The 121,896-nt window shown below is 40.6% G+C and overlaps 1 protein-coding gene across 3 annotated transcripts; it reads left to right on the top strand.

Annotated features, from left to right (window-relative positions):
- The first annotated feature begins 15,613 nt into the window (after nt 1-15,613).
- On the top strand, nt 15,614-116,586 carry rab30 (RAB30, member RAS oncogene family). Of its 3 annotated transcripts, none has more exons than XM_087988065.1 (6): nt 15,614-15,748; nt 22,550-22,614; nt 69,426-69,526; nt 92,713-92,796; nt 104,639-104,822; nt 109,218-116,586. In XM_087988065.1, the coding sequence occupies exons 3-6, from the start codon at nt 69,434-69,436 to the stop codon at nt 109,466-109,468; spliced, it is 612 nt and encodes a 203-aa protein (XP_087844191.1). In that variant the 5' UTR covers nt 15,614-15,748; nt 22,550-22,614; nt 69,426-69,433; the 3' UTR covers nt 109,469-116,586. The 3 variants fall into 3 exon arrangements, with proteins under 3 accessions (XP_087844191.1, XP_087844193.1, XP_087844192.1); XM_087988066.1 differs by lacking the exon at nt 15,614-15,748 and adding an exon at nt 22,118-22,354; XM_087988067.1 differs by lacking the exon at nt 22,550-22,614 and having other exon boundaries at nt 15,624-15,748.
- The last annotated feature ends 5,310 nt before the right edge of the window (nt 116,587-121,896 follow it).

Here is a 121,896-nt window from a genome sequence, read left to right on the forward strand (position 1 = left end):
GTGGTCTGGTGTGGTAGACTCCTCTGCTCATCCTGGGGGAAAAGGCTATCCCACCTATGCAGCACCCTGCCCAGCATGACCTCCAGGAATGACATATGGTTAGGTGGGACTAAATTTGGACAGAGGGCACCATAGTGGCAGAGTAGGTAGGTAAACCTGCTAGGCCTCATGGTAAGAATCTCTCCACAAACCTTATGCAACTGGCACTTAGTTGAAAAAATGTTAGATTCACCCTATATAAATTAGTGCAGGTAAACTACTTTTATGTGTATGATGTAGAATAATGTAGACTAATTGAATGAAACATGAGGAGAGATAATATAATGAGATTCATATAAACCACATTGATGTAATTGATCAAACAACTCTGACATCAGTAAAAGAGGAGCCAGCAATCTAGAGTAAGCGTGTGAACAGAGAGGTCTTAAACAATAAACTGAAAAGTTGAATTTAATAATCTCCTACGTATGGATGTAATTATGAGTGCTGCAGGACATAAAGAGTTGAAGAGCATTATGTAGAGATAAAGAGCAAGCAGCCTCAGATACAGTGTATATGTAGATATCCACAGCCCAAGTTACCACAGACTATTGCAGGAAGCAGTAATGCTTAAAGTACGAAATAAAGCATGAATGTTTTGCTGCATAATTTCTGACCTCAGTTAAAGAAAAATAAGTTACGTACAAGTTCAGGTGTTTTATCAAAGCATTGAAAACATAGAAAATGGGAGCAAATGAAGGCCACTTGCCCCCTCTGAGCCTGCTCCGCCCTTCATTATGATCATGGCAGATCATTGAACTTAATAGTCTGTTCCTGGTTTTCACGCATATCCTTTCACGCCTTTAGCTCTAAGTGCGATATCCAACTCCCTCTTGAAATCAGACATTGTTTTGGATTCAAATGCTTTCTGTGGGAACAAATTCTACAGGCTCACCACCATCTGGGTCAAGACATTTTTCCTCATCTCAGTCCTAAATGGTTTACCATATCTTTCGACTGTGATTTCTGGTCTTCCCTGCCATTGGGAACATGCTCCCTGCATCTACCCTGTCTAGTTTTGTTAAGATTTTGTAGGTTTCTGTGAGATCCCGCTTCACCATTTTGAACTCTAGTGAATAAGATTGTCACCAATTCAACCTCTCCTCATATATCAGACCAGCCAATCCGGGAATCAGTAAACCTCCCCTGCACTTGCTCTATAGATAGCAAAGAACAAAGAAAACTAATGGCCCAGGAACAGCCCTTTCGGCCCTCCAAGCCTTCAATCTTTTTTTTTCTTATGAAAACAATCCTCACCTAACTCTCTTCATAGCTAGCACCTTCCATACCAGGCAACATCCTCGTAAACCTTCTCTGCACCCTTTCCAAAGTATGCACAATCATTTAGTAATGTGGCGACCAGAACTGTACAGAATATTCTAAGTGTGGCCGAACCAAAGTCTTGTACAATTTTAACATGACATGCCAGCTCTTATACGCAATACCTAGTCCAATGAAGGCAAGCATATCATATGCCTTCTTGACTACTCCATCCACTTGTGCAGCCACCTTCAGGGTACAATGGACTTGAACTCCCAGATCTCTCTGCTCATCAACTTTTCCCAAGGCTCTTCCGCTTGCTGTATAGTTGGCTCCAGAATTAGACTTTGCAAAATGCATCACCTCACATTTGCCTGGATTGAACTCCATTTGCCACTTCTCCGCCCAACTCTCCAGTCTATTTATATTCTCCTGTATTCTTTGACAGTCCCCTGTGCTTTCTACTACTCCACCAATCTTTGTGTCATCTGCAAACTTACTAATCAGACCAACAATGCCCTCTTCCAGATCATGTATGTATAATTCTAACAATAGTGGCCCCAGCACTGATCCCTGTGGAACACCACTGGTCACCTTTCTCCACTTCGAGAAACTCCCTTCAACTACTACTCCTTGTCTCCTGTTGCTCAACCAGTTCTTTATCCACCTAGCTAGAACACCCTGCACACTATGTGACTTCGCTTTCTACATTAGTTTACCATGAGAAACCTTATCAAATGCCTTACTAAAGGCCATGTATTTGACATCTACAGCCCTTCCTTCATTTATCAACTTGGTCACTTCCTCAAAGAACTCTATTAAGTTGGTAAGGCAGGATCTCCCCTGCACAAATCCATGTTGCCTATCACTGATAAGCCCATTCTTTTCCAAATATAAATAGATTTTATCCATCAGTACCTTCTCCAGCAACTTTTCCACCACTGATGTCAGGCTCACTAGTTTGTAATTACCTGGAATATCCCTACTGCCCTTCTTGTACAGGGGAGAATATTAGCAACCCTCCAGTCTTCCGGCACCTCACCTGTGTTTAAGGATGCTACAAAGATATCTGTCAGGGTCCCAGCTATTTCCTCTCTTGCCTCCCTCAGCAACCTGGGATAGATCCCATCCAGTCCGGGATTTGTCCACCTTAATGTCCTTTTAGCCTACCCAACACATCTTCCCTCCTTATGTCAACGTGATCCAGAGTTAACAAACTTCTATCTCTAATCTCAACATTCGTCATGTCCCTCTCCTCAGTGAATACTGATGCAAAATAATCATTGAGAATCTCACCCATTTTCTCAGGTTCAACACACAGCCTTCCTTCCTTATCCTTTAGTGGACCAACATTTTCTCTAGTTGCCCTCTTGCTCCTTACATATGAATAAAAGGCCTTGGGGTTCTCCTTAATTCTGCTCGCTAAAGTTATTTCATGACCCCTTTTATCCCCTTTGATTCTTTGCTTAAGATTGATTCTACTCTACCGATATTCCTCCAGGGCCCATTCTGTTTTTACCTGCCTGGACCTTATGTACGCTTCCCTTTCCCTCTTGGCTAGTCGCATGATTTCTCCTGTCATCCGTGGTTCAAGAACCTTGCCTTTCCTATCCCTTGTTTTCAAAGGGACATGCCTGTCCTGCACTATCTTCAACCTATCTTTGAAAACCTCCTACATATCAAATGTGGACTTCCCTTCAAATAGTTGCTCCGAACCCACATTTCGCAGCCCCACTGAATTTATGTATAATTGGCCTTGGCCCAGTTTAGTATTCTACCCTTCGGACCACTCTCATCTTTGTCTACGAGTGTTCTAAAACTTACAGAATTGTGGTCACTATTCCCAAAGTAATCCCCCATTGCAATGTCTACCACTTGGCCTGTCTCATTCCCCAACACCAGGTGCAATATGGCTCCTTCCCTCGTTGGACTATTGACATACTGCTTTAGAAAACTTTCCTGGATGCTCCTTACAAATTCTGCCCCATCCAGACCTCTGACACTAAGTGTATCCCAGTCAATGTTGGGAAAATTAAAATCTCCCATCACCACCACCCTGTTGCCTCTACATCTTTCCATAATCCGTTTACCTATTTGTTCTTCAACCTCACGCTCACTGTTGGGAGGTCTGAAATACAGCCCCAACAATGTAACTGAACCCTTCTTATTTCTCAGCTCTACCCATAATGCCTCACGCCTTCCATAGATTTTAGATTAGATTACATTACAGTGTGGAAACAGGCCCTTCGGCCCAACAAGTCCACACCGACCCGCCGAAGCGCAACCCACCCATGCCCCTACATTTACCCCTTACCTAACACTATGGGCAATTTAGCATGGCCAATTCACTTGGCGTGCACATCTTTGGACTGTGGGAGGAAACCGGAGCACCCGGAGGAAACCCACGCAGACACGGGGAGAACGTGCAAGCTCCACACAGTCAGTCGCCTGAGGCGGGAATTGAACCCGGGTCTCTGGCGCTGTGAGGCAGCAGTGCTAACCACTGTGCCACCGTGCCGCCCACATAGTGTCCTCCTTTAGCAAAGCTGTGATATCATCCCTGACCAGCAATGCAACTCCTCCCCCACCTTTTACTTCCCTCTCTGTCCTGTCTGAAGCATCTATATCCTGGAACATTTAGTTGGCAATCATGCCCTTCCTTCAACCAAGTCTCTGTGATCGCAACAATGTCACACTCCCAGGCACTAATCCAAGCCCTAAGTTAATCTGCCTTACTCACTATACTCCTTGCATTAAAGTATATGTACTTCAGGCCGCCAGTTCTTTTGTTTTCATCTGTTCTCTGCCGACTCTTCCCCTTGCTAATGCTAACTTCATGATCCTTACAGTCTCTAGTTTCCACCTCACTGTCTAGTGGTCTTCTCCTCTGATTCCCAGCCCCCTGTCACAGTAGTTTAAAACCTCCCCAACAGTAGTAGCAAAAACTCACCCAAGGACATTAGTTCCAGTCTGGTTCAGGTGTCGACCATCCAATTTGTAATAGTCCCAACTTCCTCAGAACCGGTCCCAATTTCCCACAACTTTGAACTCCTCCCTCCTACACCATCCCTCAAGCCATTCATCCTGCCTATTCTTTCATTTCTACCCTGGCTAGCACATGCCACTGATAGCAATCCTGAGATCACTACCTTTGAGGTCCACCATTTTAGCTTCTCTCTTATCTCTCTGTTCTGCTTTCAGGACCTCATCTTGCTTTTTACTTATATCATTGGTGCCTATATGCACCACGACAACTGGCTGTTCACCCTCTCCTTTCAAAATGCTCTGCAGCCGATCGGTGACATTCCTGATGCGAGCATCTGGGAGGCAACATACCATCCAGGAGTCTTGTTCTCAGCCACAGAACCGCCTATCTACTCCCCTTACAATAGAATCCCCTATGACTATGGCCCTACAAGTCTTTTTCCCACCCTTCTGAACAGCAGTGCCTGCCACGGTGTCATGATCCTGGCAATTGCTGCCCTCCTCTCATGAGCCATCTCTCCCAACAGTATCCAAAACGGTATGCCTGTTTTGGAGGGAGATGACCGCAGGGGACAACTGCACTGTTTTTTTTATCTTTCTCTGCCTTTTGGTCACCCATTCACTGTCTCTCTCAGCAATTTTAATCTGCGGTGTGACCAATTCACTAAACATGCTATCCACGACTCTTCAGCATCGCGGATGCTCCACAGTGAGTCCATCCCCAGCTCCAGAGCCGTCATGCAGTCAAGGAAACACTTCTTGCAAGTGTAAGAGTCAGGGACGTCAGCCACGTCCCTGAGCTTCCACACCAAGCAAGAATGCCCTTTCTCAGATAAGGAGCCAAAATTGTACAAATGATTCCAAGTGTAATCTAATCAAAGACCTGCATAATTGCAGCAAGACATTCCTGCCCTTGTACTGGAAACATCTTGATTAGATTAGATTAGATTAGATTACTTGCAGTGCGGACTTGTTATGAAAGACAAAAAATATTATCAAGTTGAGATGATACTTTTAATTGATTGGTTCACATTGCTGAAGGAAATCAAATCTGATAGTATAATTCATTCCAGCTAGACTTAGTAAGTAAGACGTTTTAGCATTTGAAGAACATTATGAAGAAACTTAGAGTAATTGGTATTTAGGTTAAAGGCTAAAGAATTACATGCTGTCATACATTGAGGCCATCTCCAAGGATAAATTGGTTTTGGAATGTATTTCACTGTCTACTTCAATGCAAAGATTACAATTGTTTTTATTAACTTCTTAACTTCTGTATCTTCAGTTCACAGATATTAAGAGTTTAGAAATATTAGATCAGGTGTAGGTCATTTTGTCTCTCAACAGTTAGCTGCCATTGCATTAGACAAACTCCGTTTAACCGTCTTTATTCCATATCTCTTGATAACATTGTCTAACAAATACTAATATCAGTCTTGAAAGCTCCAAGACTGAGATATGTTGTATTCCCCGTAAGGAGTCTCTTCAGTCTGTATTGTGCGTGCATTGGGAATTCTTATGATGTTAGTAGCTGGTATAGAGATGCAAATTATATTGCAAAGTTATGCTTTCATAATGGCTATGATTGGTACCGTTAATCATGGGAAATGCTTCTCATTTGTAATGTTGCATTGGGTATCTTTAAGCTACTTACTATCTCAAAAACTGTCTCTGATCTGCAATTTTATGATAGAAAATAAGAAAGATGTGGCTGAATGTCACATTGATTACAAAGATGTCTGCTTTTTTAAAAAACAAATAGGATGCAGAAGTTACTCAGTGAACTATACTTACAATCTAAGCAGAATTATGCACAGAGAAACTCAGTGATGTTGCAGTATTTTGGGGTGGATACTGACATACTTACCAAAAATAATTTTGAAATTAATTTTCTGGACGTTTTGTTTGAAAATGAAATGAGTTATTTAAGTAAAAGAAGCACATTTCTTTGTTCATGTATAAAAATAAAATTGTCACTGTAACAGTTTATAAAGAATTGCTCAACATATTCAAAAGCATCAAACTTCCCTAGTGATTGTAACAAAATACCTTCAATAAAATTACAAAACCCTCATTATGTTTCGGCAGTTCTAAAAAAGTATATTGTCCAAAGTGTTACTCAATCATTCCATCCACAAATGCTGATCGATGTGTTTACAATATTTGCTGTTTCTGTTTCAAGTTTCCAGCTTTTGTTAATTTCAGTTTATCTATTAACATATTTGCCTTTCTGAGTATAGCAGTGCATGGTTACAATCTCTGATACAAAATACAGTTTCAATATTTTGCCCACTGCATCATTTCTACTTTTGCAGTGGTTTGAAACAATTGAAAAAAGAGAAATCTATCAACTATCTATTTAAGTGCACAATGGGCAATATTTTCACACTCAGTAAATAGTCTGACTGGGTCTACAGCAGGTGGTGACCAACATACTTGGTCTCATCCTTGCCAATGTTCCAGCTACAGATGCATCTGTAAGAGCGACCACCACACAATCCTTGTGGAGGTGAAGTCCTGCCTTCACACTGAGAATAACCTCCATCGTGTTGTATGGCATCATCATCATGCTAAATGGTACAGGCTTCAAACAAATCTAGGAACTCAAGTCTGGACATTCATGAGATCCTGTGGGCAGCAGAATTGTCCTCTTGCCACCTCATAGCCTGGCATATACTCCATTTAACCATTACCATCAAGCTAGGGTATCAACCTACAGTGGTTCAGTAGACAGTGCAGGAGGGCATGCCAGGAATAGCACCGGGCACAGCTGAAGATGAGATGTTAACCTGGTGATGCTAATAGGACATGCACTACGCAGTTAAAAGTTCTGCATAGGGCTCATTGGCACCAGACCATCAGGTGAAGTTTAAAAAAGGAGCATCTTCAGTGTGCCCCAAATGTAAAATAAGTGTAGGTTCTCTTACCCATTGCTTCTGGACATGCCACAGGCTCCATGTTATTGGAGCGCTGTGGCGGGAGAGATAGGGAGGGTATTAAGGACTGAAGTCAAAGTAGACCCAATATCTCTCCTCTTAGGTCTACCGAATTTACCATCTTTAGACAGACATGGGAAGAAACTATTTAATATTCTTGCATACTGTGCACGGAAGAACATTCTGATGAATTGGGTGTCTGAGAACCCGCCGGGCTTGCTGGGATGGCAAAAATTAATTATGGGGCACATTCCTTTGGACTTTTTTACAAACATGGTGCACTACACAACAGACAATTTTTATAAGACATGGCAGCCCTACTTGAGTTATTTGGATATACATTTTGTCAATTATCTTAACTACAGCATTTGTTTAACCAGCATGATTAGATTTGTCAAGCCTTGGACCCTGGAGGGGATCTCCCGAGTTAATACGGGTGTATATACAATGCTCCCGTTCCTTTGTTTGGGAGCTTTGCGCTGAGCATAGCTGTTCTGTATTTTGTGTTTTTTTTTGGTTTTTTTTGGTTTTCTTTCTTTTTTTGGTGTTGCTTTGCACAGTGTTAGGGTTTGCTTTGTATTATAGAGTAGGTTAGTAGTTAGTAGATAGTAGTTGCATTGTAATTTGTGTTTTTTTTTCTTTTTATTATACTGATATTTGTTACTGATTGTTTTTTACAATAATTTTATGTTTGTAAAGTTAAAAAAATTTGCTAATAAATATATTTACAAAAAAACCTGGTGAAGCCACCAAACAGAATAACTCGCATGCCAAACAGCATAAACAAGTGATAGTTAGAATTAAGTGATCCCACAACCAACAGATCAGATCTAAGCTCTGCAGTCTTGCTGCATCTAACCATGAATGGTAGTAGACAATTAAATAACTCACTGAAGGAGGAAGTTCCACAAATATCCCTATCCTCAATAATGGAAAGTCCAGCAAATCAGTGCAAAAGATAAGGCTGCAGTATTCGCAGCAATCTCCAGCCATAAGTGCCGAATGATGATTCACCTTGGTCTCTTACAGTGATCCCTAGCATTACAGATACCAGTCCACAGCCAATTTGATTCACTCCAAGTGATATAAAGAAATTTTTGGAGACTCTGGGTACTGCAAAGGCTACAGGCCCTGACAACACTCTGACAATAGTACTGAAAACTTGTGCTCCAGAACCTGCCACTTCCTTTGCCAAGCTCTTCCAGTACAGTTACAACACTGGCATCTACCCAACAACACGGAAAATTGTCCAGGTATGCCCTGTAAAAAAAAAAAGCAGGACAAATCCAATCCAACTAATTACTGCTATGTCAGTCTATTCTTAATAATATGTAAAGAATGAAAGGTATCGTTAATAGTACAATCAAGCAGCACCTGCCCTGCAAGAGTGATGCCCTGTTTGGATACTGCCAGGGCTGCTCAGCTCCTGACCTCATTATAATATTGGTTCAAACATGGACAAAAGAGCTGAACTCCAGAGATGAAGTGAGAGTGACAGCCTTTGAGGTCAAGGCTTCATTCGATTGAGTATGGTATTAAGGAGCCCTAGCAAAACTGGAATTTGTAGGTATCGTGGGCAAACTCTCCAGTGCTTGGAGTCATACCTGACACATAGAAAGATGGTTGTGGTTTTGCAGTCATTTCTAGCTCCAGGACATCTCGGCAGGAATCCCTCAGGGTAGTGTCCTTGGCGCAACCATCTTCAGCTGCTTCATCAATTACTTTACCTCCATTACAAGGTCAGAAGTGGAGATGTTCACCAATGATTGCACAAGTTTGGCGCCATTTGAACTCCTCAGACACTGAAGCAGGAGAAAGTGAGAACTGCAGAAGAACTCCTCATCTTCCACCTTGGGACCCTTTAACCACATGGATTCAATGTGGGTTTCACCAGTTTACCCATTTCCTGTACCCCCACCTTATCCCAGATTCAACCTTCCAACTCGGCATCACCCTCTTGAACTGTCCTACCTGTCCATCTTCCTTCCCACATATCCACTCCACTTTCTTCTCATACCTATCACCTTCACCCCCATCCTCATCTACCTATTGCATTCCCAGCTACTTTTCCCCTAGCATTACCCCCCTCCCAATAATCTCTCAGCCCCCTTGGGCCACCCTGTCCCATTCTTGATGAAGGGCTTATGCTCACCACCACCTTCTCAAGGGCAAGTAGGGATGAGCACTAATGCTGGCCAGCCAATGCCCAAATCAGACAAATTAATTTAAAAATGTAAATTAAAATGTTTTTGCAGCATTCTTTAAAGATCCAAATAAGCAGAATTTTTAAAATTGTACATTAATATGATTGGAAAATTTAAAGAGCAATGTTCCAATATTTCTTTAGATACCAGACGATGAGGAAGGCAGAGAGGAGACAGGTGCAAGAGACCCCGGGAGAAGTACCTGTCAGGAACAAGTTGAAGCTTTTGGAAACAGTAGAGACTGATGACACTGCCAGTCCGCAAGGCGGCCAGGTCTGTCAATCAAAAGTTGGCGCAGAGGCAGAGCGGAAGAGTCAGACATCGCACAGAGCCATGGTAATAGGGGACTCCATCGTGAGAGGAACTGACCGGGGTTTTTGTGGCAGCAGACGGGATTTAAGGATGGTGTGTTGCCTTCCTGGTGCCAGGGTGAAAGACATCACGGACAGAGTGCAGGAAATCCTCAAGGACAAGGGTGAAGTGCCAGAGGTGGTGGTACATGTCGGCACAAATGATGTCGGGAAGAAGAGGAGGAACATACTACAGCGGGACTTCGGAGAACTAGGAAGCAGGCTGAAAAGCAGGACGTTCAAGGTGGTTATCTCCGGTTTGCTTCCAGTTCCTCGGGCTGGTGAGGCCAGAAACAGGGAGATAATGGACTTGAACGTGTGGCTGGGGAACTGGTGCAGGAAGCAAGGATTTAAATTCTTGGATCACTGGGGTGTGTTTTGTGGTAAGCATAAATTCTACAAGAGAGACAGTTTGCACCTTAATAGGTTAGGGACCAGCATTCTGGCAGGCAGGTTTTCTACTGCAGCACCGCTACATTTAAACTAAGTAGCGGGGGGAGGGGACAAGCTGGATGTTTAAAAAGGAAATTGAAGGGAAAGTTAGAACAAGAGAAGTCAAGAAAGACAACTGTATCAACGAGGCAGAAAACTCGGAAAGGGATCATGCTGTAAGGTTGAGTGAAACAGGGGTTGATGGGAAGGGTGAGAGCAGTAACAAATTAAAAATACTATACATGAATGCACGAAGCATTAGACAAAAGATGGATGAGCTTGAGGCTCTTTTGGAAATTGGCAGATACGATATTGTGGGGATAACTGAGATGTGGCTTCAAGTGGACAGGGCCTGGGAAATGAATATTCAAGGCTACACATGCTATCGTAAGGACAGACTGACGGGCAGAGGGGGTGGGGTGGCCTTGTTGGTAAGGGAGGATATTCAGTCCCTTGCGTGGAGGGACCTAGAGTCAGGGGATGTAGAGTCAGTGTGGATAGAGCTGCAAAATACTAAGGGTAAAAAGACCCTCTTGGGAGTTATCTACAGGCCCCCAAACAGTAGTCTGGATGTCGGATGTAAGTTAAATCAGGAGCTGAAATTGGCCTGTCGTAAAGATGTTACTACAGTTGTTATGGGGGATTTTAACATGCAGGTAGACTGGGAGAATCAGGATGGTATTGGACCTCAAGAAAGAGACTTTGTGCAGTGCCTCAGAGATGGATTCTTAGAGCAGCTGGTGCTGGAGCCGACCAGGGAGAAGGCAATTCTGAATCTGGTATTGTGTAACGAACCAGAATTGGTCAGAGACCTCGAAGTGAAGGAGCCATTGGGATGTAGTGACCATAATACATTAAGCTTCAATCTGCAATTTGAGAGGGAGAGGGTACAGTCGGAAGTGACAGTACTTCTGTTGAATAAAGGGAACTATGGAGCTATGAGGGAGGAGCTGGCCAAAGTTCAATGGTGCAATACCTTAGCAGGAATGACCGTGGAGGAACAATGGCGGATACTTCTGTGTATAATGCAGAAGTTGCAGGATCAGTTCATTCCTAAAAGGAAGAAAGATCCCAGGAGGAGGCATGGGTGGCCGTGGCTGATGAGGGAAGTTAAGAAACATATAAAGTTAAAAGAGAAAAAGTATAACATAGCAAAGATAAGTGGGAAAATGGAGGACTGGGAAGCTTTTAAAGAGCAACAGAGGATTACTAAGAAGGAAATACGCAGAGGAAAAATGAGGTACGAAGGTAAATTGGCCAATAATATAAAGGAGGATAGTAAAAGCTTTTTTAGGTATGTGCAAGGCAAAAAAATGGTTAGGACTAAAATTGGGCCCTTGAAGACAGAAACAGGGGAATATATTACGGGGAACAAAGAAATGGCAGAGGAATTAAATGGGAAGTTCAGATCTGTGTTCACTGGGGAAGACACAAGCAATCTCCCTGAGGTAACAGTGGCTGAAGGACCTGAACTTAAGGGAATTTGTATTTGCCAGGATTTGGTGTTGGAGAGACTGTCAGGTCTGAAGGTTGATAAGTCTCCGGGGCCTAATGGTTTGCATCCCAGGGTACTGAAGGAGGTGGCTCAGGAAGTCGTGGATGCGTTGGTGATTATTTTCCAGAGTTCGATAGATTCGGGGTCGGTTCCTGAGGATTGGAGGGTGGCTAATGTTATACCACTTTTTAAGAAAGGTGGGAGAGAGAAAGCAGAAAATTATAGACCAGTTAGTCTGACCTCAGTGGTGGGAAAGATGCTGGAGTCTATTATAAAGGATGAAATTACAGCACATCTGGATAGTAACAGGATAGGACAGAGTCAGCATGGATTTATGAAGGGGAAATCATGCTTGACGAATCTTGAATTTTTTGAGGATGTAACTCTGAAGATGGATGAGGGAGATCCAGTAGATGTAGTGTACCTGGACTTTCAGAAAGCTTTTGATAGAGTCCCACATAGGAGGTTAGTGAGTAAAATTAGGGCGCATGGTATTGGGGGCAAAGTACTAGATTGGATTGAAAATTGGTTGGCTGATAGGAAACAAAGGGTAGTGATAAACGGCTCCATTTCGGAATGGCAGGCAGTGACCAGTGGGGTACCGCAGGGATCAGTGCTGGGACCGCAACTTTTTACAATATATGTTAATGATATAGAAGATGGTATCAGCAATAACATTAGCAAATTTGCTGATGATACAAAGCTGGGTGGCAGGGTGAAATGTGAGAAGGATGTTAGGAGATTACAGGGTGACTTGGACAAGTTAGGTGAGTGGTCAGATGCATGGCAGATGCAGTTTAATGTGGATAAATGTATGGTTATCCACTTTGGTGGCAAGAACAGGAAGGCAGATTACTACCTCAATGGAATCAATTTAGGTAAAGGGGCAGTACAGAGAGATCTGGGTGTTCTTCTACACCAGTCAATGAAGGCAAGCATGCAGGTACAGAAGGTAGTGAAGAAGGCTAATAGCATGCTGACCTTCATAACAAGAGGGATTGAGTATAGAAGCAAAGAGGTGCTTCTGCAGCTGTACAGGGCCCTGGTGAGACCACACCTGGAGTACTGCGTCCAGTTCTGGTCTCCAAATTTGAGGAAAGACATTCTGGCTATTGAGGGAGTGCAGCGTAGGTTCACGAGGTCAATTCCTGGAATGGCGGGATTACCTTACACTGAAAGACTGAAGCGACTGGGCTTGTATACCCCTGAGTTTAGAAGACTGAGAGGGGATCTGATTGAGACGTATAAGATTATGAAAGGATTGGACACTCTGGCAGCAGGAAACATGTTTCCGCTGATGGGTGAGTGCCGAACCAGAGGACACAGCTTAAAAATACGGGGTAGACCATTTAGGACAGAGATGAGGAGAAACTTCTTCACCCAGAGAGTGGTGGCTGTGTGGAATGCTCTGCCCCAGAAGGCAGTGGAGGCCCAGTCTCTGGATTCATTTAAGAAAGAGTTGGATAGAGCTATCAAAGATAGTGGAATCAAGGGTTATGGAGATAAGGCAGGAACAGGATACTGATCAGGAATGATCAGCCATGATCATGTTGAATGGCGGTGCAGGCTCGAAGGGCTGAATGGCCTACTCCTGCACCTATTGTCTATATTGACAACATTGCCATTTTAAAGAGATTTTGAGGGAGTTTCCAAAAATAATTTATTTGGGGATAAAAAGAAAAACTGAATACTTGAAATCTAAATCAAAGATGTCCCAGAATCATATAATTCTTTCTAAGTTAACCTACTTCTAAAACATACCCCAGAAGTGTGTTAGCTGTACACTTTGTTGATGAATGAAAATGTGATTCTCTGTTATGCAGGTTTTCTCATTAAATTTGACACCAAGTCACATATGAAGGTGATCAAAAGCTTGGTTCAATGAGATACATCTTAAAGAGCATCTTAAAGTTGGAGCTAACTTGAGAAAGGAATTCTCGAGTTAGTGCCGAAACAACATAAGCAGGCTAGGGTAATTAAAATCAGCGTTACGAGAGACGCCAGAATTGGAGGAACGCGTAGATCTCAGGTGATCTTCAGCTGAAGATGGTTATAGAGATAGGAAAGAGTTAGCTATGAAAGGATTTAAAAACAAGAGTCAGAATTTTAAAATTGATGCAATGCTAAATTAACTTAGTCTCACTGTCAGTGAGCAGAACAGTAGTTGGTGAAGAGGGTGAGTAGAGATTAGGATCAGACTTTTCAAAGTTAAACGCTGTGGTAGGGTGAGAAGCAGAGAGCATTGAAGTTGTCAAAACAGATGTAAAAATGACCTTAATGAGAGTTTCAACAGAAGCCGAACTGGGGAAGAATTATAGAGGACAAATTTTATGACAAGCAGCAGCTATGGTGATGGAAAGATATGACCACAAATGCTCATCCCATGGTCAAGGATTATAAGATTATGGATGGTCCATTTCAGCTGTAGACAGAACCATAACTGACTTGAGTTAATGTGAGTGTTACGGTTTGACTTAATGTTGGCCTCTTGACTATGTGACAATGACCTTTCTTTGTGCCATGCATTCCTGCACCTGCTGGACTGTTTTTCTTCAACTCCCATTGATCTTTTGGTGCTTTTTGGTACCTTACTCAGTTGAATGCTGTGTATATATTACAATAGAGCCAAAGAAAACTGCAGATGCTGGAATCCAAAGTAGACAGTTAGGAGGCTGGAAGAACACAGCAAGCCAGGCAGCATCAGGAGGTTTTGTAGAAGTCGATGTTTCGGGTTTAACCCTTCTTCAGGATATCTTGTTGATATTAAGAGCAGCTACATGGGTTTAATGATTAAATCATTGATTGCATTGCATTTACCCACCTTTCTTAAACCATTCTGATTTTTTCTTTAAAATGCTTCTGAAAAGTCAAACCTTTGATCAAACAGTCATTCCTCTTGACATCTTTCTTACTTATGCTTATATGAAGGGCTTGTCTTAACTTGATGTAATGCAAATAATACTGTAATTTCCAGTTGTGATGCACAAAATGTTCTCCCTTTAGATTTGTTGATTTGATCTGTTGTGTTTCCAACATTTCAGTTTTGTTTTAGATTTCTAGAATTTGCTAATTAATCTTCAATATAGTTCATCAGATTTTTGCAAGAATGAGTCTGGAACATTTGCGTTTTTAAAACTATTATTTCCAACAGGTATAAAAGGTAATGAGTGCAGCTGGTTAAAAATCTGTGTAGTTGAATTAATTATGTCAATAGAGCTAAAGTTCAATCACCAATTACAAATTTGAATAGTTGTTCAAATCTTGAATAGTAGTCACACAACTGGAAGCAAACTACAGACCTCAGATGATGGATACTGAATGGTGACCAGATTTTGCGGGCTTTGAAATCCGCTAGAGTTTGATATCCTACCAAAACTTATTTAAAAATCACACAACACCAGGTTATAGTCCAACAGGTTTAATTGGAAGCACTAGCTTTCGGAGCGACGCCATCAGGTGAAGGAGTGTCACTCCGAAAGCTCGTGTGCTTCCAATTAAACCTGTTGGACTATAACCTGGTGTTGTGTGATTTTTAACTTTGTACACCCCAGTCCAACACCGGCATCTCCGAATCATACCAAAACTTAATTCACCAAAGCCTCGAATTTGAAAGATATCCTGTGACGAGAGATTTGCACCCTAACAAAATTCAATATCATTGGTAGAGTGACAAAGAAGCATGAGAGTTGAAGAACACAAGGGAGAAAAAACACACAACAAAATTGACAGTAATGTATCAAAATTCCACTGCCCGCAGAACTCCTCGAAGACAAAAACCCTGTGGGGTCATGCTGGTGCGCTTGCGCGAACGAGATCAGGACTACAATTCCCGGCTACCATCGCGCCTTAATTCCAGGACTCGCTTCCGCTCCAAAAGAAATTACGTCATTGTTAAAGCTCCCAGAAAGTGGGTGCATTGTGCAATGTAGTGCCTGTGGTGCAGCGCTGGACACAGTCACAAGCAGGGTATGACTGCTGCACTCTGAGATACGTTGTAACTCAACATTTCTCAATAACAACGATAGGGAAGGGGAAAAACCGACACAAGTAAGTTTTTATTTCGAGGTGGTTTTTGTGTTGTGAATGACTTCTCCTTATTTCCATCGTTCCTGTGCTTGTGTTTTCTTCCACTTCCAGCACAATTCATGGAAGTCAGACAGAAGTGGTCCTGGTTTCCGGACTGATTGGTCATTCGTTGATTTGATATTGACATATTTGCTGTTGTTTTGCATGATTTCTAAGTTGTTACAGCATTGCAGCTTATTGTTTGCAGACGCTAACAGCTATTTTTAGTTTCCTAAAGTGAGAAGATGTGATTTATTATTAAATGTTCAATTTTTTTAATTTTAACATTGAAGTTTCATTTCATAAAGTTGTGATTTATCCTGAATCAAATCTCTCAAAAATAGTTTATTTATAAAATCCCTTTTAAGATTTCAACTTTTTCTAAATTAAGTCTTATGTTCAATTTGTGGTTGGTTGGTGGGGGCTGGTGGTGCTAGGGAAAGGCATTGAAAGTCAATAGAAGACAACTTGAGTTTCATTTCGTTTCTTTGTTGGAAAAGGTAACTGCATTTTGTCCAAATTTATCTTGACCATACAAGAAACAGGAGGTTAATGCAACTTCTTTGTCATAGGTAATGTAAACAAATTAAACTAGTGTAGCTCCAGTGGATAAAATGAAAAATGCCTTTCAGTACTGTGTGTCTTGTACAATTATTCCACAAGACTTCAAATTGCCTCTTCTCAAAACTCACTAATGCTTCTGTACAACTTGAGGTGGTTTCTCCTTAAATGCTAATTACCTTGCACTAAACACAAATACTTCTGTTGACCTATTTGAACACTGCATAATATCTTGCCAAACTTGAAGTGGTGTGTTTTTAGATGACAAGAATAATTTTGACTGATAAATGTTAGTTTTAAGGATACACTAACATTTGTATGATGGTCCCCATTTGGGCCAGCAAAATGGTCTCTTTTCTTCTGCTGGAGAAAGTGGTTGAGGCCAAAATATTGAATATTTTCAAGAAGGAATTACGTATAGATCTTGGGGTTAAAGGGATTATAGGGTATAGTACCCAAAGCTAGATGATTAGCTGTGTTCATATGAATTAGCAGAGCAGCTTGAAGTCTGAATGGACAGCTCCTCTTTTCTTGCGGATCTTTGGTTTTTTTTGATGTGATTAAGTTAAAGATGTTTCAAAAGTATGTCAACTTTTCATGATTGGGAAACTCAGGCAAGGTAAACATTCTACTTTAGCCTTTTTCCTTTGACTCAAATGCACACAATGTAAAACTGCAAGGCACCAGTAGCATACTAGAGCTTTGAGAGTTGGGGGCAGAGATGAGTGTAGTAGCAATCACAAAGGATAAAGTGCTGCCGAAGCTGCAAGTTTTGAAGAGAAATAATGAAGTTGGACTACACCCCAGGGTTTTGAAGGTGATCGATGTGATTTCTGGAGGCATTGGTGCTGATCTTTCAAGAATCACAAGTCGGTGAGGGTCCCGGAGGACCAGAAAAAGGATAAAGTAACCTCCCTGCTCAGCACTAACAGAAGACAAGAAATTATAGGTCAGTTAGCCTGACCTCGGTTGTTGGTAAGATTTTAGACTTCATTTATTAAGGATGAGACAGCAGAGTACTTGGAAGAACGTGGTAAAATAAGGCTGAGTCAGCATGGCTTGTTCAAAGGGGAGTCATGCCTGGCAAACCTGTTAGAAATCTTGGAATTTCTACTGTGACATCTAGGGATGGTCTTAAAGACCATCAATAATACCCTTACTGACATACAATTCACTAAAGAGGAGGAAAACAACAGCAAAATGCCATTCCTAGATGTCACAGTAGAGCGAACAGCCAATAGGGAACTTCAAACCAACATCTACAGGCAAACAACACATACAGACCAAATATTGAACTACAGAAGCAATCATCTCAACATCCACAACTAAGCTGCATCAGAACATATTTCAACGAGCAACACACTGCAGCACTGAGGAACTACGCAGAGGAGAGGAAAATCACCTATACTGTGTATTCAAAAAGAATGGGTATCCAATGAACACAGTCTGCTGATTTCTCAGCAACCAACCCAAACAAGCAGACAAAACACGTCCAGAAACCCTAGCCACTCTCCCCTACATCAAATACATCTTGGAAATGCCTGCCAGATTACTCAGATTCCTTGGCATCATGGCACCACATCCTTGGCACCACAAACCCACCAACACACTAAAACAGTAGCTAATGAACTTGAAAGACCCTATTCAGACAACTAGCAAAACTAATTCATTGATAAAATACCGTGCGAGAACTGTAACAAACACTACATTGGACAAACAGGCAGAAAACTAGCCATCAGGATACATGAACATCAACTAGCCACAAAATGACATGACCCTCTCTCACTAGTATCCTTACATACAGATAAGGAAGGACACCACTTTGACTGGGCCAACACATCCATCCTAGGACAAGCCAAACAGAGACATGCATGAGAATCTTTAGAAGCATGGCTTTCCAACCAGAACGCTATCAACAAACACATTGAGTTAACTCCCCTAAGAAGAAGAAGAATAAGAAATGACATCACCACAGGAAATGGCATCACCAACCCAAAGAAACCCAAACATTAAAAAGCAGGAATCATCAGCAGTGCTTCACCTAGAGGCCCACTGAAGATGTTAACTAGTAGGGTGACTAAACTTCTGGAAATGAACCTTCCCGCTCAGCGAGCAAACCTACGTCCAGAACCTTGAAATACCTTCCACTTGGAAGGTAAGAGCCTTATTTTCAGTAGTTCAGGTTCTAAGATACTCCATTCACTCTAATTGTTTTTATCAACTTGATTCTGAAGTAGAGTTAGGGTCTATTTTAACAACCGTTGCTAATTTTGAATCTGACATCTAGATGCATCCCTCGACCTCTTGTGGCACATTGATAATACCCATACCTCTGAACCAGGAGGCATCTGCTCCAGAGGTGTGTCGCCACATCTCTAAACAGATTAGTTGGGGAGTATCTACATAGTTACAATTCAACCATTAGTACATATATTGGTTCAAAGTAGGATAGATATGTCCTTGAAGACATCTTATTGTGTGGTGCTAGTGTCCTTGCCTCTGAGCCAGGAGTCCTGAGTACAATTCCACTTGCTACAGAAATGTGTAACAATATCTCTGAACAGTCTGATTAGAAAATATCTTGCAGAGTTTGTTATGGTGTACATGAAGCTAGTACATATTCCTGATTTGAAGCAGCCTAGTCTAGTGCCAAATTTAATTGTACACAAAATAACAAATTTGTGCATTTGCAAATTGTCTTGGAGGTCTTTTTATTGTAGCGTGTAATCTTACATTGTGATCAATACAGAGACTGAGTTTGAAATGAAATCCGTATGGTTTAGTTTATACATGCTGTAATTGAGAGTTCAATTCTACGGTGATTGCATTGAGATGTTATATTCATAGCTTGTAGAGTACCCTATTTAGTAGTATCTTAATATAGTCCTAATAATTTTCTAAATAATTGGGTCACTGGAACCAATAGCCCTCTCACAAACCCAGTCCAAACTTTGGATCAGATACATGGACGACACTTTTGTAATAACTAAAAGAACAGAGATCAAGAGCACACACCAGATTGTCAACACCATAGTCTGAGTTCAAATTTGAGCGAACAAGAAATTAATGAGCAACTCCCATTCCTGATATGATAATAGAGCAGAAAAGAGAGAATGCACAGCAAAAGTGTACAGAAAAATCACTGCACTGACGAGATCCGGAATTGTAACAGCAACCACCTAAACACCAGAGAAGCTGCATTAGGACCTTGTTCAAAAGGGTGACAACACACTGCAGCATTCCCAACATGCGAAGAGAAGAATACCTCTCCAAAGTCCTTGCCAAGAACGGATATCCCTGCAACTTTATCCACAGATGCCTGCCAGATAAACAGCATCATGAGGACTTGTCACAACCCAACACACTTGCCACACTACATTTATATAAAAACCATTTCAGAACTGACAGCCAGACTCCTCCAACCATTTGGATTTATGACAGCACATAAATCGACAGCCACGCTCAGACAATTCACCAGAACAAAAGACCCAATACCCATCATGTACAGGACATACATGGTGTACACAATTCCATGCAGAGACTGCATGGAACACTATAGGACAAACAGGCAGACAACTAGTGATCCGCATTCATGAACATAAGTTAGCCACTAAATGCCACAATCGGATATCTCTAGTGTCTATACACACAGCTGACAAGGACCACAAATTTGACTGTGATGAAACAACAATAATAGGATAGGCCAAACACAGGACAACCAGATAATTCCTAGAAGCATGGCACTCATCCACAGACTCCATCAATAAACATATTGACCTAGACCCAATATACTGACCACTGCAATGAGCAACCTGAAGCAATGGGAATGAAACCCGTAAATTCCAACCGACACAGTACAACAGCACTTCACAGGAGGCTCCACAACACTGAGGATGTCACCTAGAAAGGGGATGAAATGTCTGCAAACCAACTTCTCAGCTCAATGAACATACCCACAACAACCGGCACTCGAGCTACCAATCTTTACACAATTGGGTCACTATTTTGCCAAGTATTGAAACGTGTGTTTACCCAAATATTGTTCTCTTCAGTATCAAGCTACTGCTAGCTATACACAATTACACAGAGCTACACACCCTTAAATTCTAGTATCGAAATAATTATCTTTATTATTTCTCCTCTTCAAAGCTTCTTGAAAGTTACCTCTTTAACTCCCAGTACTGCTAACCTCCATCCTCTTTTAAATGTGCTGCAATGTTATACTGTCCGGTACTATGGTATCATCTTGGATTCACCCTGTACTGTGACTTTAGTTGATGTAGAATTCATAAAATATTTTTAAAAATATATATTGGCCTGAAATGTTTTGACAAATCCCAGAGTAATGCTAACTTAGGTGACAATATACTTAAGTGAAATTAGTCTAGGGACGAATTGATCATTACTGCCAATTATATAAGACCATAAGACATAGGACTGGAAGTAAGACCATTCGGCCCATCGAGTCCACTCCGCCATTCAATCATGGCTGATGGGCATTTCAACTCCACTTACCCGCATTCTCCCCATAGCCCTTAATTCCTTGTGACACCAAGAATTTATCAATTTCTGCCTTAAAGACATTTAGCGTCCCAGCCTCCACTGCACTCTGTGGCAATGAAATCTACAGGCCCACCACTGTCTGGCTGAAGAAACGCCTCCGCATTTCTGTTCTGAATTTACCCCCTGTAATTCTAAGGCTGTGTCCAAGGGTCCTAGTCTCCTCGCCTAACGGAAACAATTTCCTAGCGTCCACCCTTTCCAAGCCATGTATTATCTTGTAAGTTTCTATTAGATCTCCCCTTAATCTTCTAAACTCCAATGAATGCAATCCCAGGATCCTCAGCCGTTCCTCATATTTTAGACCTACCATTCCAGGGATCATCCGTGTGAATCTCTGCTGGACATGCTCCAGTGCCAGTATGTCCTTCCTGAGATGTGGGGACCAAAACTGGACACAGTACTCCAAATGGGGCCTAACCAGAGCTTTATAAAGTCTCAGTAGCACAACAGTGCTTTTATATTCCAACCCTCTTGAGATAATTGACAACATTGCATTCGCTTTCTTAATCACGGACTCAACCTGCATGTTTACCTTTAGAGAATCCTCAACTGATATAATGCTGAATAAACTAATTTTGTTGAGCATGCATCTTGTTGAGGTGTAAAAACTTCCACCTTCACTCAGATGACGTGGTTATAGTCAGTGGAGGTGTAGACGTTATATTGGAATCAAGGACAAAGTACAATGTTTGTTTTGCAACTGTGAGTGTATCTTGTTTGACCAAAAACCACTGACTGAAGTGCATACAAATATTTCAAATCATAAATGGCAGACTTTTCAAATTTCTAAGTGGGTGGGAAAATTAACAAGTTCACACTCCAAATAATTTCTTTATCATGATTTTCAGAAGATAAATAAATACATCACTTAACATTACCAGCAACTGAGTTAATTTTATTATTTGTGTTATCTTTAGAAAAAGGCCAGCTGATTTAGTACAGGTACAAACATATACTCTGAATTGCAAGGCTGTAATCTGTTCCAAAGGTCTTAGAGTCATAGAGATGTACAGCATGGAAACAGACCTTTGATATACCATTCCAAATGCCTTTTAAATGTTGCAATTGAACAAGCCTTCACCACTTCCTTTGGCAGCTCATTCCATACACATACCACCCTCTGTGTGAAAAAGTTGCCCTTAGGACCGTTTTATATCTTTCCCCCTCCCCTCTCCCCCTAAACCTATGCCCTCTAGTTCTGGACTCCCCGTCCCCAGGGAAAAGACTTTGTCTATTTATCCTATCCATACCCCTCATAATTTTGTAAACCACTAGAAGATCACCTCTCAGCCTCTGACGCTCCAGGGAAAACAGCCCCAGTCTGTTCAGCCTCTCCCTATAGCTCAAATCCTCCAACCCTGGCACCATCCTTGTAAATCTTTTCTGAACCCTTTCAAGTTTCACAACATCTTTCCGATAGGAAGGAGAGCAGAATTGCAAACAATATTCCAACAGGGTTTGAAGGTATGTCATGGAACTATTTAAATGGCTTATATTGTATTCTCTTAGCTTTGTTATATTACTGTCTTGGAGTGGTGTAAACCCTGTATTGGCTGAAACAGTGAAACAAATATCATTGTTAATGTGCATACATACTTCATGAAAATGTCTTGTTAGGTAAAATCATACTTTTGTTTTCCCCTTTCTCGTTATCCACAGGTACTTTCAGCAAGAGTTGTCAGGCAGTGGTTGAAGCAGCGGTCATTGCATCCTTTGGAGGAAAAGTGGGTAAATCTACCAATTGAGAAAAATATAGTGTCATTTTTTTGTTTGAAGAATGTGTAGCCTTAGGATTAGTTTTTAGTAGTTAAAGAACCAAAATGGATGCAAAAGACCAACTGGCCTCCACTTGTACTGCAAACCATGGTCCTACAAGTGCTGTTTGGCAATCAAATGTAAACCTTGAATTTTTAGTTCCTCCTTCAACTTTTAGGAGGTTGTGATTTATTTTTTATTACCTGCTATATTAGCAAATTTGTTAATGATTGAGCTTGTGACCTTTCTGATCTGTGCAGCTGAGCTACTGATTGGGAAACTAGCTGAGTCTTGAAGGAGCTGTTCTTTTTGTGTAATAACTTTTTGGAGTTGTCTGCATCCTGAGATTAGAAGAAATTTTGAGCATTGTAACCTCTTTCAAAAATGTTGTTTGTATACATTAAATAGTACATGATTTTGTCCAGCAGGAGACTGGTTAATGAATCTCTGACGAAAGGTGCAAGTAATCAAAAGTAACATGATGAGGGAATGAACATTTTTCTTATTTTATCAAGTGTTTAGATGATATAAAGTGGCAGAACAGCTCTAGGCTGACAGCTTTTATTCTGGTCCATTGCTAATGTTATTCTGCCATATGTATTGCAAAACTAAAACAATAGCTCAGCTTTTTTTAACCTCCCTTATCTGTTATTGTCAAAGGAGTAGTTTTGCTCTCTGCCTTCTGTTCAAGGTATGTTTATGTTAGAGGTAGTGCCAGCGTGAACTCTTTGCCTGTTTGACTGTGACATTGTACAATGTGGGATTAGTGGCATATTATACCTTAGCAGTATGGGTCTCCTATGACTGAATTCAGTCCATTTTAACCACTTGTTTTCTATTCATTACTATTTTGCTGCTCAGTGCTCTGACTGTCAGTCACGTTCTAACAGCCACTAGTGCACATTGTATTGTGAAACTTGATATAATAAGATCTGTGCTTCTGATTATCGAATGTAGATGCTTGGGTTTTTAAGTGGAATCGGCTTGTTTTGGTTCAACTCTTTCCAGACTGTTAATACCTGTGAACTGGTCAACTAACAGGGCACAAGCAAATATTGTGGCATTTATAAAAGTGCATGTTGATCCTTTACTTAGATTTCTTAGTTTAAATAAAAATGGGATCAAAGTCAAAGCTAATATCTATAAATCAGTGTCTACCTAAAAATGTCAAGGTTTATGAAAATGAGGAGGAAAATTCAGCTGGTGGAGTTACATATGGAAAGGTAAAGGATATGTGCTATCCATTTTGAGATACAGTATTTTAATCTATCAAAACAAACTCTCATATGAGATGAACAGTTGTATCTTTGGCATTTTCTCTGTTAAAAATTGAATTTTGATGACTCCTAGGAACTGCAAATCTGTTCCATTGTGAATCGTAATGATTTGGTTGTTAGTTTGCCTTCAGTATGGTTGGTAGATATATGTTATTATCTATCTTGGGGTCTAGAAATGAGGCAAATATTTCCATATTAGAATGAGATTACAACAGTACTGTTGCACACTTCTAATGCTTCGGTTGAATATAGCTCACCAACCAATATACTGGCAGGGACATTTGCTAGAACTGCTCGTGAGGATTTAAACTAGTAAGGTGGGGACGGTCCCAGGGAGACAGTGAGGAAAGAGATCAATCTGAGACTGGTACAACTGAGAACAGAAGCGAGTCAAACAGTCAGGGACAAGGTAGAACTAATAACTTAAACTGCATTTATTTTAATGCAAGGGGCCCAACAGGGAAGGCAGATGAACTCAGGGCATGGTTAGGAACATGGGACTGGGATATCATAGCAATTACAGAAACATGGCTCCGGGATGGCAGCTGAATGTTCCAGGATACAAATGCTACAGGAAGGATAGAAAGGGAGGCAAGAAAGGAGGGGGAGTGGCATTTTTGATAAGAGATAGCATTACAACTGTGCTGAGGGAGGATATTCCCGGAAATACATCCAGGGAAGTTATTTGGGTGGAACTGAGAAATAAGAAAGGGATGATCACCTTATTGGGATTGTATTATAGTCCTCCCAATAGTCAGAGGGAAATTGAGAAACAAACTTGTAAAGAGATCTCAGTTATCTGTAAGAATAATAGGGTGGTTATGGTAGGGGATTTTAACTTTCCAAACATCGACTCGGACTGCCAGAGTGTTAAAGATGGAGAGGAATTTAAGTGCATACAAGACAATTTTGTAATTCAGTATGTGGATGTACCTACTAGAGAAGTTGCAAAACTTGGCCTACTCGTGGAAAATAAGGCCGGGCAGGAGACTGAGGTGTCAGTGAGGGAGCACTTTGGGGCCAGCAACTATAATTCTATTAGTTTCAAAACAGTGATAGAAAAGGATAGACCAGATCTAAAAGTTGAAGTTCGAAATTGGAGAAAGGCCAATTTTGATGGTATTAGGCAAGAACTTTAGAAAGCTGATTGGAGGCAGATGTTCGCAGGTAAAGGGACGGCTGGAAAATGGGAAGCCTTCAGAAATGAGATAACAAGAATCCAGAGAAAGTACATTCCTGTCAGGGTGAAAGGGAAGGCTGGTAGGTATAGGGAATGCTGGATGACTAAAGAAATTGAGGGTTTGGTTAAGAAAACGAAGGAAATATATGTAAGGTATAGACAAGATTGATCGAGTGAATCCTGAGACAAGCATAAAGGAAGTAGGAGTACATTTGAGAGGGAAATCAGGAGGGCAAAACGGGGACATGAGATAGCTTTGGCAAATAGAATTAAGGAGAATCCAAAAGGTTCTTACAAATATATTAAGAACAAAAGGGTAACTAGGGAGAGAAGAGGGCCCCTCAAAGATCAGCAAGGTGGCCTTTGTGTGGAGCCGCAGAAAGTGGGGGAGATACATAAATGAGTATTTTGTATCAGTATTTACTGTGGTAAAGGATATGGAAGATCTCGACTGTAGGGAAATAGATGGTGACATCTTGCAAAATGTCCAGATTACAGAGGAAGTGCTGGATGTCTTGAAATGGGTAAAGGTGGATAATCCCCAGGACCTGATCAGGTGCACCCTAGAACTCTGGGAAGCTAGAGAAGTGATTGCTGGGCCTCTTGCTGAGATATTTGTATCATTGATAGTCACAGGTGAGGTGTCGGAAGACTGGAGGTTGGCAAACGTAGTGCTACTGTTTAAGAAGAGCGGTATGGACAAGCCAGGGAACTATAGACTGGTGAGCCTGACCTCGGTGGTGGTCAAGTTGTTGGAGGGAATCCTGAGGGACAGGATGGACATGTTTTTGGAAAGGCAAGGACTGATTCGGGATAGTCAACATGGCTTTGTGTGTGGGAAATCGTGTCTCACAAACTTGATTGAGTTTTTTGAAGAAGTAACAAAGAGGATTGATGAGGGCAGAGCAATAGATGTGATCTATATGGACTTCAGTAAGGCATTCGACAAGGTTCCCTGTGGGAGACTGATTAGCAAGGTTAGATCTCCTGGAATACAGGGAGAACTAGCCATTTGGATACAGAACTGGCTCAAAGGTAGAAGTCAGAGGGTGGTGGTGGAGGGTTGTTTTTCATACTGGAGGCCTATAACCAGTGGAGTGCCACAAGGATCGGTGCTGGGTCCTCTACTTTTTGTCATTTACATAAATTATTTGGATGCGAGCATAAGAGGTACAGTTAGTAAGTTTGCAGATGACACCAAAATTGGAAGTGTAATGGACAGTGAAGAGGGTTACCTCAGATTACAACAGGATCTTGACCAGATGGGCCAATGGGCTGAGAAGTGTCAGATGGAGTTTAATTCAGATAAATGCGAGGTGCTGCTTTTTGGGAAAACAAATCTTAGCAGGACTTATACACTTAATGGTAAGGTCCTAGGAAGTGTTGCTGAACAAAGAGACCTTGGAATGCAGGTTCATAGCTCCTTGAAAGTGGAGTCACAGGTAGATAGGATAGTGAAGAAGGCGTTTGGTATGCTTTCCTTTATTGGTCAGAGTATTGAGTACAGGAGTTGGGAGATCATGTTGCGGCTGTACAGGACATTGTTTGGCCACTTTTGGAATATTGCATGTAATTCTGGACTCCTTCCTATCGGAAAGGTGTTGTGAAACTTGAAAGGGGTCAGAAAAGATTTACAAGTATTTTGCCAGGGTTGGAGGATTTGAGGTATAGGGAGAGGTTGAACAGGCTGGGGCTGTTTTCCCTGGAGCGTCGGAGGCTGAGGGGTGACCTTATTGAGGTGTACAAAATTACGAGGGGCATGGATAGGGTAAATAAGCAAAGTCTTTTCCCTGGAGTCAGGGAGTCCTAAACTAGAGGGCATAGGTTTAGAGTGAGAGGGGAGAGGGGAAAGATATAAAAGAGACCTAAGGGGCAACGTTTTCACGCAGAGGGTGGTACGTGTATGGAATGAGCTGCCAGAGGATGTGGTGGAGGCTGGTACAATGGCAACATTTAAGAGGCATTTGGATGGGTATATGAATAGGAAGGGTTTGGAGGGATATCGGCTGGGTGCTGGCAGGTGGATTAGATTAGATTAGATTAGATTACAGTGTGGAAACAGGCCCTTCGGCCCAACAAGTCCACACCGACCCGCCGAAGCGCAACCCACCCATACCCCTACATTTACCCCTTACCTAACACTACGGGCTAGATTGGGTTGGGATATCTGGTCGGCATGGACGGGTTGGACCGAAGGGTCTGTTTCCATGCTGTACGTCTCTATGACTCTATATAATTGAGATATTTAAATTTTTTGGGATCAGTTACAGCTTGGAGAAAGCAAATAGTTAGGTAGTAGAGTCCTGGTATCTTCGTATGTTATAAAATGTGTTTGATGTATTGGTTCATTTCCTAAATAAAATGTATCAAGACCTTCTAATGGCCAATTAAGGATATTGTTATGGATACAACGGAAAAGCTTAATTGTTAATAAATCTTTCTTTTTCTTCTCTCTGAAACCCACACATCCTGATGCATCTCAGTCTCCTTTACTGTTTCTATACCTTAAACTTTACTTCCAGTATTTCAGCTAGTAAAAATGGCTCACAAGGACTGTGTACCAATTATCCCTGTTGCACTGTTCCTACATGTTGGGTTGTAGGAGCGTTTTCCTGACATGTGGTACTAATGTGTTATGATTCAGACAGGGAGTTTCAGCTGCTTGGCAGTATTCACTTTTTCTTTAAACGTACACTTTGTAGCCTGGAAGTATGGATAGTGATGGTAGAGACTTCATAGAGTCGCAAAATTGCACGCAATATTCCAACAGTGGCCTAACCAATGTCCTGTACAGCCGCAACATGACCTCCCAACTCCTGTACTCCATGCTCTGACCTATAAAGGAAAACATACCAAACACTTCCTCTCACTATCCTATCTACCTGTGACTCTACTTTCACGGAAGTGTGATCCTGCACTTGAAGGTCTCTTTGTTCAGCAACATTCCCTAGGACCTTACTATTAAGTGTACAAGTTCAGCTCTGATTTGTTTTTGCAAAATGCAGCACCTCACATTTATCTAAATTAAACTCCATCAGCCACTCCTCCAGCCCATTGTCCCAACTGATCAAGGTCCTGTTGTCATCTGAGGTAATCTTCTTCGCTGTCCACTGCACCTCCAATTTTGGTGACATCTGCAAACTTACTAACTATACCTTCTATGTTACATCCAAATCATTTATATAAATGACTATGAAAAGCAGTGGACCCAGCACTGATCCTTGTGCCATACTACTGGTCACAGGCCTCCAGTTAGAAAAACAACCCTCCATCACCACCCTCTGTCTTCTACCATTGAGTCAGTTCTGAATCCAAATGGCTAGTTATCCCTGTACTCTGAGATCCAACCTTGCTAACCAGTCTCCCGTGACGAACCTTGTCGAATGCCTTCCTGAAGTCCGTGTAGGTCATGTCTACTACTCTGCTCTCATCAATCCTCTTTGTTACTTCTTCAAAAAACTCAATCAAGCTCGTGAGATATGATTTCCTTTCCAAATACATGTAAATCACGTCCCTCCGGATTCCCTCCAACAACTTGCCCACTACTGATGTCAGGCACACTGGTCTATAGTTCCCTGGCTTCTCCTTACCATCTTTCTTAAATAGTGGCACTGCGTTAGCCAACCGCCAGTCTTCCGGCACCTCATCTGTGACTATCAATGATACAAATATCTCAGCGTGGGGCCTAGCAATCACCTTCCCTAGCTTCCTACAGAGTTCTAGGATACACCTGATCAGGTTCAGGGAATTTATCCACTTTTATGCATTTCAAGACACCCAGCACCACATCGTCTGTAAATGGAGAATTTCCACACTGTCACCATCGATTTCCCTACATTCTATATTTTCCATGTCCTTTTCTACAGTAAACACTGATGCAAAATACTCGTTTAGTATCTTCTGCCACCTCCTGCGGCTCTACACAAAGGCCGCCTATTCTCTGGTACACAGTCCTGAGCCATTTTACTAGCCCTATTCTCTCCCTAGTTACCCTTTTGTCCTTAATACATGTATATTTATAAAATCCCTTTGGATTCTCCTTACCCTATTTATCTTAACCCAAAGCTATCTCATGTCCCCTTTTTGCCCTTCTTGATTGCCCCCTTAATTATACTCATCCTGCCTTTATACTCTTCTAAGGATTCTTTCGATCTTGCCTGTCTATATCAGACATATGCTTCCTTCTTTTTCTTAACCAAAACTTCAATTTCTCTAGTCATCCAGCTTTCCTGACAACTGCTTAACAAGTTCTTTACCATTTAAACCCTGAACACTATGGCTGTCCTAGTTTTTTTTTGGAAAGTTAAAATCCCCTACCATAACCCGAATAACTTCCCTGGATGTATTCCCAGGAATATCCTCCCTAAGTACAGCTGTAATGCTATCCCTTGTCAAAAACACCACTTCTCCTCTCCTGCCCCTCATCCTCCTATCCTTCCAGTAGCATTTGAATCCTGGAACATTAAGCTGCCAGTCCTGTCTGTCCCTGAGCCATGTTTCTGTAATTGCTGTGATATCCCAGTCCCATGTTCCTAGCCATGCCCTGAGATCACTCGCCTTCCCTGTAAGGCCCCTTGCATTGAAATAAATGCAGTTTACTTTATCAGTCTTACCTCGTTCTCTGCTTTGTTCCTGCCTGCCCTGACTGTTTTCACACTCTCCTTTTCCCAACTGTACCAGTCTCAGATTGATTTCTTTCCTCATTATTTTCATGGGTCGCACCAACCAATCTTACTCATTCAAATCCCGAGCAGCTCCAGCAAATCTCCCAGCCAGTATATTCGTCCCCTTCCAATTCATGTACAGGTCACATCTACCCCAGAAGAAATTTCAATGATCAAAAAATGTGAACCCTTCTCCCCAGCACCAGTTGCTCAGCCACTCATTCATCTGCTCTATCCTCCTATTCCTACCGTCAGTTGCTCATAGCACTAGGAGTAATCCAGATATTACTACTCTCAAGGGCCTTCTTTTTAAATTCCTGCCGAACTCTATATTTTCCCTTCAGAATCTCATCCTTTTTCCTTCCTTTGTCGTTAGTCCCAATGTGTACAATGACCTCCTGCTGGTCCTTTGCCCCTCTGAGAACATTCTGCACCCCCTCTGAGATCCTTGATTCTGATACCAGGGAGGCCACACCATTCTGATTTATCGCTGCTAGCTGCAGAAACATCTTCTTTACCTCTAACTCGAGAGTGCCCTATCACAATCAATCGCTTGGAACTCGATGTACCCCTCTTTTCATTAGAGCCAGTCTTGATGCCAGAAATGTGACTGTTGGTGCTACATTCCCCTGAGAGTCCATCATCACCTACATTTTCCAAAACAGCACACTTGTTGAAATGGGATAGCCACAGAAAACTCCTGCATTAACTGCCTACACCTCTTACCTTTCCTGGAATTAACCCATCTACCTGACTGTATCTGCAGCTTTTTTCCTTTCCTATAACTGCCATCCATCACACCCCAAGCTCTTGTAAACTCCTTTATTGCCTCTGACTGCCACTCCAACTTATCCATGTGATCTGAGGATTTACAACCAAAGACACTTCCTGCAGACATAATATCAGTAAACATGGAAACTATCCCTAAACTCTCACATCCAACAGGAAGAGCACGTCACTCTACTAAAGGCCATGTTTGCTCGTTCACAATCTATAGACCCAGAAAATACCACTGTCTTTTAGCTGTAAAAACAAAAAAGTGATCCAGGCTAACTTATGGCTTATACTAAATTGCCTGTTGTGTCCAAGGATGTGTAGGCTAGGTGGATTAGCCACTGTAAATGCAGGGTTATAGGGATAGGGTGGGGGTTGCGTCTGGGTGGGATGCTCTTGACGGGTCAATGCATACTCAATGGGTTAAATGACTTCTTTCCATGAGGTAGGGATCCTGTGATTCTATCTCCAGGTTGCTTAGACTACTTGTTTGACTTCGAGTACTGGATGAACAGAATTTCCTTCACTGCAGTATTCGCATGCTTGAAACAATTGTCACTGGTCCTGGCATGACCTGCATTCCCTGGTGACCAACTGTGTCTCTCACTGAGGCTGAACCAGCCTGTTTAGAATCTTAGTGTCATATTTGACTCTGAAATCAGCTTCTGACCATACAATTGTGCCATTATTTAACATTGCCTAATTTCACCTCCACAATATTGCCCAACCCCCTGGCAAATGTGGCTTGTTGCTGCTGATGTCCTCATTATTCCTTTTTATGTCCTCGACTTGATTGTTTCGAAACACTTCTGGCCTAACTCCTATATTCCACCCTCCATAAATGTAAAGTCATCCAAAACTTTGGCCATGCCCTAAAACCTGACAGATCACCTGCCTTTAATCCTAGGCATTAGATATAAATACACATTGTAAGCTTCATTTTGTATGGTCTCATCTGCTTGCTTACGTGGGACTCGTTTTACACTGATAATGAGATTTGGTTTACCATGAGACTGGGTTTGTTATTTTTTGAAACAGAAGATTATTTTTTATATACCCTCCCCCTCTGCATAATAGTCAATCAAGGTGGGTATCTGTCTCGCTTGATCAAATTTGACAATGAATGCAGCAAGCTTCCTGGCTTAAATCTCAGTTCCACTGTCTCATTAACCCCCTGTGTGATATGATCAATCATGGTAACCAGTTTGTGTACTTGGCTGGCATGATCCAATACTCGGCATGCCATTCAGTTGTCAAAACGTGTGGTGCTGGAAAAGTACAGCCAGTCAGGGAGCAGGACTCTCCTGCTCCTCAGATGCTGCCTAACTAGCTGTGCTCTCCTGGCACCACACTTCTTGAATCTGATCTCCAGCATTTGCAGTCTTCACTTTCTCCTAGTTGATTATGCCATTCAGTTGGTCAATGTTGGTTTCAGTGTCCCCAAAACAGCTATTGTTTTATTTACAAGGCTCTTTCCACTACCTACAACAGCCTGTCTAGCTGACCCTGCAAAGTTCTCTTCTCTTTGTTGACACTGGAGACTTGTGCCAGTGTTAGGAGAGTTGTTCCGTAGATTTGTCGAGCAACAGTTTGATGGTTGTCTTGACATGTTCTACTTTTCGAAGCAAAATTTATTCTCCTTTATTTCTGTTCTGGTCTATGTGCTATCGCACTGCTATTCAGTCTTGCCAGATGTTGCAGCAACAGAGTGATGCTGGAAGTCCTCAACTTTGACTCCAGACCCCATGAAGTCTCATGGTATCCAGTCAAATATGGCAAGGAAACCTTTTCTTGATTACTTCTCTATGTTGAATTTCAATTGAAGAAAGCACTAGGTTAGCTTGGAAACAAAATGTATTTGGCTGGGGAAACCATAATGTCCATGGTGAACAATAGCCCAGTAGCACCACTGACTAAACTGAGTTCTGAATGACTTGGCTGCCAGACTGGACTGCACCAAGTGGTAAGACAGCCACAGAATTATTATAGTGCAGAGGATGCCTGCCATCTTATCATGTATGACCCGGCTGTCTGCCTGACGCTTTTACAGGAAATGGCACTCATTCAATGACAAACTCTAACAGGAAAAAATCTAATCATTTCCACTTGACATTCAACAGCATTACCATAACTATCAACGTTCTTAGGCTTATTATTACATAAAACTTGACTCTGTGTGGGTCAGGGATTTGGAATTCTGTGGTGAGTAGCTTATCTTCTCACACCTGAAAGCTGTCTACCGTCTCCATGATATAATACAAATATGATTAAATAATGCTGCTTTCTGAAATGAGTACAGCTCTAATAACACTAGACACTCAATATCATCAATTTAACCTACTTTATTGGCATCCCATCTACCACCTTAAACATTCCATGTCTGCAATATCAGTGTACTGTGTTTTTTGTGTGCCATCTCAAAGATACACTGCAGTAACTTGTCCAGACCTCCTCAACAGTACTTTTCAAAACCTATGATCTCCACAACCTTGAAAGACAAGGGGCATAGACACAAGAGGACAGTACTAATTGCAATTCATGCAGCATTTGGACTTGAGGTTATATTGATATTCCTTCGTTGTTGCTGGGTGAATTTGCTGACCCACTTTACCTAACAGCACAATATGTGCATCTGTATCCTACGGACTGCAGTGGTTCGAGAAGCAGTTCACTACCACAGCCTGAAAGGCATTTAGGGATGGATAATAAGTTCTGGCCTTGCAATGCCCACATCCTGTGAATGAATAAAAGATAAAACTGTCCAATAACACGATGGTGTTATTGCAATTATCACATTCACTGAACTATCAATCATATGTGTCATAGTATTTTGATAAATGGATTGTCGTTTTGAGGTGCTTTGTTCATGTTATTCATCTTCTTCAAAGAACGGGTGTATGTCAGCTTAATGACTGCCAACTCATTACAATGCAATTGAGTGATTTATAATTGCTCCCAAAAAGCAAGGAAGCACCCAAAGTCGAATTACTTTCATAAATTTTCTTTTAGTAGTTTGAGTTTTTTTCTGATACAATACCTTTTTATGTTTTTCAAATTTGTGTTGCAATCTTTATGCTGTTTTTGAGTGCAGCCAATGCATTGTAATACTAATGAAGCAGTAATAGATTTTATCAGGCTACATCAATGTTAATTCAGTTTGAATCACTGAGGCATGGTATATGATAACCAAATGTCTAAAAACTCCTTTCTTACATAATGCTTATTTGTATGCAATTCAAATTTTCCCTCTTCATTCATTAGTTGCACCACCATCCTGACTCAAATAAGCATTATAAAAAATGAGATATAGCAATTAGTATTGCATTTATTTATTCAGCTCCTTCTGTGTAGTGCTATACAAACTAAGTTTTTTTTTAATACTAATTAGGGTTGCTTCTCGCTCGGAAAGGAGTTGAGCATAGTATTGGAACTAACCAGAGAGCAGGCTACATGAAACTTTGTATTTGAGTAATAAGACAGGATATATAGATGACCCCAGAGTATGGTATCTTGAGAGAGCAGCAACATACAGTAGTTGAATTTTAAAGCTTCAAAGGGAGAACAGTGGGTCTGAGATTAGTATTTTAACCTTAAGTGCACCAATCTGGGCATCAAACCTGAGATAGCTGAAGTGAGTTAAGATATTTAGAGAAACAATGGCAGACATTTAAGAGAATATTTTGGGAGAAAATACATTCCTACTCTTAAAGAATGAATCACATGGGATCATCATGTTGGAGGACCCGCATGGGAGTGGGGGGTGGGGGAGAGAGACAATAAACAATAGGTGCAGGAATAGGCCATTCTGCCCTTCGTGCCTGCACCACCATTCAATATGATCATGGCTGATCATCCTTAATCAGTATCCTGTTCCTGCCTTATCTCCATAACCCGTGATTCAACTATCCTTGAGAGCTCTATCCAACTCTTTCTTAAATGAATCCAGAGACTGGGCCTCCACCGCCCTCTGGGACAGAGCATTCCACACAGCCACCACTCTCTGGGTGAAGAAGTTTCTCCTCATCTCTGTCCTAAATGGTCTAGCCCGTATTTTTAAGCTCTGTTCTCTGGTTTGGCACTCACCCATCAGCGGAAACATGTTTCCTGCCTCCAGAGTGTCCAATCCTTTAATAATCTTATATGTCTCAATCAGATCCCCTCTGTCTTCTAAACTCAAGGGTATACAAACCTAGTCGCTTCAGTCTTTCAGTGTAAGGTAATCCCGCCATTCCAGGAATTGACCTCGTAAACCTATGCTGCACTCCCTCAATAGCCAGAATGTCTTTCCTCAAATTTGGAGACCAGAACTGCACACAGTACTCCAGGTGTGGTCTCACCAGGGCCCTGTACAGCTGCAGAAGCACCTCTTTGCTTCTATACTCAATCCCTCTTGTTATGAAGGCCAGCATGCTATTAACCTTCTTCACTACCTGCATACTTACCTTCATTGACTGGTGTAGAAGAACACCCAGATCTCTCTGTACTGCCCCTTTACCTAAATTGATTCCATTGAGGTAGTAATCTGCCTTCCTGTTCTTGCCATCAAAGTGGATAACCATACATTTATCCACATTAAACTGCATCTGCCATGCATCTGATCACTCACCTAACTTGTCCAAGTCACCCTGTAATCTCCTAACATCCTCATCACATTTCACCCTGCCACCCAGCTTAGTATCATCGGCAAATTTGCTAATGTTATTGCTAATACCATCTTCTATATCATTAACATATATTGTAAAAAGCTGCGGTCCCAGTACTGATTCCTGTGGTACCCCACTGGTCACTGCCTGCCATTCCAAAATGGAGCCGTTTATCACTACCCTTTTTGTTTCCTATCAGCCGACTAATTTTCAATTTAAGTCAGTACTTTGCTCCCAATACCATGCGCCCTAATTTTGCTCACTAACCTCCTATGTGGGACTCTATCAAAAGCTTTCTGAAAGTCCAGGTACACTACATCTACTGGATCTCCCTCATCCATCTTCAGAGTTACATCCTCAAAAAATTCAAGAAGATTAGTCAAGCATGATTTCCCCTTCATAAATCCATGCTGACTCTGACCTATCCTGTTACTACCATCCAGATATGCTGTAATTTCATCCTTTATAATAGACTCCAGCATCTTTCCCACCACTGAGGTCAGACTAACTGGTCTATAATTTCCTGCTTTCTCTCTCCCACCTTTCTTAAAAAGTGGTATAACATTAGCCACCCTCCAATCCGCAGGAACTGATCCCGAATCTGTCGAACTCTGGAAAATAATCACAACGCATCCATGATTTCTCGAACCACCTCCTTCAGTACCCTGGGATGTAGACCATCAGGCCCCGGGGACTTATCAACCTTCAGACCTAACAGTCTCTCCAACTCCAATTCCTGGCAAATATAAATTCCCTTCAGTTCAGGTCCTTCAGCCACTGTTACCTCAGGGAGATTGCTTGTGTCTTCCCCAGTGAACACAGATCTGAAGTACCAATTCAATTCTTCTGCCATTTCTTTTGTTCCCTGTAATATATTCCCCTGTTTCTGTCTTCAAGGGCCCAATTTTAGTCTTAACCATTTTTTTGCCTTGCACATACCTAAAAAAAGCTTTTACTGTCCTCTTTTATTATTGGCCAGTTTACCTTGGTACCTCATTTTTTCTCTGCGTATTTCTTTCTTAGTAATCCTCTGTTCTTTAAAAGCTTCCCAGTCCTCCATTTTCCCACTTATCTTTGCTGTGTTATACTTTTTCTCTTTTAACTTTATATGTTTCCTAACTTCCCTCGTCAGCCATGGCCGCCATTCTTTTTTGGAATGAACTGATCCTGCAACTTCTGCATTATACACAGAAATATCCGCCATTGTTCCTCCACTGTCATCCCTGCTAAGGTATTGTATCATTGAACTTTGGCCAGCTCCTTCCTCATAGCTCCATAGTTCCCTTTATTCAACAGAAATATTGTCACTTCCGATTGTACCCTCTCCCTCTCAAATTGCAGATTGAAGCTTATTGTATTATGGTCACTATTTCCCAATGGCTCCTTCACTTCGAGGTCCCTGACCAATTCTGGTTCGTTGCACAATACCAGATCCAGAATTGCTTTCTCCCTGGTCAGTACCAGCAGCCAGCACAGTGGCTTGGTGGTTATCACTGATACCACACAGCGCTAGGGACCCGGGTTTGATTCCAGCCTTGGGTGATTGTCTGTCTGTGTAGAGTTTGCACATTCTCTCCGTGTATGCGTGGGCTTCCTCTGGGTGCTCCGGTTTCCTTCCAAAGATGTGCAGGTTAGGTGAATTGGCTGTGCTAAGTTGCCCATAGTGTTCAGGGATGTGTAGGTTAGGTGTATTAGTCACGGGTAAATATGGGGTGGGGGAATGGGTCTGGGTGGATTACTCTTGAGAGGGTTGGTGTGGGCTTGTTGGGCCTGTTTCCACACTGTAGGGATTTTCTGACTCACCATCTATGTGTAACTAAAAAGCTAAGGAGAGCAGGATGCTTAATGAAAGTACATATAAATGTGCAAATTAACTGGCAAGAATGATGATTTTGTTCAGAATATAAACAACTGTGGAAAATTACAAAGGTTAATCAAGAAAATGAAATTAGAGTATGAGAAGAAGCTTGCCAGAAATGTAAAGATTGCACGTTTCTACAGATAGATATTTAAAAAGGAAAACAACTGGTAAAGTGTGTTTTTAGTCCTCTAAAGAGTTACAGGGGAGAATTAGTAATAGATAACAAGGAAATGTTGGATGAAAGAATGAACAAATTTTGATTCTCTCTTCATAAAAGATACAGTTATGACTGGCATTTTTTTGTAAATCAGGCAGTGGAAGGAAAAGAGGAACTCTGAGGAGAATAGTCAACATGATTTTGTGACAAGGGAATAACGTTTAACAAGTTTATAGGGCGACTTTGAAAATGTAACAACTATAATGGATAATAGGGAGCCCATTGATGTACTGTACTTAATTTTCATTATTAATTTTCAGTGTATTGCTCAAAATAGGAGCTTCTGAAGTCATAGTCATAGCGATGTACAGCACGGAAACTGACTCTTTGGTCCAACTCATCCATGCCGACCAGATATCCCAACCCAATCTAGTCCCACCTGCCAGCACCCAGCCCATATCCCTACAAACCCTTCCAATTTGTATACCCATTCAGATGTCTTTTAAATGTTGCACTTGTACCAGCCTCCACCACTTTGTCTGGCAGCCTATTTCACACACACAACACCCTCTGCATGAAAATGTTGCCCCTAGGGTCTCCTTTATATCTTTCCCCTCAGCCCTCTCGTTCTGGACTTCCCCCACCCCAGGGAAAAGACCTTGTCTATTTACCCTATCCATGTCCCTTATGATTTTATAAATCTTTATAAGGTCACCCCTCAGCCTTCGACACTCCAGGGAAAACAGCCCCAGCCTAATCAACATCCCCCTGTACCTCAAATCCTCCAACCCTGGCAACATTCTTGTAAATCTTCTCTGAACCCTTTCAAGTTTCATAACATCTTTCCGATAGAAAGGAGACCAGAATTGCACGCAATATTCCAAAAATGGCCTAACCAATGTCATGTACATTGTAACATGACCTCCCAACTCCTGTACTCAATACTCTGACCAAATAAAGGAAAGCATACCAAATGCCGCCTTCACTATCCTATCTACCTGCAACTCTACTTTCAAGGTGCTATGAACTTGCACTCCAAGGTCTCTTTGTTCAGCAACCCTCCCGAGGACCTTACCATCAAGTGTATAAGCCCTGCTAAGATTGTGTTAATGCAACAATAAAGAGTGTTATATTTTTTAGGCTAATGAAGATTAAACGTGTCAACCAATACTGAAATACCAAAAGTAGGGCGGTAACACTACATAGAAGATTGGTTGGCAGAAAATAAGCTCCTGAGGAACTTGGTCAGGTGGATGTTGAAAGCATGTTTCCTCTTGTGGGAGCATCCATAACTTGGAATGATAGTTTTAAATGTTGCCCATTGATTTTTTTTTTTAAACTGAGATGAGGAAACATTTTTTCTGAGTTGAGTCTTTGGACTCAAATGTAGATGCAGTATCTTTTTAAATATTTTTAAGGCAGAGATAGGTAGATCGTTGATTACCAAGGGTTTGAAAGATTATAGTGGGCATGCAGGAGTGTACAGTTAAGGTTAAAATCAGATTAATCACGTACCTTTGAATGTTGGAGCAGGCTCAAAAGGCCGAGTGGCTTAGTAGTGTTCCTTGTTCATACTTTCATAGAAGAGTTTGGAAACATGGGTCTTTTTCTGATTGGCAGTATCTCTGTGACTTAGGAGGTGAACAAAGCATGGTCGCCAAATTTGCAGGTGACAAAGATAATTGAGGAAATATTTTGTGAACAGGATATGACAAAGTTCCAGACAGAAAGAGGTAGGTGTGGGCAGTAATTGGGAAAATGGAGTATAATGTGAAATTGTTTACTTTTGGCAGGAAGAATAACAAAGCAGTATGTTATTTAAATAGAGACTGTAGAATTCCAAGGTGCAGCGGGAACTGTTTGTTCTAGTTTGTGAGTAAGAAACAGTTAATCTGTGAGTACAGCGAGCAATTAAGGAAGCTGATGGAATGTTATCCTTTTATTATGAGAGGAATTGAAGATAAAAGTTAGGATGTTCTCCTCCAATTTCTGCAAGGCACTGGTGAGACTACAACTCTCATACTGCATGCTGTTTTGGCCTTATTTTAAGAAGAATGCATATGCATTGGAGGCAGCTCAAAGGAAGTCATATGAACTGGTATTTTCTCAAAGGTTGGACAAAGAGAATTTGTTTTCACTGGAGTTTAGAGTGAGAAGGCGCTTGATTGAAGTATATCCGGTCCTGAACAGCCTTATCAAAGTGGACATGAAAAGGATATTTTCCCTAGTAGGTGAGTTCAGGGTTGGGAAGAAAGATTTCCCTCCTCCAAGTCAGTTGACAGATCTTCTGTCCTTTTCTCAACCTTCCATACTTTTTTCTAATACTTTTGTTCTTTCCCAGAACCATAAAATGTTTCCTCCTTTCTCTTACCTTGAACTCTATCAGCCTCCATGTTCAATGGATTGTCCCCTGTCACTTTTGGCACTGCAGTGAGTCCATTATTAAGGTGCCCTTTTGATCCAGAGATTGACCCCTCCATTGATAGTCTGGTCGAATCCACAGTTGATCCCAACACCACCTCACTTTCTTAAGCTACTTTTCTATTTACTGTTAGTGTTGAACAGCTACTCTATTACCTCTTCCCTTATCACTTTTCAAGACTTCAAGTGCTCCTTTCCAGTGGAACCTGATTTACATATATGGGCTTTCTCTTTGAAATTGTGAATTTTTCACTGGATGTATATAATCTTGCTGTTTATGTATTCTTGGTGGTTTTATCATGTGGAATTTGATAGCTGTAATTTGACAGTATTATTGTGCCAATCTTTTATGAAAGTGGACTTTGGTTTGGCAGTTTAAGGTAGCAGTGAAGTTAGCAGTTCTGTTGGTAGTAGTCTAAGGTGTTGAACTATGGACTAGATTCTCTGAGATCAGTCCAAGTTGTGAAGTGGAATTTAAAATTGGAATTTGTAATCATACTTGATGCTAATTTAAATTGAACTTTTCTATTTGTTTTGGAAGGTGATTGGTTTGGAGATGGTTAGAGACAGGGGAAATGGCAAAGTTATGAAGTTTAGGGAGGAAAAGTATTTTATATTTGAAGCACTGGTGGACTGGATGTCTGTGTAAATTAACGAGCACAGGATTAATTGGCCAGGGGATCTTAATTGGATTAGCAGATGGCTTGCCAAGCTTTTGAGCTACAGTTTCTGGAGGGTGGAAGATCGAAGGCAAGCTGGGAAGGCACTGGAAATGTTGAGTCTCGAGGTAATAAAAACATTTATCATTATTCCAGCAATAGATAGGTAGAAGCAGTGATATTCCACAAATGGAAATATGCATTTTTTTGTTTTTGACAGAATATGGGATTGACTACTTGAGTCAAGATAAATAGAATTCCAAATATGAACTGTAGGGTTCAGCTATAACCATGATCTGAGTGGGCTACAGATGGGAATTGTGGCAAAGACAGAAAACAATGGTTTCAATCTTGATATTTACTTAAAGGAAATTTTGGTTCATGTCGGATTTGATATTGGAGAAGTCATTTTCACTAGGGGCAGTGGAACTGAATGTTGTCAGCATATATTTTCTTCAGGTGTCTGCTAACAAGGAACACCCTTACCAGAAGGTAAAAGGTCATGGATTGAAGCCTACCTCCAGAGATTTGAACATGAATTGAGAACCTCCTTGATTCCATTAGAGATGTTGTCTTTTGGCCACAACATTTATAAGAATGGAAAAACAGGAATAAACCATTCAGTTTCTTGAATCTGTGGGGGAGATAACAACTTAATTCCACAAACATGCACTTTTCCCATATTCATCAATTTACACAAATCCATCAAGCTTCCTTTTTAAAATTGACGATTGGTCTAGCATCAATAGGCATATGTAAAGGAATTTCAAATCTCCTATATACTCTACAGTGTTGTAGAAACTTTCCCTAATTTTATTTCTGGAAGATTTGGCAATGTTTTAGTTATGCCTCCCAAAATATAGGCTGTTCAGCTCATGGAAATAGGTAAATTTGGGAGAAACCGATCCGACCAAATCACCTCCTTTTCTTTTAAAATCCGGGCAACACAGTTTTAGTTTCTTTAAATTTCATGAAGTAGTTTAACTATTCTTGTCCAGCTATTATTCTAGTAAAACAATATGACGCTCCCTTCAAAACGTCAGTTCTCTGGTGTAATCTAATTAGCATTTTGTTTTCAAATGCATATTCTGATTTCTTTTTTCAAACACTATTTTCTCGGTAACTTGGCATTACTGTGCCTAAAATTTTTTAAAACTAGAAAATTATTTCCGATGAGTTTTTTAAAAAAAAAACTTGAAGGCCATAGTCTGTCCCAAATGTCCATGGTGTGGCTTGATATTTTTGAGTTATGGTAGTGAGAGATGAGTTTGGATTCTACCAGTGAGAGTATGAACAAGTGTATTGAATTGCCAAGATGCCCAGTATTTAGAGCTTAAAAATGTGTTGCTTGAAAAGCGCAGCAGGTCGGGCCGCATCAAAGGAACAGGAGAATCGACGTTTCGGGCATAAGCCTGAAGAAGGGCTTATGCCCGAAACGTCGATTCTCCTGTTCCTTTGACGCTGCCGGACCTGCTGCACTTTTCCAGCAACACATATTTAAGCTCTGAACTCCAGCATCTGCAGTCCTCACTTTCTCCTCCAAGATGCCCAGTATTGTTCAGTCAAGTGAATTTTTGTTTTACAGCAGATTTTTATTTTCCAGTTTTTCAAATTTGTTTCTCAAGAAAAGCTAGTGAGCAAATTTTGAAATTTTATCAATTCAAAGGGCTTTAAAGGTAGCACTGGAAATGTGTTGCTGGAAAAGCGCAGCAGGTCAGGCAGCATCCAGGGAACAGGAGAATCGACGTTTCGGGCATAAGCCCTTCTTCAGGAATGGGGAAAGTTTGTCCAGCAGGCTAAGATAAAAGGTAGGGAGGAGGGACTTGGGGGAGGGGCGTCGGAAATGTGATAGGTGGAAAGAGGTCAAGGTGAGGGTGATAGGTCAGACTGGGGTGGGGGCGGAGAGGTCGGGAAGAAGATCTCAGGTTAGGAAGGCGGTGCTGAATTTGATGGACTTGACTGAGACAGGGTGGGGGGAGGGGAAATGAGGAAACTGGTGAAATTCGAGTTCATCCCTTGTGGTTGGAGGGTTCCTAGCCGGAAGATGAGGCGTTCTTCCTCCAACCATCGTTTTGTTGTGGTCTGACGATGGAGGAGTCCAAAGACCTGCATATCCTTGGTGGAGTGGGAGGGGGAATTGAAATGTTGAGCTACAGGGTGGTTGGGTTGGTTGGTCCGGGTGTCCCAGAGGTGTTCTCTGAAACGCTCCGCAAGTAGCTGGCCTGTCTCCCCAATATAGAGGAGGCCACATCGGGTGCAGAGGATGCAATAGATGATATGTGTGGAGGTGCAGGTGATTCTGTGGCGGATATGGAAGTTTCCTTTGGGGCCTTGGAGGGAGGTGAGGGGGGAGGTGTGGGCGCAAGTCTTGCACCTCCTGCGGTTGCAGGGGAAGGTGCCGGGAGTGGAGGTTGGGTTGGTGGGGGGTGTGGATCTGACTAGGGAGTCACGGAGGGAGTGGTCTTTACGGAATGCTGATAGGGGAGGGGAGGGAAATATATCCTTGGTGGTGGGGTCCGTTTGGAGGTAGCGGAAATGACGGCGGATGATGCACTGTACATGGAGATTGGTGGGGTGGTAGGTGAGGACCAGTGGGGTTCTGTCCTGGTGGCGGCTCACCTCCCTCCAGCATCTGCAGACCTCACTTTCTCCTTTAAAGGTAGCACAGTTAGTAATTACTGAACCTCCAAACAATAGACTGAAGTTGAAAGCCCTGGACTTAAAGATGCTGTGGCTGAATACATAGAATATAGGCTAAGGGGTAGTAGAGGTGAAGGGTTGTTTTCAAGACTTGAAGCAAGTATATGTGGTATCCACCAGGAGTCAATTTTGGGGTCACTTTTATTATGTATTCATAACCAAACTTTTGGTATGCAGGGTAAAATTTAAAAGTTGCTTATGACACAAAAAAAATGGAGTTTAAAAATGAATACCAAATGTCTGGACATATAGATTAACTGCTGAAATGGACAGAAATATGGCAGATGCAGTTTAATTTAGCTATGTCAAGTGATGCATTAGGCAGGTAGAAAGTGGCAAAGCAATATCAAATAGATGATACCATATTTAAGGGGTGTATTTGCAGACACCATGCATGTGCATACACAAGGCTTTGAAGTTGAGAAAGCTGTTTAAAAATACCTGCAGCATTCTTTCTTGACAAATCAATCATAGCAGAAAAAAACAAAGTTGTCTTAAACCTTATATTAAATTGCTGGAGATATTCTCTTTGAAGCATTGTATCCAATTCCATTTAAGTCTAACATATATTACTCCCATTTATATACTCTGAAAGCCATTTTGTTTCATTTCTGATTTTCACTGATTATAATGCTGAATCGTAAGTATATTTGGATTTGCATTTAAGTTGTGAATAAATGTATTTTTTAAATTCATTCATGAAATAGGAACATCATTCATGAGGTGAACGCTTATTGCCTGCCCCTTATTGTCCTTGAGAAGGTGGTGGTGAGTCACTTGTGGGTGTAGGAACACCCACAGTGCAGTACTGTTAGGAATGGATTTTGGACCCAATGACAGTGAAGGAATGGTGGTTTATAGTTTCAAGTCAGGATGGTATATGACTTAGGGAAACTTATAAGTAGTGTGCTCCCATGTATTTCTCCTTCTAGATGGTGGAGGTTAGGAGTTTGGAAGGTTCTGTTATAGAGGGGCCTTGGTGAAACACAAAGTAAAAATGCTTAAAATCATAGTGAGTAAGGCAGCATCCATAGAGCGAGTAAGCAAGTGTTTCAAGTCTAAATTGCTCTTCTTCAAAACTGACATGAAGTGTGGAGGGGGGAGCATTTATGCTATAGTTTGGGGGTGGAGTTCTGGGGAAGAAAGGGTGCTGATCGTGTAGATTAAGTGATCGGAACGTGAGAATGGCAGAACAATGGTGTATTCAACTGTCAGACTGGAAAGAACAGATGGTCCCACTAGAGTTGGGGGAGGGGAAGAGAGGACATGGTGACAAAGGATTCAACAAGTAAAGCTAAAAGAAAGGGAAGAGGTGGGAGTGGGTTCACAGTCTGAAGGTGTTGAACTCCACATTAACTCCAGAAAGTTGGAAAGTGGTCTGAACATGATGCCATTGATGCTGCCTGATGCCTGTGATTTTCAGTGGGTTTTTTTTGTTTTCGGTACAAATTCCAGCATCTGCAGTAATTTACTCCTACTTGGTGAAATACTGATGTGCATCTTTATAATTGGTGTATATTGGTGCCAATGTATATTAATGGTGAAGGGAGTGAATGTTGAAGGTGTTAGATTAGGTGCTAGTCAAGTGTTTAGAGCTTCTTGAACTTTGCTGGAGCTGAATCTATTCAGGTAATTGGAGAATACAGTATTCCATCACATGCCTGACTTGTGCCATGCATTGGAGAGACAGGAGGTGAATTGTGTGCTGCAGAATTCCGAACTGCTAACCCGCACTTGCTATAAAAATATTTATTGTCTGGTCTAGTTTGAAATGACAACCCATAGGAAGTTCATTTGGGATTCAGAGATGCTATTGCCATTGAAAATCAAGTGGAGGTGATTAGATTTGCTTTTGTTGAAGGTGGTCATTGCCTGGCATTTGTGTGATGCAAATGTTAATTGTCAGCGTAAGCCAGGTTTTTCTGTATTTGAACATGGACTGCTTCACTCTGAGAATTCACATCTCGTGCAGAATATTGTGCAATCCATTAATGGTCATCTCTGCTTTTCATTTTATGGTAGAGGGAAGGTTATTGCAGCAGCTGAAGATGGTCCTGCCTAGGATATGGCTTAAAAACTCCAATGGTGATTGTATTTTGGCTGAGATTACTCTCCTTCCCCCCCCCCCCCCCCCCCCATCCCACCTCGATTTTGCTTTTGTGCTAAGTACACCTCTAACCAGTGTAAAGTTCTTCCTGATTCCCATTTAACCAGTTTTTGGGCTCCTTGATACAGTTAAATGCTGCTTTGATGTCAGTGGCAGTTACACTCCTTTCCCTCTTGAGTTTAGCTCTTTTGTCTAAGTTTGGACTAAGGCAGTAAGGAGACCAGAAGCTAGCTGAGCCGAGTGGATTCAAACTGAGTATTGTTGAATAAATGCTGCTTGATAGCACTGTTGATGACATCCTACATTACTTTGATGATTTGAGAGCAGACTGTTGGAATGGTCATTGGCCGGTTTGGATTTCTCCTGCTTTTGTGGACAGGAGGCATACGTGAGACGTGTCTGAACTGGGTGTGGTAAGACTGCAGAGCTTGGATCTGACCTATGAAATTGTGGGATTGCTTATTTATAGAACTCTGAATGTGCTAGGACAGTTTAATTGCCTAGTTGAGGCATATGGGGACCCACGTTACCTTCACCAATTGTGGCATGGATTTTAAGTGTAGTGAGGGGCTCTTGTAGTGCAGGTTGATTAGAAAATAGGTAAGAACATGGTAGTCTTGATGGAGCAGTACAAACTTTTCAGCCACAACTGGAGTGCTGTGTACAGGTCTGGTTGTCACATTATAGGAAGAATGTGATTGCACTGGAGGGAATAGAAAGGACATTCACCAAAATGTTGCTTGGGATGGAACGTGGAAAGCTGGATAAGCTGGGATTGTTTTCTTCAGAGCTGAGAAGGTTGAGGGGGAAGCCTGATTGTGTACAAGATTGGAGACTGGTACAGTTGAGAAAAGAAGCGAGTCAAACAGGGCAGGCAGGAACAAAGCAGAGAACAAGGTAGGACTGATAAATGCAGTTTAGTTTATTTCCATGCAAGAGGCCTAACAGGGAAAGCAGATGAACTCAGGAACATGGGACTGGGATATCATAGCAATTACGGAAACGTGGCTCAGGGATGGACAGGACTGTCAGCTTAATGTTTCAGGATATAAAAGCTACAGATAGGATGACAAGTGTTGAGGGGGAGTGGCCTTTTTGATAAGTGATAGCATTGCAGCTGTACTGAGGGAGGATATTCCTGGAAATACATCCAGGGAAGTTATTTGGGTGGAACTGAGAAATAAGGGATGGTCACCTTATTGGGATTGTATTATTAGACCCTCTCAGTCAGAAGGAAATTGAGGAACAGATTTGCAAGGAGATTTCAGTTACCTCTAAGAATAATAGGGTGGTTATGGTCGGGGATTTTAACTTTCCAGACATAGACTGAGACTGCCATAGTTATTAAGGGTTTAGATGGAGAGGAATTTGTGAAGTGTGTACAAGAAAATTTTCTGATTCAATATGTGGATGTACCTACTAGAGAAGGTGCGAAACCTGACCTACTTTTGGGAAATAAGGCAGGGCAGGTGACTGAGGTGTCAGTGGGGGCACACTTTGGGGTCAGTGACCATAATTCTATTAGTCTTAAAATAGTGATGGAAAAGGATAGACCAGATCTAAAGGTTGAAGTTCTAAATTGGAGGAAGGCTAATTTTGATGGTTTTAGGCAAGAGCTTTGAAAAGCTGACTGGGGGTAGATATTCACAAGTAAAGGGATGGCTGGAAAATGGGAAGCCTTCAGAAATGAGATGAGTCCAGAGACAGTATATTCCTGTTAGGGTGAATGGAAAGGCTGGTAGTTATAGGGAATGCTGGATGACTAAAGAAATTGAGGGTTTGGTTAAGAAAAAGAAGGAAGCACATGTCAGGTATAGATAGATCAAGTGATTCCTTTAGGCTATAAAGGCAGTAAGAGTATACTTAAGAGGGAAATCAGGAGGGCAAAAAGGGGACATGAGATAGCTTTGGCAAATAGAATTAAGGAGAATCCAAAGCGTTTTTACAATTACATTATGGACAAAAGGGTAACTAGGGAGAGAATAGGGCCCTTCAAAGATCAACAAGGCGGCTTTTGTGTGGAGCTGCAGGAGATGGGGGAAGATACTAAATGAGTATTTTGCATCAGTGCTTACTGTGGAAAAGGACATGGAAGAAATATAACCTGGAGAAATAGATGGTGCCATCTTGAAAAATGTCCATATTACAGAGGAGGAAGTGCTGGATGTCTTGAAATGCATAAAATTGGATAAATCCCCAGGACCTGATCAGGTGTACCCTAGAACTCTGTGGGGAGCTAGAGAAGTGATTGCTGGGCCTCTTACTGAGATATTTGTATCATCGATAGTTACAGGTGAGGTGCTAGAAGACTGGAAGTTGGCTATTGTGGTGCCACTGTTTAAGAAAGGTGGTAAAGACGAGCCAGGGAACTATAGACCAGTGAGCCTGACATCAGTGGTGGGCAATTTGTTGAAGAGAATCCGGAGGACAGGATGTGCATTTATTTGGAAAGGCAAGGACTGATCAGGGATAGTCAACATGGCTTTGTGTGTGGGAAATTATGTCTCACAAATTTGATTGAGCTTTTAGAAGAAGTAAAAAAGAGGATTCACGAGGGCAGAGAGGTGGATGTGATCTATATGGACTTCAGTAATGCGTTTGACAAGGTTCCCCATAGGAGACTGGTTAGCCAGGTTAGATCTCTCAGAATACGGGGAGAACTAACCATTTGGACACCGAACTGGCTCAAAGGTAGAAGACAGAGGGTGGTGGTGGAGGGTTGCTTTTCATACTGGAGGCCTGTGACCAGTGGAGTGCCACAAGAATTGGTGCTAGGTCCATAACATTTCGTCATTTATATAAATGATTTTGGATGTGAGCATAAGAGGTACAGTTAGTAAGTTTGCAGATGACACCAAAATTGGTGGTGAAGTGGACAGCGAACATGGTTACCTCAAATTATAATGGGGTCTTGATCAGATGGACCAATGAGCTGAGAAGTGGCAGATGGTGTTTAATTTAGATAAATGCAAGGTGCTGCATTTTGGGAAAGAAAATATTAGCAGGACTTATACACTTAACGGTAAGGTCCTAGGGAGTGTTGCTGAACAAAGAGACCTTGGAATGCAAGATCACAGTTCCTTGCAAGTGGAGCTGTAGGTAGATAGGTTAGTGAAGAAGGCGTTTGGTATGTTTTTTTTTATTGGTCAGAGTATTGAGTACAGGCGTTGGGAGGTTATGTTGCGGCTGTACAGGACATTGGTCAGGCCACTGTTGGAATATTGTGTGCAGTTCTGTTCTCCTTCCTCTTGGAAGAATGTTGTGAAACTTGAAAGAATTCCAAAAAGATTTACAAGGACGTTGCCAGGGTTGGAGAATTTGAACTATAAGGAGAGGTTGAATCGGCTAGGGCTGCATTCCCTGTAGCGCCAGAGGCTCAGGGGTTTATAAAAGCATGAGGGGCATGGTTAGGATAAATAGACAAAGTCTTTTTCCTGCGGTGGGGACATCCAGAACTAGAGAGCATAGGTTTAGCGTGAGAAGGGAAAGATATAAAAGAGACCTCCGGGGCAATGTTTTCACGCAGAGGGTGGTACGTGTATGGAATGAGCTGCCAGAGGAAGTGGTGGAGGCTGGTACAATTGCAACATTTAAGAGGCATTTGGATGGGTATATGAATAGTAGGGATTTGGAGGGATATAGGCTGGGTGCTGGCAGCTGGGACTAGATTTGTGTTGGGATATCTGGTCGGCATGGATGGGTTGGACCGAAGGGTCTGTTTCCATTCTGTACATCTCTGACTCTATTTATGAGGCATCTGGACAGATGAATAGAAAGCAGCTGTTCCCCTTGAAGAGTCAGTGATAAGGGAGCATAATTTTAAAGTGAAAGGCAGGATGTTCAGAGGTGATTTGAGGAAAAACCGTCTCCTCCAGGGAGATGTGAGAGGTCTGGGAGGATAGTTGAATTGGGAAACCTCTCAACCATTGAAAGAGTACTTAGATAAGCATTTGAAATGCCATAACATTCAAGTTTTATGAGCCTAGTGTAAGAAAGTGGCACTAATATGGGAAGCAGCATGTTTTTGGCAGCCGGTTTAAGAACCCCTGCAGCACTGTATGGTTCTGTGCTGTTTGGCATGCAAGTAATCCTGCATTGCAGCTTCACCAAATTGACCCCTTGTTTTTAGGTGTGCTTAGCATATGTACCTGCATTTTACATTGAACTAGGCATGATTCTTAGTTTGGTAGTACTTGGAGAGTGGGATTTATGTGGGGTTTTAAAGTTACAGATTGCAGTTGACTGCTATTCTGCTGTTGCTGGTGGCTCACAGCATCTCATTGATATCCAATTTTGAGCTGCTAGGTTACTTTAAAATTTATTCCATTCAGTAGTGTGGTGATACATCACAACGTCATGGTGACGTCTTATGAAGGTGGAACTTCATCTCCACAAGGACTGCGCAGTAGTTTTTCCTACTGATGATGTCATGGACAGAGCTGTCTGCTGCACATCGATAGGTTGGTTGGGATGCTTGGTTTCTCCCTCTTTTGGTTTCCTTATGACCTGTTGCATGCCCAGTTACATAATCATGTCCTGATGTCATGAGGTTTCAGGATCAAGAATCAATGTTAAGGACGCACTCAGCAACTTGTTCCCAGCTGTATGCCACTGTTAGTGGGACAGGACGTGCTCGGGTGGTGGTGGTGTCCGGTACATAGTCATTTGCACGGAATCATCCTTTATTAAAAATACCTGACATAATCAGAGAGCATGTTGGACAGCTGCCCTCATTTTGGCACAAGATGTCTGTAGGATTGACAGGGCTGAGAGGGGTGGGGGCGATGGTTTCCAGTGCCTGAATCACTACTTGGTCATTCTGGTTTCATTCCTTTTTTCAGAATTGTGATGGTGCAAAAGATCCATTTTGACTTGGTGCCAGAGAGCCATTGTAGACACAATACTCAATGTCCTACCATTGCACAAAAGCATGTACATTTTAAGTAATCAGCTAATTCCCTCTTGAATGCCTCAGTTGAACCTAGTTAAAAATCCCACACCACCAGGTTATAGTCCAACAGTTTTATTTGGAAGTAGTAGCTTTTGGACTGCTGCTCATTTATCAGGTAGCTGTGGAGCAGGATCATAAGACACAGAATTTATAGCAAAAGATTAGTGTCATGCAACTGAAATGATATATTGAACAAACCTAGCTTGCTGTTAAATCTTTCATCTTTTAGAATTGGTCGTAGGTTTTGGTTCATTAATATGTAAATTCCAGAACTTCTTTGAAGTCACATTCTTGAGATAACTTGAGATTTTATTTAAAAAAAGGTGATATCTCCGCTCAGACAATGCATTAAAAGTGTGAGGTTAGAGTCTGTCTGTATCCCAATCTTGAGACAGATTTGGTTCTATTTCCAAGTAGGAATTTAGAAAATGTTACATGGATTGACTGCCTGCAGATTGTATGCTTTTTGAACAAAAATAGAATTTGTCTGCAAATACAATTCTGGAAATGCGAATTCACCCCACAGACTTACATGCATGTGAGAGAGAGAGAGAGAGAGAGAGAGACCATGTGTTTACATGCGTGCATAAGTGTGATAGAGTGTGAGTGTGGGGTGTGTCTGAGAGGGTCTGCATGAGTGTGAGAGTGTATAGTGCAGTGGGATCTCCTGTAGTGTGGCATGAACCCAAGGTCTTGGTTGAGGTCATCCTTGTGTACCGAACTTGGCTATCAGCCTCTGTTAGGCCACTCTGTGTTGTTGCGTATCCCAAAGTCTGCCTTGGAGGATAGTCCCATGAACATCAGAGGCCAAACGTCCCTGCAGAAGTGGTCCCTGACTGGGAGGGCTCATCCCTGTCTGGCAATTTGTTGTGCAGTGTCCAGTCATCCGTTGTCGTAGCGTCTGCTTGGTCTTGCCAAAGTACCACGCCTCAGGGCCTCCTTGCCTGCAGCGTATGAGAGAGACAACTTCACATGAGTATCTGCTGTGTACATGATGGGTGATGTCTCCACATGGAATGACGGTATCCATATCGACACTCTGACAAGTCTTGCAGTGGTGACCGTGACAGGGTTCTATGGTGTTGTGGTTGATGTTGTCCAGAAGGCTGAGCAGTTTATGAACAATGGTCTGTTTAAGGTTTGGTGGTTTAAAAACGGTTGGAGGTGTAGGGAAGACCTTGATGACCTGCTCATCCGCATCGATAATGTGTTGCAGGCTGCGAAGAACCTGACATAGTTTCTCCGCTCCCTGGATGAACTGGACAATGAAGGGTACCTTATCAGTTGCATCCCGTGTCTGATTCCTGAGGAGGTCGTTATGGTTTCTCGATGAGTTGAGCATTGTAGCCTGTTCTTATGAGGTGTCCTTCAGCACCTTTCGGTGTCCGTCATGTTCCTTACCTGAACAGATCCTGTGTGCGTAGGGCTTGTCCATAGGGGATGACTGTTTTAATATGTTTAGGGTGGAAACTGGAGAAGTGTAGCATCATGAGGTTCTCCATGGGTTTGTAGTAGAGTGAGGCACTGAGGTGCCTGTCCTTGATGGAGATGTGTGTGCCCAAGAATGAGACAGATTCTAAAGAGTAGTCCTTGCTAAGTCTGATGGTGGAGTGAAACCTGTTGATATCACTGTAGTTGTTTCAGTGACTCCAGAGGAAGAAAGTGTCATTAATATACCTGATATATAGTACTGGTTGGAGGTCCTGTGCAGCAAAGACGTTTTGTTCGAACTGGTGCATGAAAATGTTGGCATATTGAGGTGCAAATTTGGTCCCCATGGCTGTTCCATGTGTCTGCATGAAGAACTGGTTGTCAAAGGTAAAAACATTGTTGTCGAGGATGAAGCAGATGAGTTGTAGGATGGTGCTCAGAGATTGGCAGTTGTTATGTTGAGTAATTAGGCAATGCCATCATCCTGAGGGATGCTGGTGTAGAGTGCTGAAATGTCCATTCTGATGAGGAATGTTTCTGGACACTCGCATCAATCAACGACACTGCCCTGTGGCCCAACATTTCAACTCCCCCTCCTACTCAGCCGTGGGCATGGAGGTCCTGGATCACCTCCACTGCCGCTCCCTCACCATCCGATGCCTGGAGGAGGAACGCCTCATCTTCCGTCTCAGAACACTTTCAAACTCAGGGCATCAATGTGGACTTCACCAGTTTCCTCATTTCCCCTTCCCCCACCTCACCCCATTTCCAATCTTCCAGCTCAGCACTGTCCCCATGACTTGTCCAACCTGCCTATATTCCTTTCCACTTATCCACTCCACCCTCCTCTGACCTATCACCTTCATCCCCACCCCCATTCACCTATTTTACTCTATGCTACTTTCTCCCCACCCCCACCCTCCTCTCATTTATCTCTCCACTCTTCAGGCACTCCTGTATTCCTGATGAAGGGCTTTTGCCCGAAACGTCAATTTTCCTGCTCCTCGGATGCTGCCTCTACTGCTGTGCTTTTCCAGCACCACTCTAATCCAGAATCTGGTTTCCAGCATCTTCAGTCATTGTTTTTATCTGGTTTGCCTAGTCAGTGGGTGCTGAGTTCCTGTAAGAAATCTGTCATGTAGTGACAGAAGCTGGGGGTACCCTGTACAATGGGTTTCAAAGACATAGCCATTGCCTGACCATTGTCTGGCACCTCCACATCAGTCGAACCTGCCACTGCTACATTGAGGTATTGCATTCAAGACCCTAACCACGTGAAAAAGCTTTTTTTTTTTAAATCACCTCTCATTTTTAGAAAAAAGTACTTTAAATTTGTGTTATCTGGTTCTCAAATTTGAGTGGGAACAGATTTTCCCTATTTACTCTGTACAGACATTTTATGATTTTGAACACTGATATCAGATTTCTTCTTAGTTTGTCCCTCTCCAAGAAAAACAGTAATAAATTCCCAAATCTTTCCTCCTAACTGAAGTGTCTCATGCTTGGAACCATTCCCATAAACCTCATCTGCACACACTCTAATGCAATCAAATCCTCCTGCATTGTGTGATGCCTACAACTGTACTCTGTATTCTAGCTAGAATACAAACTAATATCTTATAGGTTCAGCATAACTTCCTTTTTGTAAAAGCAAAATACTGTGGATACTGGAAATCTGAAACAAACAAAAAATGCTGGAGAAATGCAGCAGGTCTGGCAGCATGTGGGGAGAGAAACTGTTAACGTTTCGAATCCGAGAAGATAAATTATAATGCTCTTGAAATATTAACTCTGATTCTCTCTCCACAGATGCTGCCAGAGTTTCTCCTGCACCTTTTTGTCTCCTTTCTCTTGTACTGTATATCCTATTAATAAAGCTTAATATACAGGATGTTTTATTAGTAGCTCTTTACCATCGGGTAGCTGTCTGTCTTGGCTTAATTGTGAGTACATCCACTTTGCTCCTGCACTTCCTTTAAAATGACACCCTTTTATTTTATGCTGTTTCTGCATGTCCATTATACAAAGTGTATTGCCTCCCACTTCTCTGCACTGAATTTCATGTGGAACTATCCCTCACTCCATCAAACTGTCAATGTTTTTTTACGTTTGACACATACTTCCTCAGTTTACAGTTAGATACAACAGAGTAACTGGTCAGCAAGTTCAGAGGGCGTTTCCAAGTCTATTGGGTCGCTGTGGATCTTGTCAAACTAGGTGAAGATGGCAGATTTTCCTTGCCTGAAGTCAAAAACTCATCTCGTTCACCAGTGATTTCATGGTCACCATTAAACTAGCTTTTCTTAATTACAGATTTTAATAATTGAATTCATATTTTACCATCTCCTGTTTATGGAGTTCATACCCATGTTCTGAGAGCACTACTTCAATGTGTCCATATTAGTTCAGTCACAATGTCACCATGCATCTACCTCCCCAGGGTTGAAGCCCTACTATGGATCCTTGAAGGATTCCAGTCATCCACCCTGTCAATTCAAATCAATTGACCATTATCCCTACTCTCTAACCCCTTCTTAGCTAATTTCATAATGAGAAGAAGAATTTGCCTTCAAATCCAGGAGTTTCACCTTAAGGTCCTCTAAGGAATTTCTGAGGAATCAAATATTTGTCTTCTGGAAGATGAAGTAAATAACTTCCATAGACATTCTTCTGACAGTTACTTCAGCTTCCTCTTCAAAATATTTGATTAGCTCCGTCAAGCATGACCTAATCTTTATAAAGACATTATGGTGTTAAGTCACACAATCATGAATTATGGACTCTGGCGATCTGCTGAAACAGTTGTTCAACTTTCTGGTCTATAATTCACTGGCTTGATTCTGTCTCTTAAAAATGCACTAAACATATAGTAAAGTGCTTTGCAACATCATGAGATAATGCAAAACCACTTCTCAAATGCAGTGGTCTTCCCATCCTTCCAAGTGACCTGCCTTGGGAGAACTTTGCCAAGGAGCAGTCTGTAGCTAAGAAATAAAAAGGGACATAGGTAGATTATTGAAGGATTCCAAAGATAATGGTATGGGAAGAAGCAATTGAAAGAACATCTACATATGATTGGAGGTCCTATCAAGTGGATGTTTTCTCAATGAAAAAAAAAATCCTATGATATTCTTTTGAAAAGGAGAGGAATTATGATTTGTTCTTTAATTAAATCATAATAAAGAACCATTTGGTCATTATAGTATTGCTGTTGTGTGGGTTTGCTATGTGAGACTAGATGGCAGTTTCTCACCTTAAAACAGTGATTTCATTTCAAAGGTACTTCATTGACTGTAAAGTATTTGGAGTGTCTGGACATCATGAAAATTTATTGATTTCTATTGTTTCTGCTCAGCACTAACTGAGAGGATAAATTTGTCCCTTTTTTTTTGTAAATGACGCTCTTTTGTACATGGACTCGCTCTCTCTTGCTCTCTTAATAGAACATTACAGCACAGTACAGGCCCATCGGCCCTCAATGTTGCGCTGCCCTGTCATACTAATCTGAAGCCCATCCCACCTACACTATTCCATGTATGTTCATATGCCTGTCCAATGACGACTTAAATGCACTTAAACTTGGCGGATCTACACCGTTGCAGGCAAAGCATTCCATGTCCTTACTACTCTGAGTAAACAAACTACCTCTGACATCTGTCTTATACCTATCTCCCCTCACTTTAAAGTTGTGTCCCCTCATGTTTGCCGTTCCCATACTTGGAAAAAGGTTCTCCCTGTCCACCCTATCTAACCCTCTAGATTATCTTGTATGTCTCTATTAAGTTACCCCTCAACCTTCTTCTCGATAAGGAGAACAGCCTCAAGGCCCTCAGCCTTTCCTTGTAAGACATTCCTTCCATGCCAGGCAACATCCTAGTAAATCTCCTCTGCACCCTTTCCAAAGCTTCCACATCCTTCTTATAATGCGGTGACCAGAACTGTACACTATACTCCAAGTGTGGCCGTACCAGAGCTTTGTACAGCTGCAGCATAACCTCCTGGTCTGGAACTCAATCCCTCTATTAATAAAGGCCAAAACACTGTATGCCTTCTTAACAACCCTGTCAATCTGGGTGGCAACTTTCAGGGATCTGTGTACATGGACACCGAGATCTCTCTGCTCATCTGCACTCCCAAGAATCTTACCATTAGCCCAGTACTTTGCATTCCGATTATTCCGTCCAAAGTGTGTCACCTCACACTTGTACACATTTAAACTCCATTTGCCACCTCTCAGCCCAGCTCTGCATCCTATCTATGTCTCTCTGCAACCTACTACATCCTTCGTCACTATCCACAACTCCACCGACCTTTATCATCCGCAAATTTACTAACCCACCCTTCTAAGCCCTCATCCAGGTCATTTATAAAAATGATGAACAGCAGTGGACCCAACACCGACCCTTGCGGTACGCTGCTGGTAACTGGACACCAAGAAGAACATATTCCATCAAGTACAACCCTCTGTATTCTTTCAGCAAGGCAATTACTGATCCAAACTGCTGTGTCTCCCATAATCCCATTCCTCTGTATTTTGTATAATAGCTTACTGTGGGAAACCTTTATCGAACACTTGCTGAAATTCATATACACCACATCAACCAGTTTGCTCTCATCTACCTGTTTGGTCACTTTGTCAAAAAACTCAATAAGATTCGTTAGGCACGACCTACCCTTCACAAAACCGTGCTGACTGTCCCTGATCAGATTATTCTTTTCTAGATGGTTCTAAATCTTATCTCATAACCTTTTCCAACACTTTACCAACAACTGAAGTGAGACTCACTAGTGTGTAGTTACCAGGGTGTTGTCTGTACTACCCTTTTTGATGCTTTCATTCCATGAACTATAACCTGTTTCACAATGCTGTTGTCTCTTGAGTACACCACATCAACAACTATATTTTCATCAACCCTCTCTGTTGTATCTTCAAAAAGACGTAAGTGAATGTCATGTCTGATTAACTTTAACAGATCCATGATGGCTGTTCTGATGTAATGCACATTAGTCCATGTGATTGTTAATTCTATCCGAAATAATTTCTATATTTCAAATATTTCCAGCAGTTTCACCATCACCACCAAAGTTCATCTCTGTATCAAAAAGTGGCGCTGGAAAAGCACAGCAGTTCAGGTAGCATCTGAGGAGCAGGAGAGTTGATGTCTTGAGCATAAGCTCTTCATCAGGAATGGGCGAGGGGTGCCCAAGGGGGCTGAGAGATAAATGGGGGAGGGTAGGACTGGGGGAAGGTAGCCAGGAAGGCGATAGGTAGATGAAGGTGGGGGGTGGGGTGGTGGTGATGATGGAGTGGAGCAGATAGGTGGGAACGAAGATGGACAGGTAGGAGGCCAGTGCCAAGTTGGAGGATTGGATCTCTGATAAGGTGGGGGGAGGGGAGATGAGGAAACTGGTGAAATCGACGTTGATTCCATGTGGCTGGAAGGTCCCATGGTGGAAGATGAGGTGTTCTTCCTCCAGTTGTCAGATGACTAGGATTTGATGGTGGATGCGGCCCAGGACTTGCATGTCCATGGCGGAGTGGGAGAGGGAGTTGAAATAGTCGGCCACAGGGCAGTGTGGTTGTTTAGTGCGTGTGTCCCAGAGATGTTCTCTAAAATGTTCCACAAGTTGGCATCCTATCTCCCCAGTGTAGAGGAGACCACATCAAGACAAGATACAGTAGACGAGGTGTTCAGAGGTTCAAGAAAATCTCTGCCAGATGTGGAAAGATCCTTTTAGGGTCTTGGATGGAGGTGAGGTGTGGGTGCTGGTTTTACACCTCTTGTGGCAGCAAAGGAAGATGCCGGAAGTGGAGGGTGGGTTGATGGGTGGCGTGGACCTAACGAGGGAGTCGCGGAGGGAATGGTCTCTGTGGAAAGCTAATGGGGAGGAAAATGTATCTCTGGTGGTGGGGTCTGACTGTAGGTGGTGGAAATGGTGGAGGATGATGCATTGTATCTGGATATTGATGGGGTGGAAAGTGAGGACCAGGGCGGTTCTATCGTTGTTGTAGTTGGAGGTGCGGGAAGTGGAGGAGATGCGCTGGAGGGCCTTGTTGACCATGTGGGAGGGGAAATTGTGGTCCTTGAAGTAGGAGACCAACTGAGGTGTTCTGAAGTGGAATTGATCCTCCTGGGAGCAGATGTGGCAGAGGTGGAGGAATTGGGAGCATAGCATCTCATTATGCTTCCTCTTTCGTGGGCTTTCATTGACCTTTTTATATTTTGAGAAAGGAAAGTTAATATTTTCTGTTTGTGTTGATACCCCTTAAATATTTTTCATTGCATCTTAATTGCTTTTTGTAGTCTTTTAAATTGCTGCGAACTGGAGTGGGCTATTTAATTCCTAAACTCGGTCTGTCATACAATGAGATCATAACGGACTATGATCTCAGTCCATATATAGGCATTTGACCATCAACCAAAACCTTTGAATCTTAAACTTCTAATTAATAATTGATACAAAGGTGATTCTAGACTTTTAGTATTGTTGTGTGTGAATGTTTGTTTTTCCTAATGCTCAAGGTTTGATTATAGTTTTTAGCCATGCCACCTAGTCCTAAACTCCTCAGCTGCCAGAAATAAAATTATGCTCTTTCCATTAATATAATGCAAACCTCCATCAAATTGCTAGTTAAAACTTTTAAACTCCAAGAAACTCAGTCCTGGTTTATTTAATTTCTCCACATAGCTTCCCTCCACAGAGAAAGCTATCATTTTGTAAACTCTCGAACTTGTATTTTCCCCCAAGGTCAGTAAACTTCCCAGGGTCTGGTGCAAAGAACTACAGAAATACTTCCGATGTAGTTTCACCGGAACCTTGTATAATGTTATGGACAAGGACCGAGGCAAACTGAACCCCCTTCTCTTTGCATTTGTGTCTAAAGTTCAATTTAACTTTGAATATACTGAGGTGTTTCTCAAATCCCAAGTTGTATGAAGTCAGCTTTAAATGTGATGTGCAGTCAGCTGTCTTAGATTTAAACCAGTAGTGTTATTTATTTTCACTTCAAGCAGAGTGGTCTTGCATGACTTCACATACAAACAAGAAAAGTACAGATTGAAAAATTCCTTCAAACTTTGCCATCTCATCTTGCTATTCTATCTCCCTTCCTGGTACTATTAGTAGAAAAAGAGTCACTTCTGTTTTCTCGAATTTGAGATAGTTCCAAAACATTTGAGGCTCTAGTTCTCAGGGCAGGTTTAGGAGCCTGAATCTGTTTGAGACTAGTCAAGAAAGCAGAAAAGGTTCTGGATATCTGATGGAACTTATTAAATTATTGGAGTTTTAGCCATGTGATGCTGGCCATCAGCTGTATCATTGATAAACACAGATGAGGTGCCAGTAGACTGAAGGTTGACTAACGTGGTGCCACTATTTAACAAAAGTGGTAAGGAAAAGCCAGGGAACTATAGACCGTTGAGCCTGACATCATTGGTAGACATGTTGTTAGAGAGAATCCTGAGGGACAAGATCTACGTGTATTTGGAAAGGCAAGGACTGATTAGGGATGGTTGTGTGCATGTGAAATCGTGACTCACTAATTTGAGTTTTTTTTTGAAGAAGTAACAAAGATTGATGAGGGCAGAGCAGTAGACGTGATCTATATGGATTTCAGTAAGGCATATGGCAAGGTTCCTCATGATAGACTGGTTAGCAAAGTTAGACACGTAGAATATAGGGAGAATTAGCTATTTGGATATAGAATTTGCTTGAAGGTGGGAGACTGAGCGTGGTGGTGGAGGGTTGCTTTTTAGACTGGAGGCCTTGACGAGCAGTGTGCTACCAGGATCAGTGCTGGAAAAACTGTTTTTCATCATTTGCATAAATGATTTGGATGTAAACATGGTAGGTATGGTTAGTAAGTTTGCAGATGAGCTATAGGAAGAGGCTAGATAGGCTGGGGCTGTTTTCTCTGGAGCTTCGGAGGCTGAGGGTTGACCTTTATAGAAGTTTATAACATCATGAGGGGGCATGGATAGGGTAAGTAACCAGGGTGAAGGAGTCCAAAACTCGAGGCCTAGATTTAGGATGAGAGAGGAAAGATTTAATAGGGACCTAAGGGGCAATTTTTCACATGGAGGTTGTGGTGTGTATGGAATGAACTGCCAGAGGAAGTGGTGGCGACTGGTGCAATATCAACATTTTTAAAAGGCACCTTGATAGTTATATGGATAGGAAGGGTTTAGAGGGTTATGGACCAAATGGGACTGGATTAATTAAGGCTACCTGGTTGGAATGGATGAGTTGGACCAAAGGGTCTGTTTCCATGCTGTGCAGCTCTATAACTCAGATGCATTATTCATGTTCTAATCCAACAATTACGTCTAAGGGGCACACCGGAGGATATGAATAGTTTCTTTTGGCATTGCTAAAAGCACAATTAATTCTGAGGTGCTGTTATTTGTCCCTGGGCCAGGATCTACAGTATTTTGCTTTTATTAGGAGTTTGAGCTCTCTGTTTTACAGCATGTCCATACAGTAAGAAGTTAGAAATCTCCAGAACAACGAACTTTGTAGCCACGTTTCTCTGCAATTCACTGTTAGACATTTCCAGAAGCTTTGACCTATCATGTAAGTGGTGTAATCTGTGGCTGCCATTTTAAATGACCAGCAAAGTATTTTTTTGTAAATGAAAGTATCTTTTTTAACAATTTAAAATTTTTAACAATTTAAATGTGACCATGACAACAGGATAGCATGATTGCTACTTGTTGTCATCTAGTTTTGTAGGTATAATGGCCAACTTCCTTCTGATTATTCCTTATCTTTGTTTATAACATTTAATGATCTTTGTAAATGCACTTCTGAGTCTTCTAGGACTGTTGATATTTCTAGACCTTTCAACATTTTAGAAAGGTCTAAAGAGGATAACATTGCTGACCACTCATTCGTTGTTCATGTTTTAGAATAAATCTTTTTCGTTGTAGAATATAATGTATAATTTACATTTTAACTGGAGAAAATCAGGTATTCGAACCGAAACAAGTTGCGAGACTATTCTGCTTAGTAGATCAGAAGAGAGAAAAATATAAAACAAAAGGAAGGAGAAACTTCAATGCGTGACCTAACTGAAAATAGAAAATGGAAACATAGAATAGAAACTGACCCTCTGAGTTTCCCTGGGAAAACAAAAATCTGTCCTGGAGGATTGGAAAATTAGAATGCATCTGGTTGAGACTATAAAAAGTGAGGCAGAACCATCAAAGTAATTTGGCAAATGAAGAGTTAGCATTTTGCTCTGCCTACAGAGGAAGGCTATCTAATCATCATTTACTTTAGCTACTTTATAATATAAGACCATAAGACATAGGAGTGGAAGTAAGGCCATTCGGCCCATCGAGTCCACTCCGCCATTCAATCATGGCTGATGGGCACTTCAACTCCACTTACCCGCATTCTCCCCGTAGCCCTTAATTCCTTGTGACATCAAGAATTTATCAAACTCTGCCTTGAAGACATTTAGCGTCCCGGCCTCCACTGCGCTCTGCGGCAATGAATTCCACAGGTCCACCACTCTCTGGCTGAAGAAATGTCTCTGCATTTCTGTTCTGAATTTACCCCCTCTAATTCTAAGGCTGTGTCCACTGGTCCTAGTCTCCTCGCTTAACGGAAACAATTTCCTAGCGTCCACCCTTTCCAAACCATGTATTATCTTGTAAGTTTCTATTAGATCTCCCCTTAATCTTCTAAACCCCAATGAATACAATCCCAGGATCCTCAGCCGTTCCTCGTATGTTAGACCTACCATTCCAGGGATCATCCGTGTGAATCTCCACTGGACACGCTCCAGTGCCAGTATGTCCTTCCTGAGGTGTGGGGACCAAAACTGGACACAGTACTCCAAATGGGGTCTAACCAGAGCTTTATAAAGTCTCAGTAGCACAACGGTGCTGTTATATTCCAACCCTCTTGAGATAAATGACAACATTGCATTTGCTTTCTTAATCACGGACTCAACCTGCATGTTTACCTTTAGAGAATCCTCGACTAGCACTCCCAGATCCCTTTGTACTTTTGGCTATATGAATTTTCTCGGTGTTTAGAAAATAGTCCATGCTTGTATTCTTTTTTCCACATTGCAAGACCTCTCATTTGCTCACATTGAATTCCATCAGCCATTTCCTGGACCACTCTCCCAAACTGTCTAGATCCTTCTGCAGCCTCCCCACTTCCTCAGTACTACCTGCCTGTCCACCTAACTTTGTATCATCGGCAAACCTCTCTAGAATGCCCCCAGTCCCTTCATCCAGATCATTAATATATAACGTGAACAGCTGCGGCCCCAACACTGAACCCTGCGGGACACCGCTTGTCACCGGCTGCCATTCTAAAAAAGAACCTTTTATCCCAAGACTCTCTGCCTTCTGTCAGACAGCCAATCCTCAATCCATACCAGTAGCTCACTTCGAACACCATGGGCCCTCACCTTGCTCAGCAGCCTCCCGTGTGGCACCTTATCAAAGGCCTTTTGGAAATCTAGATAGACCACATCCACTGGGTTTCCCTGGTCTAACCTACTTGTCACCTCTTCAAAGAATTCCAACAGGTTTGTCAGGCATGACCTCCCCTTACTAAATCCATGTTGACTTGTTCTAATCCGACCCTGCTCTTCCAAGAATTTAGAAACCTCATCCTTAATGATGGATTCTAGAATTTTACCAACAACCGAGGTTAGGCTAATTGGCCTATAATTTTCCATCTTTTGTCTTGATCGTTTCTTGAACAAGGGGGTTACAACAACGATCTTCCAATCATCCGCGACTTTCCCTGACTCCAGTGACTTTTGAAAGATCTCAACCAACGCCTCCGCTATTTCCTCAGCCACCTCCCTCAGAACTCTAGGATGTAGCCCATCGGGGCCAGGAGATTTATCAATTTTAGGACCTTTTAGCTTTTCTAGCACTTTCTCTTTTGTAATGGCAACCATACTCAACTCAGCCACCTGACTCCCTTTAATTGTTGGGATATTACTCATGTCGTCCACTGTGAAGACTGACGCAAAGTACTTATTAAGTTCTCCTGCTATTTCCTTATCTCCCATCACTAGGCTTCCAGCATCAGTTTGAAGTGGCCCAGTGTCTGCTTTTGCCTGTCGTTTGTTTCTTATGTATTGAAAGAAACGTTTACTATCATTTCTAATATTACTGGCTAGCCTACCTTCACATTTGATCCTCTCCTTCCTTATTTCTCCCTGTTATCCTCTGTTTGTTTTTGTAGCCTTCCCAATCTTCTGATTTCCCAGTGCTCTTGGCCACTTTATAGGATCTCTCTTTTTCTTTAATACATTTCCTGACTTCCTTTGTCAGCCATGGCTGTCTAATCCCTCCGCGGATAATCTTTCTTTTCTTGGGGATGAACCTCTGTACAGTGACCTCAACTATACCCACAAACTCCTGCCATTTTTGCTCTACTGTCTTCCCCGCTAGGCTCTGCTTCCAGTCTATTTTTGTCAGTTCCTCTCTCATGCCCTCATAATTACCTTTTATTTAACTGTAACACCATTACATCCAATTTTGCCTTCTCTCTTTCAAACTGCAGACTGAACTCTACCATATTATGATCGCTGCTTCCTAAGTGTTCCCTTACTTTAAGATTTTTTTATAGAGTCTGGTTCTTGATGATTAGATCGACTTCCTCTGAAGTTAGAGCAAAATGCTAACTTCATTTACCATGTTGAATTTGATTTGAGGGTTTATTTCAGTTTGAACACTGCTGGAAGATTGTTTCTTCCACTAGTTTAAAATTCAAAAATGATTTCCACTGATTGTAGAGAGATAAAAAGAAACAGATTAGTCTGGAAGTATTGAAAAGCAATCGGAACAAAAGAGATCTGCTGCCAAGGGATGGTAAATGAAAGTTTACCTTTGATAATAAATGGAATTGAGGATTTGAAACAAAATGTATCCAAAATACTGTGACACACGTATGATTATTTACTTCTGCAGGAATAATTTTAGTACGTTGTAAAATTAGCGAATACTTTTGGGAGCATAAAACATATGTGGGCATGGGCTATAGTGTTAACTTCTAATCATAATTTATTTGATTAATTTGTTCTCCACGTTATGTTCTTAATGTTTTGTTAAAAACAAATGAAATCTTGTGGCACAGTTTCATTAGTTGAAGTGAGACGTTCAGTTTTTTTAAAAAGAATGTTAGGGTTCCTAACTAGATGATCTTTTACATTTGTGTTGCATGGTCCATGTCAAAAACTCAATTGTTCAATGCATTTGCATATCCAATATGACATATTTTAAATATATCAATTTCCATGAACTGAATCTTCCCAAAAATAATGTTATTTCTGAGTTTTATGGAAGCCTTCTCCCATGGGCCCGCCCAAGTTTTTTTTTGCGCTGTCTTCCCAAACCCTCCATGTGACCTATGCACCATACCCTCTTGGTGCTTCATTGTATTTTCTCACTTGCTACAGGCTTTGCTCCGCAGTTCCAGGGCCTCCCAGGATTCCTGGACTGGTGCCATTTTTAAAGACCAGCCATGCACGTGTCAATGGTTGGCAATCCCCAGCTGCCCTGCAAGTGTCAGACCGATGGTAACTGCCATTTTACTTTGCCATTGGGACCCTGGAGGCCCTGCTGCACAGTTGCAGATGGAGCACACCCTGAGATGCTGGTGAATGATAATCTGATTGTGATGGAAAAAGTAATGATCTGGGGTCACGAGGTTAATACTGTGACTTTCGTGTCATCAATTTTTGTCAGTTAGTTTCTGTGGTGAGTGGGAGAATGGGAAACTGCATATCAATTAAGTGAGATGACATAATAGTTAGGTTGTTAACACCAGCTAATAAACCTCTTGTTGCTCGCTAGCGAGAATCGCCACTTACTGTTCAACACTTGATTAGAAAATGGTACTTTTAGTCAGAAACCCAGAAAGCTCCTCATTGCCGATCTTGCGTGATTCTCCCAACTTTCTCATCAGTGACCACATTGTTCAGAGTCTGGTATGATTATGTCACATGCTATACTGTAGAAGAAATTTGAGGCTGCAAAGTTTAATAAATACTCTAATTTGGAATTCATAATTAAGATTGGGAAAGTGATGGGTTTTACATTTTTAATGTAAAATTCTTAACTCCCAGATACTTAGAATATTTTATACAAAGTAGTCCATGCTGTAGTTATTTAACACCTGTAATAGGAATAGTTGCACTTTTTCACCTAGCGCTAGCACAAGTGCAGCTTGTTCTCTTGCTAATCTTGTCACTGTGTGCACCAGCCAGCTGATGTCTGTACTGTCCTCTCTTGCCAGCCAAAGCCTTTGTCACTTCACATGATGGCTGCTTCTTGTCATCCTTTTCCTGAGTTGGTGTTGGTTCTTGCTTGAGCCCTTGCCTGCTCACCTTCTCCAGTTCCAGTTAGAGCGGCAGGTGTCTTATTGCACCCAGGAATGATACTGGATTAGAAACAGATTAAAGCAGGATTCTGTCCATTAAAATTGTCAAAATGTCTACAAATCTTCTAAGAAGTAAGAAAAGTGCAGCTTTCCATCTTGAAATGGTTCTCTCCAGAATTGTCATGATTCCTGCAATAATTGTTGGACCCAACCTTTTTAATTGGAACCTTTTTTTTGTTTAATTCTTAGAAGCATAGTTGCAGTTTTCAATCATGGTATTTGCTTTTCTAATTAATTATGGTCTGTGACCTTTGCAGGTGCCTGCCTGGGATTTTTGTTGGTAATGGCTTCACAGGCACCACCCCTGCAAGTGTCGGAGGTGTGTCTCTGTAGCTGTAATATCATCAAAACCATCCGTTACTTTATTATTTGAAGTGACAATTAAGATGGAGACTTTTTCAGAGTTGCTAGCAATTTCTGCTCTCACGAGCTGTTGCTGACACTCTTGAAAAGGATCGAGAGAGCGGAATGAACAAGTAAAGCAAGTTCAATGGCATGAGCCAAATTTTCCGTCTTTTCCAGCCACACCAATGATGTATTAAAGGCAACACAATTTCTCTTGGGACACAATTTTCATGTTTAAATAGCACTGTTAAATAAGACCATTTGAGACACAAAAATGACTTTGTTGCATTTCATCTGTCACTAAAGACCAGCTGCTGCTTTCTTCACATCTAAATGTCTCTGACCAATGAAATTGAGGAAGGATTTGAAGCTGGTAATGCATTTTGATACTGTATTTGTTTGTACCTTGTATTTATTTCTAACCCTCTCAGCTTCTCTTCACGTCTAAAGAGTGATCTAACCACAAATGAAACTGATTTATTGAACTACAACAGTGAAATGTTGCTGTGTCAAACGAGTAGTATATTTAGCATTTTATAAATTAAGGTTTCTTCTCAACACAAGTTTTCTGCATCAGAAAATATCATTCAGGCTGAAAAACTGGGTATGGAACTGATTCAAAACAGTAATTTGAACAATTTTAAGAAACTACAGTATATATTTGACATTGAATCTGAGGAGAAGTACAACATTCAGCTTTGACCATTTGCCTAGATTTTAGTGAGAAATATAGAGCTAAATCTCCAGATAAATGCCTGTTGCCCAGCAACAACATTTGTGCTTTGTGGACCAAGCATAGTCTGGTGACTAGCCTAAATTGCTTGTGTTTCTAAAATATAGTTTGTAACAATAGTTTATTTCACAGACATGGTCTTTATGTGGACCATAATGTAGTTGTTTTGGATGAAATAAACTGTATATCTTAGTGTGCGTGTTTCTGAATGCAAGATAATGTGGAGCTCCTGTAGATCTGCAGTTTATCTGGTGGCTGATTTATATGATCACTAAGACCTCTGGTTCCATACTTGCTTTACTGTGACTTTACTCATCTTGTTTGGGGTGCTAAAAGTTGGTTGTGTGGCCCAGATTAGGAGGGACAGAACAAACTGGGGATCACATTCCACAAATTATTGGGCCATCTCTGCTAAACATGCATATAAGTGGACTTTGAAAAGGGTCAGTTTGAGGTTTGGTTGAGATGATTACAGAAATCAGATTTCTTACCAGACTGTTGATCAGTTTTCTTGAAAACTGTTGGTCTGTCTCCATGTTAGACATAGTGAACTATTTTGTTGAAGGAGCTGATCTTTTTGATACACACTTTAACATTATGCAGAAATACAGCATTGTTAATTTGAGGCAGGATTGATAATTTATTTTTAAATGTAGGATTTACTGCATTTTTCTAACATAATGGGGCTCGGATATATTCTAATATCCCCGTCTTGACACAGATTACTAATGAAAAGTGCAATCTTCAGGTTTATGTTAATAACCTGAGCTGCTTGTGTGTAATAACGATACAAGAAAATTGAAATAACGGTATTGAGAATTGAAGGAACCTGAATATACAAAAGAGCAGAAAGGTCACTGTTGAAGCATTTGAAGGAGATGTACAAATTTTGGAAAGGAATGGTAATTGGTTGCAGAAAGGCACATTGACTTGGAAAGAATGGAAATTTGGGCATTAACTGGGGAAGAGGAAAAAGAAAACAAAGATCAAATAAATTTATAGTTCTAATTTGTGCCATACAATCTATGATGAATAGATCATTCTATTTAGAAACAAATGGCTTGATTGTCTTGTTCACAACACAACTGTTACCTGTTTAGCGTAAGCAAATGAAGTGATTGGATACAGCAGAGCCCCTACTGACAGGTTAGCACTATTTGCTGACTGACCCCAAGCTGCATATTGTGATAGGCTCACTCATTCAAAACTTTGGTTTTAGAGAATGTGTACCAAATGTAAGTCTTTTTATAAGAAAAAAACTGTGCCAGGAAGCAGTTTTTCTATTTTGCCAGCTTATTTACATGCTGTTATCTTAAATCATTTTAAAGATTTAAGCAAAAGAATTGCTTTTTGCTTGAAAAGACCAATCACAAAATTGCTTTTCACTATTAATTCTTCAGATATATTATAAATTTATGGGTATCTGGCAATTTTGTATAAATGTTTGTCAGCATGATTTGACAATTTCAGTACTTTGTGATCATTTTTAAAATACATTATTTATTGAGCCTAACTTCAAATTTAGCTCTCAACCAAATCTTTACCTGTCTCCTTTTGAGGTCCAGATTTGTTGCAACATTTGAACAGGATAACTGCTTCCCTTGCAGCACAGGTAGAAGCTATCCTTTGAGTACTGCGGTGGAAACTCAGACTGAGATAATTGAAATTTGTGTTTGGTTGCCCTGCAGGTTTGACTGCTGCCATCATTCCTGTAGATTTTAGTGCTTAGAGTCTTTCACACTTTCTTAGCAGCATTACAGCCTGATCCAGCAGGCCATTGCGATAGTGCATACCACACCCTGGAGGAGTGACAGTAACTCCTATGTTCAATCCTACAGTTTTCTCATGAGGGACCGCATTCATCCTCCAACCAGCACCCCTGTGGTTGCCTTTTTGCAAGCTAGCCCATATTACAGATGTCTACACCATCTGTCTTTCAGATGTCTGAAAGTAGGCCCTCAGACCTACAGCTGTCTGTCATGCTACAGTCACTGGATTAGCATTACATAGGAACACTATGCTAAGCAAAGACACTTTGGAAATAGATAAATATATCAATGCAGATTTCTGTGTACTGTTGAAGTGATGGATAAAATTATTTATGTAAAATATTTGATACACAGTTCTAACGGGCAGATCCTAACCCAGCATCCAGGATTTCAGAAACAAAGCAGAGCTGGAATAACTCAGCAGGTCTGGTAGTGTTTGTGGAAACACAGTTTCTCTTTGAGTTCAATCTGACTCTTCAGAGTTCTCTGTCCACAAATGCTGTTGCATTGACTTTGTGTTTCTGTTGTGTTTCCTTTGTTTATTTTGAGACTCTGAAATTTAAAAGTTAATCTAGGTGAACTGTATTTCTTTTTAACTTGAGTAAAACCCAAAGTTCACATTTGCCTGGACATTTTTTTTTTTTTAAATCTGCATCATGACAAACTAGTTGTATTTAAATATTTACTCTCTCTAATTTAAAAAAAACTCTGTCCAAGATTAGAAATAACTAATGAATAGATAAAACATTTTTAATCTGACCCCTTGAGAATTTTTTTCTGAGATTTGGCATTATAAAACTATAAACTATAAATCAGCAAAAAGCATTCTAATGGCCCAGGTCTTCCAATATGGTCATTGCTGAAGCATAGATTACAGAATCAGTGTCAGAATAACAGAGATCCTGATGTATCTGACACTGCAGGAATTGCCCTGGAAATTGAAGCTTCCAACGGGCAATTGTTTGGAATCCTCCCAAATCCCCATTCTGAGTTAGAGTTGTTACTGTTGAGGATTCCAACTTAAATACCTTTTGGAAAGCTGGAGAAGCTACCCTGGTCTGGCAGCATGTGTAGAGAGGAAAATAGAGCATTCTTTTTTTCAGATTTCCAGCATCTGTAGTATTGTGCCTAATTACCTTGACAGAATCCTAGGAAATATTAGAGGGATTAAAACCAGTACTGGCTGTAACTCCCAAACAACTATAAAACTGATCAACCCCATCTCTGCCAAATTCACCACTTTGCTGAACCCATCTGGTTTGACTCTTTTGGCCCCCACCAACACCACTACAACCCTACCCTCGCAAAACAATTCTGCGATTTACTTACCCTTTTCTCAAGTGCTTTCACAATGACTTTTAGATCTTTTAATCATGTTGTAAAAGACAGGGTTTTGTCTGGGAAGGCTTATGCCTTCGAAGTTCAGTCGGAGAAGTTCTGTGAACGAAGTAGCAACATTTTGTCTTCAATGAGGTTCTGACTCTGATTGGAAGGTTTGAGCCAATATAATTTCAGTACAATTCCCATTACTGGCAATTCATTTCCCAGCAATATGGCTGACAATAGCTTCTAACTTGAGAGAATTTGTTTATGCAATGACTACTATCATTTTACTTATTCATGTCAGATAGCTGAAGAACACTTCAGACTTTGCTTCAGATGTAACCAAAGTTTCTTGTCCTCCTCTAGGTGTGTAAATGAGTATGGAAGATTATGACTACCTATTTAAAATTGTCTTGATTGGAAATGCTGGCGTAGGAAAGACTTGCTTAGTAAGAAGATTTACTCAGGTAAGAAAGTTGGGGGAGTGTGCTGTATTTTTAAGGGTCAATTTGGGGTTCTCTTCACATAAGAGTACGGATACTGAAAATTTAATGACTGTGTAGTTTTGTAATCATGATTGGAAAAGCTCTAAAATATAACATTGATCTAGCTTGCCTGAAAATGTATTTTGGACTTCTGATGCAAACCTGAATATGTAGAAATGCCTCTTCAGCACTTGAAAAGAGCACAATTTGAACTCGTAATAACTTTGAATCTGTGATCAGTATTTTCATTTTCATTTTGGATCAGTGTGTATTTGGGACTGAAGAAGATGGATGTTGGCTTGACACCTTTCCCCCTCCTTTTTTAAAGGGGTCCAGCAGGCTATCATAGTCATTCAAAGGATAACCATCTGTCTGTCTTTTTAGTCTTTATGGGTTGAGATCAGTACAAGAAAGTAGGCAAATTAGTTTAGTATTTAGTAGTTTGTTTTTCTGCTATCATTTGTGTAGTAAGACATTGGAGACCAGGGGACTAAAGTATAGGTCAAGGTAGGATGGTTTGGCTGACCTCTGCACCAGATTTTCTCTCAGCTGCTATTTCTCCTTTGCCTGATTTCAGCAAGATGGTGGGAAAACAATCTAATTCTAGGGCATAATCTTAAGATTCCAGGAATTCATTTTCTTGCAAAGTGGTTTGCTTGTAAATATAAAATATCGAAAGTGTCATCAAACAAATTGGAGCTGTACATAAGAATATTCTTCTTTTTTGCTGTGTTTATCAATATTGATTTTTATACCTGTTTGTATAAAATTCACACAATGCCACACGTGTTGGATTATTGATTCCTAGAGTATAATTGTTCAGTGCTGTTCTTATAACATTAACTGCAAATTTTATGCTATTCGAAGAACAGGCCATTCAACTCAACTAGTTTGAGTCCACACTTGCTTCTTTATCAAATCCTATCTGCATTTTGTCCTATTCCTTAATCTTTCATGTCCTTCTCTATCTTCCCTTTACAGGGTCTATGCTATATTGCCTCAAATACTCCATGTGGTATTTGTAACCATACTCTAGCTAAAATTATTGTCCTGAATATTTCATTGTTGGGGACCATCTACTACTTAAAGCCCTTAGTTTTAGAGGTTCCCAGAAGTGGAAACACTTGTGGGATTTTGACATGAAGTGGTAGTGTTGCTTGACTGGTACTTAGGTTTATGAGGAGAAAATGAGGTCTGCAAATGCTGGAGATCAGAGCTGAAAATGTGTTGCTGGTAAAGCACAGCAGGTCAGGCAGCATCCAAGGAACAGGAGAATCAACGTTTCGGGTATAAGCCCTTCATCACTTAGGTTTATGGTCTGTGAACAGAAATTTCACCTGCTGCTGAAATTTAAATTAGTTAAGAAATCTAGGATCAAAAAGACCCCATAATGGTGTCCATCTGGTTCACTAATGCCTTTGAGGGAAGGAAATCTGTTTCATTACCTTTGCCTGTGTTATACATGACTCCAGACCCACAAAATATGGTTGGCTCTTCCATGCCCTCTGCAATGGCCCAGTAAAATACTCAATTATACCAAACAGAAAAATCATAAAGGAATGAAACTTGACTGATGCAATGATAAAATGAAAATGGCAAACTATGATCTCTTGACTCTGCAAAGTCTGTCTTGCCAACATTTGGGGACTTATGACAAATTTGAGAAAGCTATTCCATGGACTAGACAAATAACAGCCTAACATAGTTATACTCAGTGAATCATATCTTATAAACATGCGTAAGGCTTCATCTATACTATTTTCCTTATTTGTTCACTGGCTGGGTCAGAATTAATGGCCTGTCCTAGTTGCCCTTGAGAAGATCTCTGAGCTACTGCCTTGAACTTGTACAGTCTATTTGGTGTAGATGCAGCTGTTGGGGAGGAAATTCCAGAATTTTGACTGAGCAACACCAAAGGAAAAGTGACATTTTAAAGTCAGGACAGCATGCGGTCCTGAGGGGAACTTGCAGGCTATGGTATTCCCAGCTATTTGCTCCCATGTTCTTCTAGATGGTATTAGTTATGATATGGAAAATGCTGTCTAAGGAGCCTTAGGAATTTTCTGCAGTGCAACTTGTAGATAATACACATTGCTTCTCTGTGATGGGGAATGTGAATATTTGTGGGTGTGATGCAAATCAAGTGAGCTGCTTGGTCCTGGATGGTATCGAGCTTCCTGTGTGTTTATTGCAGTTGATTTCATCCAGGAAAGTGGTAAGTATTCTGCCACATTCTTGAATCGTGCTTTGTAGATCGTGGATAGGCTTTGAGGTGTCAGGTGTGAGTTACTCATCACAGGATTCCTAGCCTCTGACCTGTTCTTGTAGCCACGATATTTATTTGGCTCGTCCATTTCACTTACTGGGAGTTACCATTAGCCAGTATCTTTTTTTTCACGCAGAGGGTGGGAGGCTGGTACAATTGCAACATTTAAAAGGCATTTGGATGGGTATATGAATGGGAAGGGTTTGGAGAGATATGGGCTGAGTGCTGGAAGGTGGGACTAGATTAGGATGGGTTGGACCGAAGGGTCTGTTTCCATGCTGTGTATCTCTATGACTCTATGACTCCATGATTCTTTCATATATCCATCTAAATGCCTTTTTAAATGTTGCAATTGTACCAGCCTCCACCACTTCCTCTGACAGCTCATTCCATACACGTACCACCCTCTGTGGAAAAAGTTGTCCTGTATGTCTCTTCTATATCTTTCCCCTCTCACCCTTAACCTATGCCCTCTAGTTCTGGACTCCCCAACCCCAGGGAAAAGACTTTATCTATCTATTTATCCTATCCATGCCCCTCATGATTTTATAAACCTCTATAAGATCACCCCTCAACCTCCGATGCTCCAGGGAAAACAGCCCCAGCCTGTTCAGCCTCTCCCTATAGCTCAAATCCTCCAACCCTGGCAACATCCTTGTAAATCTTTTCTGAACCCTTTCAAGATTCACAACATATTTCTGATAGGAAGGAGACCAGAATTGCACACAATATTCCAACAGTGGCCAAACAATGTCCTGTACAGCCGCAACATGACCTCCCAACTCCTGTACTCAATACTCTGACCAAGAAAGGAAAGCATACCAACGCCGCCTTCACTATCCTATCTACCTGCGGCTCCACTTTCAAGGAGCTATGAACCTGCAGTCCAAGGTCTTTGTTCAGCAACACTTCCTAGGACCTTACCATTAAGTGTATAAGTCCTGCTAAGATTTGCTTTCCCAAATGCAGCACCTCACATTTATCTGAATTAAACTCCACCTGCCTCTTCTCAGTCCATTGGCCCATCTGGTCAATGAGTTTCTTCGCTGTCCACTACATCTCCAATTTTGGTGTCATCTGCAAACTTATTAACTGTACCTCTAATGCTCGCATCCAAACCATTCATGAAAATGACAAAAAGTAGAGGACCCAGCACCAATTCTTGTGGCACTCCACAGGTCTGAAGCCTCCAGTCAGAAAAACAACCCTCTGACTTCTACCTTTGAGCCAGTTCTGTATCCAAATGGCTAGTTCTTCCTGTATTCCATGAGATCTATCATTGCTAACCAGTCTCCCATGTGGAACCTTGTCAAACTCCTTACTGAAGTCCATATAGATCATATCTACCGCTCTGCCCTCATCAATCCTCTTTGTTACTTCAAAAAACTCAATCAAGTTTGTGAGACATGATTTCACATGCACAAAGCCATGTTGACTATCCCTAATCAATCCTTGCCTTTCCAAATACATTGATTCAAGATTCCCTCCAGCAACATGCCCACCACCGAGGTCAGGCTCACTGGTCTACAGTTCCCTGGCTTGTCCTTTCCACCCTTCTTAAACAGTGGCACCACGTTTGCCAACCTCCAGTCTTTCTGCACCTCACCTGTGACTATCGATGATACAAGTATCTCAGCAAGAGGCTCAGCAATCACTTCTCTAGCTTCCTGCAGAGTTCTAGGGTACACCTGGGGATTTATCCACCTTTATGCGTTTCACGACATCTAGCACTACTTCCTCTGTAATTTGGACATTTTGCAAGGTGTCATCATGTATTTCCCTACGTCTGTATCTTCCATCTTATTTTCCACAGTAAGTACTGATGCAAAATATTCATTTAGTATCTCCCCCATTTTCTGCGGCTCCACACAAAGGCCGCCTTCCTGATCTTTGAAGGGCCCTATTCTCTCCCTAGTTACCCTTTTGTCCATAATGTATTAGTAAAAACTTTTTGGATTCTCCTTAATTCTATTTGCCAAAGCTATCTCATGTCTCCTTTTTGCCCTCCTGATTTCTCTCTTAATTATACTCCTACTGCATTTATACTCTTCTAAGGATTCACTCGATCTATCCTGTCTATACCTGACATATGCTTCCTTTTTTTTTTTAACCAAACCTCCAATTTCTTTAGTCATCCAACATTTCCTGTACCTACCAGTCTTTCCTATCACCCTAAGAAGAATATACATTCTCTGGTCTCTCGTTATCTCATTCTTGAAGGCTTCCCATTTTCCGGCCGTCTCTTTCCCTGCGAACATCTGCCTGCAGTCAGTTTTGGAAGTCCTTGCCCAATACCATAAAAATTGGTCTTTCTCCAATTTAGAACTTCAACTTTTAGATCTGGTTTATCCTCTTCCCATCACTATTTAAAATCTAATAGAATTATGGTCACTGGCCCCAAAGTGCTCCCCCACTGACACCTCAGTCACCTGCCCTGCCTTATTTCCCAAGAGTAGGTCAAGGTTTGCACCTTCTCTTGTAGGTACATCAATATACTGAATCAGAAAATTTTCTTGTACACACTTCACAAATACCTCTCCATCTAAACCCTTAATAACTATGGCAGTCCCAGTCTATGTTTGGAAAGTTAAAATCCCCTACCATAACCACTCTATTATTCTTACAGATAGCTGAGATCTCCTTTAAGTTTATTTCTCAATTTCCCTCTGACTAGTAGAGGGTCTAATAATACAATCCCAATAAGGTGACCATTCCTTTCTTATTTCTCAGTTCCACCCTAATAACCTCCCTGGATATATTTCTGGGAATATCCTCCCTCAGCACAGCAGTAATGCTGTCCCTTATCAAAAATGCCACTCTCCCTCCTCTCTCGCCTCCCTTTCTATCCTTCCTGGCACATTAAGCTGCCAGTCCTGCCCATCCCTGAACCATATCTTCTGAGACCTGTGTTCCTGACCATGCCCTGAGCTCAACTGCCTTCCCTGTTAGGCCCCTTGCATTGAAATAAATGCAGTTTAATTTATTAGTCCTGCCTTGTCCCTACCTGCCCTGACTGTTTGACTCGCTTCTGTTCTCAATTGTACCAGTCTCCAATTGAGTAATGGCCCTTTTTTCTGATTCAAGATGTCTCTCCTCTTTAATTTTTGCATCCCAGACAAATTCCTGTGGGTTGTCCTTGTGAATTAATAAAGTACTCTTGTCACCAACCAGTTTCTGTCATGTGACCAAGGCAATGCTGTTTCTGTTGTCCGTACAATGTGGGATGAAGTCTTTTATTTGTATTTCCATTTGAGGTTGCCAATTCTATCAGATATTGTTACTGAGCCACTGTAATTGAGAATGAAAAGGGACAATTATCAGGACCTGGCTAAAGTTGTTTGCATCTTAATGGCTATCCAGAGATGTGCCCAACTGAGAGTCAGGCCTGTTTGAAACCATAACAAAGGGCCACAACTGCTCCTATGTTCAACCTTGAGTCCATCTTTTTTTTAGGTAAACTGTCTGTATTTTACTTTAAAAGTAAAACTACCTATCTTTCTCATACCTTTTATGGGTATATGATGCAGATGTAACTTTTTTTTTTCACATTCTACTCAAAAAAAGAACAAAGAAAATTTACAATCGGGAACAGGCCCTTCGGCCCTCCAAGCCTGAGCCGATCCAAATCTACTGTCTAAACCTGTCACCCAATTCCTAAGCATCTGTATCCCTCTGCTCCCCACCTACTCATGCATCTATCCAGATGCATCTTAAATGAATCTACCGTGCCTGCCTCAACCACCTCCGCTGGCAAAGCGTTCTAGAGGCTCACCACCCTCCATGTGATGTACTTGTCACATGTATCCTCCTTAAACTTTCCACCTCTCACCTTGAAAGTGTGACCTCTCGTTATTGAATCCTTCACCCTGGGAAAAAGCTTGTCTCTATCTACCCTGTCTATACTCATGATTTTGTAAACCTCAGTCAGGTCCCCCCTCAATCTCCTTTTTTTTTCTCATAAAAACAAACCTAACCTACTCAACCTCTCTACTTAGCTAGCACCTTCCATACCAGGCAACATCCTTGTAAACCTTCTGCACCCTCTCCAAAGCGTCCACATCCTTTTAGTAATGTGGCTCCCAGAACTGTATACAGTATTCTAAATGCGGCCAAACCAAAGTCTTGTACAATTTTAACATGACTTGCCAGCTCTTATACTCAATACCCTGTCCAATGAAGGCAAGCATACTATATGCCTTGACCACTCTATCCACCTGTGCAGTAACCTTCAGGGTACAATGGACCTGCACTCCCAGTTCTCTCTGCCCATCAACTTTTCCCAAGGCTCTTCCATTCATTGTATAATTCGCTCTAGAATTAGTCTTGCCTAAATGCATCACCTCACATTTGTCTGGATTGAAAACCATCCGCCACTTCTCTGCCCAATTCTCCAGTCTATCTCTATCCTCCTGTATTCTTTGACAGTCCCCTATGCTTTCTGCTACTCTACCAATCTTTGTGTCATCTGCAAACATGTTGATCATACCAACAGTGCCCACTTCCAGATCGTTCATGATATACATAAACGACCACTGGTCACCTTTCTCCATTTCGAGAAACTCCCTTCAACTACTACTCTCTGTCTCCTGTTGCTCAACCAGTTCTTTATCCAACTAGCTAGAACATGCTACACACCATGTGACTTCACTTACTCCATTAGTCTACCATGGGGAACCTTATCAAATGCCTTACTAAAGTCCATGTATATGACATCAACAGCCCTTCCTTCATCTATCAACTTGGTCACTTCCTCAAAGAACTCTATTAAGTTGGTAAGGCACAATCTCCCCTGCACAAAACCATGTTGCCTGTCACTGATAAGCCCATTCTTTTCTAAATATAAATAGATCTTATCACTCAGTACCCTCTCCAGCAACTTTTCCACTATCCATGTCAGGCTCACTGATCTGTAGTTACCCGGAATATCCCTACTACCCTCCTTGTACAGGGGGACAACATGAGCAACCTTCCAGTCCTCTGGCACCTCACCTGTATTTAAGGATGTCACGAAGATATCTGTCAGGACCCCAGCTATTTCTTCTTTCCTCCCTCAGCAACCTGAGATAGATCCCATCTGATCCTGGGGATTTGTCCACTGTAATAACCTCTAGCCAACCCAACACATCTTCCCTACTTATGTCAATGTGATCCAGACTAATCCAACATCTATCTCTAATGTCAACATTCATCATGTTTCTCTCCTCAGTGAACACTGATGCAAAGTAATCATTCATGATCTCATCCATTCTCTCAGGTTCGACACACAGCCTTCCTTCATTATCCTTTAGTTGACCAATCCTTTCTCTAGTTACCTGCTTCTTATAAGAATAAAATGCTTTGGGATACTCCTTAATTCTGCTTGCTAAACCTATTTCATGACCCCTTTTAGCCTGTTTGATTCCTCGTTTAAGACTTGTCCTACTCTTCCGATATTCCTCCAGGAATGGTTCTGTTCTTAGCTACCTAGACCTTATTGCGCTTCCCTTTTCATCTTGGCTAGTCGTACAATTTGTCCTGTCATCCATGGTTCATGAATCTTGCCTTTCCTATCCCTTGTTTTCAAAGGGACATGCCTATCCTGCACTATCTTTAACCTATCTTTCAAAGCCTCCCACATCTCAATTGTGGACTTCCTTTCAAACAGCTGTGTCCAATCCACATTTCCGAGCCTCTGCCTAATTTTGATTTAATTGACCTTGGTCCAGTTTAGTACTCTTCCCTTCGGACCACTCTCGTCTTTATCTATGAATATTCTAAAACTTACAGAATTGTGGTCACTGTTCCCAAACAAATCCCCCACCGCAACTTCTACCACCTATCCTGGCTCGTTCCCCAGTACCAGGTCCAATATGGCCTCTTTCCCTCGTCGGACTATTGACATACTACTCTAGAAAACTTTCCTGGACACTACTTCTTACAAATTCTACCCCATCCAGACCTCTGACACTAAGTGTATCCCAGTCAATGTTGGGAAAATTAAAATCTCCCATCACCACTACCCTATTGCCTCTACATCTTTCCATAATCCGTTTACCTATTTGTTCTTCAACCTCACGCTCACTGTTGGGAGGCCTGTAATACAGCCCCAACAATGTAACTGCACCCTTCTTATTTCTCAGCTCCATCCATAATGCCTCACTACCAAAGACCTCCATAGTGTCCTCCTTTTAGCACCGCTGTGATATCATCCCTGACCAGCAATGCAACTCCACTCTCTTCCCTCCCTGTCCTGTCTGAAGCGTCTATATCCTGGAACATTTAGTTGCCAATCATGTCCTTCCTTCCACCAAGTCTCTGTGATTGCATTAAAGTCATACTCCCAGACACCAGTCCTAAGTTCATCTGCCTTGCACACTATACTCTTTGCATTATAGTAGATGCATTTCAGGCCATCAGTTCTTTTGCATTCATCTGCTCTCTGCCTACTCTTCCCTTTATTAATGTTATCTTCATGATTCTTACCGTCTCCAGTCTCCACCTTGCTGCCTAATTGTTTTCTCTTCTCGTTCCCTGCACCCTGCCACATTAGTTTAAAGCCTCCCCAACAGTAACAGCAAAAACTCCCCCAAGGCCATTGGTTCCGGTCTGGTTCAGATGTAGACCATCCTTAGCAAGTGTCATACCTGATCTATTACTTATTGGTTATTTCATCATAGTTAAAGTTATTATGAAGTATGTAAAAACGAGTGGAGCTGCAAAGTGTGGTAGCATTATTTTCTTAGATGTGATAACCAGAACGATGAAGTGGTATTTAAATATAAGGAAGCCATACCAGTTAGGGTTTTAATGGTGAATTGTGTGCTTGCAGGAGAAAGAAAATAGACTTAATTGTACTCGCTCCAACTTCCTGCCCCACAACATGCAGCCCTCCACTGCCTACGCTCCAACCCTAACATCACCATCAAACCTGCAGACAAGGGTGGGACGCAGTGGTAGTTTGGCGCAACGACCTCTACACTGCTGAAGCCAGGCGCCAACTCGCAGACACCTCATCCTACTGCCCCCTCGACCACGACCTCCCCTCCCATCACCAAACCATTATCTCTCAGACCATCCACAACCTCGTCACCTCTGGGGGTATTCCATCCACAGCCACCAAACTCATCATCTGTGAACCCTGCACCACCTGATTCTAACTCCTACCGAAAATTCACAAACCTGGCTTGCCCAGTCGATCCATTGTCTCAGCCTATTCCTGTCCCACTGAACTCATCTCTGCATATCTTGACACTGTCCTGTCCCCTAGTCCAAGATCTCCCCACTTACCTTCGGGACACCACCTCTGCCTGTCACCTCCTCCAAGACTTTCATTTCCCTGGCCTCCAACACTTCATCTTCACCATGCACATCCAGTCCCTGTACACCTCCATCCCCTATCACGAAGGACTCAAAGCCCTCCGCTTCTTCCTTTCCCGCCGTACCAACCAGTACCCTTCTGACACCCTCCTTCGACTGACTGAACTGGTCCTCACTCTGAACAACTTCTCTTTCCAATCCTCCCACTTCCTCCAAACCAAAGGAGTAGCCATGGGCACCCGCATGGGCCCCAGCTATGCCTGCCTCTTCATAGGATATGTGGAACAGTCCACCTTCCACAGCTACACTGGCACCAACCCCACCTTTTCCTCCGCTACATCGATGACTGGATCGGCGCTGCCTCATGCTCCCACGAGGTGGTTGAACAGTTCATCCACTTTACCAACACCTTCACCTGGACCGTCTCAGACTCCTCCCTACCCTTCCTAGACACCTCCATTTCTATCTCGGGCGACCGAATCAGCACAGACATTTACTGTAAACCGACCGACTCCCACAGTTACCTAGACTACACCTTCTCCCACCCTGCCCCCTGTAAAAACGCCATCCCATATTCCCAATTCCTTCGTCTCTGCCGCATCTGCTCCCAGGAGGACCAGTTCCAATACCGTACAACCCAGATGGCCTCCTTCAAAGACCGCAATTTCCCTCCAAACGTGATCGGCGATGCTCTCCACCGCATCTCCTCCACCCTGGAGCCCTGCTCCTCCACCCTGGAGCCCCGCCCCTCCAATCGCCACCAGGACAGAACCCCACTGGTCCTCACCTACCACCCCACCAACTTCCATATACATCGTATCATCCGTCGTCATTTCTGCCACCTCCAAACGGACCCCACCACCAGGGACATATTTCCCTCCCCTCCCCTATCAGCGTTCCGATAATACCACTCCCTCGTCAGGTCCACACCCCCCACCAACCCAACCTCCACTCCCGGTACCTTCCCCTGCAACCGCAAGAAATGCAAACCTTGCGCCCACACCTCCCTCCCCTTACTTCCCTCCAAGGCCCCAAGGGATCCTTCCATATCTGCCACAAATTCACCTGCACCTCCACACACATTTATTGCATCAGCTGTACCCGATGTGGCCTCCTCTATATTGGGGAGACAGGCCGCCTATTTGCAGAACGTTTCAGAGAACACCTCTGGGACACCCGGACCAACCAACCCAACCACCCCGTGGCTCAACACTTCAACTCCCCCTCCCACTCCGCCAAGGACATGCAGATCCTTGGACTCCTCCATCGCCAGACCATAGCAACACGACGGCTGGAGGAAGAGCGCCTCATCTTCCGCCTTGGAACCCTCCAACCACAAGGGATAAACTCAGACTTCTCCAGTTTCCTCATTTCCCCTCCCCCCACCTTGTCTCAGTCCCAACCCTTGAACTCAGCACCACCTTCCTAACCTGCAATCTTCTTCCAGACCTCTCCGACCCCGCCCCCACCCCCACTCCGGCCTATCACCCTCCTTCCACCTATCGCATTTCCAACGCCCCTCCTCCCTACCTTTTATCTTAGCCTGCTTGGCACACTCTCCTCATTCATGAAGAAGGTCTCATGCCCGAAACGTCGATTCTCCTGCTCCTTGGATGCTGCCTGACCTGCTGCGCTTTTCCAGAAACACATTTTCAGTTCCTTCCAAGATGGCAATTTCCTTTCCCATGTGGTCAACGATGCCCTCCAGCACATCTCCTCCACTTACTGCACCACCTCCCTTGAACCTCTCCCCTCCAATTCAACAGACAGAATGACCCCCCCCCCCCCCCCCCCCCGTCCTCATCTTCCACCCTACCAACCTCTGGATACGTCCCATCATCTTCCACCACCTACAAATGGACCCACCACCAGAGATACATTGACCTCCACACCCCATCAGCATTCTGAAGAGACTATTCCCTCTGCGACTCTTGTAGGATCCACCACCCCCTCTCCCCAAACCAGCCGACACCCAGCACATTTTCCTTCCACCGCAGGATGCGCAAAACCTGCGCCCACGTCTTCCCCTCCCACCTCAATCCAAGGCCCCAAAGGATTCTTCCACATCCGACAGAAATTTATCTGTACCTCCACCAATGTCATCTACTGTATTTGTTGCACCCGATGCGGTCTCCTCTACGTCGGGAGACAGAACATCTCTGGGACACCTGAACCAACCAACCCCACCGCCCCACGACTGAACAGTTCAACTCCCCCTCCCACTCCACCAAGGACATGGAGGCCCTGGGTCACCTCCATTGCCAGACCCTTACCACCTGATGCCTGGAGGAAGAACGTCTCATATTTTGCCTTGGGGCTCTGCAATCACATGGGATCAATGTGGATTTCACCAGTTTCCTCATTTCCCCTTCCCTCACATTATCCCCGTCCCAAGTCTCCAACTCTCCATTGCCCTCCTGACGTGTCCATCATCTTTTCCCATCTATCTGCTCCACCCTCCTCTCCAACTTATCACCTTCATCTAACTATTGTACTCTCAGCTACCTCCACCACCCCCCCCCCCTCCCAACCTGAACTCCACCCTGCTCCCATTTATCTCTCAGCACCCCCTACCCCAGCTCACCAGCCTCACTGCTGATGAAGGGCTTATGCCCGAAATGTTGATTCTCCTGCTGCTCGGATGCTGCCTGACTGGCTGTGCTTTTCCAGCACCATGCTCTCAACTCTGATCTCCAGCATCTGCAGTGCTCACTTTCTCTTAATTGAAATCGGTTTGATAACTTATGTTGCGGTAGTCTATCCATATGGTGGTTAGCTTTGTAACTATTTGTTTTTCTCTCATTTCATTGTTTTCTTGGTTTACTGAGATCCTTTGTGACATGAGACAATCATGCATCACTTGAGTCATTCTGTATTTGCTATCAGGAGAGCATTCTATTCCTCCTGGGTAAACCTGTGCTTCTATACAATTTTAAGATATTTTACTTGCTTACAGTGGTGTACCAACTGCTGTGATTATCCTTCTGTTAATTTTTTGGTGCAATATTTAAGTGCAGCTTTCAAAGTAGTTTAGTTTTTATGTCTCAGATCAAGAACATCCTCAAACTCTGTTGAGGAGGTAATCTGCTCCAAAGCCTCCCTAAATATCTTTAAGTGTTTGCAAGTTAGGTTGTAGAGTAATTTGTCTTTTGAGATCTTTGTTTTGCATTTTTACTTTTCCCCAGATAAGTTTCAGCCTCTCTCATTCATCCAATATCAATGGCATTAAGTTTGGGAATGTATTCTGAAGGGAATTGGAAAAGGCGAACCTATCCTCCAGTGCATCTGAACTCCTGCAAAGCTGACATTTAGTTTTGTTTTCAACTGCTGTCTTTTTTCCCTCTTGGCTTCCATTTCATGTATCTTATTGTTGTACTACTGAATGAGTGACAAAGGCATCATAATGGTAATATTACTAGAATAATGGTTCAAAAACACCGGTTCCAAAACACCAGTTCAAATCACCATGACAAGTGGAGGAGCTTTATTTCAAATTTGAAACTGGAGCACACGGTGGAAACCCACTTAGGCATAGGGAGAACGTACGAGCTCCACACGGACAGCCACCCAGGGGTGGAATCGAACCTGGTTGCTTGGTGCTGTGTGGCAGCAATGCTGCCCTTGTGGATAATTAATGAGGACTTCTCCTCAAGAAAGAGATGGATAGAGCTCTTAAAGGTAGTGGAATCAAGGTTTATGGTGATAAAGCAGGAACAGGATACTGATTGTGGATGATCAACCATGATCATAATGAATGGTGGTGCTGGCTCAAAGGGCCAAATGGCCTACTCCTGCACCTATGTCTATTTGTCTAACGGAACAATCAAATAACAACATGAAGTTGCCACATTCTGTCAAACATACCATCCATATAATGTTCTAGATTACCCCACCACCATCCTTTGTCATATTCCACTGGCAGTACAGACCTGCCAGAGGTGGCAGCATCGTGGTATCTGGTCAGGAGACAAGTGACCCTGGGAGTATTTAATATTAACTCCAGGCTCTGGGATGTCTCAAGAGATCCAGTCGACATGAATGCAGAAATCTCTTCGATGAATCAGTACTGATTCAGGTGCAAAATAAACTTTAGATTTGGAAAAATTGAAAAATCCATCTCTGAGTGACTTGGTAACACTGCTGAAGACAGATCTGTCCCAGTCTTGGATGTCTTACCAACCAGAATGTACTTGTCGCAGTTGGTGAGGAAGATGAGTGGAAGGTCTTGTTGTCACCTGTCACAGATTCATCTGTCACAGATGCACCTGTCCATGACTGTATAGATAGAATTGATCACTGTGCAATCCTTGTGGAGACAAAGTCCACTCTTCACAATGAAAACACATTCCTGTGTGTAGTGTAGCATTTCAAATCCAATCTAGTAGCTCCGAACTGGGCATCACTGACCATCAATGAAGAGCCAAATTATACTCCAGTGTGTGGCCTCACGGTTCAGCATTATCCCTACTTGCCTTCATAATCAGATCTTCTATTATCATTTCATATCCCTCTAAAGATGCCATGGCTATTTTCAGATCCTGATCAGTTTTTGATCCCAGGTATATCAGTTGTACATAGATCATGGAGATGAATACACATCTCCTGCATGTACTGCCTGCTGTACTTTTTTTAATATATATAGAATCCCTACAGTGTGGAAACAAACCCTTCAGCCCAACAAGTCCACACTGATCCTCTGCAGAGTAACCCACCCAGCCCCATTCCCTTACCCTATTATCCTATATTTACCCCTGACTAATGTATCTAACCTACACATCCCTTAACATTGTGGGCAATTTAGCATGGCCAATTCACCGAACCTGTACATCTTTGGATTGTGGGAGGAAACCCATGCAGACACAGGGAGAATGTGCAAACTCCACACGCAGTCGCTCGAGGTTGGAATTGAACCTGGTCTCTGATGCTGTGAGGCAGCAGTGCTAAAGACTGAGCCACAGTGCCACTCCCACGGGTGGGATCTATATCTGCCCCCAACAGTCAAATCTGGTGGCAACCGTATGGCTCTCCTTGTCATTTAACATAAATGTGTTTGGCTGTTTTATGCTCTTAGCTCTGCAGGAACTCTTGGGAGTGCATCTGCCAACATCTCTTATGGCATTTGCTGAAGCTGCTTTCAGGGTCTAATTCATTCCTTAACTTTCCTGACAATTGAAGATGGCAGGGCATGTGGAGTCACTAAAGTCAGAGTTTTATAGCCCTTCAGCCTATCATGTCTATGCTGGTAATCCAGCATCTATCTTTTCTAGTCCTGTTTTCTACCACTTGGCCAGTAGCCTTGCATGCTATGATGCTTTCAGTAATCACCTAAATATTAATAAAATGTTGTGATGATTCCCATCATTCTGATAAAATGGTAATAAATAGGCCTTCTGAGCCTGGGGCTTGTCTGTTCCTTCCGCGACAACAATAAATAAATCAAATCAAATCAAACCGTTAACACACTTTCAAGTGGGTTCCAGATGCCCACCAACCCTTCAGATGAAAACGTTCTTCCTTAAATCCTATCTAACCCTCCTGCTCCTTACCTTCATGGAGGGATCATTAACCTGGTGGCAAAGTTTCTTCCTATCTATGCCCTTGATAATTTTGTACACTTCAATCAGGTCCCCTTAGCCTTCTCTGCTGTAAGGAAAATCCCTTAGCCTATCTTATCTCTCTTCATAGCTGAAACACTCTAGCCCAGGTAACATCCTGGTGAATCTCCTCTGCACCCTGCAATCACATCCTTACTGCAGTGTAGTGACCTGAACAGCAGGCAGCACTTTAGCTGTGGCCAAACTGTTTCAAAATATTTCATATAGCTCCACTATTACGTCCCTTCTCTCGTTGGGTCCCTCTGACCCTGGAGTTCTTCTATTCGTAAGGTATTCCCTTACCTTATTAGTCCTCCCAAATGAATCACCTCACACTTTTTCAAGTTTAAATTCCATTACCACACCATGCCCAACTATCCAGCCTGACTATATTGCTCTGTAGTTTATGGCTTTTCTAATTATTTATCACAGCATCAATTTTTGTATCAAGACCATAATACATTGGAGCAGAAATTAGGCCATTCAGCCCATCGAGCCTGCTCTGCCATTCGTTCGATCATGGCTGATAAGTTTCCTAAACGCATTCTCTCAACTGCAAACTTAGTGATGAAATCTCCTATATTCATTCTAGATCAGTAACATATTCAACAAACAGCAAGGGACCAAGCATCAAGCTCTATGGTATTTCACTGCACACAGGGCTTCCAGTCATAAAAATACCCTTTGACCATATCCTTTGCCTCCTGCCCCTAAATTAGTTTTGAATCCAATTTGCCAAATTGCCCTGGATCCATTGAGCTCTTACTTTCTTGGCCAGTCTCCTTTGCAAGACTTTGTCAAATGCCTTATTTATATCCACTGCATTAAGCTCATTTGCACATCTAGTTGCTTTGATAGAAAACCCAGTTAAGCCTGTCCGACCCGAGCTCCTCCTGACAAAGTCATGCTGATGGTCATTGATTAATTCTTGCTTCTCCAAGTGGAGATTAATTTGATCTCTCAAAGTTTTCCAGTAGTTTCCTTACCACTGACTTAATGGTCTGTAGTTTCCTGGTTTACCATCACCATCCTTCTTGAATAATGGCACTGCATTAGCTGACCTTCCCAGTCCTCTTTCGTGCTACGTGAGGATTTGAAAGTGAAATGTCAGGGCTCTTGCAACTCCATAGCACATCTCATCTGGGCCTGGCATTTTATGGAATTTAAGCCTGCTCAAACCATTTATGCCACCATCCTCTCAATTATAATTTATTCAAGTATACAACATCCTCTTCCTTGATTTCCATACCTATGTCTTCTCTGTTTCGAATACAGATGTAAAGTATTCATTTTAAACCTTAGTCATGTCTTCTGGCTCCACCCATAATTAGAAACTTGGGTCCCTAATTGATTTCACTCTCCCTGGTTATCTTGCTCCTCATGTACTTCTGAATCACTGTTGGGTTTTTTCTTCATTTGCCTGCCACTGTTTTATCGTGCTTTCTTTGTTTTCCTAATTTATTTTTCTCTGTTACTCTCTGCACTTTGTAAGCCTCATCTTCTGAGTCCTCAGAGACTACCCTGCACTACTTGCTGTGTTACAATACTGCATCATCTTCAATATCCAGAATCCTCTGAAATTTTTGATTTCATTCTTCATCTTTTACAGGAATATGTCCTGTACTTTCTCTCTCCTTTCTAATATGCTCTTTTGTGTAAAATAGATTTTCTTACAAGTAGCTGCTCAGTCCATTTTGGCCAGATCCTGTCTTCCCGATCAGTCTTTGTTCATTTCCATGATTGCCTTCATTCTTACTGAATAATGATCACTATCACTGAAATGCTTTCATTGACACTTTTGCCAATTCGTCAGGTTTGTTTTCTAAAATTAGGTCCCGAGCTGCCCCCTCTCTTTAGAAATTAGTACAGGCTGGCTTAAAGTTCTCCTGGATACATTTTTAAAGAATTCTCTCTGTCTTTCACATTTTGCCCATCTTGGTTAATATTAGGGAATTTGAAATCCTCTATCATTATTAACCTATTATTTTTACACTTCTGTGAAATTTAAGTTATTAAATTTCTGCCCTACCATCCCATTAAGAGGTCTATAGTACAGTCCCAAAAATGTATCACCGCACCGTTTTTTGTTTTAAAGTTCTACCCATAAGGCTTCAATTGAGATATCATACCACCTTGTAGTGATTGACTCCTTGATTAATGTTGTGATACCAGCTCCTCTCTTCTATCCCTCCCTGACTTGCCTGAGTGTATGCAAACTACCTGCCTGAATTACTTGGCTTTTCTTCGACATTTGTCTGTGCATCTCCTTTCTGTATCACACTCATCTGCCAAACTGGTTTAATCCCAAACAATGGGTCATTGGTGTGAAGTACTTCCCAAATGTCGGGGTGGACAGCAGGAATTGGAGATATTTAACTACTGTAGGAACTTTGTTGAAGACGACACAGAAATGATAGCTCTCCTGCAATCCCTTCTAAAGCAGGGCACCCTAGAAAAGTAGTATTCTGGAGTGAGCTTACAACTTTACTTTCTCAGTGAAATGAATTCCCTAGTCTGAGTCAGTCATACAGCATAAAAACAGTCCTTTGATCCACCATGTCTATGCTGATCAACAAACAGCAAGCTATACTGATCCCATTCTATTTCTCGTGTATTTCCCCTTGGGGGGGATTATTTCTTTGGCAGATAACGTAGGTGTAGTTTTGGCTGTGCAGTTCCCAACTGCAAATGTCCCTACTCAACTTGATGACGACTACCAAGCAATAGGTGTTCCTTTGACCGCCTGGCAGAGGTCTGGTCAAATACATCTGTAGATTTTTACATGGCACCTTAGGGCACATCTGGTTCCCCATCTTAACCTTCCCTATTATCCCAAGTTAAATTTCCTAAATGATCGGCATAACTTTATAACATTTTGCTATGTTTTAATCCCATGCCATTCCATCACCACTTTAGATGCTTACCAATTGTAGGCAAATCACAATCCCAGGAGGTCCTATCCCAAGGTGTATTTCCAGTAGGTTTTAGTAGATTGTCCTTGGGTCAGCTACCTGTTCTTCCTTTTGCCAGAGTCCTTAACTTTCCTTTCTGTTTCCATCTTGTATTCTGTTCTGCTGAGTCCTGTATGAAGACTCTGATTGGACTTGAAATGTTGACTCTGTATCTGACTCCACAGATATTGCCAGACCTGCTGAGTTTCTCCAGGGTCAAAATCCTGGAACTTCTTCCAAATGGCATTGTGAGTCTTCCAACAGCAAATTACTGCAGAATTTCAAGAAGGCAGGTCACCACCATGATCTTAAGGGCAGTCAGAGATGAGCAATAATTGCTGGCCCAGCCAGTGACACTCTCAAACACAGCAAATTTAAAAAAACAAACTTCTTACTTGAAATTCACCCTCTGCAGTATTTTCTTTAAAAGTATTTTTGTAAGCCTGGTTTGTATTGTACTTCAGACATATCCTTGGATCTTTGCTAATGTACATAGTTGTTAAGGTACATTTTGACAGGGATTTTCAACAGATCATCTCCAATTGTTGATGGTCAGTATGAACTATGAAATGTTTGCTAAATAGATATGAATAGATCCTTTTCATATTCCAAAAAAAACTAGAGCAAGAGTTTCCCTTTCTATGGCTGAGTAGTTCACTGAGTTGTCGTAGGGATTTTACCAAGCTTTTTGCCTTTGGTTCCAAAGTCATGATATCAAGCCTTTCTGGGATGCATCTACTTCTAACATGGTAAGATTATAACATTGAAGAGGACGTTTGCTAAAAAATTGTGTTTTTGAGAGATTTCGATATGTTGATATTCCTGGCACATGTAAGGTGCCATTTTACACAACAAATCTCAGAGGAGACTGAGCTTTGTTTGCAAAAATTACAATCAAAATAATATTGGATTAAAAAGTTGAAAAAAAAATGGAGTCACCTTTGTCTTGTGGCATAAGCATATTTGATATGTCTTCGATTTTGGTAGAATCATGTCTAATGCCATTTGAAACGTATAAGGCATTCATATGACTTGCTGATTTGACATTTATTGAAACATAAAGGAGTAGGCCATTTGGCCCTTTGAGTTTAAATTTAGTCTAAAATTAAGTATAATTATGGCTGATCATTTAACTCAGCATCTTGTTCCGGTTTTTAACCTACATACATTCATTCCTTTAACCCTGAGAATCTTAATTCCTTCTTCAAACCTATCAATGTTTTGGTCTCAACCGCATTCAGTAGCAGAAACTTCCATAGGCTCACCTCTGTGGATGAGGCATTCCTCCTCATCTCAGTCTTAAATGACCTTTTCTATATCTTTAAATTGTAACCCCTTCGATCTGGACCCCATCATTCTTCATGCATTTACCCTGTCTAGTCCTGTTAGAGTTTTGTATATTGCTATAAGGACCCCCCCACCTGCTGTCCCCCACCCCTCTCCATGCATCACAATTCTTCCAAACTTGATTGAATATAGTCCAATCTCTCTTCATAAGTCAGTCCTGCTATCATAGTAATCAGTCGGACAAACCTTTGTTGCACTCTTTCAATAGCCAGAACATTCTACCTGAGGTAAGGAAACCAAAACTACACACCATAATCCAGGTGTGGTCTCACCAAGGTCCTTTGCCAGAAGCAGCCTTGCTCCTGTACTTGAATCCTGTTGCTATGAAGGCCAACATACCATTTGCTGCCTTTATCCCCTGTTGCTATTCAGGTAAATGTACTGAGAGGATACTCTGAAATATTGCAGCCACAAACGTATTTACCATATTACGCACAATTTACTGACCTGCACGTTGGTGGGACAAAAGAACTATAACCTGAGCAAATTAATTTCAGTTGCATCCATTTCATCTCCAGAAAAGATGCACATGAAGATTATTGAGAATCATTGCCAGTTTCCCAGTGGAAATAAAATCTTTTAACTTTTTTTATTAGTTGTGTCCAGTACACAACACTGTCCAGATGTAGAGCACTTCAGCTTTACCTTGGTCTACACAGTTGTAATGTACCTTTTAAAATGCTGTTTTCAACTTGTACAAATAACTAGACTATTTGAATAAAGTTGTGAGACATTTTTTTAAAAAAATCTTTCTTTCTGCTTTTATCAAGAATAAGCTGAAGCTGTTTTCCTGGACCATCGGAGGCTGAGGAGTAAATCATGAAGGGGCAGGGATAGGCTAGGTAGACAAGGTCTTTTCCCTGTGTTGGGGCAGTCTAGAACTAGAGGGTGTAAGTTTAGGACGAGACAGGAAAGATTTAAAAGGGAGCGAAGGGGCAACTTTTCCACGCAAAGGATGGTGCATGAGCTGCCAGAGGAAGTGGTGGAGGTAGGTACAATTACAACATTTGAAAGGCATCTGGATGGGTATATGAATAGGAAGAGTTTAGAGGGATATGGGCCAAGTGCTGGCAAATGGAACTAGATTAATTTAGGATATCTGGTCGTCATGGACAAGTTGGACCAAAGGGTCTGTTTTTGTGCTGTACATCTCTTTGATTCTAAGTAAATAATATCATTTATCCACATTATACTGCATCAGCCATTTAACTGCTGACTCACTCAACTTGTCCAAATTGCACTGGAGGTTCTCTGCATCCTCCACACAGCTCACCTTTTCTCTTAGCTTTGTGTGGTCTGTAAACTTAGTTCTTATATATATATATATATAATCATTATGGTACTTCTAGTCACTGCCTGCCACTTGGAAAAAGACCCTGTTTATTCCTACATTTTGTTTCCAGGCTGCCAATCCGTTTTCTATCTAGATCAGTATCTACTAGTCCAAGCAAACCACATCCACTAACTCCCCCTTATCAACTCTACTGGAATTATTCGAGGATGTAACTCAGATTTTTAAAGTTTGTTTCTCTTTTGTAAATGCATGTTGACTCTGTCTGATCTTGTCACTGTTTTTCAAGTGGTCTGCTATTAAAATTTTTTACAAAGGATTCCAGCATTTTCTCCATGACCAATGTCAGATTAACTGGTCTATATCTTAATTTTCTCATTACCTCCCTTTTTTAAATGATGAGGTTACATTAGTAACCCTCCAATCTATAGAAATTGTTCCAAAATCTAATAGAATCTTGAAGATGACCATAAATGCATCCAGTAATTTTAGAGTCACCCTTTAGTACCCTGGGGTCAAGACCATGTTTACTTGACACTGCCACAAGCTATGTCATGCTCGTCTTCAGTTTTCCCAAGAACTCAATGTCATATATGATACAGAAAACTGGTCCATGCTGACCAGATATCCCAACCCAATGTAGTCCCACCTGCTAGCACCTGGCCCATTTCCCTTCCTATTCATATACCCATCCAGATATCTTTTAAATGTTGCAATTGTACTAGCCTGCACCACTTACTCATTCCATACATATACCACCCTCTGCGTGAAAAAAAAGTTGCCCCTTCGGTCTCTTTTATATCTTTCATCTCTCACCTTAACCCAGAGTTAACCCATGCAGACACTGGGAGAATGTGCAAACTCCACACAGACAGTCGCCCGAGGCTGGAATTGAACCTGGGAGCCTGGTGCTGTGAGGCAGCAGTGCAAACCACTGCACCACCCGTGCCACCCTCTTCTGGACTTCCTCCCCACCCCCCAACCCCAGGAAAAGACTTTGTCTATTTATCCTATCCATGCCTCTCATAACTTTATAAACCTCCTATAAGGTCACCCCTCAACTTCTGACGCTCCAGGGAAAACAGCCCCAGCCTGTTCAGCCTCTCCCTATAGCTCAAATCCTCCAACCCTAACAACGTCCTTGTAAATCTTTTCTGAACTCTTAAGTTTCACAACATTTTTCTGATAGAAAGGAGACCAGAATTGCACGCAATATTCCAACAGTGGCCTAACGAATGTCCTGTACAGCTGCAACGTGACCTACCAACTCCTGTACTCTACTCGTGTGCAACCATTTTTTCACAAAATCTGATACAATTTATTTTTTGGGTTGACTTTGCAATGTATCTACTTATTATTGTTTTCAACATATTTGGACTGCCTACATACACACTGGATATTATTTATCTCCTATATTTGTTTTCTTTCTTTCCTCTGACTTTTTAACATTAAGGATATCATTAATGCTAAGGGAACTCAGACCAGTTGTGATCCTTCAGATGATAGCTCAACATTTAGACTAGTTGGTTCTCAGATTGAACTCAATGCTGTTTTGTGTTTGCTCATTTGACCATTTGGGGAACCTCTACTGTTCTAGCATGCTGTCTGTCAAAAAAAATGCTAATTAGCTTTATAATCTTCATCACGTGTAAGTGACTCCATTAGAATAGAGATTACCACTTTTAATTCTGCTGGTAAACTAGTTTAAATAAACAGGTCAAAATCTTTAGTAAGGTAGCATGGATACATTTAGTATAAATGTATTAGACATTTTTAGCATTGCAACACCAAGAAAAATGTATCTTGTATGTTCTTAAATGTACATTTTTATATTTTCAGTTCATTTATTTTAGTTAATAAATATTTATAGCTCTAAATTTGCAATAGCTTGGCTCCAGTTTCAGTTTTTCTAATGATAGGCCATCATGGCTCAGTGGTCTAGCACAGTGGCGACTGTGCGTACTCCATACAGACATTCTTTCTGTGTCTCTGTGGGTTTCTTCCTGGTGCACTGGTATCCTCCCACAGTCACAAAGATGTGCAGGTTAGGTGGATTGGCCATGCTGAATTCCCATAGTGTCCAGAGATGTATGGACGAGGTGGATTAGCCAGGCTAAATGTGGGGTTGCGCGCATAGGGTGAGGGTTGGGCCTAGGTGGGATGCTGTTTGGAGGGTTGGTGCAGACTCAATGGGCCGAATATCTCTTTCACCACTCTAGAGATTCTATCTGATTTCCATTCTGATTTCAATTTTTTAACCTCTTTTTATAAGTAGCGCAACTTGATTTAGGATGTGAAATAAGTATCTGGATATAGGATCACAACATCTCTATTAATTAGTGTTTGTTCTAGTATTGCACTTATCAAGTTGTATTTGGAATGAATCAATTCAAATAATTGAAGGTGTTCTTCTACTGTTGCAGGGTTTATTTCCACCGGGTCAAGGAGCCACTATTGGAGTTGACTTCATGATTAAAACTATTGATATAAATGGAGAAAAAGTGAAGGTACTGTATAACTAAATATCCACATCCATATGATTCACAAGGTTGTAATAAACATAAGCACAAAACATAATGCTGCATGATATGGATGTTTCAGATTTGTGGATAATAAATGAAATGGAGGAATTGCAATGTTTAGTTGGACAGCTGAATTGATTGAGTACCCAAATGAGGCCAGATATCAGTTTGAATCCCAGAGTTGAGTACAATTATGAAAAATCCCAAGGTGGAAGATATTATTCAGATGGACAAAAACTGGAAAATATCAAGTATTTGAAGCTGTTTTGAAATTTCCATAATGGAATGTATCAGAAACTTGAAACTTGTTTTTAGTGATGCTTCTTACGTAAATCCTGTGATATATTGTTAACTGTGGGAGGGTTTAAAATTGTTCTGGCCAAGAGTGGTATATGTTGCACTTTAGCATGGAATGCTGAAAAGATCAGCTATTCTCAGCAAAAGTACTAAAATAAAATGTAAAAAAGAATTAGTCAGAAATGCCTATTGAGTATTACATCAACAATAATTCACTATTGGATAATATAGATGCAATAAGATGGATGCATTGTGAGAGTGGGTATGAATGTTGGAGTTTTAAATTAGGTTCTGAAGAGTGGAGAATTTTAGGATTGAATTTAGTGAATACTAGCAGTCAGCTGTCTGATTAAAATCAAGTTCTAAGAAGCTTTCTTTATAAATACTTAAATATTGGCAAAAAGGACATTTGGAACTTCCATGCGTATTCAGATAAAAGGCAGAAACATAATGTTGTCACGTGCTTCTTTTGTCTGTTTTTTCACAATTGTTTGTGTATATTAATTTGTGAAAAGATGAAAGAGGAATCTTCCATCATCTACAATGATCTGGGAGAGATGCCCAAGAATAAATGGAACTAGGGAACAGGAAATGTTAACTAAGGGGCAATTAGGTGAGCAGTTGCCTACATGTACACCTGTGCCCACATGTGCCCCGTGCCTGTTTGGCCAGACCTTCAATGTGTGATCCATCACAACAGATGTGATCCAGCAAACATGCAGGTAACGTTAGCATGAACCATTTGTAGAAACAGGCCAATACCTCTTGTATTCAAGTAAATAAAATGTTTTATCTGTTTCAAAGCACTTTTTGACAGTTACTGAATAAAGGTATGTGGGTGCGAAGTTAGGTGCAGGCAGGTGAGTGGCTAGACTAGTAAGTGAGGTGCAGACAAGCTGGTGAGAGGCAGTTATGAGTTGTGCAGGTTGAGGCTGAAGGTGTGCAAGTAGCAGGTGGGTGGTTGTGATAGGGTGCAAAGAGTTTGGATAAAGTGTGTAGGAAGGATCAGGTGTCCTGGAGATCCAGTATCTGTGGTATGAGGGAGTCAGTGTAATTGGAGAGTTCTGACCCTGCAAAGACTCCAATTCTAACTTAGAATTGAAGACTTGTCTTGTAGGAGTTTGCACACTGGGTAACTTTGAAATTTCAACTTCATGGGCAATGACTGCATAGTCAGTGCATCACGACTTCTGAGAGGTCCTGGACCACATCTTTCAGGGTATATCTGGGTTTCTGACAACTGGATTCTGGAAGAAGTGAGTCGATCAATTTTTAAAAGTAGAAAATATTAGATTTTAAGGCTGCATTAGTGTCAACACCCTGTTTAGGGGTGCAGCAATTGCACAAACATACAGAAGCTTTGGTGTAATGGAAGAGCAGCTGCTTGGAATAAAAATTTGCTCTGCTCATATAATCTCCCTACAGTGCTGAGTTGAGCCCTTCAGCATTGCTTCACTAAAATTCACAGACATTTCACTCGTGCTGCAATGATCATTAAAACATTCCAATGTGACAGCAGATATCAGATTTTTTGCGGTGCTGCAAGAAGTTGTACTTGGAATAATGCCATAACATTTTTAACATCATAAGGCTGAAAAGATTTTATGGTGTGAAATCTGACTTTTATCATTTTGCATAATGATAAAATCTATCTTCCGTGAGTGAAGTATATGAAAGGAATTGATTCAAATGGGTCAAATCCCTTAAGATCCATTACTGTTTTTTGGCAGCAGTATGAAGCAATGTTAACCAAGTGCTGTAAAGAAAATGAGCAAAATTGCTGCTTGTAGATTTCTCAAAGCACTTCTGAAGAGGGCATTTTTTTTGCTGACATCAGCATCATCTGCTGCCTTCATGTCAGCACTACACAATCCAAAAAGCGAGATTACTTCTAAGAAATAAATGTGACATTTTAAGCTATGAGAAACAGTTTAGTAGTTAAATGTACATGGTGGACAAACTGCATATTGTCATTCAAGTTATAGACAGAGGAAATTATTATGGGTGTCAAGGGAGTGCCTCATTTTGTGACAAAAGCATGGCAATGAGAGAAAGTAGAACATAAGGGTAATATGTTCAGATGATATAAATATACAGGATCAATTGTGAGCTGTGATTATAAGGAGAAAGTGTAGAAACTTGGATTATTTTTACCACCCAAACTCTGTTGTTTAGTCTGCACAAAGAAGTGCATAATATTTTCTCCCACTTCAAACTGCTATAAAAAATTAATGTGCTGCACAATGAAAATGCAGCTGCCTATTTTCCACAGTTAAAGGTGATGCTATGAGTGGTGTTGCAATTGTTGTATGGTATCTTTAGACAATAACCTGCTGACCAAGCCATGCACACACAAGTATTTGCTTCAGCTATTTTTGCCTTCATGGTTCCTTGTGTCAAGTATCTGATTAAATTGAAAGAGTTACGTTGTGCATTTCTTTTTTTAAAAAATGTTTGACTAATTGATTTGGGAAAATGCAGCTTTTTAAACGTGTTTCTAAATCAACCCTTTGGCACGCACAACCTATTACTGTGCTTCTAATTAAATATTCTTGATTTTATTATCTGTTAATTCAAATAGAGATTTTGTGAAATTCTAAACTGTGCTCTTAAAATTGCTTGCTTTGTGAAGCTGTAGAGTTCAGATTTTGAATAGTGAAAGGTTTGGAAGTAACAGACGATGTTGGAAATAGATAAGAAAGCATCTTTTGAGAATTAACAGTATTCATATTTCTAGTGGATAACCATTCATCAGAACTGGGAAGGATTAGAACTGGTATGTTGTAGGTCAATTTAGTCTGAGAGAAGTGGTGGGGGGGGGGGGGGAGAAAAGAAAATGTCTGTGATAGGGTAGAATAAAGAGATTAAATGTCCCAGTTTTATGGTGCAAGGCCTGTAGGATTGGTAATGAAACAAAGGATGTATCTCAAGCCAATATAAATGACAGTAGGATAAGTTGATGCCATTCAAATGTGAAAATAAGAATACATTTAAAGTTGATTGGAAGGTAAAATCTGAAATTGTTGCACTCTGTATTGAGGCTGAGAAGTGCCTCATTAAAGATGTCATGCTGTTCTTCGAACTTATTGTAAGTTTCATTGGGAACTCGAAGTGACAGAGGACGGAGAGTTCTCTCCCGTATCGAGGAGTGTGTATTGTGAACAAATGCTCGTTTGAAAGGACAAGTAAGTCACTACTTTACCAAGGAAGTGTTTGAGCATGGACAGTGAGGAGAGATGAGCTAAACGTGAAATGGCTGCAGTCCCATCACTTTTATGGAGAGTTGCAGGATGAGACTAGGATTTGTTGAAGGATTAGCCTCTTCTTTTTTTTAATGTGGCGCTGTGACAATGCATTTATCCATTCTCTTCTCTCCTCACTACTTGAGGCCTAAAAACCTCCTTTACAGGTGCAATGGAAACTTGTGTTCTTCTAAATTTGTTACTCACATTTTGGTTTGCTTTTCACTGGGTAGACCAAATGAAGACTATGTGACTGTCCTGAAAAACGTCTCTCTTCAGTCAGCTGCATCACCCAAACTTTCAGCTGCTGTCTCATTTCAAATTTTCACCTTGTTCTCTCACTAGTGTCTCTTTCATCAGCTTCTTTGTGTCCCAATGAAACGCAACATCAGCCCAAGTACCTTCAGAGCCCTGTCCTATTCTCTAGAACTCTGCTGTTGGACCTCTCGTTTATTGTCTACATGTCACAACATCTAATAACACCAAAGTATGTTTATTTGCCTGTATTTCTGTCTCCAAAGCTATTACATTTCTATCTCACTGTTTGTTTGTCTGACAAAGTTCCAGAGTCAAAAGTTCCTTCAGCTCAATGTCAGCAAAACTAAAGAAATACTTTGAGTCACATGAGGACTTGAGTGATTCTGTTCCACTCCATTCCTTCATCTTCCCAGACTTCAGGAACAACTGTCTGATTTGTGATGTCTTTTGTAAAAATCTTGCATATACACTAATGCTGCTTGGAATGTTTCATAAATTGACTTTTTTTTTAAACAGCAATTCCATATACTTTTGCACTTCTATCAAGTGGAAACCTTGAAATTGTGTAAATTCCTGGCTCAGTAGCCTTCTATTTAAAGGGTTCCATTAAATCCTTTTTTTCCTCAGGTGAGGTAGAGGGAGATTATGTTGTGTTGGGTCCACTGATCATGGAAACAGATGTTCATTAGCAATGGGATAGTCAAGTGCCAAGGTTGGTTGATATGAAGGCTTGGCCAGTTTCTTCAGGACTTCTTGTCCCGGTAGTTTTAGAAATTGTTTGCCCAGTTAGCTGTTGTGTCCTTACCTCCATGCAGAATTATACACCCCCATTATTCCCATGCCCAACACATTCATGTCACCTCCATGCAAACTCCAAAACCACTAATCAATGATCTCTATGGCTGGATCTCCAGACTCCTCTTACAAACAAGATGTGAACTTATCTAATGCAGCTCAAGATTTTACACACCTGATTGTGGTGCAAAAAAGGCTTCCATTTCTAGAAAGCTATTTAAAGCTTTTACATATTAAGTGATTTGTCTTTTCTAAAACAGATTTCTATTCTCATCCTATACAAAACATAACAAATCATTTGGCAACCTCTTCTTAAACTGTCACACAAACAATGAACTCTGAAATCCTGCTGATATAAACACAGCTTTTGAAACCCAGACAAGCATTGATAATGACATACTAGCCCTTGAGGAAGTGTCAATAAAGAACTCTATTAAAACTGCATGCCATGACAGTAATGTTTTATTTTTAATCTATACTTTAGAACTCTGATCAGAGATATAGAGCATCTCTGACCACTTCAGCATATTTTATTTCTGATCATGATATATAGATCTCATCTACCCCATAAAGAAAATTTAAATCTCCTCCATCAATGTGTGATTCCCTCACTTCATTAGGCCCTTGCAACAGCTATAATGGGATGTTTATAAGGTTGGCGTTAAATTCAAATAGACAGCTCATTTTGGGTTTGCTCCCTTTGTAATTCATATTATACTATCCACCTTTGTGCCAAATGTTGATCTGTTCAAAATGGGGGCAGAACTTTGGCCTCTAAATACTGCTATGTTTTAAAGGTGTTTGCGTAGCTTCCTGGACTATGAAAATCTGCTCCATGTTTTGTCAATAGCAAAAGTTGTCATGGTCACTGTATTAAAACCTGCAGAATTTTGGTGGGATAATGCACCAGATTTAACTATCACAGGGTATAGTGAAATTGAGGCAGTTTCTGAAAATAGGAGTGCTTTTTGGAAACTTGTGCTTGTGCCTGGTCATGTAATGCCACATGCTGAACATTAGACAGTTTTACAATCTTCTTGGAGAACAGAATGCTCTGTTTCACAAATCACGTTCCTTTGCAATTTGAAAGCTGAACCCAATAAACTGAGCCAAAAAGTTCATGTCACTTAGTTTTGTTTATTTTTGTTAACAGGGATGTCTGTTCAAATTTGATTTAAAGCAGAGAGAGGGAAAAAACCTTTATTTCCCATCTGACAGTCAGTGAATAACCACTGACCATACAAGTGCTGTAGTTGGTGCAGCAAAACATCATTCCTGAATATCTGAGTGGATATCAAAATATTAGGTGAAAAGTTTGTGCAATCATAACCTGTTCCTAACGAACATGCATCTGCAGCACAATTATTCTGAATTTGGTAATCCTGATCAAGGAAACTCCAGGATGTTTGAGAGGAAATAAAATATTGTCTTATTAGTGAAATGGATTTTTTGTTTGATCTTGTGACCGAGGCATTTTTTCACAGTGGATGTATGTATTTCATGGCCTTCTCTGGATTCTCTCTCAGCTGAAGGATCCAAAACAGGTTTGGCATGGATTTCCAGAATTGGCAATTAATGTCATTGTTGATGGCTTCAACTATGCCACCTTGAATATGTCAGATTTGCCAGGTTTGGCATTAGATTGTCTTTTTAAGCATCTGAACCAAATTTCAATGGTTGCCTCCATTTGACTGATCAGTTTGTTTTCCCAAGAGAGGTAATTTGTAGTTCAGAAGCATCTGGAGACATATTTTAGAATTGGAGAGGACCATAATTCTATTAGCTTTTAAATGGTTGTGGAAAAGGATAAGCCTTCTGTAGAAGTCAAAGTTTTTAATTGGAGTAAGGCAAATCTTAATGGTATAAGGCAAGAACTTTCAAAAGTTGATTGGAACAGACTGTTAGCAGGTAAAAGGATATCTGATAAGTGGGAAGCTTTCAAGAGCGAGGTGATGAGAGTTCAGAGGCATTGATGCTCTTGTTAGAGTGAAGGGTAAGGCTGGTAAGATTAAAGAACAATAGTTAAATAATGATATTGAGGTTCTAGTCAAGATTAAAAGAGAATTCTATTTTAGATAGAGACAACTTGGTTCAATTGAGTCTCTTAATCAATATAAAGACTATAGGGACGTTCTTAAGAAAGAAATCAGGAAAGCAAAGAGGGGATATGAGATAGCATTGTCAGATAAAGTTAAGGATAATCCAATGCAATTCTACAAATACATTAAGAGCAAGAAGGTAACTAGAGAGGGGGTAGGGCCCTTCGAAGATCAAGAAGGTCTTCCTTGAACCCAGGAGATGGGAGAAATGAACATTTTGCATTAGTTTTTACTGTGGACAAAGAAATGGTGTCTAAAGAATGCAGCGAAAACACAAATGTTGATGTTTTAAAAACAATTCACATTACAGAAGAGGAAGCTCAGGAGCTCTTGGAGAATATAAAGGTAGATAAATCTCTGGGACCTGTTCTAATGTATCCCAGAACATTGGACGTAAGAGAGGAAATTGCGAGACCCCTTGCAGAAATACTTGCATCTCATATAACTATGTGTGAGGTGCCTGATGACTGGTGGGTGATTCTTTGTAAAGAAAGGTTGTGAGGAGAAATTGGGGAACTATAGACATGAGTTCGACTTTGGTTGTGGGTAACTTGTTGGAGGTGATTTATGAAAGGTAGGAATTATGGACATTTAGAGAGGCAAGCATTTGATTAGGGATAGCTAGCATGGCTTTTTGCAAGGAAAATAGTGTCTGTCAAATGTGATTGAGTTTTTTTGAGGAAGTTTTCAAGAAGATTGAGGACAGTAGTAGACATTGTTTACTTGGACTTTAGCAAAGCCTTTGACAAGCCTTTGGTAAATTATTTAGTAAAGTTAGGTCACTTGGGATTCATAGTGTACTTGCCAATTGGATATGTAATTGGCTTAATGGCTGGAGACAGGGTGGAGGGTTCATTTTTGGGCTGGAGGCCTATCATCAGTGGTGTTTCACAGGGATCGGTTCTGGATCCTGCTTTGTTTGTCATTTATATAAATGATTTGTATGACAATATAGAAGGCATGGTTAGTAAATTTATGGACAACAACAAAATTGCTGGCAGAGTAGACAGTGAAGAAGGTTTTCTAAGATTACAAAGGGATCTTGATCAAATGGGTCAGTGGGCTACAAAATGGCAGATGGAGTTCAATCGGGTTTAAGCAAGGTTATTGCGTTTTAGTACAACAAACAAAGGTCGGGCTTATACAATTTATGATAGGGCCTTGGGTAGTGTTGTAGAATAGAGGGACCTGGGGGTGCAGGTACTTAATTCTTTGAAGTCTGCATCTCATATAGGCAGGGTGGCTAAAAAGGCATTTGGCGTCCTTGCCTTCATTGCTCAGACCTTTGAGGAAAGGTGTTGGGCCATCATGTTAAGGTTGTACAGGACATAGGTGAGGCCTCTTCTGGAGTACTGTGTCCAGTTCTGGTTGCCCAGTTATAGGAAGGACATTAGTAAGCTGGAGAGGGTTCAGAAGAGATTTGCCAGGATGTTGCTGGGAATGAAAGACTTGAATTATAAAGGCTGGGACATTTTTCATGGACTGTAGGAGGTTGAGAGGTGACCTTATCAAGTTTATCAAATAATGAGGGGTATAGATAGTTACTAGTTGTTGCCTTTTTCCCAGGATGGGGGATTTCGAGACCAGGGGGCAAATTTTTAAGATGAGGGGAGAGAGGTTTGAAAAAGACATGAAGATCGTGTTTTTCCATAGAGGGTGGTTCAGGTGTGGAATGAACATCTTGAGGCCGTGGTGGATGTGGGTACAGTTACAACACATAAGAGATTTGGATAAGTACATGAATCGGAAAGGTTTGGAAGGATATGGGCTAGGAGCAGGCTGGTTGAACCAGTTTAGTTTGGGATTTTGTTCAGCATGGACTGGTTGGACTGAAGGTTCTGTTTCTGTGCTGTATGACTAGCAGCCAGTGTAGGCCAGCAAGCACGCTGTGAATGTGACAGTGTAATCTCGGACATAGAACAGCACAGGCCCTTCGGCCCTCGACAGTGCCGATCTTTTATTCTACTCTAATATCAAACTAACCTACATACCCTACATTTTACTATCATCAATGGGTAGCAACGTTTTTGATCATAACTTTTTGAGGTATTGAATGTAGCAGATTGGCTATTAGTTCATTGGAATAACAAAGACATGGATGAGAGTTTCAGGAACAGTTGAGCTGAGGTAGGCATGTAGACAGATGATGTAATAGAGTTCAATGTAGGCAACCTTGTTGATAGTATACATGTGATCAGAAGTTCATGAAGGTCAGAAACTCTGGTTTGGTGTCAGAACTCCCAGGAAGGGCACTAAGCTGTAATGGGAAATGAAGTCAATGATTTTGGTCTTTAATATTTGATTGGGTGAATTTCTTTTCCTTCAGTATTAGAAGTCAGACATGCAGTCTGATAATTTTGAGATGGTCAAGGAGTTAAATGATATTGGTGACAGAGAGCTATCATCCATGTTTGTGTGCAAATTAACCCCCGTCTTTTGGATGATGTGTGAGAAAGCATGTAGCTAAGGAATAGAAAGGGGGCAATGATAGATCCTTGTGGGACACAACATCATGGCACAAGAGTAGAAAGAGAAACCATTGAAAGTCTTTTTGTAGATAGATTGGATTGCTAAGAATTGAAGCAGGTATAAGCAGGCCCTCCCTACAAGCTGGAGGTTTGTGGAGAGACATTGGAGAGCGATGGTGTGCATGAACTTGTCAAAGATGTCAATAGGTTGGATAGGATGGGGAGAGATTATTTATCGTGTCACAGTCATGTAGACTATCATTTGTATCTTTGCTAAGAACTGTTTCAGCACTGTGCCAGGTGTGCAAGCTTGATTTGGGTGATCCAAACATGGAGCTCCATGAATGGTGGGAAGGTCCCAAGGGCTTTGGAGAGAAAAGGGGAGGTTGATTATAAAAATTAGGTAATCCAACACTCAGGTGAATTTAGAATGAGTGCGCCCCAAAGACTGGAATGTGCAAGCTTTCTGGTCTGAGGTGAAATCCCTCACCAACTTAGCAATTAGATTGACTCGCTGTGGTAGTTCATGATGTAGCTGTTCTCCTCAAAAGTCAGGTTTTAGGCACAGATGTTGAAAACTGGCTACAAATGTAAATTTCTGAAACTTCTGAATTCAAAGTATGTAAGTTGTGTAGACCTAATTAAAATGTAGCCAGAGCTTACTGACACCAACTTTACAAGTTACAACTTTGCATAAGCACAGACGTTCATGTGCATTTGTATTCTGAGACACTGCAGTCACTTTTTAAGTGTTGCCTAATTCTAACTTGTGCAGTATTCCTGTTATATTCAGTAATTTTCTGTTGTTTTGCAGGTTATTTCAGCTAGCAATGCTGTATAAAATCTACTGTTTACATTATTTTTGTCCAGGCTAAAATTGTCTTCTGGAACCTTATTCTGGCTTCAACAATGATTCCAATGGGAAGACATGTTTCACTTGAAGTCCCTGAATTTCAAGAATGTAGCCCTGACTTCATGTGAGGACATCCTGTTTAGTGATAGTGCTTGAGAAGTTTGAATCCGTAAAAGTGAAATGTGTCACTGTCAAGCTGAGCAGCCCGATGTATTTTGCTTTACTACATGTTGACTTTGGATCTTCTGAAATAGCTTATTGCCCAATATTTTTCCCTCCAGTCCAAGTTTTTGCATATACATAATGAGCATGGGGCCATGTTAGGGGTTTAAGTATTTTGCTCCAGCCTTGCATATTTGTTTGCGTATAGCAGTGTTTTTGTTTTAACTCCTTTGCACTTTCTTTCCTTCTCTGTTGTCTCTCTGTGCCTCCCACAAAAACTTTTTCCAAACTGAAGGATAGTAGAATTAAATAAAAATGAATCAGGGAATGGATATAACACAGAAGGAGGCCGTTTGACTTCTGCAAAACTGCACAAGAACACTAACTCAAACTGCAGGCAATATGTGCTGGGAATTTAAACTAACCGATTGCTACAAGAACGATTAAATTTGTTATTCATTTATTCTGCTTTGAATTAACAGTGCATTCTGTTACAAAGAGCCAGTTATCTGGCATTCTTGTTGGTTAGAACCAATTTCGATAGTAACGGACAACCCCAAGGAAAATAAAGCAAGTGCAGCCTTCACGGTATTATGCAATTGTGCGAAGAAAATTTGATATCTTGATTGTGGAACCTAGTACTTACCACAAGCATTATACATTCACCTTTTGTTTGCAAAAACAAAATGAAACCAACCAGCATGCCTTTTACTACAGTTTTGTCAGTTTTGTAAGTTTGTCCAACTGACCGATACTTTGAAATTACACTGTTCAGCCATGTGCTGCATAAATATTTGGGCATTGTTGACTCCATCTTGTTCAAGTATATCCAAGCTATAAATGAATTTATTCTTTTCTGTGGGCTCTCCCATGACTGAAGAGTTTGATGCAGGATTAGCATGGGCATTCACATTTTACAAATGAATCTCTGCTGAAGAATTTGGTTATAGTGGAGGAAGGTTGTGTGCTGCAGTCCCCATTCTCGTAGATGCCCTTACATGACCCTAATGAGTTGGACAATCCACGTTAGTTTGGCAAATCAGCTGCCATGGATGGCAGGTACAGGGTGTTTTATTTACTTTCAACCTTTTCCGCAGTCCATGTTATTATTGTGCTTTACCTTTCAATAGTTCCAGTTGCTTGTGGGTGTATATATTCCTTGCGTCAACGTAGTCTTCTTCCAATATCTGTTTCTCCTCTGGGATATAGGTTAACATGATGTGTGGTATCTGGACGTTGAGAAGACATTTGACAAGGTACCTCACAAAATGTTATATTGTAAGATAAGATGCATAGTGTGGGTGGTGGTGATAACACCCAGTAGTAGAGAAAAGTAAGGAGACTTCACTAGTCAACACTGGGAAGGCATAGCACTTCTGGGGAAATGGGGAGTGGAATAAGAGTTCATGTAAAGAAAATTCATTTTAATGTGAACAAAAGAAAATGGAAGAACAATGGGGGTAACCTTTTAGCCTTTCACATTCTGGAAGAAACTGAATCAAGTTACGCCCATAGCAAATCTAATGGGAAATGTAACAACTCGTCAACCCAATCTCCTCATCATCATTCTAGACAGGTTAGGTGAAAATGAGGTCCAAAGTTGTCTTTTTCCAGAGAATCATTTTTTTTTCCTATTTTCTTTTTTCCCCATAGCTCCAGATCTGGGATACTGCTGGACAAGAACGGTTTCGATCCATCACACAGAGCTATTACCGCAGTGCAAATGCTTTAATATTGACCTATGATATCACTTGTGAAGAATCTTTTCGCTGTCTTCCTGAATGGCTAAGGGAGATTGAACAGTATGCTAGCAATAAAGTAACCACTGTTTTAGTTGGTAAGTAGGAAGAGCTATGTTGGAATTTATCACCCTTTTGATAAGGCAAAACTGAGAGCTTTGGTTTGTTTACTAATTTGTTCTTTTTGATATGAACTAAGTACATCTTGCTACCTTGAAAAGGAACATGTTTTCTTTGAATAACCACAGTCCTTTTGATGGTATTCTTTCAATGTTAGAGAATTTATGATTCCAACCCAGTAACACCTCAGCGATACATGTCTAAAACTAAATGGTATGTCTCTAGGAGGTAGTTGGATTCCCGTAACAGTACTGCTTATGTTGCTGAGATCACTGGGAGGGAGATAATGTTGAAATTATTACATTGCTACAGTGAATTTTAGTTTTGCATATTCTACAGTAATATATGCCAGTGCTGTTGAGAATGAATATTAATAAAGGTGCAAGAATAAAATTTAAATATATGATCACATTCCTGATTTGAGCCATGTTGATGGTGGAAAGGCTCTGAAGAGATCAGGAAATGACCCTCATCAGACTATTGAGTCTCTGTCCTGCTTGTGTGTCAAAATGCTGTTTTGAGTCAGGTCAGCTTCTAGTCAATGGTGATGCCTAGAATTAGTTGGTTCTACTAAAGGCCGTGTGCTATCTCTCAAATTCTACACGTTATTGCATTTACTTCTAATGGTCGATTTTGCACCAACGTCTGTTGCATGCCAAATTTCAAGAACAGGGCCATGCTTGTGAAAATAGTGTAGGAAATTGGAGCATGGGGTACAGGGGTGGGAATTTAAAAGTTAGGGGAAAGATTCATTAGAAAGAAAACCAGACATAGGAAGAAGTTTGTTTGCACCAGTAACAAATATTGTTTCATTGAAAACGCATCACTGATCAAAGTGATACTAATGCCAAAAAATGTAGATTTTTGTCATAACCAACAGTACATGTGACTAATAGTAAAATATGCAATACTTCCTGACCTTTCCAGGAAGGTTAGGAATTCTATTTGTTTGAGGTCTGATTAAATCTAATATTTTTGACATATTTCTAAAGAGTTTAAAGCATCGTTTGTTCTTCATTTCTTGCTAAGGTTGAATAGATGACGTGGAGATATAATGTTATCAGGCATAATTTAAAAATATGTTTCTAGTTCAAGGTTGATATTAGGAGGAATTTATACTGAGAATCCTTAGTCTTTGGAATTCATGGCAGTGGAGATTGGGGCAGAAACTTCAGAGCAGAAGTTTTTTCTTCAACTCAGTAAGATTGCTGCTGATCTGGTTCTGGCTTCAACTCGACATTCCTACCATATGATTTGAATATCGAAGACATTGTATCATTGAATATACCCATGGTTAACTTATTGATCTATGGGAGAATTGATGGTCATAGAAGGCAGGCAGGAAGGTGGGCTTCGGGTGACAGTCAGCTCAGTCATGATCTTATTGAAGAGTGAAGCAGACTTGATAGGCTGAATGGCCTACTCCTCCTCTTTCATATGGTCTTCAAAAATTCTGAATGGATGACAGTTGACTCCTCCTCCAGTTGATGATTCTTTTGAGTTTTTTTTATCATAGAATTCCTACAGTGTAACAGAGACCATTTGGACCACTGAGTCTGCATGGACCCTTCAAAGGGCATCCAACCCACATCTGCACCTCCCCTATCCCTGTAACCCTGCATTTAACGTGACTAAGTCACTTAAAGTGCACATCTTTGGATCGTGGGAGGAAACTGGAGAACTTGACGGAAACCCACACAAAAATGTGTAGAACATACAAGCTCCACATGCAATCACCAAGGTTGGAATCGAACCTGGGTCCTTGGCACTGTGAAGCAACAGTGATCGCCCAAACTTTGTGTTCTTTTTACCTCTTGTTCTCGAGGAATTTGTACTTTCCTGTTGTGACAAAAATTTTAATTTGTGACGTGAGAGGAAACCAGCTAACTTGTGTGTCCTACATTACATTTTTCTTACCTTTTGCCTCCTGCAGTTCTGGGGTGGGGTGGGTGAGGTGTGGAATGAATCAGTTGATTCTTGCTTGAGATTCTGTTGTCCTTCTAAAAGAGGAATATACTTCTATAATAATGGTGTTTTTGTAAGATTTTGTGATAAATCCTTCTTGTTAAAGTTGACCCAATTGTATTGAACCTACTGCATCAATAGTTCCAAACTTGCTTATTGATGTATCGGCTGGAAGCACCACAGGAAACATTTGTCCAATGTTGTTAACATGTAGCCTGTACTGTTAGCAAGATCACCTTAACATATATCATGTTATGTTATCAGCTCTATGCAATATAGACACGTTTATTGAAATATAAAGGGAAAGACTCAAAGGCAATGGGAATTTCTACTTGCGGAATGTTTGTAATGTTTTCCTTTCAGAACATAGCAGTTGAAATATTTGCTTCAGATTCAAAGATTTAAAGCTGGTTTGTCTAACATTTCTACTTAAAATGTTAATATTGCTTTTATATCCAAAAACATTTTTACAAGGGTGCTCCAGTTTCCTCCCACAGTCCAAAGATGTGCAGGTCAGGTGAATTGGCCATGCTAAATTGCCCGTAGTGTTAGGTAAAAGGGGTAAATGTAGGGAAATGGGTGGGTTGCGCTTCGGTGGGTCGGTGTGGACTTGTTGGGCCGAAGGGCCTGTTTCCACACTGTAAGTAATCTAATCTAATAAAGATATTGAACAACTCTGTTGACTTCCTCACTTTGATCCTATTATTGATTCTGTTGTAACTCTCCAGGTGGCTGCTTTTTAAGTAACTGTAGAAAATCTTGCTATTCACTTTTTTATATTTCTTTTTCCTGATTAGCTGTTTAGTCACTTCTTGCTGTTCTTCGCATTCTGATCAATCATTTGACCTGCCACTAATCTTTGTGCAGTTATCCTGCTTTCCTTAAATTTGATACTTTCCCTAAACCTTTTTGCTTATGGGTCCTTTTTTAACCATTTTCCTTCATAGAAAGAATACACTTAGTCTTAGTGTTGTGAAAAACTGCTGAAATGTCTGCCACTGCATCTGTATTAATCGATCTCCTATTCTAGTATGACAGTTCACTTCAGCTTGCTCAGCTTTCATACTGACATTAGTGCCCATAAGTCTAAAATGCTCGTTTTGGACCTAATCTTCTCCCTTTCATCCTGATGTAAAATTCAATCATATTGTGGTTGTGATTTAGGGTGGTCTTTACTCTAGGTCATTAATTAATCCTGTCTTTTTACATCACACATAATATAACCTGGTCTCTCGTCAATTTAACATGCTACTCTAAGAAACCATCTCACAAGCATTCTACGAACTCCTCTTTCAGGTTACTATTGCCAGTCTGATTTTTTTTTTTCCCTCCGTTTATGTGTAGATTAAAATCATCCGTGATCTATTTCCATCTTTTTATCACAAGCCCACTTTATTTCTTTGTGTATAAATTCGGTGATTGCTGTTAGAAGATTTGTTGACTATTCCAACTAGTGATTTGCTTTCTCCTACTATTCATAGTCTCCACCAAAACTAATTCTATATCTGATCTCTTGAAACAAGTTCATTTTTAACTACTCCGTTGATTAACAATATTAACCTTCCATCTTTACATATTCCTCTTGAACATCGAATACCCTTACAATCCTTTTTGCTCTGCAGCCACATCACTATACTAGTTCTCAGATTAGATTCCCTACAGGCCCTTCAGCCCAACAAGTCTCACCAACCTCTGAAAAGTAACTCACCCAGACCCATTCCTTTACCCTATGTTTACCCCTGACTAATGCATCTAATGTGTGCTATCAATTGTCTACTTTTATGTCTGAACCTAATCCCAACCCCCACCAGTCTTTGAGCAATGTATTCATCTCTCCAAATTTGTTTATCCTATGCCAATTTGCACAGGGTTTAGGTAATAATGTCTGAACTATTATCTTTTGAGAGCTTGCTTTTTAGTTCAGTGCCTACTTCCTCATTCCCTATCTGCAGAATCTCTCTGCCAGCTCTACCTATGTAATTGGTACCTATATGGACCATGACAATTAGATCCTCTACTGAGACAGGGTAGGTCTTGCAAGTATATGTATTGTTCTTTGCAGAGAACAGTGTTAATCTGCATCACTATAGTAGCTCCCACCACTGCTAACTGCTCCCTCTCTTGAATGATTTCCTGTATCACAGTGCCATAGGCAGTTTGCTCATCCACCCTAATGTTGCACTGTCATCTGAACAACTCCAAAAGAACCTTTAGAACTATTGGACAATTGCAGAGGCTCAGTCCTGTGCTCCTCCCCTTTTGGTCTCCTTACCAGCTTAACTCACAGTTTGCACCCCCTTGGGCCTGACTATTGACTAAATCAGAAGACCCCAACTAAATGGTATGACTTTGTCCTGATACAAATATTTGCCAATATGTTCTAATACTACCCCTTTCCTGTTTCACAGGCAACAAGATTGACTTAGCAGAGAAACGAGAAGTATCCAGAGAAAGGGCTGAAGAATTTTCAGAATCTCAGAATATGCATTACTTGGAAACATCAGCGAAAGAATCGGACAATGTTGAAAAACTATTCCTTGACCTTGCATGTCAGTTGATAGGAGAGGCAAAGCAGCACACGCTGGTCAATAATGTAGCATCTCCTTTGCCTGGTGAAGGCAGAAGCATCAGCTACTTGAACTGTTGCAATTTTAATTAATTTGATGTGAACATTAGCCATGAACTAGAGCTGATGGTTTGCAGAGCTAATCTGATGGAGAAGAAGATTCCTGCAATTCTTACCTTATTGACCAAAGGTTAAGGTGGTTCCTGGGCTTCAGCATGGCAGGTTGATATTTAAAATAAAACATACAAATGTAGAAAGCTTTTATGCTCCAGAGTATCTAAGTAAAAGTAACACCACAATATCTAGAATATTGAAAACATTTATCATCACCAACTTTGCTGTGTTTTGAGGTAGCTTTGCCAAATGCTTATTTGATGTATGGAATTAGTCATTTTGCTGCTGCTTATTGATGAAGGTAGTATTAATAGTTTACTAAAAAAGTTAACAAAATGTAGATTCTGTATTTGATTTGTTTTAACTCTTTGGTCTTGATGATCCCATGCTTCAGATAATATATTGGTGCTAGACGAGTTTTTAATTGACATTTGAGAATAGAGGTGACTGGAATTTATGAAATTTGTGCATTTTCTTATAAGCACTGCATGTGATCACCTAAGCCCTTTTAAAAGGCCCCATGTTGGATATTTTGCTGACTTCAGTTTCCCCACACACAATGCATTTCATGAATTGTATAGAATTTATGCAAATGGCTCAAACACTTTTTTTTGTTTTTCTCCCTCATTTTACATCAGTTATTGATTGAACTGCATGGTTCATTTTATTGTACAGTGACCATTTAGTTCTGATTTCAGCTTAAGCTTTAGGCCTGCCTCTGTAAACCCTTGCTTCAAGACATCAGGGAAGATGTAGTCTGTGTTATGAAGCAGAATCCTAACTTGATAAAAAGCATTTTATTTAATGAATTATTTTGATTTTCTATATATAGAAATCTTCCCTATATTTGGTTATTCTTTCTGAACTGTTCCACATCCTTTCTATAAGTAGTGATTTATCCTGAGAAACATTCTCACTGATGGAACATTCTCTCAAAAGAAATATTCTCTTGCTCAAAGGGGATTATGAATTATCAATATACTTTTTTTTCAGGATTTCTGGTTTAAAGTGTGATGACACCCTTATTTCTCTGACATTCATATATCCACAAAGATTGTCAGAAGCAATCCTAGAGAGTGACTAAGAGAAGGAACAAATAGTTTGTCTTACCCAATGTTGGGGCTGACTAACTCAGTACAGACTAAGCATTAAATCTGTACTTTTCCTTGTTTGTATAAATTGGATAAGCCATCGTAACAGCATTTATGTACTGGTCATGGGGCTAAATGTGAATATTAACACACTTGTAATGTATGGAATGTAATATTTTGTGGGAATTTGGTTAGAGGAAAGCACTGGACCACCATATTTTTTCCTGAGTGGAAATTATTTTGTAATGTTAATTACCTCAAGCATTTTTAAATGTATTAACTGTCAAAACATTGAAAATACAGGAAAAGCACCAGAAATGAATTACACCATTGTGTTACTGACACCAGTTCAACCAAAAGTCCTAATGGATTTATGAATTACACTAACATTACTGACATATGCTGAACCATTGTTTAAAATGTTACCATGGAAACTCATCTGTTATGCTTGGCTTTTTTATATCCTAGTCAAAGTAGGATTCTAAATGATTGAACTATTTGAGGCATTTCTAATCCATTTTATCATGTTAGCAAGTTACCCATTTAGTAAAGAGAATGGACCAACTCGAGTAGTGCAATTGCTTTTTTGTGCCCATAATTGGTTGGTCATGTTGGTAAATTCACATGTTTTGCTTATTTTAATATATTTACATCTCTCCATCAGGTGGAATACTGAAAAAAGACATGTATTGCTGATGCTTTTTGTGTTGCACTCATTAGAACAATTTGGAAACTATGCCAATGTAAATGGAAAGTCATCTTTCGTATGCAAGCTATAAAAATGTTTTCCCTCTACAATGTTAAAAGTCACACAACACCAGGTTATAGTTCAACAAGTTTATTTGGAAGCACTAGCTTTCAGAGCACTGCTCCTTCACCAGGTAACCAGTGCTCCGAATGCCAGTGCTTCCAAATAAACCTGTTGGACTATAACCTGGTGTTGTGATTTCTAACTTTATCCACTCAGTCCAACACCGGCATCCCCAAATCATCCCTTTACATTGGAGTTGCTTGCAAATTGTCCTGATTAATGCAACATGTAAAGCTTCAGTAAAATGTATATTTTTAGTAAACTCAGAATTGTAATACCAAGACAGTTATGGAAAATCATATACTAATTATAGTGGTTCAAGTATATGGTTATTAATTACAAAACTGTTTGCAATCTATTCTACAAGCCTGTAACATGATTTGTACCAATCTCTCTTTGCTCTTCTAATGAAACTACTTTCCCATATAATGGTAGATATTTGATTTTATTAAAAAAAGTTTTTATTTAATATAATACATTTTGAAATTAGGAGACCATTACAAAACAAAGCACAACTTTTGTAATCACTGTGCACCAATTTCTGCCAATGTTATAACAGCAGCAGTGACATTTGTACCCTCAACACTTGTTTTGATATCATTGCACTTTACATTGAGCATAACAGCCTCATGTGGTTGTTAATATGTTAGCAGTTTACTCACAAACACTGATCTTTTTTACTTGCTGTGGTGTAGACAATTATGAAGTATTCTCAGTTTTGCTGATGGCAGAAGCTATATTCCTTTTTACATTCTGTCTTCTACACTGCAAGTTGAATAGGATCCTATAGTTGAATAGGATTCATGACTTTCCACAGAACCTTTTGGTCTTTTAAATGTAAAAATAAACTAATTAACTAGGTGATAAACCATCACAAAATACCATTCAAAGTTAAAATGTTTTATTATATTTGACATCTGTAATGTATGATGGTGAAGGGATTTTTGCAAAAGTGCTGTTTACTTTTTTAAATGTTTGTAACACAGCTGCAGTGGTAGCTTGGCAGAAGACAGTAATGAGGAAACTAATGAATCCAGACCTACTTTGATTCCTTGCAAAAATATTGGCAGCCAGAACAGAGAATATGGGACCTAAGAGCAAGATTAAGCCATTTGGCACCTTGTGTTGCTTTACCAAAGTATTATTTAACCTAACATCTGTTTATCTGATAAAAGCAAAATGCTGGAGGTGCTGGACATCTGAAATCAACACCAAATGCTGAAGAAACTCAGCAGGTCTGGCAGCATCTGTGGAGAGGGAAACAGCTAACGTTTCAAGTGCAATATGACATCTTCAGAACTGGAAGAGTTATACTGGACTCAACTGAGCTTTTCCAGCAGTGTTTATTTTATTTCTTCCTCTGAAGTGATTGCTGTGGTAATTTTCTGAAATTGTACTTTGAAGTGAACTGCAGTTTTTACCTGTAATGATATTGGTGTTGAAAATAGTGCTTTATTTTTAGACTGTGTCACTGTTGTGATATTTGAGCAATGTGCAGGCCAAGTACTTGAACTCAATACAGATTTCTGATTGCAATTGATTTGCTTTGCTGAGCTGAAATTAGTCGAAGTGAATACCATCATTCTACTATATGTGTGTGTGTGTGTTTATATATTTTAAAAATGCAAATATGTATTCTACGAATAAGTTTCTTTTTGGAAAACAGCTTAAATCCATTTTCATATGAAAGAGATTTGTCTATTGAAGAGTAAAATGATCCCTTTTCAATTTTCTCATTAAGAACCATCCTCAATGGTTTTCTGTAAATAACATGGCCTGAATGTCAATTTCCAATGTAACTTTTGGTATTTTTTAAATGTATTTTTTAATCATTGCATTTAGTACAATTGGTGATGTAGAGTTGATATTATTGTTCTCAAAGAGCAAATGTTGCCTGTTGTAATAGTTCCATGTTTGAGATATTCTAATTTATGCAAGATGGGCTAGGTTAGATAAAAAGTCTCTTTATGGCCCCAGTATAGTACAGGAGCATAAATATAAGATTAAATACAAGTGATTGAAGACAAAGGAAACTACTTCATGTGAAGAGTTGAGAGACTCTTTGAGGATTAGAGGCAGAAACTGTTCGAGAGATGAGCATTTGATAAGGGTGTCAAAGGAACTTGAAAACAGAATGGTAAATGGGATTTGAACTATTTGCCAGTTAAGGGAAAAATAGTGACAAACTGGTTGTGCTGATTGCCCTGTCTTGTGTTGTATTTACTATGTATTTCTAGATACTGATATAGTTTGGGAGTAAATGACTCTATTCAGAAATTTGTTTCCTTCAAAAGGAGTATTGTTCTTAAAATGTACTTTTAAAATGTACTTATCATTCAAGATTTGAAGGTAGTTTTGATTCTCAGATTCTCATTACAATGAATTGAGAGTTGCAAATGAATTGAATTTTGATCCTTTTATACAATGAAAAAAGTGTTCTGGCTGGTAGCACAGACCGATTACTAAATGTCTGTACATTTTTGACTATTAAGTCTAATATTTTAACTAAAAGTCCTGAGCTTCAGCACTGCATTTCTTTCCTCTCTTATTTTAGTTTTTCACTGGCACTAATCTTGCTCAAAAGAAAATAATTGTTTTGAGGGAAATTTCCCAGTGCTAATAGATAACAGGTCATGAAGGTTGTGTGAGAATGCTCCAGGATTGACTTGCTCCAAATTGCTCTTGATGCTGGAATTTTGCACTCTACCACCTCAATATGCAGCTGAGATGTGGATCTCATTGTGTCACAGAGCATAGAATAAAATTTCATTTGTATGCAATGTGTAAAGAATTTTTTTATTATGAGGTTAACAATATTGTTCCTCATAGGAAATCTCCCCCAATTCCATGAGGACTAAACACAATGGAGAGCACAATGAATTAGTTAATCCTGTTATACATACATATTATTTTGAGGATGATGAGCTCTAAAATTCTTAGTCATATTGTGAGTTTCTTTTCAACACCAAATGATTGAAGTGAAATCTTACATAGCTTGAGAGAGCTTGCCATTGATTCAAGATGATTTTAGTCATCCAAAAGTGTGTTTTGGATGAGTATGCCAATGGTTATTGTAGGGAAAAACAAATATTTTTGTATAAACATGCAAATGCTGTGCTTGTTTGTTCATATACTCTCACCCCTGTGAGGTGTGGCTGAACATTTTCAGACAAATGTGAGCGTTGGTAGGTTATTTTTAACAATGTAATGGTAGAACTCTTTCTAATATCTGTAACAAACAGTCTGACACACACCTTTCCCAATGTTATTGATCTTTTAAATCATTGCCATTAATTAAAGTTTAATTTCCTAAATGATTTTTCTCTCTCATACTCTGGTATAGTTTGCATACAGTATTACTGAATTGCAAGTAACATTGCTTTTCAATATTAAAATTGTGGTAATTTGTATGTTGGAATGTAGAAATCTGTTCTGTTCTAATAGTTTTTACTTTTGTCCAGCAATTGCAAACTAATATAACATTAGTGAGGAATGAATTCTGAATTTATCATTAGTGATTTCAATTAAATAGTTTGCAATTTTAAAAGTTTGTCAATTTTATTCTGTAGACAATATTTTGAGGTCAGAAGAGAATTTAAAGACTAATTTTCTGGAATTTCTTTACTTTCACCTTCCCCAATCAAGTCCTAACCTTTTTCCGTTCTACCTCCATTTCCTGTCAGGCTGCCATATGGGACTTTTTTTTTAAAAAATGCAGTGTTTTTGTTTGTTTTCCTTTTTTCCTGATTCTCTTCTGATTTCATATGTTTACGCTTATAAGTATCACAAAATAGGTTGTCAAATTTGTTATCAACCCCTAAAGTGGGGAAAATTAGTCTTTTCTTTTTCTTGAACCATTTCATTGTTGACTATTTATTTGGTATTATCTAATTTTTTTGTTTTGCTCACCAGCAAAAAACTGCACAAGGTGTTTTGTCCGTAGAAAAATATGGCCATGTCATTATTTGTTTTAGATATCATGTTAATTATATAGGGCAAAGTTGTACATAACTTAAATTAGTTCTTTACTGGACAAATGAAAAACTGAGCTAGCTAGACTATACCTGACAACTGTATCTGAATGTTGTGCTAATATTCTGGTGAAATTATTTTGTATTAGAACTCATTGTTTTTCTCAATGGCACTTAAATTTTAAAAGAATATATAAACATGTTAAATAACTTATCCATTTAAAAAAAAATGCTTTTATATTGATTCAAAAAAATCATCAGTTAATTATCAGACACTTGGTTTCCTTCTCATTACTGTCCACTGCCCCCTACCAGCTAAATATGAGAAATGCTGAGCCTAATATTGAAATACTGCTGTCCACTATAACTTAGGGTTACATTCCTTTTTGTCAGATTATCTTAAAAACCAGTATCCAGCTGTTCAAACTCTAATTATCTTGTTCAGCTTCCAGGAAAAGATGGAATTTAAAAAAAACATAACTTTTGATATCTCACAAACAACTGTGAATGAAGGTGTCGCTGCTGATTTTTAACTGGAAGGTAAGATGCATAATATTTTATGATGCTGCCTGCGTGCAGCAGCATTATCATGCACCAAGATCTTTCACACGACATCAACAGTACAGATTTGTATATCAGTCAATGCTGTTAATGTGCAGAGCAAATTGGGTGCATCCAGTCACATTGTTTACTTGTGAAGAGATGGCAAAGCTCCAAACATAGGTGGTCAAATACATAAAAGGCTGTAATTTTTTTAGTGAGATGAATTGCTGATGAATTTTCCCACCAAGACTTAAAAACTCATGGGGCATTCCAAAAATGTTGGTCTTTTTTTAATAGAAGGAACATTTTTTTCAGCCGAGTTATATGATACTTCCTGGTTTCTACTTTTGGCACTGACACAACAATGTTCTTGATATGGCACTGAAGGTAAGAGTGCAGAAACAACAACAAAACTTTAAATGCAGTGCTGAGAGTGGTGTATGCACAGACTTGTAGATCAGTACAATGATCACTATACATTATTGTATTGTAATAATTCCAGACAGTAAATAGATGTAATCTAAGAAATACATAAATGTCTTTCACTTGTGTACTTATTGGTGCTGTTATTTGGAATAAAAGAACTGCCAGTATGTTCGTAGTAATAGTTTGTAATAATTAATTTGAACAGAATGTTTACTTTGTTAAACAAAACTGAACAAAATGAATGTTTTTGCCACACTTGGTGTTGTCTTTTTTTTTCACAAGTTTTAATTGCGTCTATTGAAATTGAAGACCTATTTACAATATACAAGCGTCAAAACTTTGCATTTTAGGCATTATATTATGAGTTTAGGCATAATTTAAGTACTTAAGGAAAAAATACACACGGAAGATTTGTCTTTTGATGGAGAACGGTTTAAAGTTCTTCATGGCTCACTAAGGTAATTAGTCATTGAAAACAAATTGCTGGAAAAGCTCAGCAAGTCTAGCAACATCTGTGGAGAGAAATCAGGGTTAACGTTTCAGGTCCAGTGACCCTTTCTCAGAATCTGGACCTGAAACGTTAACCCTGATTTCTCTTCATAGATGCTGCCAGACTTGCTGAGCTTTTTCCAGCAATTTCTGCTTTTGTTTCTGATTTATGGCATCTGCAGTTCTTTCGGTTTTTTTATTTCGGATAATTATTGGGCCTGGCTGTACACTTGGAAAGTAAATGTTCCATATGTGCTGATCATATTGACAAATGTTTGATTAAACCCCCTTTGTCTTTGTTGTTCAATGATGTTACTCTACCAGTGGTATGATTGGTGATTTTCTTTAAGCAGAGTGCCAGGGAAAATTACACAAAAATAGCTAAGAGTATGATTCCTTTTTAAATTTAAAAACTGATGCCAAAATTACTCAGACTCTTCCATCTTTTTCCTCCCTTTTAAAAGCATTATCCCCTTCTCATCACTAAACCAGCCTATTGCCTCCTCTTCTACATTCTCTGAATTTGCTCCAGTTTCTGCTTATTAGCTGCTGATACTTACTTACTTTTATGCAATCGTTGCTGCTATTTAATTACTCTCATGTGCCCCCTAGTTTTTTTTTTTTTAAATTCAACCCTCCATTATTTGAGATCATTCTAACTCTCAGCAAGTCCTCTTGCCCCTATCATGCCATGCTCACTGACATACATTGGTTCTAAGTCAAGCAATACCTTAATTTAAAAGTTATCATTTCTTGTTTCAAACTCCTCCAACACCTTTGCTGTTTTCTTTTACTTAAAACTCCACAAGATTCAAACTTGCAAGGTGTTGTTTCAATTCTAGCTGCTTGTTTTCCTAATGCTTCATCAGTGGTGGTTGTTCTTTTCAGTTGTCCACCCTAAGACTAACATTCTCTTCCCTACATCTGTCACTTCTTCCTTTTTGTAAAGACATTCCTTAAAATCTTACTGTTTAACCAAGAACAAAATGTGTGCTGGAGAAACTCAGTAGATTTGGCAGTATCAGCAGAGAGAAAATGATTAACATTCCGAGTTCAGTGACTTTTTGTCAGAACTAAGAATTTGGTCACCTGATCCAATTTTCTTTTTGCGTGGCTTGGTGTTATACTTTATTTTCTAATGCTCCTGTGAAACTCTTTGGGATGTTTCATTATGTGAAAAGTGCTATATAAACACAACTTAATATTATTGTTTAGTTACTGGTCATCCTTTGGCATCACCAAGTAGATTTACTTCCATATGCAAAACTAGACAGTAGTGAGCCATCAATCATTAGGAAAATCCAGTCCAACTCCATAGTATCAATACTTCAGCGACTCTGGACAAAAACTCAAGAACCAATTTTCCACTCTCTTAAATGATAGTTATTTTCAACACTATAGCATTTTCCCAAGACAATGTTTCATCTAACTGGCCTCTAGTTTCTAGCTTTCTGTCTGCTTTCATAATCAGATACAACACATTAGAGATGTTTTCAGTCTGATGGAACCCTTTCTGAATCCAGTGATTTCTGGAATATTTCACCCAATGACTTGACTATCTCTGCAAACACTTCCTTTAAAATCCTTGGATATAGACCCTGTGACTTATCTGTTTTTAGTCCCATTCGTTGTCAAATACTTTGTTTCTCAACAGAGATTGTTACAAGATCTTTCCTCCAATTAGCACCTTGGTTCTGTATTATCTTTGGGATGTTTAATAATCTGCCATTTCTCTGTTCCCCATTATTATTTCCCCTGTTGCATCCTCCAAAATTCTCTCACTGGAGCTACTTTCTATATAGCATATAGGCCTTAGTGTTAGTTTTACATTTTAATTTACTTGTCTCCCTTTTTAGGTTTTGAGTCATCCACTGCTAGTTTTAAAACAAATCCCAGTACTCTAGCCTACCACTAGTTGTTGCTGTTTTGTATACCTTCATTTTTGATTGGACACCTTTTTTTATTCCCCTTCGTTTACCCTGGGTGGCGCATTCTTCTCATGGAGCCCTTTTAGTTCAAAATAAATTTTATCTGAGTGTTTTGAAATATATGCTCAAACATCTGCCACTGCTCATGTACTGATAATCCCCTTCATGTATTTTTCCAGCTGGTTTTAAACAACTTTTTTCGTACCTCTATAATTCCCCTTAAGTTGAGGATACTTGTTTGATACACAAATTGCTTGCCCTCAACTGTGTTTTAAGTTCTACCATGTTGGGACTGCTACGCCCAGAGGATCCTCACTTAAGAGATCTCTTAGTAATCCTGTATTATTCCATATTACTGGATGTAAAATAGTGAGTTCCTGGATAGTCTCTGCAATGCACTTTTCCAGTCAATATGTAGATTAAAATTACCCATGATGGAAGTTTATAAAATAATAAGGTATAGAGAATATTGATGGTTGATCACATTTCCCTAAGATAGGGAATGTCGAGATTAGGGGGTGCATTTTTAAGGTGAGAGGAGAGAGATTTAAAGAAGACATGAGGCAATTTTTTTGTACAGAGGGTGGTTCGCATGTGGAATTAATTTCCTGAGGCAGTGCTGGATGCGGGTAAAATTACAACATTTAAAAGACATTTGGATGGATACATGAATAGGAAACACTTGGAGGAATGTGGGCCATGAGCAGGCAGGTGGGACTAGTTTGGTTTGGGATTATGTTCGTTATGGATTAGTTGGACCAAAAGATCTGTTTCTGTGCTGTGTGATTCAATGACGGTTGTAGTGTCAGACATGCCTCCATTACTTATTGACAATTCAGTACAAAGTGAGGCAGCTCTTTAGGGGCCAAAGTTTACTCCCACTGATGACATTTCCTTCACTAACCTTCCTTTAATTGAAAGAACTAACCCACCAAGTTAGTAGAATGAGATGAAAAGGTGACAGAGGAAGTTCAATATGGAGGAGTGTGATGTGATGCCTTTGGTATAAGAATCATTGTTTAAGTGTATAAAGTGTAGTACTTTTGAAGGAGGGAGGGATACATGAGTGCATCTGTGTATAAGTTTTTAAAGAGAACAGGACAGATGGACAGCATAGCTAATTAGGATACAGTATCCCAGGCTTTGTTAATATTAGCAGGGTAATATTAGTGGGAGGTTATTTGAACCTCTAAGATACTTAAAACTTCAGCTCGAGAATAATGGTCCGATCTGGGTGACACGTTTAAGAAAAATGTGAACATGTTGGAGAGAGTGCAGAAGAGGCTGCTGAGATTGATTCCGGGGTGAGAAATCTGAGTAAATAAAGATAGATTGGGGAAGTAGAAACTGCTTTTCTTGGAGAGAAGGGCAAAAGGACACTTGATTTAAAGTTTTAAAAATCATGAGTGAGCTGAATATAGTAGACCAGAAGAAACAGTTCATGCTCCTAAAAAAAAACAAAAGGTTAAGAGGGCTTGGATTTAAACTGATTTCCAAAAGTAAATGCATTATTAGGAGAAAGTGTTTTTACACTGCCTGGAAGTGTGAAAGAGGCAAGAACAATTGGTTCGAGGGTGTTGGATGAGTGTTTCTATTTAAACAATGTTAATTGTTATGTGAAAAGAGTGGGATGATGGTAGAATGGCACTAATTCTTAAGTCTTCTGCACCATAACAATTCTGTGAAGCCCTTTGTTCCCTGACACTTAAGCCAATTCTATATCCAGCTTGCTTTATTCCCCTGGATTTTAAGATCGTCTGTCATGTGGGATCTTGTCAAAATCCCTGTGGATTACATTAACTGCATAACCCACATGAATCCTTCTGGCTACATTCTCAAAGATTCATTCAGGTTAGACACAATCTTCACTTTAAAAACTCTGCTAACTGTACTTGGATAATCCATGCCTTTCTAGTGACCGATCATCTTGTCTCTCTGCATTGATTCCAATAATGGCCTAGAATAAATTGGTTGCTCCATTTTTAAACAAAAGCTTTAGAAATTACTTAGTCCTCTGATGCTATCCCTACATTCAGGTGAGGATGAGAGAGATAAGAGAATCCTCTATTTCTTCCCTGCATAGGTACATATCATCCAATCCTAGTGACTTATCAAATTTCCAATAACACTAATTCTTTTAATATTTCCTTTCTCAATACTTATCCAATATTTCACTATGCCTCTAATATAATCTGCATCACTCCCTCCACCCTAACTTTGATGAAGACATATGGAAGTATTCATTAATAGTTATTTCCATATCAACTACCCCTACACATTGCTATTTTGTGTCTGTTATGGGATTAACTCTTTCTTTATTTGATAATTGGCCAATGGTGAGTTAATTGATAGACTTTCGATATGGAGTTGGTGTATTATGGCATGGAGGAAAGAAAAAATAAAATAGTTGTGGCTGGTGGTTCTGATAAATAGACTGTTGATAATCACTGGATTCTTGGAGAAGAACCAGAGGGTTATTAGAAAATAATATTCCAAATACAGATCGTTGTTCCCATGACAGTAGAAAATCAGAACAGAAATTTCCTCTAATAATTTGTACAAGCATTAAAGGCCAGTTGGAGATTCTCATATTCCAAATAGAGACCAGATTAAACTGCTGAATAGAAGCTACAACTTGGTACAAAAAAAATCACTGATTGAAAATCCTTGCTTCCCCCAGGTTTTTAAAAACAAAACTCTATGATTACATACAGATGCAATTAGAAAGCTCAGAAATTCGGACATAAAACTTGTTTTATAAATTTCATCTCCATCCCAAGTACACTGTGCTCCTCATGTTTAATTAGGAATCCCTTTCTTTCAGTTTTTGGACGAAGTACACGACGCAGCCAATTTTCATTTGTATAGCTCCTGAAGCATAAAGGTTTGAAGTGCTTATTATGATAGGAAATAATTGGTGTCACATTTTGTCTAATCTGCAAAAGGCGATACAAGGCAGTTTAGATGGTCAAAAAATAAAAGTTTAAGGGAATGTCTTGAAGGAAGAGAGCGGTAAACACAAAATATAGGAATTTAAAACCTTACAGCCTTGGCAACCGGAGTATTGGCTACCAGTAATGGGGCAATGAACATGGGGCAGGTGCAAGAAGCTAGAACTGTAGGAATGCCAAAGTTGTGGAGGATCATA

The sequence above is a fragment of the Chiloscyllium plagiosum genome, unplaced genomic scaffold, assembly GCF_037043375.1.
Source record: "Chiloscyllium plagiosum isolate Xiang-an unplaced genomic scaffold, Cpla_swu_hap1 HiC_scaffold_6, whole genome shotgun sequence".
NCBI lineage: Eukaryota > Metazoa > Chordata > Chondrichthyes > Orectolobiformes > Hemiscylliidae > Chiloscyllium > Chiloscyllium plagiosum.

Bases quoted from the DNA above. Each gene is read 5' to 3' on its own strand.
- rab30 (XM_087988065.1), top strand. From the start codon at position 69,434: ATGAGTATGGAAGATTATGACTACCTATTTAAAATTGTCTTGATTGGA. The intron at 69,527-92,712 runs GTAAGAAAGTTG...CTACTGTTGCAG, and splicing joins TAGTAAGAAGATTTACTCAG to GGTTTATTTCCACCGGGTCA. The intron at 92,797-104,638 runs GTACTGTATAAC...TTTTCCCCATAG, and splicing joins TAAATGGAGAAAAAGTGAAG to CTCCAGATCTGGGATACTGC.